A 144,179-nucleotide genomic window follows, 5' to 3' on the forward strand; every position below is an offset into this window, starting at 1 on the left:
GGGTTCCATGGAAGAAAGAGTAACTGGCAGCGTTAACCAGTCATTAACCTATTAACCAATAAGCCATGATTCAAACAAGTGATCAAACAGGCATGACTAATGTTTATACTGGCTGAAACAAACCAAACTCCCATGACAGATGTGCATATTTAACAATAATTATTACATCAACATTTGAATGAACAGCGGTAGACTTTCTTATATTTTGTAACCAACACATTTTGAATAGATTGCTTGCATGCCAAATTAACATACGAGGGGAGAACTTTTGGCAGTTTAACAATAAAATAATAAAACATATGAGCCTACCCACATATTGTGCTCCTGGACAATCCTAATTATTTTTGTGTAGAAAAATCAAGCTATCTTAATCTTGGGCAGGGGTCATTATTGTACAGAGCCAGATGATGACAAGCCTGGTAACCTGCTTCGAAGGCACTGACGTCATGTCATTGCATCGCCTCTCCCTTGTAACATAAGTTATATGCGGGACTGTAAGGCTTTTTACTTTTTTACCAATAGTATTAATCACATCCCTAGTTTGGAACAACAAAATGGTGAGTAAATGATGTCAGAAATTTCAGTACTGCTTGAACTAGCACTTTAATATCTGTTAAGGATGTGGATATGTAATACATAATTAATAGTTTTCAGTTGTAGGAAGTTGCGCATGTTTGTGCTTAGTACAGATTATGGCCTGCACTGCTATTGGTCTGAGACTGCAGGGCTCTTATCAGTTCTGTCTCAGCTGTAGACTAATGCAGTTGCTGGAGAACACCTCTGGCCTGTGGAGGTGGACACTATTCTCACAAGAAATAAATTCTTGCTTGATACTTAAAGCCTATGAAGCCATTCGTATAAATCAGTACATTCCTGACAGGCAAAGAGACTGAGCAAAACTGGTAACTATCTGGACCTGAAAGGATGGCAGTGGCTGTTTACATAAATCTGTTTGGTTTGGATCTGTTGTCTCTGTGCCACAATGTTTAGTAAGAAACACAGATATGCCATTGCCACTGCAGTGGCTTAGAATGTCTTTGAAAAGGGTCAGTAAATTAAACCTCAGTACATAATACACAAGTTTTGCCTCACCTACATCCTGATTTTAAATATCATATCTGTTTCATCCTTCGATGATGTGATGTGACAGTAAGCCTTGATTACAATATACTTGCCTAGATGCTTCCTGGTTTAAGACAGATGCACATGAAACACATTTGTTGTTTTGCTTCACTGAAATCAGTCCCAGATAAAGGGAGGTGCCCTGCAATTTTGAGCACTGGTGGTGACGGTTGCAGCTATGCCTGCATATTTGATTAAATACCTCCTCATAGAGCTCTGAGTTTGCTGCTAATTGAAGATACAATACTCTTGTTTTGAGCTGTTTCTTTCTAGATTAAATATGACAACAACGTGGACTCTTGAGTTCTTTTCAAAACGGTATAATAAAGTTGTTCCAATCTATGTTAGTGATTCAGTGAAAATCTATGTTCAGCAAAAACCAACAGGCTACGCTCCACCTTGTTGCAGGGTAATTTATATCAGTTTAGTCTAGATGTAGAAAGTCAATAAAAATGGTTGTATTTAGAGATGTATCGGCCACCGATATTTATCAGCCAATTATTGACCAAATTAAAATTGTTGGCATATCGTCATAAGCATTACAATGCACTATGAAAAACTGATGGTTAATTTATAATGTAAATATATAGTGCTGTATAAAGTTTATTTATTTTTTCCTGTTTGTAATATAAAGAAATACCCACCAAACTAGGCTAAATGCAATTGCCTATTGTTTAGATTTAATACACTTAAGAATTGTGAGTATTATATGCATAGTTCAGTGTATTTAAGCACATTTAGACTGTTTAGTTTGAATTTGGTAATTGTTTTAATGTTAATGAAAAAATGTCATTTGTAACTTCCATTTATAAGATACTTAAGATATATAATACATATACATATTTGAGTTAATTTAAACTTCACATTGTGGATCGTGGAATATTTCAGACCTTTGGGTTGATTTGTTTTGTTCGAAATTAAGTCGAATTATAACGCTGCATAAACCGTGCATAACACAGGCTACCGCTTCTGTGGTGATGGTGAGATGTGAGCTGAATGTACCTTCGTGCTTTCCCGGCAATCACTGATATAATAGTAGGTTGGATGAAACAAGGAGATAAACGGTACTTGATTTCATGTTGTACTTTAACACACCATTATGGTGTGTGCCGAAAACATTAATGTTCATTTAAAGAGAAATGCTCCAACACTGTTTACACTGAGCCTGCTTCATCTGGCATCAATGCATCTTCTGTGAACCGGATAATGACATGCAGGCTCAAGCGACTCTAGTGGTGGGTGACTGTATAGACAGCCTTCTCAACGTCTACTGTCATGATTTCTGAATGCATTTGTCCTGAAATTAATTAATCGATGATAGATAAGCTTAATCGATAAAATTGTTAACAATAATTAATCGATTTTCTATTAATCATTAACATTCCTAGCCTGAATATATTCTGTTGGTTTATTAGCCTAATCACTGTAAATTTAATAGTAGAGAAAGAAAACGATTGAAACCACAGACTGGTATTGTAGTAATGCAACATGTCCAGATTTCTGTGCCTTGCCGTTTTGTTTATCTATCTCTCTCTCTGTGTGTGTGTGTGTGTGTGTGTGTGTGTGTGTGTGTGTGTGTGTGTTGTGAGTCATCAGGTCGTGACTGACCTCCTCCACAGCCGGTGTTGGTCTGCAGTCAGGACAGCATGTTTCTCTCTCACCCTCTCTGTCCGGTTGTGTGTGCGTGAAATGAGCTGTCTGTATGTCCCACACAGCTCTCCTAACCAGGACTTGACAAATAATTATATGTAGTTCTCACTCACTCACTCTCTCTTTCTCTACTCTTCTTTGATCTGTAGCTGAGGGAAGTGTGAAGCACCTGGTTTTTGTCTTATGCTGAAAGCTGTTCAGCTGCTGTGCCTGTTGTAATTCCTGTCTCTGAGCTTCACTAATGGTGCCAAATGTTCCCCAGACATTCCTTCCCCTTTCACCTCTCTCAGGCTTCAGGGGGTTCTGAAAGAATTTATTGCCAGAGACTTACTCAAGAAGATTAACATTTTAGAGGATAATAACTGTGGTACTGTCTTTTGTTATGGAGTGATGTAACTAGTGGTCCACCGATTAAGGATGTACCAGGGTGGTCCGATACCATTTTTTTATTTTAGAACAAGTACGAGTACCGATAGTTTCTTTTTGGTACTTGCTTATACCGATACCTGCTTTTAGCAAATGAAAATAGAATAATTAATTTGATGCGGACATTTTTGTCCTCTAAGGAGAAGGGTTAAATAAATATGTAGTCTGTATGTGCCAATTAGCGTACTGCTCCCTGTCATCTGCTACAAACAGAGCATGCAATGCTCATGGTGGTGTTTTCTTTGTACGTGCTAAGGAGCTCTAAAAAGTGTGAGAGCCTGGATCTGCACAACACTGGCTCCACATATTCACAAGCACTCACATTTTAAGTGCGCAGCACATGCAAACTAAATACTATATTTATCGAATTAAATTGCAGCCTTTGTGGTTTAATAATCACACTAGGGCATAACGTGATTTTAGTTTGTGCGTTGAATGTTTACAGAATGACATTCATATGTCAGATGGCATAAGTTTTTGGTATCAAGAGTATTTTTACGAGCAATAGTACAAGAACATGAGTGTGGTATCGATCCTGATTCTGATACCAGTGTCTGTATAGGGACATATAGATGATGACTGGGAGAGTTGTTTTGTTAAAGTCAGTTCACAAGTATGTCTGTGAAAGGTTAATGTTCATTAAAGACGATCACTGTCGGACATGAAACCCTCTGCTGTGCGTAATATTTTTTTCTGACACCGCCTAAATACAGTAAAAAAAAATATTATTTTGGTGGCCCGAAATTTTGCTTGGGTGCCCAAATATGTATATGGTCAGAAGTTATCAAATAGGAATATACCACATCTGACTTATTAGTTATTGGCATTAGTTACTAGAGCTGTTGGAAAAAAAACTTCAGTGATGCATCGATATTCATACTTAAATGATTCTGAATTGATTCTCAAAAGAATCAGAATTGATTCTGAGTTCAGTTTAAATCATGGCAGAGCAGTGGTGCACGCCAAAAACAGATACGCGAGTTAACTGCATACACTAAAGTCAAGTGCACAAACAACACGACTGTTTGCAGACCAGCTGTATCAAACATTTAATTACGATCCCTACATTCTTTCACAAACCCAAGCACATATCAACGGGAGAGTTTATTCGTGATAAGAAGCCAACAAACGACATGAAAGATGAGCTTGCACCCATAATTGCACTGATTTGCACACAACGGGTGAAAACACAGAAGAAAATAATGAGGCGGCAGTGGTTCGGGAGTTGTTGGTGATGTTTTCGTTTAATTCTTTTTTCAGGTAGAACAGTGCACACGGGACGCTTGATAAATTTCTGAAGCAACAACTGCACTATTTAAACCACTTTAGTATCACTTGTGCAGGTGAGGAGAGGAGAAGCTGACAGATGCACACTCATAGAAGCAGATATACAGTGGGTACGGAAAGTATTCAGACCCCCTTACATTTTTCACTCTGTTATATTGCAGCCATTTGCTAAAATCATTTAAGTTCATTTTTTTTCCTCATTATTGTACACACAGCACCCCATATTGACATAAAAACACCGAATTGTTGACATTTTGCACATTTATTAAAAAAGAAAAACTGAAATATCACATGGTCCTAAGTATTCAGACCCTTTGCTGTGACACTCATATATTTAACTCAGGTGCTGTCCATTTCTTCTGATCATCCTTGAGATGGTTCTACACTTTCAATTGAGTCCAGCTGTGTTTGATTATACTGATTGGACTTGATTAGGAAAGCCTCCTGGTATTTCTGATATTAACATCTGCATGAAACAGAATTTATGTTTGTCTGTGCATGTATAACAACATTTTTCTGAAGGCAGGAGGTGTCAAGCACAATGTGAAGTGTCAAGCACACATTTTTTAGTGAATAATAAATACAAAATCAAACATTAAAGTAAAATCAATATAGCCTACAAACAGGTGAAAGTCCCGTAAGTCTATCAGGATTTTTTACAAGACACTAGTGTTGTCACGATACTAGAATTTCTAACTTCGATACGATACCTTGAAAAATATCGATATTCGATACCATTTTCGATACCACAGAGAAAAAAACTGCCACAATATTAAGAGGGTAGAACTGTCTAGAACATGACAATGAGGTATATTTTACATGAACAAAATGTCCTGAGGTATTGCACTTGTTCAAAAGCCTCTCAGATTGCCATACATTCAAAAACCAATAAAGTGCAAGTAAATAAAAAGTGCAATCTTTTGTATTTCTAAGTAAAATCAAATCCAATCTCAATGTCAACAAAAGATACTTAAACGTCAAGGGGGGGGGGGGGGTTGGGGTTGACTAGCTTTCATAAGGTCTCTCTCTCTGCCGCGCTATGTATGTTGTGTGCGCGCTATCTATGTTATGCGTGCAGTATGTTCTGTCTCGCATGTGCGCTATAGATTCCGGGAGATTTGAACTAAATTGCGGGCATCAGGGAGAAGCTATCAATATGCGGGAGACTCCCGGAACTTCCGGGAGACTTGGGATGTCTGGCTTCATATCAAAAATATTTCCAGATAGCACTCCTGCTGTGTTCTTTATCAAACAAAACTGGTCACGGGGGCGCCGCATGCACTCGCCATCTTTACATTCACTTCACTTTTGCTATTTAACCAGAGCGAATGAGAGGAGTGCGAGTGTGTGTGGTGTTTGTCAACGCGCCTTTGGAGAGAAGTGAAAGTGACAGCTCGGCTAGTATTGATACTTAGGGAAATTAGTATTGGTACCGTTCAGATATTTCAGTATCGATATTTATCGAAATATCGATATTTTTGACAACACTACAAGACACCATTATTTAGTTTATTAATAATAATAATAATAATAATAATAATAATTTTACATTTATATAGCACCTTACCAGAGGTAGGACAGTTTAAAGAAGGAGAAAAAAAAAGACTGAGCATATTTCAGTTTCTTCATTTTCCATAAAGAGGAATTTTCTGAATAGATGAATACTCTGTGGATCATTTAAACCTTTATGGAGCATAAAAAAATAAATAAAAAATTCAGAACAAAGTCTTAACCAGATAATTTTCTTAATTGCTGATTTGGATATAAATGTGGTGAACTTTTTAAAAGACGGATAGACGGCTCTGACGTGAAATCATCGTTCAGGTCAGGAATTTCACATCGCACTCTGGTTTAGGCTATAAATGAATACATAGGAAATCACCGATCACAACATGTGCATTTTCATTCATAAGATTTAGACTTTAGAAATCTTGGCTGCACAGATTCATAAATTCTTTGCAATTATTTATGTTTATTTAAAATGTTGTGTTATCCTTGTGCCTCTTGGATAATCAGTCATACAAATATTTGTTTATATTATTCAGATTAATCTGTTATTAGTTTTGAAGTCATTATTCGTAGCTTTCTGAATAAGGAATTCGGGTTTGGGCACTTTCTTAGTATCTATAATTATGTGTAATTGTGTTTTTTTTTTTTCTAGACTGTAGTCTTTCATGATGATGGACACACATCGGTTCAAGAGACTCGGATACTGATCATCTCCCTGTTACACTCAGTAGTCCTGTTGTAGGGGCCACTGGGGGGGTGGGGGGGAGACACTTCATGCACTGAACTCATAGCATGACTGACCCCATCATGGACTTTTTTGATCACCCTAACTTATTTGGGGGAGGGCTTGACAGCCTAGTCCAGGATGACCCAGGATTTACCCCAGGGACTGTGTCCTTGGAAGATGAACTTCACCTGGGTCCTAGCTTTGAGCCTCTACAGGTGGATGCAGGGTCCAGAACTTCGTGTTCTACCATCCAGCATGAGTTACCCTATAGTCAACCTGTGGGGCATTTTGACACTATGAAAGCACAATCCTTTACTGGTACAGAAGAAGGTAACATTGGTGGAAGAGCATTTCTGCCACAGCAGCAACAGTTTGAAAGGCATACTCTGAACCAAGTGTCCCAGACTAATGGACTAATGTTTCTTAACAACAGTCCCATGTGGGGAAACCATGATCAAAATGGGAATAACTATCATCAGCACATTAAACACCAACCACAACTTCATCAACAAGTTCAGCATAAACAATTTCAGCAGCATCAAGGTCAACATCAGCAATACAGTCAGCAACATCTTCAACAAAGACACCACCTGATCTCAAACCATCAGCACCTCCCACACCAACAGACAGCCCATCAAGGTTTGCATCATCTTGTCAAGACCTATCAGGAACAGTCTAGCTTTTACTATGAGGGCAATGTCCCCCAAAATCATTCCCAGCAAGGCCACCATAACTCCCTCGGCATGGAGGGTAGTCCCTTCCACCCTGCAGTTGCCCAGGGTGGAAATTCACAGTGTAAACCTTATCTTGAGGCCTCAATTATGTCTGTGTCCTCCCAGCAGCACAGAGGGTTTAAGGTGGCCCAAGAGGTCCAAGGCTTTACTGCGGGTCCAGGGTTGCAGGACAAAGACCTGGTCTTCCCATTCCCAACCAATTCTTTCCCATCTGGCTCAGTCAGCCATTCCTCATCCTATCCCATTGCTCATTACTCTCTTCCTGCTCAACCTCCCCCTGTACTGAATGCAACTCAGTCATACACCTCTGCCTCAGTTTCTTTGCCAAACTCTTCAACTGCCATCCCATCATCATCACCCCCAAACTTGTTGGATACCAGTTGTCCATTCCTGTCTACGTCCGGAATGGAACATCAACAGCAACAAGTCAGAATACCTGACATTCCAGCACAAGAGTGCCAATTTCGAGGCATGCAGAACACCAAATTGAGCAAGAATGCCTTCGGCTCCTCTGAGATATTCTCAGATGGTCTAAACTCATTCTCCATGGTAGACCAGAGGAACTGTGATATGGCTGGACATACAGTTACAAACCAGAGTGAAAGTAGCAGCAATGGGTTTCAGGCACTGGAGGATGCCTTGCTTGGAGAGCAACATGGGGAAAGGCTTGAGGACCTGGGTGAAGCTCCTGACCTTTTGGGCGATGAGTTGTTGGAGTCAATGGATCAGGAAGAGATTTCCAACCACTCTTGGGCAAATGCAGCACTAGGGGATGAACAACAAGTAAAAGTGAAAGCGGAGAAAATCATGGAGGATGGCCAGAATTTGTCAGTGGATATCAATGCACAGGTGAGAATAGAGGTTGTCAGAGCTTTCCCAAATATTGCTGAAATTTTGCACATTAACATGCATTATTTTACACTAGTTATGCTTAAGCTGACAACAAGTTAGGTAATGTAATTGCCTAAAATGGCTTTCCTTTATCAGGGTAAGGTCATGAATGGTTTCAGCAAAACAGTTGTCAGATTTTGCACATTGCCTAGATTTTTTTGTTGCATGTAAACCCTTGACAAGTGTTGTCCATTACTGTTTTCTTACGTTGTCTGTTTTTTTTTGAAAAAGCTGATTTTTGGTGCATATATTCACACTCATTGTCTCTTGTTTTGTTTGACTGCTTTTGAAGTTAAATGAAAATTACTTTGCTGGAATGTTGGAGTGGGCCAAATATTGTATCTGTGAGCTCTCAGATTTGGTTTCTAGCTCTAAAGGAGCCCTTCTGAGAGGATAGGAGTGTTATTTTGAAAAAAAATTGCTGTTTTTCATGTTTAACTCCACTGGGAAATATCAAAGCTAATGACATGGAGGATGAGAGCTAAACTACATGATTCTTAGAATGTTGTCCAGCAGACAACAGGCTACTTTATGTGTAACTTTGCTGAAATTAAAAGGGCAAGACAGACAAAGAGAAAGAAGACCGGTTCCATTAAATAATAATTGTTTATCCCTCCTCCTGTCCAGGGGTTGCAGGCCGGCAGGTAGCTTCCAATTAAGAGTGGCAGTGGTGTGTTCAGGACTTACTAAGGCTAAGCATACTTAAGACTATAACAAGATATGGGTCAGGCCAGCCAAAGGATAGAAGGTGCTCTCCAGCTGAATAGAGTGTATCATGTTTGTTGTTTTTGTGTGTGTGGTTGTGAGATTAATGTTTGTGAGTGCAGCCAAAAGAGAGATGTTGTTAATGAGAGATCCTAAGGGAAATTAAGAGAGAGAGAAGAGCAGCATTGCTGTATAGTTGTATAGCTCTCTCTCTCTCTCTCTCTCTCTCTCTCTCTCTCTCTCTCTCTCTCTCTCTCTCTCTCTCTCTCTCTCTCTCTCGGCTAACAGAGAGATATAAATACATAAATATACCTACCCAAATACAGATTCTTTTTTTTTTTTTTTTTTTGTGATCAAATTGTATTTATTTAAACAAATAACAAAGATAAAACACGTTTTCATACAACAATTTGTTTTAACCCCCTCCCTCCTGGCGATAACCCCATTGTCCATTCTATTTTAATAGAGTTCAAGAGGATTTAACAGCCTCCCCAGTGGCAGTCCAAGCCTCCATAAAAAAACCTCAAATAAAAGTCTTTCTGCTAATCGCAAGAAGTGTGATTATGGGTCCAAAACATAACCTACAGTATCTTAACGGAATACAAGTTTAAACTAAATATTGCCGATCGTATGGAGCAAACAGACTTTTTTCAAGATGATACCAAGATACAGGAGTGTCAGAACCAAGCCAAGCAGGAATAGATCACAAAACAAAAGAGTAGCGATAAAGCTTAAAATTGGGTAATGCCAAGCTCTCCACAAATTTGTCACGCTACAGAGTAGAGAACTTAATACGCAGCCAATTCCCTTTCCATTTGAATTTAAAGATTTATAGTCTGTCCCACTATCCTGATGGGGGAGGGAGAGGGATCATAGAACTAAAAAAGTTAATTCGAGGAAGCACATTCATCTTAACCATGGAAATGCGAGCTCGAAGTGAATTAGTAAAGCACATCCATCGATTTAAATCTGCATCCACCTGTTTAAAAATGTTGTTAAAGTTATTTACTGTAATGCTGTGTAATGAAGGATATATCTCAAATCCAAGGTATTTGAAATGTTTGACTATTGGAACAGTGCTAGTGAAGACGCAAGACATTCTCTCCATTTCAGAATTTAAGGGCATCAGTACAGATTTGGACCAGTTGATCTTATACACTGACAGGGCACTAAATTAATCAAATAGAGTTAACAAAGAGGTGAGGGATTGAGGGACATTGTCCACGTATAGCAATACATCATCGACATAGAGTGATATGCTAGGCTGCGTGTTATTAACAGATATAGGGGTCGAAAAGGCTTATTGACGGATGGACTGTGCTAACGGGTCAAGGAATAAAGCTAACGAGAGGTGAAAGTGGGCAGCCCTTTCAAGTACCCCTAAAATGGCAAATTGGGAAGAACATGTATTAGCCGTCAATACCATGGCAGGGATTTGCATATAAAACTTTAATAATGTTAATACAATTTGATCCCAGACCCATGTAATCCAAAACCGACCACAGATATTCCCACTCAAGGCTGTCAAAGGCCTTCACAGCATCCAGTGAAGAATAGCACAAGATGAGGCAATGTCAGTGACCGCATGTAAAATATGAAGGAGGCCCAAATACAGATTCTGCCAGTGCTCTTGTTTTACCACAATACAGATGAAAACAAGTGTCTCCTTTTGATAGATAGATATTCATATCCAATTGCCCTCAACTGATGGACTCATTAACTATTTTAATCTTTTTGTAGAAAAGATCTCTCAGACCTCAACACTTTTTTACATCAGCAATGTCCTGACTATACTTTGTGATCAGTTGAATGCCACTTTGGTGAATTAAAGTACCAATTTCCTTCCGAAACGGCAATATCTTTACATTATTCCATCCATCCATAATTAAAGCATGTTAGTTTACATGTTAGCATAGCATGTTAAATTAACTACTAAATAAAAAATAACATCAGCTGTGAGCTTTTAAAGTAATGTCCTATGATAATTAATAATTAACATATACTGTAGGTGCATGACAGCACAGCCAGACTGCTCCTGTCTGTATCTTTAACTCAGTGGTTCTCAACTAGTTTTGCTTAAGGACAGATTTTACATTGGACATCAAGTGGCAACCCATCCATCCATCCATCCATCGTCAACCGCTTATCCTGTGTACAGGGTCGCGGGGGGCTGGAGCCTATCCCAGCTAACATTGGGCGAAAGGCGGGGGACACCCTGGACAGGTCGCCAGTCCATCGCAGCAAGTGGCAACCCACCATAGTAAAAACGTAACCTGTATTTAATGTATCCTGGGTCACATTTCCTTTTATATTGCATAGTTTTGTTCATGGTTTTCAAGGACCTTTATCAAGTGACATTACAGGACGTTTTCTCTCCCCCTTTCAAAAATTGAAGAGCATATTAACTTATATGAGCCCATCATTATCTTGTTTGTTTCCTAATTTCAAACATAATTCAAACAGAACACACATATTACACAGGAGGAAAAGCTCCTCATTACCATGGTTAGGTCAGTGTGCTAGTCTTAAATAATAGTAATAATAATAACAAATTATAGTATTTATGAAAAAATAGATACTAGCTGAAACACATCTTGAAAAATGCCACTGTTGATATAAAATAACGGTTACTTTTACTCATGTAAAATCATGAACCAATTTTGTAAAGTTGATGTTTAATGAAACATTTGCGCATAGCACAGTGTTGCTCTTTTCCTCCTCAGTGCTGTTTGGCATGTCAGGGCTGCCAACTGTTGCGAGAAAAGTGTCACTAGAATTGAAATTGGTCACATCAGTTTTGAGGTGTGCGCCCCGCAATATCGAGGGAAGCCCGCTTGTTTCACGCGTGTGCCAGAGAGAAGAGCAGATCATTAGTGCGAGCTGGTTTTGTTACACTCGTGCGAAAGTGCAGATGAGAAGCCTTTAGCTGATTGTGAGATTATCATTAAATCTGCCTCTGCAGTCCTAAATAGGCTGTCACTTGGACGGCTGCCGAAACATATTCAGTGGGAGAACCATAGCGTTGTTCTTTCCCTGCTGTCTGTGACCCGGTCCGAATAGACATGCGACCAACCAGTTGAGAAATTGTTGCTTTAACTCACACATGCACTCACTTATGTCAGACTCCCTCGCCTCGCTTCTCTCTGACATTTTCTCCGCTGCACGTGTGTGTGTGTGTGGGGCAAGTTGACAAGTCTGACAGGCAGATGAGGAGGAAAGGAGATGTGCAGGCGCAGGTAAGATTCTGCGTGTGTGGATGTGAGAGAGCGTTTGAGAGAGAGAGAGGTGGCGCATGTGCAATCACTTGTTGCCACACCCAAGCAGAGATGCTGTCAGCTTTCTGAAGATCAGCTTTAAAAGTAGCTGTCGAAGTGGGGGTATTTCTCCCTATTTCATGGTAGCCTGTGCGCAAGAGTCTTTCACTATAGAAACTAGTGCTGCATGATTAATCATATAGCAATCGCGGTGTCACCCTGTGCGATATGATGGCAAAATGCTATGATTTTATTAAATAAATAAGTGCATGTGTGGATGTGACAGCCCATTCTCTCTGAGAGCTGTTTGCCTATTATTTACACATCTAATACAAAGATGACCAGTCTTTAATGATGACACGCGAGATGAGAGGAGCGCTGCAGCTCAAGTGTCTGATAGACACAGATCACAGCATGGCGACATATCTTTATTTCATCCTAAATTAGGCTTCAAATAATACGGGAGCGTGCCACGTAAATAAACACAATCTCCAAAACTGTCATTCTCTGTGCAGTCAGAGCTGCTTCAACCAGTCGCGGAAGAGACCCAATCTGAGCGGGAGTCGAGCCCAGGAGATATTTAAAGTTCCGCTGGCTGATGCACGCACTAACACTGAGACGCCTATCTCTCACCCCTGCTGTCTGCATCTTGCAACATCATCATCATGAGATCATCATGATAAGATCAATCTTGTGTGAAAAATAACACTAAAATTACGACAACAATAATATATATATATATATATATATATATGTGTGTGTGTTTGTGTATATGTTTTGGATAGACAAGATTGACAAAAGCTTATCAATAATACTCTTATAGCTTAAATGTTTACGGTGTTCAGTGACTAAAATATCAATATGACTAAATGTTACTAAAATATGACTAAAATGTCAACAGTTTTCATTGACTAAAACTACATAAAAAATGCCCAGACGTTGTCAAACAAAACGACTAAAAAAATAATAAATAGGATAAGGTTGACTAAATGTGATAAAAACTAAAAAGGACATTTGACACAGGATGAAGACTAAGATAAAATTAAAAAAAAACAGCTGACAAAATTAACTCTAGTATTCAATTGCCAGGTCATTAGGAGTGTAATGCAAAGCCAACGTTTACGTGTTTTTAACGTCACTTTTTTGATCAGTATGGTACCACCACCTCCTCATTTTGAGCCAGGAAAAACCCTGGTTATATGGCGATATTTTGGCTTTAAGATAACTGACACTGAGCAGAGAGAGGTACTGTGCAAAATTAAAGTTGCTACATCATGTGGCAACACGACAAATTTATATCAGCACCTGAAACAGCACAGAGAAAAGTAGAAAAGTGAGATTTCAGAAAATGATCCACCCAATGATCCATCAGTATGTGGACTTTGCAACGAGAGGGGCGAACGTGCTTGATCTTGTTTACACAAACATCCCAGGCGCGTACCGGGCGGAGCCCCGCCCCCACCTCGGCTACTCAGACCACATCTCTGTTATGTTAATTCCAGCATACAGACTGCTCGTCAGATGCACAAAACCGGTTCAGAAGCAGGTGAAAACCTGGCCAGCAGGAGCCATCTCTGCTCTTCAGGACTGTTTTGAGTGTACTGACTGGCACATGTTCAGGGACGCTGCAACATATGGCGATTCTACCAACTTGGAGGAATACACAGCATCAGTGACCAGCTACATCAGCAAGTGCATTGATGATGTCACTTTCTCCAAGACCATCACCACACGCTCCAACCAGAAGCCGTGGATGACTGCGGAGGTGCGCACGCTGCTGAGGTCCGAGACTCCGCCTTCAGAGCAGGCGATAAGGCAGCCCTAAGAACAGCTAGGGCCAAACTGTCATGGGCAATCAGAGAGGCAAAGTGCGCACACGCCCAGAGAATCCACAGTCACTTCCAGGACAGCGGTGACACGCGGCGCATGTGGCAGGGCATCCAGGCCATCACCAACTACAGGACAACATCAGTTGCCTGTGACAAAGATGCCTCCCTTGGAGATGCGCTGAACGACTTCTACGCTCTGTTTGAAGTGCAGAACGACGTGGTTGCGAGGAAGACCACCCCTCCTCCCAACGACCAGGTGCTCTGTCTTACCACGGCAGATGTGAGGAAAACTCTACGTAGAGTCAACCCACGGAAGGCTGCTGGACCAGACAACATTCCTGGCAGAGTGCTCAGAGGATGTGCAGATCAGCTAGCAGATGTTCTTACCGACATCTTCAACATCTCTCTGAGCAGCGCCGTCGTTCCAACGTGCTTCAAGGCCACCACCATGATCCCCATGCCAAAGAAGTCTTCAGTGTCCTGCCTCAACGACTACCGTCCCGTCGCACTTACACCCATCATCATGAAGTGCTTCGAGAGGCTCGTCATGAGGCACATTAAGACCCAGCTGCCCCCCTCACTAGACCCACTACAGTTTGCGTCCAAACCGTTCAACGGACGATGCCATCGCCACAACCCTCCATCTGGCCCTCACCCACCTAGACAATAAGGACTCATACGTTCGAATGCTGTTCATAGATTTCAGCTCAGCATTCAACACAATCATTCCCCAGCACCTGATTGGAAAGCTGAACCTGCTGAGCCTGGACACCTCCCTCTGCAACTGGATCCTGTACTTCCTGACTGGGAGACCTCAGTCAGTCTGGATCGGGAACTGCATCTCCACCACCACCACACTGAGCACTGGGGCCCCCCAGGGCTGTGTGCTCAGTCCACTGCTGTTCACTCTGCTGACTCACGACTGTGCAGCAATGCACAGCTCGAACCACATCGTCAAGTTCGCCGATGACACGACCGTGGTGGGTCTCATCAGCAAGAACGACGAGTCAGCATACAGAGAGGAGGTGCAGCGGCTGACGAACTGGTGTAGAGCCAACAACCTGTCCCTGAATGTCGACAAAACAAAAGAGATGGTTGTTGACTTTAGGAGAGCACAAGGTGAACACACTCCGCTGAACATCGACGGCTCCTCTGTGGAGATCGTCCAGAGCACCAAATTCCGTGGTGTTCACCTGGCGGAGAACCTCACCTGGTCCCTCAACACCAGCTCTATCACCAAGAAAGCCCAGCAGCATCTCTACTTTCTTCGAAGGCTGAGGAAAGCACATCTCCCACCCCCCATCCTCACTACATTCTATAGAGGGACTATTGAGAGCATCCTGAGCAGCTGCATCACTGCCTGGTTTGGGACTTGCACCGTTTCGGACCGCAAAGCCCTGCAGAGGATAGTGAGGACAGCTGAGAAGATCATTGGGGTCTCTCTTCCCTCCATCAAAGACATTTACAAAAAACACTGTATCCGCAAAGCAACCAGCATTGTGGACGACCCCACACACCCCTCACACAAACTCTTTTACCCTCCTGCCGTCTGGCAAGAGGTACCGAAGCATTCGGGCCCTCACGGCCAGACTGTGTAACAGCTTCTTCCCCCAAGCCATCAGACTCCTCAATACTCAGAGACTGGACTGACACACACACACACACACACACACACACACACACACACACACACACACACACACACACACACACACATGTCCTGAGTTGCACTTTAATTACTGTCACTTTATAACTGTCTGCTACCTCAATAACTGCTATGTGTATAGAACACTATCTCATAGTATGTTATGTTTACGTTTTTAGAAACTGTCATCTTTTTGCACTACTGAGTACTGGTCAGCGCTGCACTGTGTCTATTGTCCTGTTCATTGTCAGTAATTTGTTGTACTGTCCCGTACTTTGCACATGTTTGCATGTGCACTTTATATAGGTATATATAGGTATTTTATATAGGTATTTTATTTCGTTGTGTTGTCTCATGTGGTCCTGTGTTGGTCCTTTTGTTGTTTTTATGTAGCACCATGGTCCTGGAGGAACATTGTCTCGTTTTGCTGTGTACTGTACTAACTGTATATGGTTGAAACGACAATAAAAACCACTTGACTTGACTTGACAATGGACAAGAGGTACCAGCAATAAGTAGAACTTTTTAGAAAGATGATTTGGAAATACCAGTTGGTCATTTAAAAAAAAAAAAAAACAATAACAACCGTTTTAGTGGTTTGATTTGAGTGAAAAACACTTTTATATCCAGTTTCCTTTTCAAAAAAGTTTATAGAAAGTACATGTTACACTCTGCTTAAATGTCCCTGTTTGTTTGGACAATCTTATTTTCATGAAAATGTGTATGTGTTCTTATTGTTCTATTTTATGTAGGTGTAATATTGAGAAAATAACAAGTTTGCAGTAATGCAAAGATGTTATTATTTAATTTTGAAAAATATAATTTTAATTTGAAAACACTTCATTTATAGTGTTTTTTTGTTGCTAGTTTGTATGTTTGAGTTGAGAAATACACATTTCAACATTATCAGTAATATATTTGTGCATTTTCCTTGATAATCAAGCAAGTTGACTGATGATGCCATTTGATTATTATATCGCAATCGCATATCGCAATATTAGCCTCAATAATCGCAATATGACATTTTCCCCATATCGTGCATTCCTAATTAAACAGTACTTTTTCTCCTATGTTGAAAGTCCGATAAGAGGGAAGCGCCTTCAGTTTGTGTAATTAATCAGTATGTTTTGTCTCTCAGCTGTGATGAGCCGTAATACTGAAGTTGTTAGTTCAAAGCTGTTTAAAGCAATTTCCTAGCTTTAGTAGTGTAGTAGTAATACGAGCGATCATGAAGTGTTGTATGTAAACACTGGCTGACGTGAAATTCACTTCACGTCACCTAACTGACTCATATTACACATCAAAAAAATTTTTTGCCGCTACCTGCTGGCTAACATATACAATATCAAAAAAGACAAACAGTAGCTCATAACACATCTGCACTGCTCTTACTCTTTAGTTTAGAACAGCACGGACACAAGCGGAGTGATATTCACAGTGAAGTGTCAGACCATCAATGCTCATGGAATGTCTCTCGTCCAATCAGATTCGAGGACCGTAACTAACTGTTGTATAATATATATATATCTATATCTATCTATCTATCTATATATACAGTGAGGAAAATAAGTATTTGAACACCCTGCTATTTTGCAAGTTCTCCCACTTAGAAATCATGGAGGGGTCTGAAATTGTCATTGTAGGTGCATGTCCACTGTGAGAGACATAATCTAAAAAAAAATATCCAGAAACCACAATATATGATTTTTCAACTATTTATTTGTATGATACAGCTGCAAATAAGTATTTGAACACCTGAGAAAATCAATGTTAATATTTGGTACAGTAGCCTTTGTTTGCAATTACAGAGGTCAAACGTTTCCTGTAGTTTTTCACCAGGTTTGCACACACTGAGGAGGGATTTTGGCCCACTCCTCCACACAGATCTTCTCTAGATCAGTCAGGTTTCTGGGCTGTCACTGAGAAACACGGAGTTTGAGCTCCCTCCGAAGATTCTCTATTGGGTTTAGGTCTGGAGACTGGCTAGGCCACGCCAGAACCTTGATATGCTTCTTACAGAGCCACTCCTCGGTTATCCTGGCTGTGTGCTTCGGGTCATTGTCATGTTGGAAGACCCAGCCTCGACCCATCTTCAATGCTCTAACTGAGGGAAGGAGGTTGTTGCCCAAAATCTCGCAATACATGGCCCCGGTCATCCTCTCCTTAATACAGTGCAGTCGCCCTGTCCCATGTGCAGAAAAACCCCCAAAGTATGATGCTACCACCCCCATGCTTCACAGTAGGGATGGTGTTCTTGGGATGGTACTCATCATTCTTCTTCCTCCAAACACGGTTAGTGGAATTACGACCAAAAAGTTCTATTTTGGTCTCATCTGACCACATGACTTTCTCCCATGACTCCTCTGGATCATCCAAATGGTCATTGGCAAACTTAAGACGGGCCTTGACATGTGCTGGTTTAAGCAGGGGAACCTTCCGTGCCATGCATGATTTCAAACCATGACGTCTTAGTGTATTACCAAGAGTAACCTTGGAAACGGTGGTCCCAGCTCTTTTCAGGTCATTGACCAGCTCCTCCCGTGTAGTTCTGGGCTGATTTCTCACCTTTCTTAGGATCATTGAGACCCCACGAGGTGAGATCTTGAATGGAGCCCCAGTCCGAGGGAGACTGACAGTCATGTTTAGCTTCTTCCATTTTCTAACGATTGCTCCAACAGTGGACCTTTTTTCACCAAGCTGCTTGGCAATTTCCCCGTAGCCCTTTCCAGCCTTGTGGAGGTGTACAATTTTGTCTCTAGTGTCTTCGGACAGCTCTTTGGTCTTGGCCATGTTAGTAGTTGGATTCTTACTGATTGTATGGGGTGGACAGGTGTCTTTATGCAGCTAACGACCCCAAACAGGTGCATCTAATTTAGGATAATAAATGGAGTGGAGGTGGACATTTTAAAGGCAGACTAACAGGTCTTTGAGGGTCAGAATTCTAGCTGATAGACAGGTGTTCAAATACTTATTTGCAGCTGTCTCATACAAATAAATAGTTAAAAAATCATATATTGTGATTTCTGGATTTTTTTTAGATTATGTCTCTCACAGTGGACATGCACCTACGATGACAATTTCAGACCCCTCCATGATTTCCAAGTGGGAGAACTTGCAAAATAGCAGGGTGTTCAAATACTTATTTTCCTCACTGTATATATATATATATATATATATATATAAAATGTTTCATAGCCATGCTGACCACTGACAATGATTAAGTTATTATTATCCGGACCTTTGCTGGGATGGAAATGGAGAGATTGAAATTAATTGAATACCCCTGTTCTAGGACGATTTGAGCCTCTGGACCAGCAAGTGTTTCAATACTAAAACGTGGTTTCACCAAGGACCCCAATTTAGTTGCCTCATTGGAGAGTGCCTTTTTAGATGTTTTTCAGTGGTTTGCTTGGGTAAAATGTCTGTAAAGAGCACACATCCTTTTTTCATGTATTGAATTGTTCAGAGTGGTTCATACATTTTGGGTAGTGTACTTGATCACTTTAATCACCTTGCATTTGGATAATCACAGCCGTGGTGATATTCAGTACAACAGCATGATTGCTAGTTTGATATGACTTTTATATAACGGTTCTATATGAAGTTAACGTGATGTCACATCATGCTTCAGGGTTCTTCTGAGCAACAGCTTTTACTGGTGGATATGGGCAGCACTGTGGTTTAAATTATCTATTAGCATTAAATTAATGCTATTAATGTAATAATGTTTATGTAAAGACAAATTATTCTAAACGGCTATTTTTGGATTATAGTGAAGAAATTGGCTATATTTAAGTACTAGATTATTTTTGAACTATCGACAAAACCAGTTTTAACTGGATTAATTTGGCCTGTATGATTAGGTCAGACATGTAACAGTGAATGAATTTACATCCTCACATTTTTAACATGCTTCTAAATCCTGAGAACTGTTGCATGTAAAAATGTATACTACCATCAAAAATGCTATATAGAATAGAATAGAATCCTTTATTTTTTATCAAAATTATTATCAGCCTGTTTTGATCAAAAAGTAACTTATTGCATTAAAAATAAATCCATTGATTTGAAGAAAATCTATAGAAGCCCAAACTGGGTGTTCCAACTCCACAAACAGCAATTTTGGGGCATTTTCAACTAAATTTGAACTAAGCGCCCATTAAAAGCAGTTCTGTTCTGGGGATGTGCAAACTTAATCAGTTGCTCTGAGGCGTGACTGCAGGTGCCATCTGCAGTCTCTAAGGTACAGTCATGATTTGAAGTTTGATTGATTTGATTACAGAGCGTGAGATTCATAGTGAAAAATGAGTTACATTTTTCACTGGTGTTTTCCTCAAGTGTGGTTTAGTAACCTTCAAAAGTAAATGGTAAATGTTTTTGCACACCAGACTATGGGAACGTGTAATTTTATACCTTCACATTCTGACAAGCCCTTCTCTTTTGATATGAATTTTGTTCTTTTTGAGCTTGGCAGAATAGATAATTCTTTTGTTGAATGGGGCAAACACTTCTTATTCTCACCCAAAACCAATCATTTCGCTTCAAGACGGATTAAACCACTTAAGTCAAATGGATTGCCTTTTATGTCCTTTTTGGAGCTTGGAAGTGTTTGCCCCCATTGACTTTTTATTGTATTGAAATAAACACTTCATATCTTAATCAAAATATCTTTATTTGTGTTCTGCCGAAGAAAGAAAGTCATAAGAGTTTGAGATGGCATAAGGGTAAATGATGAGAGAATTTGAATTTTTGTGTGAACTATTCCTTCAAGCCTGCTTTAATTAGGCAAACACAAAGGTTCTCTTCCATCAGTTTATATAATGGTGAGAGATTTTGCGAGAAGACAAGAGGGTGGAGCCCCCAAATGTACAATAAAACCCCGTATTACTCTCAGTCAAATACAAACAGTACACATATGTCAGTACTTTTTCACTGGTGTTTTCCTCAAGTGTGGTTTAGCAATCTTCAAAAGTAAATGGTAAAAGTTTTTGCACACCAGACTATGGGAACGTGTCATTATATACCTTCACATTCTGGCAAGCCCTTCTCTTTTGATATGAATTTTGTTCTTTTTGGAGCTTAGCTGAGTAGATCATTCTTTTGTTGAATATTCTTTCTGCCTAGCATTTCATTTTGTGTTTCACAAATGAAAGGTAATGGGTTGAAAGACATTTAAATGATGACAAAATTTTAATTTTTGAATGAACTAGGAGTATTCCTTTTAACCTTAAACCTGTAGCATTGGCTCACTTCAATTGACTTGCACAAGATTAAAACAGGACTAGGTTGAGTCTTTACTCAACCAATGACTTTGTTCAGACAAGCAGTAAAAAATGTTTTATTGATTTATTTAAATATTTTGATGTATTTGACACAAATTAGTTTAATTGTTTGTGGTCTGAAAAAAAACTTTTGGAGGGATAGTTCTCCCAAAAATTACAATTTACTTCCCTCATGCCATCCCAGATGTGTATGAATTTCTTTCTTCACCAGAACACATTTGAAGAAAAACAGAAATATATCTTCGCTTAGTAGGTCTTTAAAATGCAAGTGGATGGTGATCAGACCTTTTTGAAGCTCCAAAAATCACAGACATTCAGCATAAATGTCCTCCACTTGCCTCCACTAATGTTGTCTAAAGCAAAACTATCACTTTTGGCATGAAAAAATCTATATTAAAGTACCCTTTAACTATAAATCATCTCTTCAGTTCAGCAGCAGGAAGTGCATTCAAGAGAGGGTGGAGATCACGTGGCCTCTCTTGTGACATATTCCTGTTGGTATGTTACAGACATGTTGTTTTTCTGTTGGTTGAGACATCCAGGATGAGCATACAAATGACCCATTGTGAGTAAACAAACAGATACAAATTCAGATCTAAACCAAAAACAACAAAGCTTTTGTACAGTGTTCATCCTACTCTGTTGATGACAGCTCTGCACATCCGGGTGTGTCGCATGTGCGTCTGCTCTCGCGTGTACATGCCGATTCGATTACGTCTTACGGGCATTCTGCTACTTATTGGAAGCAATTTATTGTTAAAAAGGGTTGATATATATTGTCACCCCCAAAGCATTTGGTTACTTGACAGGGTTTCCCACAGGATTTTGTGAGAGTGGACCTCCGACCCTCTATTCGTGGGCATGCCCCTTATGAAAATTTTGTACATTTTTAAGTTAAATACTTCCATCTGGTGCACTTTGAGAGCAAAATTAAGAGTCTAGTGTTGTGCTCTTGTAAACAGTTTTGTTCTCTTACAGCTGCAGTAGGCAACTTTTAAATAAATTGAATTGTGAGAAACAGAACCCCCATTTCTTCCCCATATACATGACGCTCTTAACCCCCAGCCAGGATTACTTGACAGCTGTTCACAAACCAAGCCAAGGCCTGCCTTTCATGGAGTCTGTGGTGCTAACTAATTTCTCACAGGGCCTCATTTATCTTAGACACAATGTTTGTATAGAAAAAAAAATTCAATGAATAAATACTACCTACTGTAGCTTTAACAATTTCATGCTCTAACATTCTAAAAAGCAGGGTACAAACTAGTGATGACCGTTTCAGCTTTTAATCTTTTAACATTACCTCAGACTGCAAACGATAGCTAGTTAGTGAAGCCGTAAGCAGTGTAACATTATGCCAATTAACCTAGTAATGCTAACTTTAATTTACGTTAATCATCATGATTGTAACTCTTTTGTTTACTTTTGTAACCCAGCCAACCTGTATATTTATTACATTATATTGTATTGCATTACATTATATTAATTATATTATGCAATAGTATAATATTTCTGCCTTATTTCTTAACTCCCAAACCCTTATTTCTCATGAAGGAAGACTTCGAGATTCAGTTTCTTGGATGTTGTCATCTCCACAGAAATAGAGCAGGGCATCTCCTCACTGCCTGTTATTAACACTGCATGAATAAACCCACAGTGACCATGGATATTTGACATTACATGGCTGTTAAGTGAAACTGGAGTGCTTTGCGTTCACAAAATGAATACGTTTATACCTTGTTTATATTTTCGCGGGAGTTTGGCGCAAGTCTCTGTAGACATCGTGCACATCAGAGTGCTTGAGAAGTGGTTCATCTTCACATGACATCCGAAGTGCGGTTCCCTGAGATGCTCTGAGTTCAGCTGAATGAGACACAAGTGTTCATGCAGGGAAAGACGAGGTGAATCCAGCTGAATCAGCTGCTTTTTATTTAGTAAAAGGGACTCGGTGCTTTGAAACTACACAACTCTATCACTGGCGAGTGAAATGTTAATGTTTACTTGTTGCCAGTGGTTAATAACAGATGTTTTTTGGTCTCATAATGCGAGTGATTTACTCTCAATGTAGAGGGTTGGTTAACGTAACTTAAATCAAAAATGTGTCATCCTCCTCAACCAAATATTGTTAGACGGATCCAGGAATACTTCAGTGCAAGTATGTGTGAGCGCGTGAGTGTATAGAAGCGGGGGGAGGAGCTGACTGAACTAAAAGACTTTTTGTGAAATGTTTTGCTTAAAGTATCCTTATACTATCTTTAAAATGATTCCCACTTGCTTTGATAACTTGTTGTCAAATGCAATAATATTCAGACATTTTAAGGGTTGTTCGAGGGTCAAAAATGTTTTGGATTCTATGTATAATAAATAAAATACCATTTTGATTTGACAGCTTAGGGGTCAACCTAGTTAAAATGTGAAAAGCAGTTTGGTATGTGTGACAGGCCAGAGCAGCGGCTGTCACAGGGTGGTGTGATAGTGTGAGGGCCAGAGAGAGCGAGCGAGCCTGGCTGACAGCATGAATAAAGCCCCTTTGTGCTCCTGCTTTGTGCAGAATGAACATTCAGCAACATGGATGCAAATACCCATCCACATCACTCACATTCATACACAAACCCCCTAACCTACTGTTCTGGATCAGATCCAGCCTGACCAAGATGATGTACTTTTTTTTTTTTTTTTTTTTTAAGAGGTCAGAGCTATTTTTTTCACTGAGTTCCACTTATAATCAAGGTCAAGGTGATTCATACATAAGGTAATTTTGTTTTTTTATGAATATTCCCCCACCTCCCTCTAACCCAAGATATTAAACGGGCTCGAACTTTAAGACTGCTGTAAAGGCCCTCAAAAGACTTCCATTTGAGAGGAGTTACAATGCTACAGGTTGCAGGGTGATAACCTGCCTAACCTGCCCAAACTGTTAAGATCTGATAGTTTTTCATCTATTAATTTAAAGTTGTTGATTATAAATATACACCTTCATGCCATTCCAGATGTGTATGACTTACTTTCTTCTGTGGAACACAAACCAAGGCTTTATGTTTTGCAAAATATTTCAGCTGTATTGGTCCTTTTCGATGCAAATAATGGTGGACAGAAATCAGAATTTCCAAAAAGCAGATAAAATCAGCATAAAAGTAATCCATAAGACTGCAGTGATTTTTATCTAAATCTCCAGAAGCAATATACCAGGTATGAGTGAGAAACAGATCAATATTTAAGTCTATTTTTACTATGAATCTCCACTTACACTTTCAGATTTGAAAATGAAACTATACATGCGCCATATGTAACTTTCAGATGTGAAAGTGCAGAAACGCAGAAGCATATACCATTATTTTACAACCTCTGAGGTCACAATAGGTCTGTCTTTGATGGTTTAAAAGTTATCGTAAAAAATATATTTTACTTATGGAACCAGATTGTTACACTATGCACCTTTCATTCTATGCAGAAGTTTTCTACGATTCATAACAGAAGCCGGTTTTCAATTTCTGTTCTTCAGTGTTATCACCTGCATTTGCGTATGTGCTTGGCAGAAAATGTGTTGGTAAGCGGATTCAATTTGTAACAATTGCCAAAAATGTAGTGTAGTAACAGTGCTGAAACTTTTGTTTTATTATCATTAACTTCTTCGAGCTGTAATAAGAGACAACTGCTGCACAAGTTGAGCTTAAAGTTATTTTTACTCCAACTAACATTGGAAATGTTTTTCTCCATCTTGATCGCTGGTTTCGGTAGCATTGCTTCTTTTTGAGACTGGATCCACAGTCCAGAGGCAATCAGAGTCATCATGGCGGCACCCAGTGTTTGATCGTGAAAACTAATGAAATGCATATGTAATGCATTTGTTGTGTTTTTATAAATATATTCACTGTTCATTTATTTTCTGTGTGTGTGTGAGAGAGAGAATAAGAATAAGAATAAGATGCAGGTGCCCTAAGGGTTGAAAGAAAATGTCTGAAAATGTTGCCAACACATAAGCTGTGGCCTGAAGTAAGGTGTGTTTGTGTGTGTTTGCTTGCTTGATTGTAGGAGTCCTACTGTGTGTCACACGAACGTGCTGTGTGTGCGTGTGCATGTTCGTGCATCCGCCTCTGTGAGAGTGCGTGACTGTGTGTGGTCAACTTGCATTGTAGCTTCCTGACCCTGCGTCTGTAAGGTTTATATAACTGGGCCGGTCTGACAGGCCTCCAACCAGCACTGTAACCTGACACCTAGTCACCTCCTGTTGCGTCTGTGAGCATGTGCATGCACTTGTGTCCCTTCTATCTGTGCAAGTACACTATAAGTGCATAGCCTTTTTTCTTCACCTAGCAATTCAGATCTGTGTGTGTGTGGTGTGTGTGTGTGTGTGTGTGTGTGTGTGTGTGCATGCCAGGGCTGCCACAATTAACCAATGATGAAAAGTTTCATTTATTGCATTTCTTGTCTTCTCCTGAATCTTAGTTTTTTTTATATTGAATCACATCATATTTTATTCAAAATTTGCATTACAGTTTTGTTTTCACATGCTGCTGAGAGAGCCAATTTTAGACCTGTACTGATGTTTAAAACTACAATAAAGTAACTCGGGAAAAGTTCTCAGCTTGTTTTTGATTTTGTAACCTACATAAACAATATAAAACTTTTTCAATGTAGATTCTATTAATTGATATTACATTTAAAAAAATCAAGGAAAATAATTAACAGTTTTGTTGTGCAGCCCTGGTAATAGAGATTAAAATTATGACTGCTGTGATTAAAATTAAAAATTGACGATTGCATTATTCCATTTAAGTATATTCCTGTTGCATCAGTTTTCTGTTTGAGCATGTTTTTGCAGTGGTTGAGTATTCTAACCAATCTCAGACATGTCCGTTGAGCAATGAAATGGCAATGCCTAATCAGAGATTTTAAAATTTGTCTATAGCTCTATCAGTAATGACGAGCTATACTTGTTGTATACCGCCTGATGCACAGATGCTTGCTTTGTTTTTCACCACTGTTCTTGGTGGTCCATGAAAATGAGTGCAGAAAAAACATCACCTCCACATAACAAAGCATAGTAGGCAATTTGGGATTATTTTGGAATCGTTGCATGTTATGCCGCTCAGTCACAAAGGTCAACGGAGAATGGTCAGACTGGTTCAAGCTGACAAAAAAGCTACGGTAACTCAGATAATCACTCTGTACAATTGTAGTGAGCAGAATATCATGTCAGAATGCACAACATGTCGAACTTTGAGGCGGTTGGGCTACAACAGCAGAAGACCACGTTGGCCACTTTATTAGGACCATAGTCTTCCTAATAAAGTGCTCATTGAGTGTATATACAGCTTCATTAACAATGGGAGCATTCGCGTAAGTGCACAGCAATGTGTGGAGCATATCCATGCATTCCAAACGGTATAAATGATGCCTTCGGAGGGCACTTTGAGGGGAAAATAATCATGATAACTGTTCTGTAACAGAATTTTCAATAAAAGATAGTTCATAATGACTGTTACTTATGAGCCCCACACCTTTCAGCTGTCACAGTGTATGATGAAGTCTTGTAAGGGAACAGAGCATGGGATTACCGGTAATGCTTCTGAATGAACACATCTTCTCATGGGCCAACGTGAAGTTGATTTCCAGATGTATAAAAGAGCAATAAAGTAATTTAACCCAACAGTCCTCAGCTTGTTTTGGATAGCCTACATAAAGAATATGGCATTAAGTATTTAATGTAATTTTTAATTAAACTGTTAATTACTATATCAAGGTAAATAATAAACAATTATGGACCCTGAACCCTAGTGTGTGCATACTTTTATGTTAGTCTGTTGCCAGCTGACTCGCACAGACACATGCTCTCATTCAACCAGTCTGACAGCTCTGTTTCTCCCTCAAGCACTGATCTAGGGTCAGCACTCCCTTGCGAAATCAAATGACTGATGTAAAGACAAATGCTGTAAACAGGACGGCAAATGTTCTATCAGTGCTCTGTCATCTGGACTGGGGAAGAATGTAAGGGGTTAAAGGTAAACAAGAAGAGCCTGTGGTAGTATTTCTTTATGGGGGGCGGTCTTTAATGCGCAATGGAAGGGGAGGGAGGAGAGGAAAGGAAGAGGGAGGAGTTAGTTGAGTTATAAGGGGAAAAAAAGCATGTGGGAAATTTGCCAGGCCAAACTACACAGTAGGTCTTAATTTCAAGCCATCTTTAACTTTGTTGATTTCACTTGTGTTTGTGTGTGAGTCTGTGGTGTTCGTGTGGAGTTCACTTCAGTGTACTGAAGATTAACAGGCTTTGACTTTAGAATCAGTAACTGTGTGTGGGGGGGGTGCCTGTGGGTTAGCTGGCCATTGTCTCAGCTCTCGCGAGGGTTGGTTAGAGGAATGCCAAGAGTTCAGGGTGATGACAGTCTGATCTGCTGCCGTTCCAATTCATTTAACACCCCCCCCCCCCACCCCCCCACACAAACACACAGACAGAGGACACGCGGAGAGCTTAGCAGGTGTGCAATTTCCTCTTTTATATAAAAAAATGCTTATTTGAGTTCCCTTAAGCTCTGAATTTCTCAGTTTGGAGGGTTAGTATTAGAAAATTGTTGTTTGTTTTGGTTGATGTTTGTTTTTCTGATCTTTTTGTTCTGAGTTTTTTTTGGAGATGGAAATTGGATTTCAGATTTTGATTGGCTAGGAGAATAGGACTGCAGGTTTCTGATTGGTCTTTTGAGTGAACAGGATCCTCAGTTAGCAGTTGAAACAGTTCATCAGTTGCTATGTTTGTTAGCGACTGTGAGGTTTTGTTTTATAGAAAGGAAAAAGTCCTCGTTTCACAACCATGTTCTCATTAGAAAGCACAATGCGATATTACCTCTGTCATAGGGATAAAGTTCACTGTTTTTATACCTGCTACAGTTTCTCTAATCATCAGGAATTTTGCCCTTCTAGTTTTTGACTCTGACTTTCATTAATGTTTAATTATGTTAATGTTTCCCTGTTCTGAAACGTAGTGGATTTTAGTTTCTTTTGGATGATGTTGTCAATCATTTGATGGTAAAGCTGAATAATAGGCCATCTGAATAAATTTAACCTTAAATGAAGGGGGAATATCTATAAAAATGTCAAGTATTATATGTCCTTCAGATATTTCGTCATTTAAAGGGGTCATGAAATGGAGAATCTAATTTTCCTTGATATTTAAGCATATATGAGGTAACTACTATAAAAACATTCTGTAAATTACAAAACTCAAAACCTCCTCCCCAGTCTAAAAAGATAATTTATAGTTGCCACTCTGCTGAAACATCTCATTTTGAAATCTGTCTGCTGCACTCTGGATGTTTTTGGCCAAATTTGAATAAACTCTAGAGACTGCTGTGTGTGAAATGCTGTGTGAAAAGAGGTCAGCAGTTACAGCAATACTCAAACCAGCCCGTCTGGCATCAACAATCATACCATGCTTGAAATCACAGAGATCAATTTAATGTCATTCTGATGGTTGATGTGAACATTAACTGAAGCTCCTGACCCGTATCTGCATGATTTTATGCATTGCATTGCTGCCAAATGATTGACTAATTACATAATTTCATGAATAAGTAGGTGTACAGGTGTTCCTAATAAAGTGCTAACTGAGTGTACATGAGTGCCAAATGAATTTGCACAAGATACTCCCAACGCATTTGAGTGTGTTTGTCTTTGATTTGGGAATTAGCCTAGCATTTTTTTGAATGGTGTTCTGCAAGTTTGAGTGATGTAATGGTGCGTGTGTCTGTCTGCATGTTCGTTTGTTCTCTCCTACCTCCCTCTTTCCCTTTTGCTTTGAATAATGAAATAAGTGTTCAGTTCTAATGGAGGCTACCTGCTGTGTGCTGTCGCTCTCTTTCCCTCTTGCATATCTCGTGTTTCCTGGGTTCCTCATCGCCTGTGTAGCTCAAAATTCCCTGTTCTGGTGTAATTAGGGTTGCCACGGTGTACAGTGTTACTAGTTTTACTTGGTACAAGAGATGATACCGGGTAAAAGGGAGGAAACATTATGAATGGAACTTTCATTATCAAAACAATAACCTAACAAATAGAAATAGCCTCAAATAGTTGCCTAATAAAGAGTTTGTGACTAATGATAAATTAACCTAAATAATGCATTGAAAGCCAGATGTTCTTTACCAGCGTATCAAATTACACAGGCAGCAAAGTACGCGCACTGACAGAAAACGTTTAATTGCAGGTAGCAAATATAATTTGCATGGTCGGTAACTGTAAGACGTCTCGTTTTCAGAGTGACACAAGAGATGCTGTTAGACACACAGACACGAACTTGAAGAAACACACTTTATTATATTTTTACACTTTATTATATCTTTATTATATTAGTAATTGTTTTTAGATCTTAATTTATATTAGTAATTTTCCGCCTGTATTACAGATTTTCTTTCCATGTACTTGTGTGACGGTGGTTATATATATATATATATATATATATATATATATATATATATATATATATATATATATATATTAGGGCTGTCGATTTAACGCGTTAATTCAGTGCGATTAATTTTATTAAAAATAACGTGTTCTTAACACGTTAACGTGGGTGTTAATGTGGGTCCTTAAACAAGCCCTCATAATAAATCTTGAACTGATTGACAAATTCACTTGTGAACTGTATGCCAATGATTGACTTTTGATCAATAATATGGTACTAGAGATGCACCGATTGCAAGTGTGACCTGCCGGTACCGATTTTTTTCGATTGTCTTTCTAAGAACTATTATTGACTGCATATACAAACAAAATCTACCTTTCTTCAATGCAACATTTAATTTTCATAATAAAATAAATTATTAAACATTACAATTTCCCCCAAACTGCACTAAGTTACAGGATCTTCACTCACTTAAACAACTCTCAAAATAAAGTGCTCTGTGACTGGAAAGAGGTAGAAATAACAATTAACTGCAAATGAGTTGCTTTATATTACAGATGTCATTTTCCACTATTTTTATAAATGGACCTTTTTCTCTTTATTACTCGTCTAACAAAACTATTATTTAGGTTTATGACCTCAACCTGGCAACCTACAACCCAGTTGCGCTATTGATATCTGCGCAGGCAGTAGACGCGGGATGTTAAATCAAGCATCACTGGTAGATGGGAGGAGAAGTCTCCGCTGGTGCTCCGGTGAAAAAAAACTAAATATACATGTACATTTAACAACAGCTGGATGGAAGAATTGAATTTCATATGCCGAAGCCATATCGACAATGCCCACGCCTTTTGAAATGTGTGTTGCACTGATTTTAATATCGGACACGGTGGGAAAAATTACGTTACTCAGCACATTAAATCACAACAGCACAATTTCTTTAGTATTTAGCCTGCCTCTGCCATCCAGCACCCCACTTCCCCTCTCCCGGATTTGTGTACCCAAATGTTGACAGATAACAGGCTGCGCGTGTTACATGACACGAGATTAAACAACTCGGGCAACGCAATGTCGGAAAATAACCATCTACTCTGTATCGAGGAAATTTATCCGATTTCTGAACCCTCCGTCCTCAACTATGGAGAACAGCTGGTCATCCAGGGCCATGAATTCCATAATTGCTTTGATCTTTTCGCTGCTCATACCAAGGAATGATAGGAGAGGCTGCTGACTTGTGACTGGCTCTGAGCTCTGGCTAGCTTTAGCCGCTTTCCCTTTTTTGCTTATTTTTTAAAAGGGGCATTTTCAGCTGGGTGATAGTGTTTTAAATGTCTAATTAGGTTTGTTGTTCCGAAAGTTATTGTGGTGGTTCCCCCGCGGTTTACTTTGGCCTTACAATTATTACACATTTCAAACTTTATATATTCTTCACTCACAGTGAAGATCTTCCACGCCAATGACATGTTTACGTGCGGCTGTGACGTTATTGCCTGCGCCGCTGGCAACAAAACGGACCGGCTTGGAATCGGAAAGGCGTGAGGATGACCGGCCGGCCAGTCACCGATCCGATCTCGGCTAATTCTCGGAATTAGCCGAGAAAATCGGCTAATTCCGGTCCCTGGCCGGTCGATCGGTGCATCTCTATATGGTAGTAAACAATACATTGTATTCTAAAGCTGCTTTTTATATTGTCTTATCAATGATTAACTCTTCTGCCACAAGAATGTAATGCATTTTAATTATCTGATAGATATATATATAAATATATATATATAATTTTTTAATTATTATATATTGAATTATTGTTATATGAGGGGCTTTCTAAGCAAATATTTGTATATGCGATTAAATGCAGTTAATTGTGATTAATTAATCGGGACATCATGTAATTAATTCGATTAAAAATGTTAATCGATTGACAGCCCTTATATATATATATATATATATATATATATATATATCACTATAAATCACTAAAGCAAGAATATTCACCGATCCCTTAGCCAGGGGGCTGACGATGTAATTGGATATTTTTATAAAAATATCATGAACATGTGTCTTGCATATTGCCCAACCCTAGGAAGGAACAAAACTAATTTATTCACACACATTCAAAGTCATTACCTTTCCAAAACCGCTAAACTGGGTTCTGGGACGAAAGGTAATAAAACACCAACATTATACCCGTAACAACCCACAATAATTGATATATTTTCCCAGACAACGAAATACCCGACCTGTAGCTCATGATGGAGAGAATGCACAGATGAAGTAGGTTTGTTGCCCTTCACAACTGTTGAAAAGCCATCTTTCAAATAGTTGAACAACACATTTTAATTGCACTTCAGTTTGAAATCAAGCTGCCTTGCGTTATTGTGTAGGCTATTTCTTAACGAAAATTACCACATAGTACCACTTAGCGTCCAACCAGCAGTAATACCGGTGTTAGTTGGTTTGAATATGAACATCGCACCGGTGTGAAAATTATTATATAGTGGCAAGTCTTGATGTAATCATAATTTGCTTACACTTAGTGGTTGACCGATTGAGTACTGATGCTGTTATGTAGAGAGCAGGATGGCTGATGTAAGATAATATAATACAATTTAATGATGGCAAATGAGACATGCAAAAAACTTCTAAAATTAGCCTTAATGAAAAGAAATATGACTATAGGGGGAAGTAACGCTTTTCCAAATATGTACTGTATATCTTTTAACTTTTACATTGTTAAAATACAAGTGAATATTCTGTAATTCTTTTCTCTTTGTTTGTATTGGATAACCATACATTGAACCATGGCGTAGCCTAGGTTTTGGGGTTGATGGTAATACTCAGAGGCAGATTAGGTCACCCAAACAAAACTCTTGCCAAACTATGAACCTATTTCTAGCAACACACATGAGCACTGCATTTCAGAAAATCCTCAAAACGTTGGAGTGTAGTTGGTAGGAACTTATTTTTTAAAAGTTTGGTGAGGTCTTCAATATCCACAGTCTTTCTACTTTGGCAAATAAATGTCCAATAATTTCCAAAGTCTGTAATTTCATACGACTAATGTGACACTCATTTGGTACTGTGGCCTGCAAAGGTATTGTTCCCTTATTTTTAGAACTACTGTTACTCTTTATTTGTATGCCTTAGCATAGAAACTGTTGTATTCCTCATAGTACCTAGGGTTAGGCAATATGATGGTATATATCAAGGCGATTATATAAAGTGTCAATCGATAGAGATTTTGCCATATCGTGATATGTAAATATCTATGTGCGTTGTTCAGGCTTATCTATGTGGGCAGGGGTTCACTTGATACTTGAAGAAACATTGACAGGGATTTTCAGGCATCCAAAATTGTTCTGCTGCCGCCCAAGCAAATTCAGTTACATTCATCTCATGATTGGTGATTCAAATGCGCTAAATATGCTACTCATCTGACACCCGCATGTGTGTTTTGCGTGAGTATGGTGCGCTATTTCTGGAGCTCACATGTGCATGTGAGTCCAGCAGGCTTCCCCTGCTCCACAGACAGGAGAGCGCATAGTGGGATACCTCACACTACTCAACCATTTTTGAACCAGGAAAAACCCTAATGTAGAAAGACATCTCCTCAGAATGTTACGACTCCAAAACAAGTCAAGAACATGAAGAGGAGCTCCTTATTAAAACCGGTGTGACCTCCGTGTTCTGGGTTTACAAAAGCCGTTACAGAGCATAACAATGTAATCTGTAAACTGTGTTTTGTTTTGTTTATTTTTGTTGGAATTATTTTTTTTTTACTTTTTATGTATTATTTTCTTTGCATTACTTTGAAAAGATCTTGAGTTTCTCGAGGAAGTTTATAACAGGCTAATAATAATTATAATATTAGCTAACAACATATCACACTGAAATGTGTCATCATTTAGCATTTTGTTAAGGTTGACCATAGATTATTTTATTTTTTTTTGTTTGTCCAGTTCCAAAATTACGTAAATAGTATAGTAGAAGTAGTTTTCAAGTAGCCTATTTAATTCACTGATTGGAGTTTCCAAAAATAGTGATTACAATGATCATGTTTACATGCACTTAAGCGGATTATTCCAGGGTTTTTGCAGAAAGCAGCGTTATGAAACATGTAAACGAGAACACTGATTTCCTTACGCCGTTTAAGGGATTAAGAAAAAGCAATTTAACGCACCTAGGATTCTCCCGTTGAAATCAGTTAATATAGTCATGTAAATGCATAAGCTGTGTTCTAACAGGTTTTTGAAGAGTGTGCATGGAACATACCAAATTCCCAACATCATAGGATGGAGCCCAACAACAAGTCAACAAAACATTTCTGGTGTTAGAGTGGGAAAAGCACATACACTATATGATACCCATTTATAAACACCACTGTAAAATATTGATGGTCCCTCACATTCACATTTATGTTCTCATACATTGTGGGAATACCAGAGATTTATGTATAGGGAAACCCCACTATTGAAGGGCAATTCTGCTGTACAATTCTGTTATGAAAGAAAGGTAAGGAAACAAACCCAACAACAATTCTGGAATATCTGGATATAAAGCGAAGCAACAGAGAATAAAATAGTGAAGTCTTCCTCGGATACCATGTTTGGCATTTACGCAAGTGTCGTGGGGCATTTTACACAAGCTTTGCTGTGGAGAAAGCTGCTTATACTGAAAAAGCCACATGTATACAGGAGTAAAGTGTATGCCACTTATACAGTGCATGTACAACGGAACACTGCTTTCTCTCAATAACTCGCTTTCTGGTGTCCATGAAAATGTCACTGTGGTTGTTTCATATATAAACAATTTTTGATTGATTTTCCAGAAAACTTTATATCAGGAAATACTGTATATCTTTATCCTGATATAATTACTCCTATCGTGATACAAGATTTGGATATTTTTGCCAACCCCTAATGGCAGGGATTGAAATCTTTAAAGGCTGATGACTTCAAAGAACCTAAAATTAACCAGATTAAAATGGCAGAAGTGTCATTTTTTATAAAGTTCGCAATGTTTAAATGTTGAGAAACTGAAAAATAGCTTTTCATATAATGTTTTATTTAGCCTACATTGCAGGTTGAGTCTCTTTTGAATGTTTATTTAGTTGAAGGTTGCTAGGTTTGTGTTTCTTTCAGAATTGCACACTATGGATAGTATAGAAAATTACGTTCTAATTTAACTGGATACATTTGGAGCTACACTTTTCAACTAACAGTTTCAGTTCTATACGTATGCAAAGGCGGCTTGATATATCTGTAATTGGTGAGCAATCATTAATAGTATTGAAATTAATTTGATTACATTTGAAACTGTATTTATTGATTTAATATTTATTGATTTAATATTTTCATGGGTAAAGGATTATGATTGCATACTGTATGTGGGCATCATGAAGTCACAGTGGACAATATCAGTCTTTGAGTCTGATCTAGATATGCACAAAAATACTTTAAATGAATCACTTTGTAATTTTTGTTGTGTGTGTTTGTGTGCGTGTGTACGTATTACAGTATATAGAGGGGGTTTGTATTGTGCTCTGTCTGTGTCATAATAGCTGCCATGTTTAATGGGTTCAGGAAACCATTGCTACACATCAGGCCCTCCCTCATTATTCCTCTCTCACTCTCCCTCCCCCAAGCTCTATCTGCTGTACTACCCATTAGTCTGCAGGTCTAGTCCTAATTATGGATTCTAAACTCTCTCTGGTCCTGACAGTACAATTCATTTTCACCTAAGCAGGACACATATTTTAGGTTGTGAGCAGGGATATCATTACAGTGTTACACTGTTACAAAAGGTCTAGATAAAAGTGAGATAACTTACATCTTTAATATGGCATGGGTGTATAAAAAACGTAATATTTAAGTAGGATTTCAGGAAAGTGTTTTCGATAAGGAAATTTAAATATAAAGAGGAAGTTCATTATTCACAGGAAAGGGAACAAACCGTTTACTAGGTTTTTACATTTTCTGATAAAAATGTAGGTTTTGTTTGCCCGTGCCAAATTCGCTTCCATGATGCTAGGATGTTGTGGGTGGTTGTTCATGTGATTTTAGGGGCTCAATTTAAAAGAGCCCACCCTCAAATCTTTATGATATTCTTGTCTTTACATATAGTTCGGGTGCCTTATATGTAAGTCGATGATATTTTTTTTCACCCGTTGTTTCAATCATACAAGGTGTACTAGAAGGTGTAAGATGATGGAATTTCACTCTTTATGCTACTGCTCCGATATCTGGAATCAGGGACTAAAAATGTTCCTGACTGAAAAAAGTAAGGAATAAGAAAACCGAACGCAAATAAAAAAAAATGTAGAGCGTAACCAAAGAATGGGAAATAAGTGCCATTCAATGGTCTGTAGTGTAAATGTTATTTTAACATTTTGTAACCGGTTAATAGCTTGTTAATTTCATTCTGAATTTTGTTTTCGAAATGACACCACTTCCGGTTGCCCAAAAAAATTAGGCTTCTCTCTTTTTAGTTGTTTGATTCTGTAGTTTGATTCTGTAGGAAACCGCTTCATCACACATTTCTTTGCCATTAAGACAACTATATATATTTACTACGTAATTTATAGATGCACGGTTAATCCAGATACAAGGAACAATATTGAGGTAAAAAGTACTTTTCTCAATTGTTTGCAAGTCTTCGCTGAATTATTGTTAGATATAATGCACTGATACAGATTTGATGCTGCTCGGTACAAAAATGTTTAAATTGTTATTACATGTTTAAAATAAGATTGGCCCACATAAGATGATGTTTAGTCCAAACAAGCAGTGTATGTGTGCTGGGCTATTACTGTCATTGATTTTAGATGGCCAGATGTATATTTGAAATATTGAAAATACTTTTGGGGATATATTTAATATTAAGAATTTTTTTATATTTACATTCTACATTTTTTTACAGTGTTACCCCTAGGATTTGTTTTAGCAGCGGTGCTGTTGTGCGCGCGTCCACAAGCCCACAACACCGGACCCGTATTAATGCATATTGGTCGAGGAATAGCTTAAAACAGGTCTGTCAGTTTCAGCCTGGACCACATCAGGTTTTATTTCTGCCCTCAAAGGGCCTGTTGAAAATGTTGCACCAGCTTTTGTATTACCCTTGCAATTACCAATAATATAACGTATTGAAATTCACATTTGACAATACAGTTGATATTAAGGTTAGGATGCAGATGAAAATTATGATATTAACATCTGTGACATCTGTGGAAAAAATGCAACACCTAATTTGTATATGGCTAAATATAAATATTCAGACAGTGTGACTAAGTTGGGTCTTCTTTACAGATTCCTTTCACCAGACTCCTACTGACGAAACTTTCTGAAGGCAAATTTCTGAAGGCAAACAAAACAACTTACATTTTCCTACAATCAGAGAGCTTTATAAGAGAACACATTTTATACAGTTGGAAAACTCATTGCTTGGTCCATAATAATAATTAAAATATACAATAGTCCTTCCATAATATCCAAAGTTTTAACAATATTTGTAACAAGTTCATGGTAACCATGTAAAACCATGCATGGCTCCTGACTACCATGGTTAGTAATTATGGTTTCTATATAACAAACCATGGCATTTTTGTAATGAAAAAACAGTAGTCTAAATACATTTAGAAACTTTTTCTGCAACAAATACCATAGTTAGTACAGTTAGTGTTACGACAGTAAATCCATGGCACATTTTTGTAAGTGTTGTAATTTGAGATGTGAATAGCCTTCTAATTGATGTTTTCTCATTTTCTTTGTCAGAGCAGTTTAGAATGTGGTGGTTGCTGTTTGTTTTTAACTAGTTTCATCACCAAGACATAAGAGGTTTGCAACATACAATTCTGTTCCACATTCAAAAGGGTTTTGCAATCCCCGCAGCGCATCTTACTGGTTCACATGCACATTTAAAATAGTCTGTGCGGTTGAGATCACTTCAAATTACCGCACCTGCTCTGTGCACATGCTGCTCTATCCACGAATGAGTTGTGTTGAAAATGTATCCTTTTACACTGTTTCATTCTGCTTTTGAAGTGAGCAAAATGCACTCCAAAACATACAGATGACAGGGGAAGGCTCATATTCATGAGGAAAGCTCTAACTGATTGTTTAGTGAAACGTTGCTATCCCCTGCCATTCTACATTTCAGAAATGAGCTCACAGGCTACTTGAACGGAAGCTAGTTTGACACGTGTGCTATGCAATGACATCACTGTGAGTGTGTGCCTGTATTAGTGTGTGTGTGTGAGGTGGGGACTCTTTTGCAGTGTACAAAGCGCACATCTGACTGAGGCTAGTAAGCGGTATGTTGCGTTAAGAATATTAAATGAACCTTGTAAAATCACAAGAATGGCGCTCAATATCACCCACCCTTAGCACAGAGTACTCTCATTTAAAAAAAGAACATTATTAACCGTTCTTTAATTTCATTCTAACTGGTTACCAATTGGAAAGGAGGCAGCGGAACACTGGAATGGAATGATAAAATACAGTTTCTGCTCAGAATGAACCGAAATGAAAAACATTTAGTTTTTAGTCCCTGTCTGGAGTAGTTACAGGTAGTAAGACAAAGGATTGAGAAGATTATTGATGATGTAGGTCCTAACTTGTTGAAAGGAGATACATACAGTATGTTAATGTCATATTTCAGTTTCTCCCAGGTTGATGATAAATATTGTCCCTTATATGTAAACACTGTAAATATCCTTGTAAATTAGTTTTGGGCCAAAGAAAAGGTCTGACAGTGGGTGGGTTTGTAAATAAGTTGCATAGATGGAGAACCAGATTAATAGCTCCCTTTCTCTCTCTCTGCATAGCTGAACTCCTCCTAATATCTTGGTGCTGCTATTTCATCTAATTTACATATTAACTGTTTCGTTGCCATGGTACAGAGGTTGTTTGACCTTGTCCCTTATATACAACCATGTCGAAACCTGTTAAGGTTCTAGAAATGTAGAAATAACATTTTGCCATTGCCACATTCTCTTCGTAACTCATGAGGATATTGAAAGAAAATCCTATTTTGTGTGTTACAGGTCTGCTGTCATTTCATGATGGCACTCTTTAAAATACATTTTAATATATGTTCTTGGATGTTTATTAAGGTCTGAGTTTGAGTTGTTCCCAGCAGTCCAAACTTCAAGGCCTTGTTATCTCTCTCTCTCTCTCTCTCTACTATAATGCTAGAAAAAAATACACCCATGCACAAACAACGATACAGCTATGTTACCTAGTGAGGCACATAGTTGTGTAGTTGTTCTTGTCTCTCGGAAGAGTCTTGTCTTAACCTTGTAGAAGTTGCTCTTTCTCGAAGCCACAGCTTATCTCTCTGCCGCTCCGTAAGATTCTTACGTTAAGCTGACCCACTTTTGTGCTTGTCCTTGTGCATGATTTCAGACGACTTTCAGCATTGATAAGCATGTGGTTCGGTGGTTGTAGTATACCTGATCATAGATGTTTTGTATGAGGTCTCAGGTTTGTCTGTGTGTGCCTGTTTTACCTCCAAAGAATCAACCCTGAATTTTCATTGTACAGGATATGCTTTCATTTTTTACTGATTGTGTATGTGTGGCCACAAGTGGTTTGGTACCATGCACGTGGAGAGCTACACATGGCCAATGCTCACACTTTGGTAAAGTGGAGACACGTCCTCATTTCCCCTTGAGTTTCGGTTGTCACTTCCTGTGAGCGCAGTCAATCCAGCTGCACACAGCAGCACACTGCACTCATGCCAGCTGCATTCTCTTGTGGGATTTACTACTGTGTGTGTGTGTGTGTGTGTGGTGGGCTTTTTGGAGGAGCTATGTCTGATGATAATATTGCTGTGTCATGATTGACTACATTTTAATTGTAATTCATTATTTTACTTATTAAAATTTGTGTAAAGCTATGTTTATGTGAGAGTTGTATTAATTGTTTTCATGATTGCTGTTGTGCATTTAGTGTCTGTTTGGAACTTGCATAAAGAGAAATTCAGTATTTTTGGGGTTAAATTGTGAATGTTAATGTAATAACAGCTAGCACCCTCTGCTGGACCTCCTGCTTTTCAATGAGCTAAAGAGAGAGAGAGTGAGTGAGCAAGGGAGAGAGAGAGAAAAACGAGTCTGGATTTTAACGACATCTCTAATATTCATGCTGATGCGTTTTGCTGCTTTGTGCTTTCATTTCTTGCTGCTTCGCCTGCGTCTCCCGCTCGCCGCACACACCCCAGCCTGAGAGAGGTGAACAAGGGAAAGGGAACGGGGGGAAACAAGTGGAAATAAGGAAAATGAGCAACAGAACGTCCAACTGAGCCAGTACAAAAACCTTTGTGTTGTAAAGGAGGGGTAGCTATCCTACCTTTGTCGTGGATGTGAAAGAAGGAAGACGAACAAGAAGTCTGACGGTGTATGCAAGAGTGTGTGTGAGAAAGAGGATAAGAAAGCCAGAAGAACGAGCACAGTTGTTCTCGGACGGGCGGCCGGTCGGAGGGAATCAATGAGAAAGAGAGAAAGGGAGGGCCGAGCTGAGTGCAGCAGAATGAGAGGATCCCGGACGAGTGTGGCTGCTTTATCGGTCTCTTCCTCATTCCCTTGTTTTCTGTGAAGTGCGGCTCCATGCAGCCCGGCCAGGGAGGAGGAGGAGGTGAACAGGACTTCTTCAGCCACGGACCTGCTGGGGGAGGGAGGGTGAGAGGGAAAGTGAGCGAGAGAGAGAGAGAGGAAGGAGGGGGAGAGAGACAGCAAAAGGGCAAGGCTTTTGTTGGCGGTTAGAGAGAGGGAAGAGGGGGGAAAGAAGAAAAGAAAAAAAAAACATGTCTACGGTGAAGAGGCCGAGAGGACGGGTGAGTGAGTGTGTGTGGAGGGGGGTGTGGGGTGGGCGGGTGTTAAGAAGAGGGGGGGTTGAAGTGGGGGAGGGTGGCAGGCAGGAACTGAACAGCTACAGGCTCATGCGGCAGGCTGCACAGTCACCGCCATCTTGAGCTAACTGCTTCTCTCCATTTCTTCTGCTCTCACTAGCATGCTAACAGGGAACGCTATGCTATGCTATGTTGCTTTGACCCTCATTCTACTCTTTGCCTGCTTTCCTTCCTGTTTCATTCGCTTACACTCTCATTGATGAGGCGCAGTGGGATATCGACATGTGCCACATGTGTACATCAGGCATTGCATGGCAGTGATGTGTGGGTGTATTTCTGTTTTAGTATGTGTTTCATTATATGTGGATTTGGTCATGAATGTCGAAGTGAAGAGTAAGATTGAAATCTCTGCAATGCTGGCAGCCTGTAATTTTAGTTATTTATAGATGTGTTACATGGTTGCAGTGCTCACGTCTTGCTGCATTTTTCCCCCCTCTCTCTCTCTCACGTCATATTCGGTCTATTACTCATTTTCTCACATACACTTTCTCCCCCCTTCCACTCTGCTCCCTCCTTCTATAGCTTTCCTTTTTGTTCCATTCCTCCATTCCTCCTAATTTACCCTTCCATGCCTCAAACGGATTAGTGAGAATATTTCAGTAGAGCACAATCTCTTTTTGCTTTATGGCTCATGTTTATCCACCAAATGAGTTAGTGTTTATAACCCTCCCCCACTCTTTCCAGATAATTCCCTTTATTTAGCCGTTAGTAAAGCACAGGCCAGGCCTGTTGATGTGATCAACAAAGCTTCACTGGCATGACTGTAAAGGAATATTTGAGCATTGCTTTGGCAGTGCCATATTTACTAAGAGCAAGTGCATGCAATAAAACCAAATAAAGTCGAAGAAATTTATCTTTCTCCCTCTTTCTTTACAAGTTAGTTGGTTTAAGCTTTAGCGTTTTGGCATTTTAGCTGCTTTCCCAATGAAAATGAGAAAGAGAGAGACATGGAGGAAAAGGGAGAAAATGATTAAAAAGGCAGTCTGCATGCCAACCAGCCAGCATGAATAATAAAAGTTGGCTTGTCTCAGCCTGCTATATGATCGTGTGGTGAATTATACATGGCGGTGTTACGGTGTTCAGCACGGTGAATAACAAGGGGAATTTTAAATGGCACTTAATGTCAAAAGGTTGCTGACCCCTGCCATATATTCATGATGACTGACTTTCTTTAAGTATGCGATGCCATTCAGAGAACTTGTGATCTAGCATTACCTCTATACTATTATTTTTATGAATGATATCCGTCTTCTTTTGATGTGCTTTAATGCTATAAACAGTGAATGTGTTGCCCCAGTGGTATAAAGCATTTTTCAATGCAGCCTGCCAAACCTTTCCTTCATCGTGCCCTGTAGCGGGTTGACTATGTGATTGGAGAACAGAGAATATTATGAAACCCATGCATTAGGAGCAGATGATGCTGCAGTTCAAAGATGGAGGATTTCCCATGTTGTCATCCAAAATGTGTGGGTGGACTCGGGCTTGCCATTCTGTAATAAAACCCTCCTGCTGCACTGCCTTCTGGAAATCAAATAGAATCTGACTATCTGGGATATCCACAGCTGTTTGTGTCTAGTGATTTTGGTGTTAGATATGCGGAAGTTTTAGTTTGGTGGAGAGATCACAAATAACTAGTTTGATTATTGAATTCCTAACCAGTATCGAGCTGGGTAAAGAATAGTTTGCATAGCAAAACACTTTGACTACGGCAAAATTTCTGGGTTCTATAGAGCACAGCTGGCTGGTTCTGGAGGTAAAAATCTCATTATCTTTTTCCATAGGGAAATGTATTATTAATGATAACTTCTAAACCATTAAAGATAGACCTACCATGAGCCCTAAGGTTGTTAATTGATTATACTGGCATTAGGGATGTCACAATGTGAATTTTCGATGGTATGAATATTGTCTGATAAAAAAAAAATCACGATTTCACGATTTGTACGATTATTTGCAAACGTACCTATTATGCAATTAAGAAACAATAAAAACCTCCACATACATATCACAACTTAATTTTACTGCAGCATTCATTAGGACATGCAGTTAACATATATATTCCTACTTTTAACTGAAAACAAGTAGGTAAAGTACTTGTATTTAAGTAGGTATAATTTTCTCTATCTTCCCTCTGACACCAAAACGTACTGTACCTTTTCAACAAAAAAGTATGTATACCCTTTCTATAAATAAAAATTTAATTAAATATAATTAACCAAAAACAAAAAAATAACTATAACTTAAACAATATGTTTAAAATAAAAGGCTAGGAGAACCTTCTTTCTTTATTCGGTAATCTAATTATCAGCCGGATAATCACAGCACTTTTTCGCTCACTGAAATCTTATTCAAGTAGGAAAAACTATTTGCATTCTGATTCACAATATAAAGCTGAACCCCTCCTCTTTTAAACTTAAATTATACAACTCTTTGGATTTACACAGTTTCAATTGACTTGTCAATTGATTCCGTGTTTGATTTTACCAAGTGTTTTATCCATCAGTTGCTGGAAAATATTAGATGTGTTCACCGCTTTTGCTGGCATTTTTCGTCTGCATGTTTTGCACACTAGATACCCATCTTCAACAACCCGTGTCATAGACAAAATGCTCCCAAATAGCTGATTTAATTAGCTTCTTAGGCAGATACGACTCCAGGAGATTGTTGTTCACGTTGTTCTGTTCAAAGTTCACATATTGCATGCCTTACCTAGACAATCACCTTGTGAACTCTATTACAATAGTAACAGCCTCGCAGACCAGCCAGGCAGAGGGCAGGACACACCCTAAGCGCAAGTAGTTAGACCCACTCTGAAAGACTAATTTTCAGTATTTTTTTTTTTTTAAATGGACAAGTTTTTTCCCCCCGGTTTTTAATACTTACGGTTTAATAACCGTGTTTTAATCGTGGTTAATTGTGAAATCGGGTAATTGCAACATCCCTAACTGGTATATGCTCCTGCTGAACCAATCTGTCTGCGTTATTTCTACATTTTTATGAGGTGTTTAATAATTGAATTCCTTGTGAAGAATTACACTACCCATAATCCTGAGGGTGGAAATCCACCAATCAGAAAATCACAGCAAACAAACCATGGCAAAAGAGCCCAACAGCGACCACCCACTTGCATGACAAACTGAGAATGGCACAATCAAGTTGGTCTCGTTACACTCTCAATCTACTTATATGTACAGTATATTTGTATATCTGATTTTAAAATAAAATTAAAATATATTGTGTCTGCAGCTATTGTCAACAATATTAAATCATTTTAGATTTTTCCATACATTTTAATTAGATGATGTCATTTGGGATTGTAACTCATGCACTCATGAAAGATGTTAAGTACACAGTCTTGTACCTTTCTCTTTGTCTGATTTTCAAATACATTTTTGCTTTAAATCCAATTTTGAAATATGAGCAAACTTGGCAAGCTACAAACAACTAAAAGAGCTATAAGTTACCTTTGCATTGGCAGATTGACAATCATGAGTCCCCATGTACTAAAGCCCTTCAACCAGCATGGTTGAGTACGGTTATATAAAAGTGCAGAGAATTCCAGGCCGAGAACGGTTTATATTTGTGCCGTGCCGAACCGTGCTAAAGTGTAAATGCTACTGTTACCATTCTCTACTGTGCTCAAAACCATTCGGCCTGATGGTGGAGCAGCTTTTATTTCCAGGCGGACTGATAAAAAAAAATAAAAAAAGCCCAATTTTTTTTTTTATCTAATCTGAAAATAAGCCAGTCAAGACTGAGGCTGTTTGGTTGAAGTTGACAAAATGGCAGACTGCTCCTTTACTTTATTTACAGACTTTGTCCTCCTTAATAAGAAACCAACATCCGCTACAGTCCAAGTTTTATGGGTCATGGCTTGTGGAGATTAATTTAATTCAGCTCATAGTTCTGTTTCATGTCCAATGGCGCTCTCATTCGTATCTTAATGAGTGTTTTGTTCAACACAAACTTACCATATACAATTTTTAAATCCTGAAACAGAAGCATATCATTTGGCTTTCTATACAGTCCTTTGTACAGCTCCAGATGAAGCAGGCTCTGTGGATGACACCGATAATTGCAGCAGCTGTCCAATTGATGTTCATCCACATGTAGAGATAGATGCCTCTGTAAACTCTGTTGAGGTTTTGGTAGTAATAGCTTTTTCCTTCTCTTGTTGTAGCCTCCAAAGAACACTAATGGTCCCAACAGTCAGGCACGGGTGCTCAGCCCACCAGTGAAGAGTAGCTCCTCTTCTTCCTCTTCATCGTCCTCATATGTATCCGTGTCAGAGAAACCGGTTCAGAAGCAACAGCAGCAGCAGCAGATGGAGGCATCCATCTCAGAAGATAAACAACTGAAGGCCAATCGAATAATCTCTGAGGCCATCGCTAAAGCAAGAGAAAGAGGAGAGAGAAATATCCCACGTGTCATGAGTCCCGACAGCTTCCCATCTTCATCGTCACAACATCGTCACAGGGCAGGTGCTTCTAAGTCCAAAGGCAAGAATAAGAGGTCCAAGAATGCCCGGATTGTGTCGTCCTCCAAGCCCAAACAAAAGGCTCAAATTGGGTAAGACCACTTTGACATTCTCCCCAAGCTGGTGGATGCTGGTGACATTTAATTTGTTTGGTTTGTTTGTTAGCGAGCTGTGAGGGAGAGTGTTATGGACGTTTCTGTCATTATCTGGCTGAGTAATCAAATCAAATCAAATCAAATCACTTTATTGTCACACTACCATGTACACAAGTGCAACAGTAGGTGAAATTCTTGTGTGCAGTTCTGAGCAACATAGCAGTCATGACAGTGACGAGACATATACCAATTACAATAAACAACATACTTACACAACAACAATTTACATATCAAATGTACACATACTTACACAACACAATAATTATATACAATGCACAGTAAACAATACACACAATATAGAATACACAATATACAATAAGTGGGAGTATATGAAATATATATAAGTAGTTGTATTGAGGAGAATATATTGACAGTCCAGTGTGAGATTATAGATTAATAAAGTGCAGTGCTAATTATACAGTACTTGTGAACTCTGCTTATTTCTTCAGTTCTCCCAAGTTCATGGATAAAACTTCACCTGCATGTGTTTAACAACTTAAGTTGTTGTCTTAAAAGTGTTTTTTGTGTATTGGTCTAAATTAGGTGAGCGTTTGCTCTCTTAAAGATGCAATGTAAGATGCTAATACAAATTTGATTATACTTTATGTAACGTAAGTCACAACAGGTAGATGGTGTGTGGAGCGATAAAAAACATTTGAGTGATCTTGCATGCTCTCAATCTCTCATCGGTCACTCATCTCAGTGCTGTTTGTGAGAACCCCGATATTTTATGCAATACCAATAATAACAGCAATATCAGTTTATCCTTCAAGTAGATAGGTAAAGTTTGTGAAGACAAACTTTAAAAAGCCTTGTTTAAAGGTTTAAAAAGTTTTAAGTTCGGTTATACAGACATTACCAGATAGAGACAGACAGATTGATTATAAGCAAGCATTTAAAAAATTTCTCTGGAAGTCTTGAGGTTTGTGGTCCTGAGGACTAACATACTTTACGGGCCATATAATTCACAAAACTATACAAGCAGAAAGGCATTTTTTATATAACTAGAAGTAGGCTGAGATCTTGGAGATTAACTTGATTTAGAGTTAGTTTGGTTTCTCTGTGAGAAATCAACAATCACAACAATCACAATTATCTGTGAGGTGAATGAAAAATTAGGCCAAACTCACACAATCATGATGAAGGAACAAACAAGAGCTAAACAGAATCTGCAGTTCTCCCATCCATGTCACGTTTAATGATAGTACCAGATATGTAACACAGACAGCCCCTTCTTGAGAGTTTTAATAGATCATAAGGCTGGACCGAACATGCAGAGCTTATTGACATCATGATGTCATCTGATCTGTGTTAATAATATAGGACTGAATTGAAGAACATCACATGAGCTTTCTAGGTCATATGCAATATGTGAAGGCCATTGCAAAGTTTGTGCTACCATGTTGCTTAGCTCATCCAGCTCATTTTATGTTCAGACTAGATGCTGCTTTTTTTTCTATGAAGGCTACACACTCACCTGTGGTCCATTGCTAAGATTGCGAAGATTGGATGATAATGTTTAGCATTCCCACTGAGCTTGTAAAAGCAGTGTGCTGAATTCCTTCTGTGAATTGTTCATAGTGCTTAATGGATTAGCAATCTGACTGACCCAAATACTTCAGCAGTAATGGCAAGACAAACAGAATGTGTATATTCAGAATCAGTGGCTCACTGAATGATTTCTTTGCTTTTTTTATATGCTTGTTTTGAAATGAGAGAGACTTTTCAATGCATATTGAATTGAATGTAAGCTATAGGCTGAGAGGTCTCCTCCCTTTAAAGTTCTGTACTTGAGAGTGGTTACCTGTCTGGTTTGACAACGTTTTATTGAGCTTATTTTGCAGTGCAAGTATTGTAAACAGGATACTGTTGTATATGTCTCCTGGTGTTACTTTGTTGACAACATTATGTGCTAGGCCTACGTTCATCCTGCTCTGGCTCAGAAGAATCAGATTGAGGATTGAGCATTGCATTGTAACTAGTGGTGTTGTCACAATACAAATCACTACAATTAAATGAAATCCTGCAATGCTTATGAATTTGAGATTGAGAGTTGATTTTTTTTTTACTCGACATGCCATAAGGGTCCGAAATTAACTTTTTAGCCCACCAGCCAAGGTGGCTGGTAGATGAAAATATTTACCATCCAGTTAGATTTGTTACCATTTTATAATTTTTTAAAAATCTTTTTATTATTATTTATTGAATTTTACAAGTGGGTTTTACAGACATGAGAGACAAATAAACAATACTGTAAGCATGGGACTAAAAACAAAATGTTTTTCATTTCGGTTTGTTCCGGTTCAAAAGTTCCGCAGTCTCCATTCCAAACGGTTACCGGTTAGAACAAAATAAAAGAACGGTTAATTACGTTCTTTTTAAAATGGCAGCACTCTGCGCTAAGTGGTGGGTGAAATACCAATTGCAGCTAGGGATGGGTGATATGAGCTAAATCTTATATCACAATGTGAGTAATTTTATATCAAGATAACAATATATATCACAATATAGTAATTTTCTTTTGGGAAAATCAAGAAAAATTGGCTTATGTTCCAAATAAAAATATTATAATGTCTTTTTTGGGGGGGGGGGTAATACTGTCAGTCAATTAAATATTTGCAAATATTTCCTTTTATGTAATTGTCTTTATTTGGAGCTTGACAATAGACAAAAGTACAAAAACAATACCATAATGCCACATTTCACATTATGCTACAATTTAGTCTATGTTCACCAATATTATTATAAACTTTCCTCAAGAAACCGAGATCTTCCCAGAGCAATACAACATAAATACAAATACGTCATAATAAAAGCACTATTCAAAATACTAGATGCCTGAAATTAAAGAAATGTAATAAAAATATATTACAACTGTTTAGTAAAATTTAATATTCGCTGTAATAATAATAATAATTAATCAAAATATCACTAATAAGACAGCTGTTGTACTGCAATAATGACCTGTTGAAAAGTTATAGTTTCATTTGTTAAAAGTTTTAAGAATTTATTGATCAATTGACCAACTAGAAAATGTACCTGCTTTTTGCGCTTGGCGGGCGTTTATTTCGGACCCTGCATGCCATGCATGCAAAAGACGCTATGCACCAGTCAAAGATGCCTGTGTGACATGTGTGCACATCATTACATGTCTACGTCAGTAAGACATTTAAACGCTGTCCCCAATGCTGCCTTCAGCCCTTGTGATTCTACTCCTAGTCTACAGTTTGCTGATGGAAGCTAAGGCAGATCCATGGGGCGATCATGGGTGGTCCATCAGTAGGGATGCACCGAAATGAAAATTCTGGGCCGAAACCGAAAATCCAGGATGCACTTGGCTGAAAACCGAAACCGAAATGTACTTCTTTTTTTTTTTTACCTATTTAATTGTTTTGTGTACAATTGTATTAACATTATACTTTTTCATTAATTTCATGAATTTAATGAATCTGAATTGAAAAACTACAAACCAATAAAATAAATCACACATTTATTGAAAGTAACACCAAAACTGGACAAAAAATATATTAAAACATTATTAAATATTATTCTTCATTCAGTTCTGTAAAAATCTAATTTTACAGATTTTATTAACAATTATCCAAATAATGTAAAGTTTTAGAAAACTGATCTATATATAACTATAATATATAATTATATATATAGATCAGTGCTCTATTCTGTTTATGTAAACGTATGTACACTTTAAGTGAAAATGGTTGTGCAAAACAACAGTGCAAAACAGCAGTAATTGAACTAAATCCAAAGGCAACAGTAAACGACAGATGTATCCTCAAGTGAAGAACAAGTGTAATGTAATTGCTATACACATCAATTTGGACCGCTTTCTATTTAACTACAAGTGACAGGTTTCTCTTCAAGAACAAAAGTTGCTAAACTTTCTGACAGTCTCTCCTGTCAGAAAGCTCATCAAGAACATGAGATGCTGCACTGAACAGTCTCTCACTCTCTGTGCTTGGGCAGATAAATACCTGTGCGCAATCCGCGCAAGCAAAGGAAAGCGGTCTTTGTTTATGCGCCCGAAGTCAAGGGGATTGTCGCTTCTGGCATAGTTCAGCTAGATACGCCTCAAGTTGTGGTGTAGCTGCGCTAGTTGTGGCACTGCTGTGGATCGGGGCGCTTTCCTGTAGAATCTCTTGCTGTACTCTGTGTATATATATCTTGAAAGTTCTGCTGAACAAACACTGCAGATCGCAAATGTGATGTCCTTATCAGAAACTTTGAAGAATTTCCACACCGCTGACATGATCGGCCTTTGTTTGGTAGCGCCGTGATAAGGGCTAGATCGATCCAGAGTGAAATCAGAGCACTGAGGGGCGGGGCGAGGAGGTACATATTTTCGGCTCATATTTTCTGCCTTTTTTTCTCTTTCGGCCGAAAACCGAAAGTGCCATTTTCGGCCGAAAATTTTTGGCAGCCGAAATTTCGGTGCATCCCTATGAAGTATAGTTTATAAAGCATGCTTTTGGACAGTCATAAATACTTCACTTAGCTTATTAACTTTATTAATTAGAAGAACAAAATACACTTTTTTTATTAAATAATTCCAAGCAACATTCACAATAAAGCATAAAAAAATGTAACTTTTTAACCAATCTTAAATATCACACCAAATGTTGTGTTACTATACACGCAATAAAAAAATAAGTGATCTGCTGGTTAAATTTCATTGCCACAAATACACAACTATTGCAATCAGTATTTAATTCGCACTTAAATATCTTCTTTCCCACCTTATTTTTTTCTCCACCCAAAATATCCCATCCACTATAATCAAGAAAATATGTTGAATGGACTGTTGAATAGTAGACTGGTGTGAACTTCAAAAAAGAGGATGTCAGGGGTGCAAGGGGGGCACTCATAAGCACTGATCTTCTTAATCATAAAATGACAAATGGGACACCCTAAGCTCTTGTGAACTTTTTGAACTTTAAGGCCACAAGACTGCCAGTCCATTTCATAGCTTAAATTTTATCTCAGACATTGAAAATGTCACATCTCGAGCACTGTGGAATGTTTAAGGTAATTGTCGAGGTAGAAAGAATATAATGATGACACATTTCAGTCAAGAAACTGGGTTAAAATGAAAATAGCAGACTCATACAGTCAGCCAGGTTATCTATAAAGCTAATGATCAGGACACTTTACAAATGCCCAATTTTCAGCTGTCAAGTCACTACTTGTGTTTATAACCGAGAGAAAATTATACGAACCTTAAGTCACAGTATTCCTCTGATGGTGTCAGTTTCTTTAAAAGTTTGCAGCCTTGGAGCTTATCTGTATGTGCTTTATTCCATGCTCATGACAGCTGTGACTCTGGTCCCACCCTGATAGTAAAATGAGGCGTGATTGGTTGAAGATAGAATGTGCTACGATTGGTCCGAATAATGTGGCCGTTATCTGATTGCTTGAGTAGACAATGGGTGGAGTCCAACTATTTGTAAATTTGTGAGCACATCTTGATGTTAGATTTGTTTCAAAATCGACAAATGCGTGTAGCAGTCCGCAAATGCACAGGAAGCGATCCACAAATAAATGCACACGATCCACAAATAAATGCACAGGATTCACAAATGAATGCTGGACAGAGTTGTGTTTGTGAGTTAAAAAATTTATTTGTAAATATTTTTTTTTATTTGCAAATCTCATTTTATTTATTTGTGAATTCTTTTCGTATTTGTGAAACTCCTTACATATAAATTTGGATCTGATTCAATTTATTTCTGAACCAACATTTTATTTGTATATTTCTTTCCATTTGTATGTTAATATGAAACAAAAATAACCCCATACAAGTAGAGCTTGATTACTATTCAATTTTAATACTTGATTTTAAAAAGCTGAAAAAGTCCTTTCAGAACATTCCTTCCCAATGTTGTAGGTTTCAATCATTCTGGAGGTCTGTGGTGAAAGAATGTTCCATGCTTACCCAATACACTTAAACTATGTCTGGATTTCATGGTAAATAAATCTGGAAAATCCTTAAAAAGACCATCAACATTAGGCATTATGGACTGGCAGAGTATTGATGCGTCACAAATCGCACATTTCTGCACTATTCACCGTAAGAAGTGCGAGTAACATGTTTATACTGAAAATGAAAAACACAGAATGCTTCCGTGTTGTAAAAAAAAAACAATTGAAGTGTTCCATTTGGGATGATACTACACTTTGAAAATTCATGCACTACTTGGCTGAGTGTATAGTGTAAGTGCATAGTTTATAGTGTGTCATTTAGGTTATGTGATCTGAGGATAGATTCTGTTTGGAGGATCTGTTTAACTTTTCCCAGATTAGTTTGGAGTGTTGGGCCATGGTTGCAGAGATGGGTGTTAGATCTTGCTTCCATAATCAGGATTGGTGTCTTTGAGCCTGTTATGGAGGGCAAAGCCAGAAACCTACTGACCCGCTTTACACAAAACAGCACGCCATAGCCAACATCTGCAATTAGACCAGACCATGTGATCTCAAGAGTATCACGTGGACACACACAGAGAGAGAGAGAGAGAGATAGAGAGACTGTCATGCACGTCCTGAGAGTTTGATAGAGAGAGATACAGATGTTTAAAGAGAGATATTTAATGGAATCAGAGTTCATGTCCTCCATTTAGTCTGTGTTTAATATTTGTCTAATTATTGGTTATGCTGTGATGTTTGAGGATGACGTTTTCTGTACTTGTGGATTTTTAGCCACAATGATGGTTTAAACATAGAAGGATGGTGTGTGTATATTTGTACATTCATGTATTTGTAAGACCTTTTAGGGAAACCAATAAGTGTGTGTGCATATATGTAGTCTAGGTTACAACCCTGAAATATCAATGCAGCCTTCTCTCTCTACTGCTGAAATCTTCCTCTCTCATCTAATGAGTGTGCTTGTAAGTGTCTTGTCTCTGATTCATCTGTAGCCTTTAAAATGATGGTGCACTTGCATTGCTGAATCAGAAACAAAATAGGAGACAAACACACACACAGACACACACATGCTTACACACACACACATTCCTATATCTGTATTTGTAATACCTTTTCAAACCACCCAGTAATAAAGCAAACAGTAGAAACTATAGGAAAAATAAATGACTATAATTACTGTTGCATTATTCTAGAACATGTTGTAGAAACTTGATACAGAAGTTCTTATTGTTTGTGAGTTGATTTTATTTAAACAATAGTTCATGAGAGGCTGTGCTATATTGTGAATAAATATCCACTTTCCGTCGTGCCTAACAACGTTCTTCATCCTGAACTATATTCACAATATTGCACAGCCTCAAGTGTCCTATTGCTTTTATAAGACGGTCACTCGTCACATAATAAAAATATTAAGGACACAAATGTTCTTTAAAATGTTATATTTTGTAAGAATAATCATTGAATGCCATCCTTCCGCCAGAAAATGTAGTCCCTGGCAGTAAGCAGAACGTTGCTAGGCAACAAGATGTCAGCAATGGGTGCTGCAAAGTGATACAAATAGAAGTTCCATGAAGAGGTCAGAGCTGTGCTTTATCATGACTGGAACTATCCATTTTATAATGATAGTTACATAACCTCAGTATGCTAATTTTTTTGTGTGACAAAGTACAGCAATTTAAATTTCTTCAATTCTTTCTTCAGCTTCAAGGAACAAAAACGTTGGCCATACTGGCCAGTTGGCTTTTAGGAATTGTAATATAATGCATGATTTAAATTGCAATGTAAGAATGATGTGACACTAGCTGACGTTTATGAAGAAAATTAAAGAGATACAAACAGTTTACCATAGAAAAGTGGGAAATGCTTAATTGAGGTTATTGCAGCCAAAGAAGGATCGACCAGATATTAAATCCTAGTTAAAATAATTATCTTACTTTTTACACAGTACTGTGAGTGTTTAATGGGATGTGTTCAATAAAGACATTAAAGATTATAATTATTTGCGTGTTGATAGCTTAAACAAAATGTTATTTTTCTATAATTGTGACTTTGATGAAGATGAGATCTCATTTTATATCCATTTAATGCAGAAAACTAGCTAATTCTAAATGTTCACATATTTTATCTTGCCACATGTACTCTGTGTTTGTGTTTATATACGATTTATATTTGGACTGTGTGTGTTTATTTACGGGCCTCTCGATTGAAACAGTGAGGAAAAGAATGATGTTCAGGGTGATAAAATCGCTTATCACACACGTTTTAATTGGTTAGCTCTGTCCAGCTCTGTCCATACACACACAGGAGCTTCGTAAAGACCAGCTCTCAGTCTCATTTCACAGCTGCTGTGGTGTGTGAAGAGTGGAGCTTGTGTGTTACTCACAGAATACAACGTTACTGCTTCCACCCACGCCACCAGCTTCTCTCTCTGATCAGGTCGCTAGGCAACCAGGAAGTCACGTTGTCTTGGAGACAAGTGAAGTGTAACATCATCCAAAGAGGAGGACCCAGAATGAGAGAGAATGAAATAGTGAGTGAGGGTTTGTGTTTGTATTGACACAGCAGATGTCCTTTTTGACAGTCATTTCCCCGATCATTCAGCAGGGCTTTACAGACACTGGGGACACTGCCTGACACTGGAGAAGATATTGAAAAAGAGATTTTTTTTTTCTTAGATGCCTTCTGTGTAATCACTTCACTCTATTTTCATGTGCGATGAAGGTGTGGCTCCATTAAATTACATTTACAGACAGAGTTGAGAGATTGAAGTAAGTTATGATGTCAGTCTTTGTTTGTGGTGTCTGGTTTTATTTTGTGACCATATGACATAATGTCTTTTCAAGTTCTTTGGAACATTTCTGAGGAATTTATTGTGTGTGTGACTTCTTGAGGGAAAAAAATCTGCACTTGTTTCATGAACACATGAATTAGGTGTGTTGGCAGGGCTCGGTGAGAAACTACAGTGCATACCATTTGAAAATAACACTGTGCCCTGCTCTCTCTCACTTAGGGTTGCAGCGGTATACCGGTTTCACGGTATACCACGGTTTGAAAATTGACGGTTATCATACCATGTACATTTGCTTATCTACGGTATTGAGAAAAAAATGCAACCGGACGGAGAATCTCACACGCAGCAGAGAAAATGTCAGAGAGAAGCAAGGCGAGGGGGTCTGACATGAGTGTGTGTCTGTGAGTAAAAGCAGTGTTTCTCAACTGGTCTATTCAGATTGGGTCACGGACAGCAGGGAAAGAGCAATGCCATGGTTCTCCCATTGAAGATATTTCAGCGGCCGCCCAAGTCATAGCCTATTTAGGACTGCCAACGTAGATTTAATGATAATCTTGCGAACAGCTAAAGCAGACATGGGAAACATACGGCCTGTGGGCTTGGTCAGGCCCTCCACATGGTTTAATGTGGTCCATGGCTCATTTATCGTTGTCATGTTCATTGTTGTCCTTTGTTCTTTTGTGTACTTTTATTTTGAAAATTCCTGTTCAGTTCCTAGTTTTGTCACATCCTGTTTTCGCTCCATGTTTTGTATCTGGGTTTTATTGGTTCATTGTTTGATGTCAGCCTGGTGTGTGTTTCCTTCCCGAGTCCTCTGTTTGTTTACATCGTGTTTAGTTAGCAGTTTTTTATGTTTGATTTCCCCATTGTGGGTTGTTCCTTTGTGCTTACCTGTTTTGTTAATTAAATAAAGTTTAAACTGCGTTTGGATCCGCATCTCCTCGTCTGCCTCGTTGCTCATGCGTTACAATCGTAAAAGTGATTTTATTTTTCATTGGATATTTCAGTTAACTTGCATTGGGACCCGTCTCCACAAGCGTTTAACATGCTCAGGGTTGCCAGATAAAAGATGCAACACCCCCAGTTTGTGATTTATACTTGCGCAAATTGGAAATATTCCGCCTAATGTTATACTTATTTTGCGCAACCCGGCAACCATGCACGTCTCGCTTTCTCCTTTGAACAAATTTAGCGATCTGTAGAGCAATATTCTGCCCTACAAAGGCAAAACGCCGTAACATCATGTTTGGTCAAAAATGAGTTAATGTCATTTTTGGGGTATTCAAGACCTCCTTTATCATGTGAATAAATATCGTGAGTCAATTTGATTGTTTTAACGAAAAATTAAAGGGCTATGACAACCGTAACATCCAAAACCATACGAGAAACCACAGCAGAACGCCGTAACAGTTTGTTCCGGCACGCTGAATTTGAGTTTAAGGTGTTCTGACTTTGTTTCGCCTGGCATCAAGAGAGATGTTACGGTGCCGCTGTGATGTTACTGTACTTTGGCTTTGTCATACTGTCAAAGATTACCGCTCTTTTATTGTCACCAAACCGCGTAACATACACACGACACATCTTTGAAATAAAGTGTAGACTGCCGACTGCTTGTTTGTATTATTACTCTGTGATAGCGATGTGATAAAGCGATGGTTCAGATCTGTCAATGTCAGTGACAGCCCGGAGCTAGCTAAATTTAATCGGTGTCACGTAAATTTGCACTAACGTTGACGCTGACACTCGCCTCACATCAGATGCTGAAAACAAATATTAAATACAGAGGCATCCTACCTTTCCATGCAATCGATATAATCCATAGAAGATATAATCCATAGCAATGCACGTCATCTGCTGTATCCACAATAATCCATACGTGTTTGAGCCATATTTCCTTCTTGCAGGTGTTCACGTCAGATTTTACAGCTGGTTATCGCTAACGTCCGTACAAAGTAGGCTAACCTAAATAGCAAAAGTAATTCCAACTTTTTTTCGGTATACTCTGTCTATATTATCTCAGAATTAAAAAGTAGTAATCCAAGTCAAGTTCGTTGACTGAGCATCTTGAGCAGTTTGGTGGCCCTTAACCTTTAACCCTTTAACTGTCACCCCTCCCCCTTTTTTCGCATAGACATGAAAATCGCTATCCAAACTTAAATGGTTGTATTTCAAGAATGCTTTGTCATATATACCTATGGACAAGTTGTGTTCCAAATTTTAGGTTGATATCTCAAAAAATGAGCTTTCAGTAAGATTTTATTTGGGCGCAGTAAAAAACTTGGAATGAGCAGTCTCTAATCTCTAATGTATTGGTCTAATGTTTAATTAATTATTACTCTATATCTTGCATTTAAATACATATACCTTTGTATTCAATTATAATTAAATTATCTTTATTGTGAAAATATGTATTGTATTTATTCATACTGTACATACTGTACTGCAAAGTAACTTATCTGTTATACTGTTTAACGGTGTTAGTGTTGCCGCACTATCCTGATCATTATAGCACTAAATAGGAACAACCAAAGGTCTTCTATATAATTTAAAACAAATACCATGATGACTAGACCTTGGTTAGGTGTTCTTATAATGGATGTAAGTATGGTGAACAGCAAGTAAATATTGATTATATGTCAGTTACGGCCTTTTGCCTTTGCATGACTCCTGATTTTTGGCACATGATACAAAGGCAGAGTACAATAACTGCCAAACAAGGGTCTAAGGTCAATTTTGAGCTCAAGATTTTTTGCATACAAACATTTCTTCTGTATAGCAACTAGTTGTGAAATTTTGGGAGTCCTACCTATAATACTTTTGTCTGGACAAAACAGAAACTTTAAAGTCATTTTTCTCAGTTTCACACTCTAGTGAGTTAAGGTCTTTTGCTTTTGCAGGGCAGTATTCTGCTCAAGGAAAAGTGTTGCACGGCTACTCTGTGTCCATTCTTGAGGCTGCTTGTGATGTTTGGTGCTACTAATTTTGTAAGGTAAACCTTCTCAGTCATTAAATTAAATATAAAAGTAGATCTCGGCATCATTGACACGCGAGCAAAAGCAAGCCAGAGACGAATATGTAAATGTATTTTTTATGTAAGTCCATTTGCACCTGTATGTTGTGTGCTGAAAGTCAATCCATCGAGGAGACCCGCATCATGACTCTTTTAGCATGTAAACGGGTAAAGTTTTAGAGAAAAAATAAGTAAACTCTCCCACTTTGCGACAAACATTAAAAGTTCTATAAATGTTTTACTTTTTAATTATTAAAACTGAATAATAAATTAACAGGGAAGTAGAGATGGCAAAATACATTTATAATCTCTGCCTTTATTCAGTTTTTTAATGCCTGATAGAAAAGTATCTATCTTTGTAGAGCAATATAATACTTAAGTCAATTGCAGAATAGTATCACTAGTCACAAATACACTTCAGAAAATTATTTCTGGGCTTAAAAGATACAAAAACCAAATCAATCTCAAAAGCAATACAATGTGGCCACCAACAGTGGCAGTTTTACTTAAAGTTTCAAGATGTGTTTCAGCTAGTATTTATTTTTCATATATACATTAATGTATTATTGTTATTACTATTATTTAAGACTAGCACACTGACCTAACCATGGTAATAAGGAGCCTTTCCTTCTGTGTAATATGTGTATAAATATGTAATATTAGGTAACAAACGGGATAATAATGGGCTCATATAAGTAAATATGCTCGTCTTTTTAAAAGGGGGAGAGAAAACTTCCTGTAGATTTAATTTGTTGACATCATTAACAAAAATAATGACACTTGATGCATGTCCTTGTCCTGGAAAACCATGAAGAAAACTATGCAACATAAAAGGAAATGCAACCCAGTATACATTAAATACAGGTTATGTTTAATCTATGGCAGGTCGACACTTGATTTCCAATGTAAAATCTGTCCTGAAGAAAAACCAGTTGAGAACCACTGAGTTAAAGGTACAGACAAGAGCAGTCTGGCTGTGCTGTCAGTATCTGTTTATTATTAATTATCATAGGACATTACTTTAAAAGCTCACACAACTAATGTTATTTTTCATTTAGTAGTTCATTTAACATACTATGATAACATGTAAACTAACATGCTTTAGTTATATAACATGATATTGTTACATGCTATTTTTTATCATGTTTATAATTCTGTTTATTATAATTCTGTTAGCTTTCTTATTTTTTCTATTTATTTATTTTAAAAAGGGAGACTTTTTTACACATATGTACCAAGAGTGGACGCCGCATCATTCTTAAAAGTGTAAGACATACTTTAATAAAATAAATGGTTTCAAGTTTCAATAATAATAAAGTGTGTGCTCAAAAATAAATAAATAAATAACCCTTCTGTTTTCACTAATAATAGTAATTGTGTAATACCGTATACCGTGATATTTTCTGAGACGGTTATCATACCGTGAAAATCTTATACCGTTGCAACCCTACTCTCACTTCACTTGCTCTGTATAGGGCATTACTGTCTCACACATTCACTTTTGATACACTTGGCACTGTTATGAATTACGTTACGTCGGCTAAGGAACGTCGCCTTGTCGTACCAAAACAAAGAGGCACCAAAACACTTTCCCGGTCTTTCAGTTTCACCATACCAAGGTGGTGGAATGACCTTCCCAACTCAATCCGTGAAGCTAACTCACTCTCTATCTTCAAAAAACGGCTAAAAACACATCTTTTCCAAAAGCACTTAATCGGTCACTAAAAAAAAAAAAAAAATTCTTGTTGCATTTAAATCTGTTTTGTATACTATTCTGATGTTAGTGAAACTTTGTAGTATGGCACTTTTCGTACAACTGTCTCCTTAAGATGATTCGCTTATGTTTTCCTCTTTTGTAAGTCGCTTTGGATAAAAGTAACTGCCAAATTAATAAATGTAAATGTACTTCATAGTATGTACCTTGATGATATACATTGTTGTGGCATATAAAACTTACATCACATATTGCCTTTATGTGTCTTAATTTAATTAAAATTGTTTCTTTGCTGAGGCAGATAAATCGTCCGATATTGGGAATTTTCCTAATTTTGGCCGATTAGTTTCTCAAGCTGCGACGGCACTGAGAATAGCCGACTTGCATGTGAAGGACCCATCTGAGACATGTAAATTACCAATCACAGTTGTTTTTGTTGTTAGTGCCATCGTGTTTTATCACTGTATTAGACCGGTGTGCATCATAGTCTTCATTTAAACGGTCCCGCATATCCGAGCCACAACAGAGCCATATGAGCTCATGATGTTGTTTTATTCTCGCTCTTACTCGTTCTTCTCAACAGTTTTAAAGTACAATTGTAAATATGTAATACAAGTTTGTTTCTGTCGTTGTATTTATATGAACGTTGTAGCGACTTTGGTAGTCTATGTGAGCTAGGAATTAAATAACATAAATGACAAATAACTAGATTATTTGTCTCGTTGTATCTGCTCACAATTTCTATTGTAAGGAATTAACTTTAATAAGATAATTATGATTAATTCTCTTATTGGAGTAATATTATTCTCATGGCTTATTGATAATAATATTACACATTTAGGTACAGCTTTGAAGCGAAATCTTTTAAAAACAGGGATGAGATTATTTATCAAAATATACCACAGTCAAATTATCTTTAAAAGGGAAATATGAATAATGAATCATAACTTATTATGAATAATTATAAATATTTGGATCAGTTAATAGAATTAACTTGATGTAGCTGAACTAATAGTACAATCAATTTATCTGTTCGCCCAGCGAACACTCTTATTTATCGTCTTTCAACTCTCAGAAAGTGTATTTTTCATGGCCACACAAAAATAGCTCTTTCTTAGCATGTAGCTGTTATCGAATTGTTAAACTAATGTTGATTTACAAGCAGACCAGAATCAACTCGCAAGAATGTACACAAAAGCTTTATTTAACTAAATTACGAACACAAAACTAATCTAAAACACAAACATACACACAAATCACGCATACACGGGGAATGGAAAAGTGAAAGTGATTGAAACCAGAACAGAACAGGGTAATGAAGCTATGAAAAGAGTCATATAACCATCTGAAAGAACCATCAGTTTCTTACTTCAAAGCACTTTTGTTAACAAAGGGGTTCATAGCTTATACAGTACTAAACCTCTGTTTAGTTAGTTAATTGTACGATACTTGCAATGCCTTGGCTGTTGAGAGAGCGCCTGAATGCAGTCTCAGGAGAAAGTCTTGATGGTTCCTTGAGTCGATGGTGTTGAAGTTGCGTTGAATGAAGAAATGATGATGAACTTGCGGTGTTAGTTTGACTGTTATGGTCAAGGATGTTCCACATGGCTTGATGTGTTGAGGCCTGCCGGCCTGTGACCTTGTGGTCGGACCGGGTGTTCCTGGTCCCACACTACCAGCAACCAGGAGCAGAGAGGGAAAAAGAGGAAGAAGAGAGAGAGGTCACTCCAATAGTGCCTTTTAACTCCTGAGGGAGGTCACTCCTCTCGAGTTTGGCTTGACCAATGAGAAAGGTGCAATTTTCCAGTGGGAAAAGTTCCTTTGTTTGGAAGCTGACTTATTTGCATGTTTGGGGTAAGCTGGCAGTTTGTGTCCCTTTATGCTCTTATTAATATAGCAAGCATACAATGCATGCTATCAGGAGGTTATATACACCAATGTGCAGGGCATAACACATGGATTAATTTGATAGGCAGCATGATACCAATAATTTTACATTATCTAGTGGTTCTGTCATAAGGCATGCATAAAACAGTATACAGTACAAAAGACACTATACAAGACAGTCATGATCTATACACACAATGTCCTGGGGATATACATGTTAATGTATAGAACAATTTGTCTATAAATTAATGAAGAAAAGCATGTTGCTACCCTCCCCCACTTGGAATGTCACTGATCTATACTAGTTGCTGGATTAGTCTCAGCAAAGACAGTGTAAAGGCTGATAATGATCAGTGGGGGAACAGACATAATGGAGTCTGCTTGGGCCTACATGGACTTGTTACAGTCTTTGAGATGTCTGTTGGATTATTCAATAAATAATGAATAATTGTGTGTCTGATTGATTCAGATGCTACAACATCATTTACAAACTTGTGACTATTTGTCTCAACTTCAAATCTACCCTCGAGTTTTGCCACAGATGTATCTTCATAATATGCAGATATCTTGTTTAAACAGATTTAATTCACAAACCTCACGAAACTTGCACAAATCAGTTTTATTCATGTGGAGCACACCTAGGCTAATCTTAAGTGAGTTTTATAATATCTTGTATCAAAACTGTGTCCCTCTGACTCACAAATGTTGCACGAGGGTCAGTCCATGACACTCCAAGCAGACAATCCGGGCTGAGTAAACTAGAAGCGGTCAGTAGATTGCTGCTTTCACTGGATTCGCACAAGAGCGATAGAGCAACTTTAAAGTAAAATAACTTTACATGCGCTATGAGTAAGTGTCATATTCACTGTATGTACAAATAGTTTTGAAAAGTTTGGTGTGAAAGTTTTTATTATGGTAAATAAACTTTTTTTTTTTGCCAATTTATGTTTGTCATTTACTATTATATTAGATTGTGTGATATATCTGTATTAAATCTGCCTATCTGTAACCCTGCTCTCTGGATATCGGCCATTAAAAAACCTATATTGGTCGACCTCTGCATGAAGCATGAAAATGTGTAAGGGATTTTTTTAAGTAAATTAGCTCAGGTATCGAAATGTGTGAATCGCAAGGAATTGCCACACAGTAACACGTAATTCTAATTACTGCAATTCACTCCAAAATTACTTTCTGATGGAATTCCTTGCTAGTGGCCTATGGAAAGGAACTTCATTGTATTCTGTTACACCGTTTCATTTGTAGTGCCCCAACAGATGGCGTTCTCTTCCCACGGTGCCCTTCAAGAGTGTCAAAATATCATTTTTAATTTGTTGATTGTGTCTGTTGCCAGTCATTTCCCTATGATAAGAAGTGTCTCTTTTTGGAAAGTCCTTAACAAAAAATAGTAATTAATTACAAAACATATTTTGCAAGGACTGGTGAAAAAAAGAAATAACTATACATGTCATCATCTCAACTTTGTACAATATTTGCAGCATTTAATTTTTTAAAACAAGTTTCTGTGTTCTCCACTTGACAGGAAAATCGTTATAAAGTTTGGAAAGAAGAAGCGAAAGAAGACAGAGTCCTCAGAGGAACTCTCTGACTATGACAGGCCACCTCGACGATCATCTAAAGACATTAATTCGGTGAGCTTTGTTTTGAATAAACATCTATGCATAGTGATATTCTTGGATATTCTTGGTGCTGGATGTTTTTGAAAGAGATAATAAGATGACCAATGTACAAAGAATGAATTCCCACTCTTTATTCAGAAACATTACTAACCTCTCATTCTCCCCAACCATGATACCCCTCTGCACCCTTCCAGATATAATTATCTTCTTCAAAACCCCCTTGTGTTAATTAAAGCAGTTTGCTTTTGATGACTCAGTTAGCCGTTCAGAATTAAATCCTCAGCCATGTGCCACTGATGCATTCTAGGAAACACTGGCGTCTCTTGGCAGAGTGGGTGGCTCTTTATTTGGTCATCCTGAGATATTCTGATCTTCTCCATTTACTTGAACTCATAGACATTTAGGTCATGTCATACTTGGGAGGACAGGCACACACACACACACTCTGCTCTTTACTCATTTATACTCACTCCCTGCTGCTCTGGCATCTCTGATTTGCAGAGTGACAAATAAACTTGTTCTTGAGCAGGGATTCTCCTCTTCTCTTAGTCACACAACATTGGTTATTTATTTAGTCGTATTAACTAAACCATGTAAACAGACATTCATTCACACCTTTTACCACACATAATGTAGTTTCTCAATGCTGCACCTTTCTGGAATCCTGTTTTTCTCTGAGACCTTACTGTCCATTACTCATACAGTGCTGTCACTATGAAAAATCCCCAAAAGTGAACAAAATCTGACTAAACCTCCCTTGGTGGATATTCAGGAATACCTCTTCAATTGGAAAACCAACTCATAAATAAAGCAATTACTGTTTTGTTTTATTTTTCTATGGGGGTGTTCACACCGAATGCATACTGCACTAAATAAAGCTAGATGCAGTGCCTCAAATAGAACATAATGGAGGTTTGTTGAGGTGTTTTTTTTTTTGACAGTGTCTAAATAATGCAGTGCTCCTGTGAGGGAAACTGAAAAGTGTATTCCGTGTGAACAGTCACTAAAAATGCCTTTTCCTTTAGGGGTAAGGTTATGGAATTGGCTTAGGTTTAGACTACTGTAATCTTAGCTTTATATAAAAACAATAGACATCTATGCTGCCCTACAAAGGCAAAACACAGTAACGTCTACATAGTAGTCTTCGCTAAATTTGAGCATAGTTGAGTTAAACCCATCTTTCACAGGACAGATCATTGTCTAAGACAGGGCTTTTCAAACTTTTTGATGCCAAGGACCCCCAAATATGATGAATCCCTTGCGAGGGACCCGTGATTTTGTAAACGTGACTTTGATGAGGAGGAGGGTGGGGCCTCCTGTGACTACGCGCGCCCGGCCCCCAATCAGGCTAATCAGTTGAGGAGAGCGATAAGTGAAGTAGAATACGGCAGTTCTGGAGAGAGAGAGCCACATGCAGCTGCCATGTGTGCATTTATGTTTTGTGTCTTTTTGTTTAAGTTCCTATTAAAATATTACTTTGATTGTTCAGCCGGCTTCCATCTCCTCCTTTCTCATTTAAACCTTGTTACATTGGTGCCGAAGCCCAGTAAGGAGAGGGGATGCACTGTTATGGAGTCCTCGTCACTGCCATCCAGCCAAAGGAGAAGCCATGGCCATCCGCCGGTGGATGGAGTAATTGCTGCCGACCGCCCGGAGGTGGCAGAACGGATTCTATCAGCGAGGGGAGGAGAGGCTCGCTTGTGGTGGAGCCGCTGCCAGGGGCGTAGTTCCCTATCGGCCGCCAAAACGCAGAGGGGCTTCCATCTGCCAGGGGTCAGAGGACTGCTCCGGTCCGTCCAGGGAGGAGCGGCTGTCATCCGCCAGAGGGTGGAGGAGTGATCAAGGACCAGGCAATGGCGTGTCTGGGAACCGGCGAGCAAGATTTTTTCTCTCTCCTCTCTTTCTCTCTCTCACTGTCGCTCTGCCTTACCCTTTCCCTCTCCTTTTTTGTTTTGTTTTTCCCTCCCCTCATCCACCTCCCCAGCCCAAGAGGGCTGGGGAGGTGGAAAAGGTGTACGTCATGCCTGGGGCAAAGGAGGGAGGAGTGTGATGTGGTGGAGGGCGGGGCGGGGCCGGGCCGTGACTACGCACGCCCAGCCCTCCACGGAAAGGGTATACGTCATGCCTGGGGCAAAGGAGGGACGAGTGTGATTTGGAGGAGGGTGGAGCAGGGCCGTGACTACGCACGCCCAGCCCCCAATAAGGCTAATCAGCCGAGGAGAGAGATAAGTGTTGCGGAATGCGGCAGTTCTGGAGAGAGAGAGCCACATGCAGCTGCCTTATGTATTATGTTTAAGTTCCTATTCAAATATTACTTTGATTGTTCAGCTGGTTACCTCTGCCTCCTTTCCCATTTCAACTTTGTTACATTGATATAAAAAAGACATGATGTTTGCAAAATTAATTAGTTGGCTTTTATTAGTGCCATTGTCTAAATTGCTAAATTAATTAATACAATTTTATATGGAAGATATTTACTTTTCATGAAGTGTGTCTTTTTTCTATTTCTTATAGTTATGCAAGATGTTTAAACCTAAAGAGAAACATTTTAAATTCAAATAAAACAAATTTAAATAGTCCTTTTGACAATACATATTGTGAAAAGCAGATTTAAAGAGAATAGTGAAGTACACCATCCCCCACCCATACCCCGGTTTGAAAACCTCTGTTCTTTTCATCCATAATTCAGTTTCGACAAAGTCTAGTTACTGAGTTTTGCATTTGCATGGCGGTATGGTAAGGTTGTCATTTAGCTAAGTAAACATGCATTCTTGTTTGTGTTTACAGAAGCGGCGTTCTAACCGTAAGGTCAAGAGAAAGAAGTATGAGGATGACGGGGAGGCTCGACTGTCTGAGGAAGAAATGAAGGTTATCGTCAAAGCCAAGAAGAGCAACTCCAGTGCTCAGAAAGCACCTGCTGTACAACTTTTTGTGGTAAGAACATCAAACGGATACGTCTGTCATGATTTAGCAGTAATCTGTCATTCAAGAGCAATGCATCCTTTCATGAGAGAGAGAGAGAGAGAGAGAGAGAGAGAGAGAGAGAGAGAGAGATTGCAATGTGTGTGTGTGTGTGTGTGTGTGTGTGTGTGTGTGTGTGTGTGTGTGTGTGTGTGTGTGTGTTACATCTATAAAGACATGTTCTGATGTTTGTGATAGGAGAACCCAAGTGAGGAAGATGCTGCAGTGGTTGATAAAATCATGGCATCTCGTGTGGTGAAAAAAGAGGTAACAATCTCTGACTCTTTCTGTGTAATTTAGACTGGTTCTCTGGGTAGTCTTTTGATCTCATGCAGTTGATAGTTGTATTAGGAATTAAACTATGAAATTACTAGATACAGGACATGGATATAATTTATCTGATTTATCTAATTTTCTAACATTTTAAAAACAAAGCTCTGCTTTCCATATTGACCGGATATCCTGGGTAAATGAATTATGATAACACTTTACATTAAGGTTGTATTTGTTAACATTAATTAACAAAATTAGTTAACTTAAACGAACAATGAACAATACTTTTACAGCACCTATTTATCATCACAATAATTAATGTTAATTTCAACATAAGCGAATGCATTTTTAAGTTAAAAGTTTATATTTTAACATTAGTTAATAGATTGTGAACTAATAAGAAACTATTTTATTTTCATAAATTAACATTAACCAAGATTAATAAATGATGTAAAAAATATATTGTTCATTGTTAGTCCATGATATCCAAAGCATTTACTAATGTTAACTAAGCGAACCTTATTGTAGTGTTACCTGAATTATTGATATTTATTCTTTGTTCAACAGGTTTCACCTGGATTGTTGGTGGAAATGGAGGAGTACTATGTCAAATACAAAAACTAGTAAGTCAGTAATGCATAGTTTTTCAGATGTGAAGTTTGCTGTGTTAGCTTTAAAAGAATATGTAAAAATAATATATAGGAATGATAAAAAATGAAAATGCTGTCTAAATTTACTTACCCTTTTTCAGTCTAAACCCATATTCACAGGTAAAGCTGTAGCATTTAGTGCTAAAAACAATGTACGTTTTTGCGTGAACATTCACTGTTAACGAGTTTGTCTCATAGCGTTCATGAATGCACAACAGACATCATGGTATTCACTGAAAAATTTACCTAAATTTTGCATGCCTTTTAAAGACTAGGAAAATGATGCACAAGTTGCATGGACTTCTTTTAGGGTAATTGCCTCCGTTTTGAAGCTGTATAGTGAGTCACTATCAATTGCAAATGTATTTCAAAATGTCCTGGTTTGTACCAATATCAGGGTGAGTAAATGATGACAGAACCATTGAACTATTCCTATAGTTCTTTAAAAGATCATCTTTTTCATACTGCTAATTTTTCATACTGCTAATAATTAAGAGAAGGTCAGAGGGCAGTTTACCCTTTGAGTAGGCATGTGATGATGAGCTGGTATAATTTAATGTGCGTGTTAATGTGTTTTTGTGTCTAAGGAGCATTTAGTAATTATGTAAGTATATGTGTGTGTGTGTTCTAGCTCGTATCTTCATTGCGAGTGGGCAACGGAGCAACAGTTAGTGAAAGACAAGAGGATCCAGCAGAAAATCAAACGCTTCAAGATAAAACAGGCGCAGAAAGCACACTTCTTTGCTGATGTAAGGGAGCATGTGCTTCTTTGTAACTACACTATAAAGTAAATTTCTTTACACAGCTGAGTCTAAGCAGGCTCCATGCCAGCTCTAGATTCTGTGACACAATGTTGAGTACAAGCTGTACAAAAATAAAAATATGTCAGCTCTAGTATCAAAGTTGCATCAAATACAGAATTTATCTGTATTCATAAATTCTTTATTAATTGTGTGTATGTGTGTGTTTAAGATTGAGGAGGATCCATTTAATCCTGACTATGTTGAAGTAGACAGAGTGCTAGAGGTCTCGTACTGTGAGGAAAAGGACACCAGAGAGGTATCGGTGGCTTTTTGAGTGCATTCAACGTACAGAGATTATCTAGCTCCTAGAGGGATACTGTCTATTTGTTCATGAGGGCAGTGCATTTTGTGTAAATTTGTGTGTCTGTGTGTTTGTGTTTAGCCGGTTGTGTATTACCTGGTAAAGTGGTGCTCATTGCCATATGAGGATAGCACGTGGGAGCTGAGGGAAGATGTAGACCAGACTAAGATTGAAGAGTTCAAGCAGCTACAGGCAGTAAAACCAGACGCCAACAGAGTGGTTAGACCATATCTTTTTTGCTCTTTCTTTTTCCTTCCATTTTTTTTCCTCTTTTCCCTACTGAAAAAGACCAGCATATGTTGTGTTCTGGATGCTGGTGTGCTGACTAGCTTAACCATCAAGACTTCCTTGGTTGACTAGCTTCACCAGAAAGGCCATGCTGTTTGAACAGCTAGACCAACAACCAATATAAACCAGCCAGAACCTGCTGGTCTAAGCTGGTCCTTTCAGCAGGGTTATTCATCTAGATCAGTTCTACCAATTTCCATGGCTTCTTTTCTCAAGTACTTTTGGCATAATGCTCAGTTTTCCATACTCAATCTCTCTGTCTCAGGAGCGTCCTCCTGCGAGTCACTGGAAGAAGCGGGCACAATCGCGAGAGTATTGTAATGGCAACTGTCTCAGGGATTACCAGCTGGAGGGGGTCAATTGGCTGCTCTTCAACTGGTACAACAGGTGAGTGAATACTCAGACATGAGTATGTATGTATATTTCACTGTGTATAGAGTAGATAACTAAATAGTAGATAGACATAATAGCTGTGATGTGGTAACTCTAAGGTCCCATTTACACCTTGAAATAACATGCATTTCATATCCGGATAGTATTTGGATATTTCTTAGCTTGATTGCATTTTCGTCTTGCAGTCAAATGCATCTTTGCTTTGAGATCTGGTTATACATATTATACCAGAGGCTGTGGTAACTGAAAATTCTCCATCTTTTAGCAAATTTTGAAAGCATTGATGGATAAGTCTGAAAAGACTGAAAAAAACGAGTGAAGCCTGGTTCTACGGTGTCACTAGCCACATAGTGATGAGATAACAGGAGAGAGACAAGATATTACAAGTGTGTTTCAATGGAATATTTCATTGGATATAGTTAATTCTTCGGGTGACGAGATTGCAAGATGACACATTACAATGGCAGAATAACAGGGTTCCCACACATCCTGGAAAACCTGGAAATTTGCAATGCAGTTTTCCAGTCATGGAAAAATCATGGAAAATGAGAAAAATACCTAAATGTCCTGGTAAATAATTATTTGTCCTGGAAGTATAAAAAAACTGTATGGCTAACATGGTTTTTCTTACATGTTCAAAAACACGTGACTCAGGATAGGTGTTTTATGACTGCCGGTGGCTGCATATTGTCAACATCAACAGTTGACTGTCATGAACGAACAGTACACGTACAGTAAATTCTCTGCTCATGAGATCACAACCCGAGGTGGTAGCGTTGTGATGCGGCTTTTACACCTCGAGATGTGAATACATTTTTACTAATAAATTAACAATTCGAATCCGCTTATATCATGGTTACAACTTGTAGGGCCCTAGGATTTCCACAATGTGGAACACTCGGTCGAAATCCCTGAATCCAGTCATAAAAATAGCTTTAGCTATAAAACACGGATTGTTTCGGAATTTGACGTATTTGGGACTAAAAAGAATGTTTGAATGCACAAATAATCAAATTAAAACTGTTATATGCCTTGGTGTTATTATTAAATTGCAAAAGGCTGCGATTGAATTAAATAAATATATTATCTGCATGTGCTGCACCCTTCAAAATTAATGTGTGTAATTAATTCAGAAAAAATATAGCTGCAAGCAGCAATTATGGGGTCAAGCACCAGCAAGACAACCACAGCACAACTGAAAGAGCCCACAGAGCAAGCACAGATCACATTGACCCTGGTTGGATTTGAACCCACAACTTTCCATTCCACAGTTCACTAAGCTATCCACTGCACCACATAGCCACAACTTAGCTTCGACGAATCACAGCCAAGCACCATGATCTACTTTATGTTCATGTGACTTTTCAACAAAGATGCAAATGATTGGGGAAAATCCCCGCCTTCATTCAGTAATCACAATATCAACATCTCCAGGACTACACACATTAACTTATTAGCATGCTAACCGATTAGCATGCTAAACTAACATTGCCCCACGAGTAGCATTGTGATCAAATAGCCTTATAGCCGAAGACAGAAAACCCAAAATATAGCATGCTAACCTGCGATTGCCATGCTAAGCTATCATAGCATGTAGAATGATAACCATGCTAAATAGACAATGTTCTGTTACAGATGATGCTGTCTCCAAACTTCTCAAACCTTTCAATAGATATCACTCCCATATACTGTATATCAGAACAACACTAAGACAAAGAAGAACAAGAAGTATGCAGTACCAGCAAACAGAAATAATCTGTAAAATACAAAGATCTCCAGTGCTTTAACACAATGAGCCACTTAGTTGAAATTTAAGGGTCACGGTTTTGGTATGGTTCAGTATTTGTTTTGTAAAAAAAAAAAATTATATATATATATATATATATATATATATATATATATATATATATATATATATATATATATATATATATATATATATAAATATATATATATATAAGAATAATCTGTTTGGTAAAAACTTCAACAGGTTTGCCCTTAAATAAAAATAATTGTTTTACAACAGTAACCATAGTTTAACCATGGCATTTGTAGTAAAATCATAGTAACAACAATATAAACATTGTTACTGTCATGGTTATAATATATACTAAAAATCATGGTTACTATATATAAACTACTGTATTACTGTTATATAACCATGGTTAATTGTATCAAAACCATGATTTCTGCTCAGAAAACCATGGTGACTAGTCATGGTTACTACAATATTACAAACATTGTCTCTAATTACTAAATCAACATTTTAACTTAAAACCTGCACTAATACGCTACATGCATCAACATAAAGTGTATTTAACAATGCAACTACTTAAAAGCCACATGGAACCACAAAGTCTAGGAAGACCTTGATTGTTTGTTAATTTGCTTTGAATGAAGAAAGGCATATCCTCTTTAAAATAATAAATTATGCAGGGTGGTAGAAATTGCATTTCTACATTCTACATGTTTGATGCATTCATTAATTACAAGAATATATAATGTCTTAAATAGGCATCCAGCTATTTTTGAACATCATATTATGTACAGTATATTCTAAAATTAGTGTCACATTGATATTTTCATACTTGTCACACTATTTTTCAACGTATTTACCTAATAATCTCTCTCCATTTACAGGCGTAACTGTATTCTGGCTGATGAAATGGGTCTGGGAAAGACCATCCAGTCTATCACGTTTCTGGATGAGATCTATCATGTGGGCATCAAGGGGCCGTTCCTCATCATCGCCCCGCTCTCCACCATTGCTAACTGGGAGAGAGAGTTCAGAACCTGGACGCACCTCAATGTCATTATCTACCACGGCAGTGTGGTGAGCAGACAGATGCTCCAGCAGTATGAGATGTACTCCAGAGACGCTCAGGTGAGATTTAACTTAAACACACACACACACACTCACACACACACACACACACACACACACACATGTAGTGGAAGGCCAGAGACTTGGACAGCCTCACACTGATCCTTGACCTTTTAACTATAAATCAGGTGTTCACATATTTTTGTTGAGAACATAATTCATTAGTTAAATTACATATGCAGAATTAGTGAAATGTAGTGGAATAAATTGCAAGATTGAGCCTCTTTATATTTCTGGCTAAACAAATGTGCATGTTTTTGTTTTTCCGCAATCATCTGTGAGCAGGAATATTCTGAACAGATTTACACTCTATGAAATATTTAAACTTCTATGGAGCATTTAAACATTTTTGGAATAAAGGATTAACCCGATAATTACCTTAATCGGTAATGTGGATATAAATGTGGTCAACTTACAGTCGAGCTCCACTATAAAATCATCACTTCTCTGTTCAGGAGTTAAACGTCATGCTCAGGTTGGTTTATAAATTCTTACGTGTGAATTGTGTGAAATATTTGGTATTAATGTGTTTCAGATCAGACATTTCAAACAGACATTTCAAGAAGTGCAAATGTGTATGATACATTTAAATCTATTTACAAGCTTGGATTTCTAAGACTTGCACAATTAACGGAGACTGCAAGAGTCAAGACTGTTGCCATCTGAACTTGAAAATACATTTTCATTTATAAGGTTTATACTGTATTAATATTGGCTTCACAGACTCATCATTGCTTTGTCATTTTCTATATGTTTATTTAAAATATCGCTTTATACCTGTGCTCATTGGATGATCAGTCTCCGAATATGTCTTCTATTATTCTGATTAATTTGTTATTGGTTTTGAAGTCATAATTTTTGCCTTTCTGAATAAATTATTCGGCTTCGGGCACATCCCTATAAAGCTTATTATAAACTGAAAAGTTCTGCTCCTGGATTCAGATTGGTTAATACAATGTCCTATCTGTGCTATAATTCCCAAAATAGTAACTGCTATGACACAAAACACTTTTTCACTGTACCACAGTGCAGCACCCACAGCAGATTGATGCAAACATAACATTCTGTTAAGGAGTGTACAGTGCATTCAGAAAGTATTCAATCCCCTTCATTTTTCCACATTTTGTTATGTTTCAGCATTATGCTAAAATGCTTTAAATTATAATTTTTTTCACATCAATCTACACTCCATACCCCATAATGACAAAGCAAAAGCCAGATTTTTGGTAACTTTGTAAATTTATTAAAAATACAAAACTGAAATATCACATTGAAATAAGTATTCAGACTCTTTGCTATGACATTTGATGTTAAGCTCAGATGTATCCCATTGCTCTGGATCATATTTGAGATGTTTCTACACTTTGATTGGAGACCACCTGTGGCAAATTCAATTGATTGGCCATGATTCGGAAAGGACACACCTGTCTACAAAAGATTTCATTGGTGAAAATGCATATCAGACAAAAAGCAAGCTATGAGGTCAAAGAAACTGCCTACAGAGCTCAGAGACAGGATTGTGTAGAGGCAGATCTGGGGAAGACTACAAAATGTTTTTGGCTGTGTTGAAGGTTCCCAAGAGCACAGTGGCCACCGTAATTCTTAAATGGAAGAAGTTTGGAACAACCTGGACTCTTACTAGAGCTGGCCGCCCATCCAAACTGAGCAATCAGGGGAGAAGGGCCTTGGTAAGAGAGGTGACCAAGAATCCTATGGTCAATCTGGTTGAACTCCAGAGATCATGTGTGTAGATGGGAGAAACTTGCAGAAGGACAACCATCACTGCAACACTCAACCGATCTGGGCTTTATGGCTGAGAGGCCATCTAGTCTGATGAAATGAAGATTGAACTGTTTGGCCTTATTTCCAAGCATCATGTCTGGAGGAAACCAGGCACCACTCATCACTTTTTCATTTTAATAGACTTGCAAAGTTATAAAAAAATCTGGTTCTTTGTCATTATGGGGTATTGAGTGTAGATTGATGTGAAATAAAATATTTAAAGCAATATTTAATATTTAAAGGCTGCAACATAAAAAAAAAAAAATAAGGGGTCTGAATACTTTCTGAATACACTGTATATAACAGAAGGATGGCACTTACTGAATTTGCTTAGTAAATAAAGTTTTAATGAAAATTTGTGTTCTTAATATTCTTATTATGTAGTAACCGTGCCTTGTACCTTATTGCTTAAATATAAAGACGTCCTATATATATATATATATATATAGGACGATATACAGATATATATATCTGTATGATGGCCTATAATGGTGTGAAAAAATGAAAAAGGTTTCCCCTCAATATCTCTCTCTCTCTGTCTCACAGGGTCGCGTGATAAGAGGTGCTTACCGGTTTCAGGCAGTCATTACCACATTTGAGATGATTTTGGGTGGCTGTCCAGAACTTAACGCAATAGACTGGCGGTGTGTCATCATTGACGAAGCCCATCGACTCAAAAACAAGAACTGCAAACTACTGGAAGGCTTTAAACTGATGAGTCTGGTACAGATTAGAGTTTATCAGAGATTATTCAGATTTGGCTTTTATTTTTCAGTTTTTAAAAAAAATGTTTTATTGGATATCTGTTGACCTCTTGACCCTCAGGAACATAAGGTGTTGTTAACGGGCACTCCCCTACAGAACACAGTGGAGGAGCTTTTTAGTCTACTGCATTTCCTGGAGCCCACCCGCTTCCCCTCTGAAAACACCTTTATGCAGGAGTTTGGAGAGCTCAAGACTGAGGAGCAGGTGCTGTGTGCATGTGATCATGTGTGTGTGTGTTTGTGTGTGTGTGTGTGTGTGTGTGTGTGTGTGTGTGTGTGTGTGTGTGTGTGTGTGTGTGTGTGTGTGTGTGTGTGTGTGTGATGGAAGTTTTTTCAGGCTTCCCAAATCACATTTTTAAATTGTGATTTTTTTTTAGACCTGGAAAGTCATTGAAATTATTGCAATATTAAATGATGGAATTATGGAAAAGTCATGGACATTTTTATAGTTAATAAGCTCTTTTCTAGTTTTGAAAAATGATGTAGAGAATACACCAGCGTGAAATTATCAGTTTGTCTGCTGAGGGTTTTATTGGAAACATTTTTACACTATAAAGTGTAGTTTGTTTAAATCTATTAATTCTAATTATTAGTAACTGACTTAAAAATGGAAATCTGCCCCAGCAATGTTTTTAAAATATTTGTCTTAAATCCAAATCACAAAATTGGAAATATGGAAATTCATTGTAAAATGAGTGGAATCCTTGTCTTTTTAACTCAGAAATTAAATCTCCATGTGACAGGTCTATATTAACAATAATTGATAAGGTTAATTATGGTATGCATTCAGTCCAAATAAACAATAAATACATATATGTGCTTCGCAAATGTCTGTGTGTGCAGGTCCAGAAGCTCCAGGCCATCCTGAAGCCAATGATGCTGCGTCGTCTCAAGGAAGACGTGGAGAAGAAGTTGGCCCCTAAAGAGGAGACCATCATCGAGGTGGAGCTCACCAACATACAGAAAAAATACTACCGTGCCATACTGGAGAAAAACTTCTCATTCCTGGCTAAAGGTGCTGGCCAAGCCAATGTCCCCAACCTGCTCAACACCATGATGGAACTGCGGAAATGCTGCAACCATCCCTACCTCATCAAAGGTACACACCAACCCTATTGCATCCAAATTATACACTCTTACCTTATTCAAGGTCCTAAAAAGTCTCACGCGTTCACTCTCACTCTCAGGGGCTGAGGAGAAAATCTTGGAGGACTTCAAGGAGGTGTACAATCCTGCAGCAGTAGAATTTCACCTGCAGGCCATGATTCAGTCGGCAGGCAAACTCGTTCTCATTGACAAGCTGCTGCCCAAGATGAAGGCTGGTGGACACAAAGTTCTTATCTTCTCTCAGATGGTGCGCTGCCTCGACATCCTGGAAGATTACCTCATCCAGAGAAGGTGAGTGGTTTAGAATACAGTATGTATGGGTCAGGATGATCAACCACTCTTCTACCAACTGTTTATTTGATTAGTGAGGTAGTTGAATTTAGATTTGCAACTTCTCAGAGAGCAATTTAACGTGCTGACAGGTTAGCCTAGTTCTTTAGGATCAGCCTCCGAAGTTGTGTCTCTAAATTCATGTGTGAATTAGTATTTCTCAAAATTTGAAACAAATTCACTGCCTTCAACAATACATTTCAAGACAATTAAAGCTTCAAATTGACTGCTATAAGCAATGTTCTTGTTATTACCATAATCCAGAGGTCTCTTAAGATGGCCCACAAAGAATCCCTGCAAAGTTCTAAACATCCTCCTTCCACTGTCTGTTTGTTGATTAATGTAGTATTTTGTTTATTTAAACACAATTTAATCATGCCTTCAGCTACCAATAAGAGTGTTTTAGTCTTAGTTCTGTTTAACACATTTTACCATGTTTAAATAAATTCTACAGAGTTCTACAGATGTTCCCTAAAACTCTAGAAAATAAAATCAGCAGATTCCACCAGGCCTGGGTGATTACGTCCTATGAAACACATCTGATGAAATTTCTAATTATACAAGGCTTCCTGAAGACTGACAAGTCGCCTAGCCATTCAGACCACCTACTAACTTTCGAAAATATGTAGTTTTGCACTTCCTTAGTCCTGAACCACAGAAAATATTTTTATTGTTGTTATTTTTTTAAACAAAATCTTATGGTACATGGAGGTAGATGTTTTATGCCTTCTCACGCTCTCATTGATTTCTCACAGATTTCAGGGGGTTTAACTGCATTTTACCTTCTACTTTATTTGCTTTAGTTGTATTACAGGGTTTAGATGTAGTTTTAGCAAGCAGTCTAATCTGCTTTTTTGGCTTGAGTTCAGTACCAGTTTGCTTAACCTGGTTTGTGTTGTGTTCACATGTTTCTTGGCTTTTACACAGAGCTCTCTGCTGCTGAACTCCTTTGCACCAGCAACATCAAATAATAATTCTATGCAATTTTTTATCTTCTCCAATGGCTAGTAATTAAGATTATTTAATTACATTTAAGGCAAAATCTTTTTATTTTATCTCTTGTATCTCTTTATCCTTGACAATCTATCAATTTGTAAACAAAGTGCTGTGTTTGTGTGCATGCGTGCGTGCATGTGTGCGTGCGTGTATGTTAGCTCGTCCAGATCAGGCACAGCAGGACACTGACACTCCAGGGATCTCACATCAGGCACACAGTCCCAGAGGCACAGCTCTGCCCAAAGTGGGTCATAGAAAGCAGGAGGGATCAGGGAAAGACAGGAGATGGTCACTGTGAATAAGAAGGTCAAGAAGAAAGAGACATGAATAGAGATAGTGTGAGTGTAAGGCAGAAAAGAGAGGGTAATTTGTTTTAGGAGTTAGCTATGAAACAATGAGGCAGATAATACCAATACTTTTAATTTTTATTTGGACAGCTTTACAGCCCAAATAATATAAGTTTTAAGGCTCCCATTTCGGATTCCTAATGTCATCGTTTTCCAAAGTATTCAGTTATGGAGAGCGTTTTTGAAAGTCTCAGATTTCAGTGATGAAAAATGCTGTTCCAGTGTGGATGAAGTGGCATAAACGTAATAAAATCAATGCGTTTTCAAACAAAACTGTATTTGTGTGGACGTGGCCCAAGTGCCTTACCGTAACCATGTTTTTCTTTATAAAACAATGAGGGTCAAGGCAATACTATAATGCTAACAATGGATCTTACTTGAATTGAACTCAGAACATACCAATGTTCTAGATTTCCACATTCGTAAGTTGGATCACATGCATAAAGGTCACCCTAAGTGACCCTGCCCTTGTACACACCACTTGTCCCGAGTAGTTTCACAATCCGCTCAAGTTGTTGATCTGCTTATATAAACTGGTCATATGTGTAAGTTTACTTATAAAGATGCCTTTTTCTTTCATTTGGTTTTTAATAGTGTGTTTTACTAACTGTGTATGTGTGTACAAATGGATGTACTGTGTAATTATTCAAACAACTTTAAGGATCAGTTATAGAGAGAAATAAATATAAGCAACATTATGCAGAAACAAATCTTGGAAAAAAAATTTCCTCTGGGCTCAGCAGAGTAAATCGATCTTTAATTTTCTGTCAAACCGGCCTTTTTCAGATACCTCTATGAGCGGATAGATGGGCGTGTACGTGGGAACCTTCGGCAAGCTGCAATAGACCGCTTCAGTAAACCTGACTCTGATCGATTCGTCTTCCTGCTGTGTACACGAGCAGGTGGGCTCGGAATTAACCTTACTGCTGCTGACACCTGTATCATCTTTGACTCTGACTGGAACCCACAGAATGACCTGCAGGTATACGCACAAATAATAAAAACATTATTTTTGTTATCATTGTAGATGTTCCTATTGGCTCATCATTCATTTGTTTGTTTATTTATGTGTTTGTTCTGCAGGCTCAGGCTCGCTGCCACCGGATTGGCCAGAATAAAGCAGTGAAGGTTTATCGATTAATAACACGTAACTCGTACGAGCGAGAGATGTTCGATAGAGCCAGTCTCAAGCTGGGATTGGATAAAGCGGTGCTTCAGAGCATGAGCGGGCGGGACAGCAGTCTTGGGGGAGGAGGAGTAAGTCATCAAACATCAATTGTGCACTAGTGTTTTTGTCCGCAGCCCTGATTACTTTGTCTTTCTCTACATTTAGCAGACAACTTACAAAAAAGTAAAATAGCAAACTATTTTCATCCAAGATGTACATTATGGATGGTGGTATCACTTAGTGGGTAGAGATGTTGGCTGGTAATTGAAATGTTGTATGTTCAAACCATCCAAGAGGTGATCCATGACCTCTCGCTATTTTGCCCTTGAGCAACAGGTATAACCCTCTTATTCACTCTTTTTTTTCTCCATCTCTACAGCAGATCCAGCAGCAACTCTCCAAAAAGGAGATTGAGGATCTTCTGCGTCGTGGAGCTTATGGTGCCATCATGGATGAGGAAGATGAGGGAGCTAAATTTTGTGAAGAAGACATTGACCAAATCCTGCAACGCAGAACCAAGACCATTACCATTGAATCTGAGGGTCGGGGCTCCACCTTTGCCAAGGTCAGCTTCTTTCTACCATCTTCCATTTCTTATCAGTTTTTCTTTAAGTGCTGGACATAATTGATTTCATCAGTGAATGTGTAAGAAAACAATTTCAAACAATAAAAAAACGTGTGTTTGTGCTGACACATTCCATAATATGTCTTCATTCACTAGGCTAATTTTAGTGACATTGTTGAGCAACTATACTTCACGTTATATACAATATCACACGAGCAAGAGTGCGATATGGCCCTACATCAGCTGATTTAAGGCCATATAGCATGATTGCGAGTGTGATATTGCTTATATAAAACAGTTCAATAAAAATTAGGAAAAACTGAGTATGGTCACAAAAGAACCCATTTGTGCATGGAACTACTACGATTATGGATCAGAATTTGCCATTGCTGGTTCAAACCAAATGCCAAATGTGTCCAAGCCTCTCAAAAACATAACTTCAGAACTACTAGTATCACTGCATGGGCTGTTTCTAACATGTTAATTGGAGAAACAAGGATGTGTGTGTGTGTGTGTGTGTGTGTGTGTGTGTGTGTGTGTGTGTGTGTGTGTGTGCGTGTATTTATCACTTTGTGGGGACCAAATGTCCCCATAAGGATAGTAAAACCCGAAATTTTTGACCTTGTGGGGACATTTTATCGGTCCCCATGAGGAAAACAGCTTATAAATCATACTAAATGATGTTTTTTGAAAATGTAAAAATGCAGAAAGTTTTCTGTGAGGGTTAGGTTTAGGGGTAGGGTTAGGTTTAGGGGATAGAATCTAAAGTTTGTACAGTATAAAAACCATTATGTCTATGGAAAGTCCCCATAAAACATGGAAACACAAGCGTGTGTGTGTGTGTGTGTGTGTGTGTGTGTGTGTGTGTGTGTGTGAGACAGAGAGAGAGAGAGAGAGAGAGAGAGAGCGAGAATGTAGCATGTTGATCACCTGTTGATGGTGCTGTAGTCTGTTTGTCAGCTTTCTGAAGAGAATGTCATTTTGGTGAAATGCATCATATTTTCTCAGTGGAAAAGTAGCCGTTCAAGCAGGGGGTATTCCTCCCTATTTCAAAGGTAGCTGTTTCACAAGAATATTTCACTATAGAAACTGCAATCTCCTCTGCCATTTTGAAAAGTATTTCCTTTCCAATGTGGAAAGTCAGGTAAAAGGTAAGCACCTTGAATTTGTGTAATCAATCAGTCTGTTGTGTCTCTCAGCTTAATGCTGAAGTTGTTAGTTTAAAGCTGTTTAAAGCTATTTCCTAGCTTTAGTAGTGTAGTAGTAATAAGAGCGATTGCGGAGTACTGTTGAATATAAATGCTAAGTGACGCCATCAGTTCTCATGGAATGTCTGTCGTCCAATCAGATTCGAGGACCGGAACTAACTGTTGTATATAGCTGCTTAACACAATTTTCCATTTCAGAACATTTTCTGACCTCTTAATTACTATTATACTGTGAGACAGTATTTTTAAACACATTTTCTCTTTTGTTTATGCTGTGCTCACAGGCCAGTTTTGTTGCTTCAGGGAACAGAACAGACATCTCTCTGGACGATCCCAACTTCTGGGACAAGTGGGCCAAAAAAGCAGAGATTGACATGGATACGGTCAATGACAGAGTAAGTAGCACACAAGCTATGCTGTGTGAAATTAAATTTTCCAAGTACACCCTTGGGACTGTGTACATTTTTATATATTTATTAGGGCTGTTGATTTAACACGTTCTTTTTATTGTGATTAATTATATGAAAAATAAAGTGTTAAAAAAATTATAGCAAATTATTATGCCTCCTGACTGCATTTATATATTTGCTAATCCAGTGCAGAAGGGGGCAGTCATCGCACCCTCAGCTTTAAGGGGCAGTCACACTACACTTCATACTCCATTCACTCCCATTTAAAAGAATCCGAATGCAGCAGAATGTAAACGCAAGCTCATGCGAAGAACATTCATACTATGCTGCGTACCAAAGTTCAAGCTTGGTGATCTCTGAACCGCAAATTTGTATAACAAGAGGACGCGTGAACAATAGGAGCCTGAAACATCTCACGCTGACCTCTTAGCTTAATTCAAATGATACTTGTTTAAAAACTGTGAGATTGCACAGTTATTTTTGCAGGAAAGTGAGTTAAAGTGAGTTTGACGCTGAAAATCAGTGAGACCAACCAAAGTAAGACACTGACGCAGACGGAACGTGTCTTATGAGAGATTGACAAGCTCGATTTTCAAAATGGATTGCTGTCTAGACTAGGACAATAAAACAGCTATGTTCAATGATATAGATATAGATATGAAGAGTAAATACAGTTCTAAATCCACTTTTTGTATTGTCTAATCAATGCTTGTGTGCTCTCATAATAATGTATTTGAATTTTGTTTATATTGTTAATAATAATTTTTGTTATTATAGGCCTATACAAAATTATCTTTATTTGGGAACTTTTTCAGTAATTACTGATATGTGTGATTAATTGCAAATAATTTAATTAATCGGCACATCATGCAATTAATTTGGTTAAAATTTTTAGTTTTACAGCCCTAATAAATATATATATTTAGTTACCGTAAATTTAGTTTTTTAAACATTTATTTATTTAGTATGTATAATACATATCATACAATGATATACACACTCATTTACATATATATATATATATATATATATATATATATATATATATATATATATATATATATATATATATATATAAAATCAAATTTGTGACCTTGACCTCATTTATATTGTATGATAGGTCAGATTTCGTTGTTTCCATTTAAGCATAAAATTACTTAATGGTGCTATATGTAATATTTTAAATCATAAAATGACCATAATATGTCAGTAGAGAATTTGGAAACATGCTAAGTTGAAATACTGGCTTCTCCGATAACAATGCTATAGCCAGTATATTCCACTTTCAAGTTTCCATTCCGGGCCGTAATTTATGTTTATGATCCCGCCCACTGCCCATTTCCCTATAGTATATAGACACCACCGGGTTACCAGATTTGAACAAGTTTGCAGGCAAACAACACTGCGTGCTGCAGCCAAGAAAGCCAGCAAACGAACTAGATCAGAGATGACAGATTCCACCTGACCTAAAAAGCCTCGCCATCTGTCTTAAAACCACCATGACCAGAGGCGTAGTAAAACAAGGATAAATATTGGAGATGCCTTTGGAAGATGGAGACAGCTTAAAGCCCAGAAATCCTTTAAAACGGATGCTGAATTTGCTAATATGCATGTCAGGGGCGGGGCAGACGACTCTCTAATATTTTGAATTTGGACTGCAGTGCCCATTTCAAACGCTTGTTGTCAATCTTACGTATAGCAGCTTTACATTTAGTTTATGTCCAGACACCCGTGTTGAAAAATTATAAAGAATAGAGAGGTTCAAACTGTTTAAAATGAAAGCTGCTTGGCCTATTGGGCTGGTGGAAAACCCACAGAAATTAGATTCTGGGCAGAGGGATTTTAGTAAGAGATGACAGGATGCTGACTATAATCATTGGAATTTAATTTTCTCTTATATTGTAGTTTAAGTGCTGCACTTGAGAGCACAGAGTGATTGAAAGCAAGCATAGTGTAAGGGTTCAGTTAAACTAAATGCGGTTGCTTTATTTAAGTGTATACACTCTTAAGAAAGGTGGGTCTGCGGCTCTGTTTTTACATGTGTCTTTTGATGCGGTGTTGCTACAGAACAGTCTGGTTATCGACACCCCTCGAGTCAGGAAACAGACCCGACCGTTCAGCGCCACTAAAGATGAGCTGGCCGAGCTCTCTGAAGGGGAAAGCAGCGGCGAGGACAAACCCAAACTCCGCCGGCCACATGACCGCCTCAACAGCTACGGCCGCACAGAGTGCTTCAGGGTTGAGAAGAATCTGCTGGTGTACGGGTGAGTGACAGCCAAATAAGGGCAACTAATAAGCTACATACAGTTTACATATAGTTTTATTTATAGCTCAGCGGTGTTATAAAATTAATTTAGGGCAGTTTTTCCCAACAACTAGTGTGCCGTGAAAGGTTATCAGGTGTGCCGTGGAAAATTATCAAATTCCACAAAATAAATAAATGCATGAAAAAAATAAAAAATAATAATAATTTCAGGGATCCAAACTCCTCACCTTTCGGAGAAATTTGCTGTTTTGAAACATAATCGGTCACGTTTGTGATTAAGAAGAGCAGTGATTAATGTGCAAAAGTGAGTGATATTTATATGTATTAAGGGTCTTTCTCGTGACTCGCGTCAGCGCAGCAGAATATATTGAAGTGACGTCACACCAAAGTAAATGGTAAATGGTCTGCACTTATATAGTGCTTTTTTAAAGCGCTTAACGGTATTCAAAGCGCTTTATACTGTGACTCATTCACCCATTGACACACCCATTCACACACCAATGGCGGCAGAGCTGCTATGTAAGGTGCTAGCCTGCCATTGGGAGCAACTTGGGGTTCAGTGTCTTGCCCAAGGACACTTCGGCATGTGGAGTCGTGTGGTTCGGGATTCGAACTACCAACCCTGCGATTAGTGGCCGACCTGCTCTACCAACTGAGCCACAGCCACCAAATTGTTTTTCACACACATTTCTGTTTCACCAGTAATGTCTTTGAGAGTACTAAGCAACAAGAAATATTTAAAAACTGTCCAAATTTGTGAAGAGACATTGAATGTCTCATAATTCCTTTTACTTAAATATTACCTTATCATTTATGAATATTAGAGTCTCCAGTTAAAATTCATCAAGAAAAAGCTTAGACCTAAACACAAACGAGTATTTTTATTACTTTCTGCTATCAAAGCAACTGCAAGCTTTTTCCTCTCTTCCAAATAGAAGTTTTCAATGTTTATTGTACACACCTTCCTCTTTTTTACATGGCAAACTGGTAAAATCTCCCCTCTATGACGCTTTCTGCAACTCTTGTCATGTGGAGGGCAATGCTGCGCTTGGTTCAGCACCAGAACCAAATTAAAACTGCCACGAGAAGTCATCTGTCCAAGGCAAAGACACAAAATCGAATGGCAATTGCCTCAGCATCAGCCTCCCTTGATGCATTTGATTACACACAGGCGAGCACCCCGTTTAAGTCGACACGGGCCAGGAGGAAGTTTTGAGTTGTCGATTGAGTTCTGTTCAGTAAATTTTTTAATGTGTTTTGTTCATATTTTAATTGTATTTGTTTTTTGTAATATTGCGTTGTTCATATGTTGTGTTTTAGTGGCCTCCACTGTCACTGCGGGGGAAAATAACATTCATCTGCTTCCTGTGGTGTCTCTGTTGTTCATATGTTGTCTTCATAAATAACTAAATTCATAATCTGGTATATGCTCATCCTGTAAGTTCATGATTAAAAATTAAAATGTGAATGAAAATAAAAGCTATTAAATCATTAAAATATGAAAACTAAAATGACGGGTAATAATAGATTATGACGGAATTTTTACAACCCTGTCCGTCAATATGACTGACGATGAGAAGGTCTAATTTTTGAGACATTTTTTGCATAGGCGAATTTTAAACATTACAAGTAAAACAACCTACTAAGACGGACAGAAAACTTGGACAAGTTCTTGAAAAGTAAAAATATTTATGATGGTTAGCCTATGTGGGATAGTGGTGTACCTTAGAATTCTTTAGTCGTAAAAAGTGTGCCGTCGCAGAAAAAAGGTTGGGAAACACTGATTTAGGGCCTATTTGTTTTACTGGCATGTCAAAGCATCTTGAATGTCCAAAATTAAATACACAAAAAAAATACACTGTACAGTTTTAAGGACATATGCTTTAAAGATATATGCCTTTGAATATACACATACATATACTTCATACCAAATATGTGACACGGTAACACTTTATTTAATTAATAAATTATTATCAGACGCTATGGTTTAAAGTCAGTAGCTCATATGTATTTATTTATGAGTGATAAATACATTAGATAAATAAGTGACATCCCTACCTTTGTGTATATTTACTTTCCATTAAGCATTAATACATGAAATAATGATAAAAATGAAAGTTATTGTAAAGTGTTGCCTTTAACTGTAAAGGAGAAGTACTTTGGAGATGCATTGCAAGTGAAAACAAACTAAAAGGTTGTAACAATAGATCAGTTTACATGGTTCTTAGCTTAAAGTTATGTAATTATGTAAATTGCTAAATCAATAAAGGAAGTACAAGTCTGCTCAGACAGAGTTCTTCCTCGTGAAGGCAGGTATGAAGAACCATCTTCTTTCATCACTGCATCCTGTTGTTGTAGGTGGGGGCGCTGGAAGGACATCCTGGCACATGGGCGCTTTAAACGGCAGCTGAGTGAACGTGATGTGGAGTGTATATGCAGGGCCCTGTTATCATACTGCCTTGTTCATTACCGCGGAGATGACAAAATCAAGAGCTTCATGTGGGATCTGATTGCCCCCACGGAGGATGGCAGGACCAAGGAACTGCAGAACCATTTGGGTACGAGGACTTAAGCATTGTTAGAAATTCTATTCATTTCTCATTTTCTTCCAGTCAGAAGGATAAATAGTGTCTAGTTATGAAGCTGGTGATGTAATTTTGAGATTTGAATATGACTGTTGCAGGTTTGTCGACTCCAGTACCACGAGGCAGGAAAGGAAAGAAGATGAAGACCCAGTCCAGCTCGTTTGATATCCAGAAGGCAGAGTGGATCCGAAAACACAATCCAGAACACATGCTGTCTGACGACGGCTACAAGAAACATTTGAAACACCACTGCAACAAGTGAGAATTGCATTGCAGGCACAGTAATGTATTGTACAAGTGTACACTTGCTGGTGTTACAAGGAGGATCACATATACAGTGATTTGTAGTAACAAAGTGACAGGAAGTCTTTCACATTCAATGAGCGATTGAATTTCGTCATGAGCAACAGCAAACACTTTCGATGTGATGTTGGCAGGCCAGTGATGCAAAAACGTTGAGAAAAGTTGAACTTAATGCAAATGAGTGATCCTTCACCTGAGTGTAGGCAAGATGTAGAAGTTAATGTTGCTGTGAGCAATTTTACTGTTCTATGTGATTTGTCTCTGCCCACATACTGGGATATAATAAATAGAAAATGCTGGATGGAAAACAGTGTTAGAAATTGTTGGCATTCTGAGTGTGCTTGATTCGTGCATTGATAATTGTTCATCTTCTTCATCATATGAAGCATAATGCACTGCTGCAATTTATATACAGCAGTTTTTTATAAGGCCCTCGTTTGTCCTAAGTGTCAAAAGCTGGATCACAACATCATATAGCCACTGTTGAAGAAGTCGAATGTGCAGAAGATGCTTGGAAATCAAAGAATGTGCAGTACCTGTATGATTGTTCAGAAGAATGGTGGGTAGTGTCACTGCTCAGAACACAGCAGGAGCTCTTAAGAAAACGGTTTATTCCAAGGATTTTACAGTAAGTGGCATTCTGAAATATAATTTAAACAACAGTGCCAAATTCCTTATTAAGAGAAAGCGATCAATACATCCAGGTTTCTCCCGAAGAATATGGCTTATCTGGCCATATAAACAAAAGCAGCGTTCTTACATGCTTTTGAAGGATAACAAACGTCATAGGACAAGCATGTTAAGAAGTACAGTTGGAATAGCACATGCACTATAAATGAGACCCATTTAAAATATTGACGGCCCCTCACGTTAGTTTTATGCAGCTTGTACATTTGGGGAACCCCAGAGTTTTATGTAAGAGGGTACCCCCTCAATTGCAGCTCAATTCTGCTGCAGGTTGCGAAAGAAAGTTAAGAAAACCAACACAGCAACATCTCTGGGATATCTGTAAATAAAGTTGTGGGGAAATTACATTGCTGTGGAGAAAGCTGCTTACTGACCGAACTGCATGTATACAGGAGAAAAGTGTACCCCACTTATACAGTGTAAGTATAACCGGAACACTTTATAACTTTCTCACAATAAGGTGCTTTCTAGTGTCCATGTAAACGTAGTCATTGATTATCGAGGAAGCGCCACACCATATAAAGCACCACACCAAAAAACACTAATTTTTGTAAATTCTGTTATTATTTTATCTTGTGGAAATATGTAAATATCTGTTGTCAAATAGTTTAATCAGGGCAGACTTAAATAAAATAAAAAATATGATCCCTCAATTTTATTTGAATGATATATATTTAGCATGTTATGCAAATGGAATGCAAATGTATGCACTCAACTGCACAAACACTTTCCCCTCCAGAATGTTAATTTTGCAACAAGTCAACATATCCCTTGTTAATTTAGAATGATATCTTATTTTTACCATTCCATTTCATTTAATTTGTGATCAGATTTCCTAAAGCTTTGGCCAATACATTTCAAAAAGTAAGAATGCCCACTATGATCAACAGTACAGTCACATAAATTCACTGTACTGTATGTGTGTAATGAAGACTCAGGTTGGTTTGGATCCATATGCGGCTTTATTAGAACAGTAAACTCAGGTCGTACAGGCAATGGTCTGGGACAGGCAAACAGAGTGAGGCAGAGAGGCAGAGGCGTAAACAGGGACAGGCTAATGATCAGGGCGGGCAGCAAACAGTCGTGGTACAAGGCAGGCTAGAGTAACTGGGCAGATGGCTAACAAACTGGAACGGGGAATAGCTAGGTCGGTACACGGATAAACTAGAGAGGTAACTAATGATGATGCGAAGATGCGACCCGCGCCGAGGTCTCCCCCGAGGTCGAGGGGCCGGTCTCGCCGGGTTGGTCCGATGGTACTCTGTAATGAGGTTAGGGTCGAGGATGTCGTTGGTGCTGACCCAGGACCTTTCTTCCGGGCCGTACCCCTCCCAGTCAACCAGGTACTGCATCTGACCTCGGTGGCGCCTGGAGTCGAGCAGCCTTCGCACCAGGAAGGCCTCCTCGCCGCCCACGATCAGGGGAGGGGCTCCTCTTCGGCCCCTGGGTCGTCGGCCGGTTTCAGTAGGGAGACATGAAAAGAGGGAGAGATTCGGTAATTAGTGGGGAGCTTGAGACGGAAAGTAACAGGGTTAATCTTTCTAAGGATTTTAAAGGGGCCAACATACCTAGGGCTGAGCTTTCTGCAAGGCTGGTGGAGGCGGAGGTCTCGGGTGGAGAGCCAAACCCATTGGCCTGGGGCGTAGTCGGGTCCGGGATGGCGGTGACGGTCTGCTTGCGACTTAGTGCGGTCCACGGCCCACTGTAAGTGGACGTGGGCCTGGTCCCATACTGCCTCACTGCGCTGCAGCCAGTCGTTAACGGCGGGGACTTCGGAGGGTTCTCCGGACCAAGGGAAGAGAGGGGGCTGGTACCCCAGGATGCATTGGAAGGGGTCAGTTTGGTGGATGGTTTGAGTAAGGAGTTCTGGGCGTACTCGGCCCATGGAAGGAATCTACTCCAGTCCGACCGGTTGTGGTGACAGTACGTGCGCAAGAACCTGACAATTTCTTGGTTTAGTCTCTCCGTTTGTCCATTGGACTGGGGGTGGTAACCGGAGGTGAGGCAGAGGTTGATGTTCAGGAGACGGCAGAAAGCCTTCCAGACCCTGGAGGTGAACTGGGTCCCCCGGTCCGAGACAATCTCTTCGGGCAGACCGTAGAATCGGAACACGTACTGGAACAGGTGTTCGGCGGTTTCGAGGGCGGTGGGTAGCTTGGGTAGAGGTATCAAGCGGCAAGCCTTGGAGAACCGATCTACGACCGTGAGGATGGTGGTGTGCCCCTGGGAGTTGGGTAGGTCGGTTACGAAGTCCACGGCGATATGTGACCAAGGACGATGTGGAATGGGGAGAGGTTGGAGCAGGCCGGCCGGTGGTTGTTTAGGGGACTTCACTAGGTTGCAGGCTGAGCACCTCTTGACGAAGTCAGCAGTATCCTCGGGTAGGGTCCCCCACCAGAAGCGGTTACTCAGGAGACGGGTGGTAGCTGTGATTCCGGGGTGGCCGGAACTTGAGGAGTCATGCACCCAGCTGAGTACCCTCTCCGGAGGCTGGGGGTACTGAAGGTCCGACCCGCAGGGCACTCAGGAGAAGGTGGGACTGAGACTTGAGCCTGGGAGATGTCTGACATGAGGTCCCACTGGACGGGGGCTAGGAAGAGCGCGGGCGAGACGATGGGTTCGGCTGTGAGGTTTTGGACTGTGGTCTCGTGTTGACGTGAGAGGGAGTCGGCCTTGGTGTTCTTGGAACCCGGGAGGTAGGAGATGTTGAAGTCAAAGCGGGTGAAGAACAGGGCCCATCGGGCCTGTCTGGGGTTGAGCCTCTTGGCGGAGCGGAGGTACTCAAGATTTCGGTGGTCCGTCAAGACTTGGAATGGTTGCCTGGCCCCCTCCAGCCAGTGACGCCATTCCTCCAGGGCTGCTTTTATGGCCAGAAGCTCCCGGTTACCGACGTCATAATTTTGCTCGGCGGGAGTGAGTTTGCGGGAGTAGTAGGCACAGGGAAACAGCTTAGGTGGGTTTCCTTGGCGCTGGGAGAGGATGGCTCCAATTCCAGTGTTCGAGGCGTCCACCTCTACCACGAAGGGGAGGTCTGGATTGGGGTGGTGCAGGATGGGCGCAGTGGTGAAGCTTGTTTTGAGTTGGGCTAAGGCCTGGAGGGCTTCAGCCGGCCAGTGGAGCTTGTTTCCACCTTTCTTCAGCATGGCGGTAAGAGGGGAAGCAACTGTGCTGAAGTTGCGGATGAACCGGCGGTAGAAATTCGCAAACCCCAGGAAGCGTTGGAGCTCCTTCACCGTGGCGGGCTGAGGCCATTCCAGGATGGCTCGTACCTTGCGGTCATCCATGGCCACTCCGTCTGGGCTGATGACGTACCCCAGGAAGGCTACCGACTTCAGGTGGAACTCACACTTCTCGGCCTTGGCGTACAACTGGTGCTGGATCAGGCGTTTGAGGACGGTTTGGACATGTGTGATGTGTTCCTCAAGGGAGTCAGAGTAGATCAGAATGTCGTCGATGTAAACGATTAGATAACGGTTGAGCAGGTCTCTGAACACATCATTGACGAAGGACTGGAACACAGAGGGACTGTTAGACAAACCAAATGGCATCACCAGATATTCATAATGGCCGCAGGTGGTGGAAAAGGCGGTCTTCCACTCGTCTCCCTCCCGAATACGCACCAGGTTATAGGCAGAGCGCAGGTCGAGCTTGGTGTAAATCTTTGCACTCCTTAATTGCTCCAGAGCAGCGGGCACGAGTGGCAGGGGGTATCTGAATTTTATGGTGACGTCATTGAGGCCGCGGTAGTCGATGCACGGGCGAAGGGAGCCGTCCTTCTTGCCCACGAAGAAGAATCCAGCAGCTGCCGGGGACGTGGAGGGCCGGATGAACCCCTTGGCCAGCTCCTCCTCGATGTAAGACTTCATGGCTAAGGACTCGGGTTCTGACAGGGGAAAGACTCGGCCTAGGGGTGGTGTGGCTCCCGGCTTGAGTTCGATGGCACAATCGCTAGGTCGGTGGGGCGGAATTAGGGAGGCCTTGGCCTTGCTGAAGGCCTCACTCAGGTCAGCGTACATGGGGGTATCTGAGCGGAATCGTCAGGAGCCTTCTGGACGTTGGTGGTTCCCACGGTTAAGGGGTGGACTGTTTTCAGACACCTCGCCGAGCAGTCAGTGCCCCACTGTGTGATTTGACTGTGCCGCCAGGAGATTCGTGGGTCGTGAAGACGGAGCCAGGGGAGGCCGAGGATTACCGGGTGGTGAGGGGAGGTGACGAGGTGCAGACGGATGGTCTCGGTGTGCAGCACTCCTACCTGCAGGCGGATGTCGGTAGTGGTGTTGCTCACTTGACCGGTACCCAGGGGCCGTCCGTCTAGGGCCGCCACTGCCAAGGGAGGTTCACACACAGTCAGGGGAATACCATGTTGCTTACAAAAGTTCTCATCAATGAAATTACCAGCCGCATCAGAATCGATCATAGCGTGGACATTTAAACTATATGATCGGTAGCAGAGGGAAATGGGAACTTTCAGGAACAAACTCACCCCTGGTTGTTGTCGCTCAGGCGGACGCGTCGGGCAGTTGGAGCGGATATGCCCGGCCTGGCCACAGTAGAGGCAGAGGCAGTTGGAGAGGCGGCGTTCTTTCTCCTCCGGAGTGAGGTGGGCGCGGTCTAACTGCATGGGTTCAGGAGCCGCTTGGCGCTGGGGTGCCGGAGCGGGCTGCGGGAGCCACCTAGCTGGTCGTCGGGAGCGGATGAGGTTGTCGACACGGATAGCCAACGAGATGAACTGCTCCAAAGTGGTCCCCTCATCGCGACACGCCAGCTCAGACTGCAGATCCGCGCTCAGCCCCTGATGGAAGAGGAGTTTTAGGGTGCACTCAAGAAAGCCGGTTTGCGTTGCAAGGGTGCGGACGGTGAGAGCGTAATCCGCCGCTGTGCGATTTCCCTGGCGGAGAGCCAGGAGTTGCTCACCAGCGCTGTTGCCACATTCAGGGTGATCAAAGACGTCGATCAGGTTCTGCATGAACGAGTCAAAGGAAAATTGTGTGAAGCCCTGATTGTGCCAAACCGCGGTCGCCCAGTCGAGAGCGCGGCCCGTCAGAACGGAGCTGACGAAGAGAATCTTGCTCTGATCAGTCGGGTATATCGTCGGTTGTTGCACGAGATAAATAGAGCACTGCATTACGAAGCCTCTGCACTTCGAGGGTGTACCATCGAATTTTTCCGGGAAGGCGAGTCGTGGGCTGGCAGCTGCTTGGGGAAGTGAATCGCCGGCTGACGCTTGGCTAGCTTGAGGAACCGCGGGTGCGGTCGCGGAAGCCGGCGCTGGTTGGAGTGCTGCCTGCACGGTGCGCATTATCTCCTCGATGGCTGAAGCGAGGCGCCCAAGCTGGAGCTGTTGCGCGGAGAGCTGGTTCGCCTGCGCCGAGAGTTCCTCCGACAGGCGGGTGATCACCGCTGGATCGAGGGGCGGCGAAGTCTTCTGTAATGAAGACTCAGGTTGGTTTGGATCCATATGCGGCTTTATTAGAACAGTTAACTCAGGTCGTACAGGCAATGGTCTGGGACAGGCAAACAGAGTGAGGCAGAGAGGCAGAGGCGTAAACAGGGACAGGCTAATGATCAGGGCGGGCAGCAAACAGTCGTGGTACAAGGCAGGCTAGAGTAACTGGGCAGGTGGCTAACAAACTGGAACGGGGAATAGCTAGGTCGGTACACGGATAAACTAGAGAGGTAACTAATGATGCTTGGAAATGTCGCCGGGGCTAAACAAGACTTCGCAAGGAGGGAACAAACAGACGTGATTAAATAGAGTGAGGTAGTAAGCAACAGCTGGGGTGAGTAATCAGTATTCGGGTGAATGCGATCTCCGGAGGCTCGAGGAGGAGGCGCCTTCACCCGTGTTCGTGACAATGTGTTAATGCCCCATTATATCTGCTGTTTATATCTGCTGCTGTGGTGGAGGAGGTGGATACATATTGTATTGATAAAGGGGAATCTCCCTTTTGAGGTCTGTGATCTTATTCTGGGAAAGCACACTGGTTCAGGGGTTTTACTCATGGAGAGTGGGAGATGAGAGGTGATTTCAGGTCTTACTCCTCAGTTTTTGCCACTGAAAATGTCAAACTCTCATATGAGCTTAGTGGTTATTCTAGCCAGCTGTGATTCTATGTTGTTGCCATCTGCGTACCTTATAGATTCATGCAGTAGAAAGCAGATGTACTCTACATCATCTCATGCTTTAATAGGGTTATGCAGTGATGACTGCCTTGATAGCTGGACTGTTCTGGTCTATAATGTGTCTTTAGAGTTGATTACTGTGATTCAGAGTTTTTGTGCGTGAGACGAGTAAAGGATCACAGCACCTGTGTTTGCCAGTTGATTAGCGCCACCAACGCGCTGGATTGTGCACCAGCAATGACTCTGGATAAAGGAAAAAAACTCTTTATCTCATTGGTCAGTCAGTTTTCATCACCATCCATCCATCTTCAACCGCTTAACCGAAGTCGGGTCGCGGGGGTAGCTGCTCCAGCAGGGGACCCCAAACTTCCCAATCCCGAGCAAAATTAACCAGCTCTGACTGGGGGACCCCGAGGCGTTCCCAGGCCAGTGTGGAGATGTAATCTCTCCACCTAATCCTGGGTCTTCCCCGAGGAAAAATCTGCTTTCTGTAAAAACAACCTACGGATTATCGGCGGATGATTTGTCGGACCTGGTGTGAATAGCGTCATATTAATCCATTGTTCCTATGCAAAAGCTTGTTCAGAAGTAACATTCACATCGAAAATTCAGGCTTGGTGTGAATAGGGCTATTTGCCATTGGAGAAAGTTCTCCATTGTTAAGTTAGCTCTCCTGTTTAACACGCACACACTCACTCCCCCAATGACCCAAGACACAGTTGCTAGCTCTGCCTGCGTCTGCATTTTCCCTCTAGGTTGGAATGCCACCAATGTGAGTGTGAGTGTGTGAAAGTGTGAGTTTGAGTATAAAATGGCATGGTTTCTCTAGAATTTCACAGTGTTTATTACATTGACAAATACCGTATGAATAAGCTTGAAAGCTAAGTTCTGAAAAATCAATAAGTCTTGCTGTGCAGTCCAGCTGAAAGGAGTGTATAGACAGAGCTGCTTCTGTTCAACTACTGTTTCTCAATATCTTCATAGACTGTTGATGATACAATGGCCTATGTTAATTCTTATAAAGTGAGAGTAAGGCTGCCTGTCTCTCTGTCTGTCTATCAAAAGATAGCTGCCATTCGCTATAATGGAGAGCATGTTGTGTATTTCTGCGTGTATGTGCACTTTGTCCTCATCCTCTCTCTCTCTCTCTCTCTCTCTCTCTCTCTCTCTCTCTCTCTCTCTCTGCAGGGTGCTGTTGAGGGTTAGAATGCTGTACTATCTCAAACAGGAGGTGATTGGTGAACAGTGCCAAAAAGTGCTGGACGGAGCTGAAGCCAGGTAACCATTAGCATGGGCCCGCTAACCTCATTACATCTTTCTCTAACCTGGGAAAGTAAAATCAGAAAACATCTGAAGAGTGTAGAAGCACAGGTAGAAGTTAGTAGCTGTAACAGAAGATTCAGTGTGATCTATTTGACTGATTATTAATTTGAGATAGTAGACAAGTCGAGTTAAAATGTTTGTTCTGTTGACACATGCTGGCAATTTGTCTTTTTTTATTTCAAACAACATAAAATTATCAAAGCTCAAAGTTTAATGAGGTTGCAAACATTCACTTGTGCATTATGGATCCCTTTAGATTTTAGGATTATAAATAGGTTCACAATGACCTCCACTGGAATTAGTCAGTTTAAGCCAGTTTGTTCAGTAAAAGAAACATTAATGCGCCCTCTGCTGGAACTTCAGGATACACAGTTGATGTTATTACTTGGTATTCTGGAGTACTTGATTCTTATAAATCAATGCCCCATCCTGCAGTCAAATATTTATTTGTAATGACTGCTAATTAAGCAATATCACACTTGCAACTGTGCTATATGGCCCTAAATCAGCACTGCTGTGATTACCTTCAGCACTGGGCCTTCAGCCTTGTGCCTGCGGCTGAATCACAGCAGTGCTGATTTAGGGCCATATAGCACGATTGCAAGTGTGATATTGCTTATATACAACAGAACAAGTACATTTTTAAAAATGTGTAAAAACTGAGTATGAACATTAAAAAAACATTTGTGCATTGAACTAATTTATAACTACGTTTAAATCTGTTTAAAGCTATTTTCTAGCTGTAGTTGTGTAGTAGTAGTGATACGAGCGATCATGGAGCGCTGTTGTATGTAAACAATGACTGACGGATTCATTTCACATCACCGAATGCTCATATTACACACAAAAAATATTTTTGTTACCACCTGCTGGCTAACGTACGTAATGTCAAAAAATTAAATAAAATATACATGAATGATACACTTATACAGTAACTCTTAAAGCATATGTACTACTCTTACACTTTAGTTTAGAACAGCATGAACACAAGCGGAGTGATACATACACAGTGAAGCGTCAGAGTGCTGATGGTGTCAGACCATCAGTGCTTATGGAACGTCTCTTGTCCAATCAGATTCGAGGACCGGAACTAACAGTTGTAAACTATAACTGCCAATAACAACCATTTTCCTATGAAAGCTGAGCTAGTGTCATCTGTCATATCACCTTTGGGCCTCTTTCTTCTCAAGTAATACAATATTTAATGTAAATTAACAGTAACCATGTGATAAATGTGATAATTTACAGTCAGCCAGTCATTATCGCTACATAAGCCCCTTTTGTTTTTATTTTTTTTTTTTTTTTAGCAATAATGACAGGCTGATTGTATTTTATCCCTCAATTAACATTGATTTGAAAAAGTATGTATTTTTATGTCTGGGTTTTTTATTTTTTATTATCGTTTTATCAGACAAAAATGCATCTATACACTGAACTAGATAGAAAGAAAGAAAGAGATTTTGGTCAAGCCAACATAAATGTGTCACAAACTACTATTATCAACAGCAATCTCTCTTTCTCTTGCTGTCTCTCAGTGAGATTGAGATCTGGGTTCCTGAGCCAGATCATTCAGAGTTGCCTGCTCTGTGGTGGGACACTTTCTCAGACAAGTGTCTGCTGTTAGGAGTCTATAAGCATGGTGAGTCTGATCAGCTCTGATGTACTCTAGGCTTTACTGTATGTTTGGGTATACATACACTTTTTGACTGGTGTGTGTGTTGTAGGTTATGAGAAGTACAACACTATTCGAGCAGATCCAGCACTGTGTTTCTTAGAAAGGGTTGGTCGACCAGATGAGAAGGCTATTGCTGCTGAACAGAGAGCAAACGACTTTATGGATGGGTAAGACATCTGTGTGTACACAAACACACAGATAGAGGAAGTATTTTATCAGTGTCTGCCTGCAATAGCACTCTGAGGTGTCCTTAACTCTGTTTGTGTGTGTGTTATGTGTGTTATCTGTGTATGCAGGGATGTGGACGACCCTGAATACAAGCCTGCTCCAGCATTGCTGAAGGACGATATGGAGGTATGCCAATCGCGGAGAGAGAGCTCGGCCTGATAAGAATACACACACACATACACAGACTTGCTTATAACAAAAATGAACGTGTATGACACTGCAGAGCTCTATTTTTAAATGAGGGTTCATTTGTGTTAGTTTTTCTTGAGAAATGTGTGTGGAGCTATATAATGGCTAACATGCTCTTAATATCCCTCTAGGATGATGCATCCTCGCCAGGAGACTTGGTTATCACTGATGCAGGTGGAGGCATAGCTGCACTTTAGTATTAAATAAATATTGTACACTATTAGGCCTGTCGCAATTAATAAATAATCAATTGATCGTGATTATTTGGTCTAGTCACAAGCATTGCCATCCAAACAAGGGAATTTTATGTGATTATAGAAATATGATATCTTTTTGGTACAGTAGTGTGATATGTAAGCACTCCAAACAAACTGAGATAATACTCAAATATATTTAATTTTCCTCACATCATCATTTTCCATAATTGTGACAATCCTATATACTATATTGTATTCCTTAAAACATTTTAATGTTTTAAGTGTTTTCAATAAGATATTGTTAGGTATCACCAGTGTGTTTGTGCAGATGGAGGGTCTGTATTAGATGATGGAGGTGGTAATCTGGGTGTTGGCACAGGGGTGTACTGGCCTTCATCCTCCACACTGACGGCGCGACTACGGCGTCTGATCACTGCATCTCAGCGCTTTACCAAGAGCAGACAGATACTTCAGATCCACCAGACACAGCAGACTATGACCCCTGCCCTCTACACTCTGCCTCCCACACTCAGCGACACACTCAACCCCAAAATGGCTGCTAAGATTGAAAGACAACAACGGTGAGTGGTTTTAGATAACATCTGCAGACAGCTGTATTTGACTTAAAAACATAAAAAATGTACTAAGTAAATTTTACGCTTAAGTCACACCTTAAGAAATTAGTTGTACTTTTGACATTAGGGTTAGGTTGGGTTTAAGCAGATGTACACTCACATGTGATAAAAACACCAGTCACTTCAGTGTCCTAGAATAAGCTGCTTTATTCTACATAAGGTGGGCTGTGATTTTGAGATAACTTAACTAGCCAAGGTTTACAGTTTAACTGAGTTACCAAACTAAAACTTCACACTAATATTCTAGGTGTCAGTATCAAGCCCAAGACTGCTGTCTTATCAGTAAAGGAAGATCAATAAGCTAACATGAAATTACATATTGCAACTTTTAGGCAAGGCGGATTTATTTATATAGCACATTTCAAACACAACTGTAATTCAAAATGATTTACATAGACATTTAAAAGTCAATTTTAAAATCATAGGAAACCTTTAAGAAACAAAACTTTTTGCAAAATATACCAGCTCTGATTTATTGTAAACCAATCAAATTATTTATGCTTTCTATTTTTTTCTATTTCTCAACAGGTGGACACGGAGAGAGGAGGCAGATTTCTATCGCGTGGTTTCGACATTTGGAGTAGTGTTTGATCCAGACTTGAATCGTTTCGACTGGACCAAGTTCAGAGCCATGGCTCGACTGCACAAGAAAACTGATGAGAGTCTACACAAGTACCTGTGTGCCTTTATTGCCATGTGCAGGAGGGTCTGCCGTCTACCGGCTAGAGAAGGAGGTGAGTGCCACACACATGCTAAAAGCTAAAGTGTGTAACTTTTTCTATGTTAAACTACTTTCTCCTATCCCAGCTTAACATGCAGAGACAACTAAAAGTGAGCTATTTCTTAGGTTGATTTTCATAAACTGTAAACACAGTGGTGGATATTCACTAAGAATGAATTGCCCCCAGTAAAAGCATTAGTTATTTGCACGCGCTGTCTGCGCTGGTTTAGTGCCCAGTTCAATAAAATAATTATGCATATCAGGTAATGGCGCATATGTGCCCATGAAATGCAGCAGACCACCGATATCTGACACACTTTGGCAGGACTGAACAGCATCACAGACTACTGTGATCCAGACACCTGAATTTGATCCCATTTGATCGTTATTTGATTACTGCTGATATGATCAATAGAAAATGTGCACAAACATATTTTTTAAATTAAATAATTTTACCGCCTGGTTTCATCTGGCAGCAATAGTGCAATGAAAATTCCGTTTTGGACAGTTGCAGACAAGGAAAGTATGTAAGAATATAAGACAAGAGAAAGCTGTTTGAAAACACTGTTTATTTTTGGAATTCCGTTTGGTGGTGCTAGTAGCACAAATATAAAACACTTCAGTTTGAAACATTATTACACACATTTAAACAAAATCCATTTGGATGTATGCTCTCTACCACTCTCCTTTTTTCTTACGTCTGCAATACTATTAATCACTTTCTTTTTTTCTCCCCACTTTCTCCCCTCAGACATGGTGGACTCCTCTCTTGCTATTCAACCAATCACAGAGGAACGTGCATCCCGTACCTTATACCGTGTGGAGTTGTTGCGAAAGATAAGAGAACAGGTGTTACGTCACCCTCAGCTCTATGAGCGTCTGGCTCTCTGCCAGGCAGGACCAGATCTTCCAGTGTGGTGGGAACCAGGACCCCACGATCGGGATCTCCTGCTTGGGGCAGCCAAGCATGGAGTCAGCCGAACAGACTACCACATCCTCCGAGATCCAGAGCTCTGTTTCATGGCAGCCCAGAGGAACTACAGCCAAAACAAGGGTACTGTTGCACAAGTCCAAGCCCAGAATCAGACTCTTTCACTGGGACAGACTCCCATCCCGATCCCCCTCCAACATATTCAGTCTAAAGAGGCTTCAGTTTCACAACTCCTTAATCAAAGAGAGAATTTAACTGGACTGAAGGAGGAGCCGCTGTCAGAGGGAGAGGAGGAAAGTGGAGAGAGAGAACTCAAGATGGAGACATCCTCTATCAGACCTCCCACACCTTTAGGAGTGGAGGAGAAAGATGATGTCCTTAATAAAGGTGGAGAGAATGAGAGACAGATGGTGGCGGCCAGGACAAAACCACTTACGCCGAACTCAGTGACTCGAAAACAGAAGAAGCAGAGTAAACGGAGCCGCAGGGAGGCCAGGAGGGGGTCGGGATCAGACTCTGACTCTGATGGCTCCTCATCCAGCTCTTCATCAAGTTCTTCTTCGAGAACTTCCTCATCCTCATCACGGTCAGGATCCAGTTCCTCATCCTCATCTTCCTCCTGTTCTTCAGGCTCATCGTCTTCTTCATCGTCGTCATCATCATCTTCAGAGGACAGTGACAATGAGGAGGTACCAAAGAATGGTGAGTAGTATTAGTAAATTATAAATAATTTGTTATTTTTGGGCTGTGCCCTCAATATATATATCTCAATATATTTAATCATGACATGTATTGGGATACGTAACAGATTGGTTTGTGTGTTTGTTGAATAGATGGCTGCTTATATCAATGACGGTACATATTTTGACACTATAGATGTGTCTCATCTGTTTATCAAACAGTATTCAGGTGTTTAGTCAGCTTACTGTCTTGTGCATTAATGCCCATGGTCATGAGGTTTAAAATTATTCAGTGGATCTTTTGTAGAGTGCAATACTATAATATAGGTTATTATTGCATTCCTGCCCCTAATAACATTAAATGTATCTTAAGTGTGTTAAAATGAGAAACTTTAATTTGAAATAGTGCACTCTTTACAGTATACTAATGTACTGTATACTAAAAAAAAGTATCTGAAGCAGTATGCAATGATAATTGTTTCTGTAGTATGCTAAATTGATGTCACATGACCTCACTACATTGCATGCTTAGTTCAGCAAGTGGCATCCAGTTATCACGTTTGGAAATTGAAATGAGGGTATTTAAAAATTTTGTAAAAATGTCAAATTTTTGTCCATCCTATCAAAGAATTGGCTCTTGCTGTATACTGCACATTTTGGCAAATGTAGTAGCTAATCCAGGAATTCTACACAAAAAGTTCCTATACTCTACGCAATATACAGTAAATACTGCACACTGAAAAAATTGTATGAGTAGTACAGTAGTATGTCATTCCGAACATATCCTTCATTCTTCACACATATACCCATATGTGTGAAGAATGGAGCATGTGTTTGCAAAATCTGAAATTGATCATTTTTAAAATGTGATGTTTAGCTTGTTTGAACTGTATAATATTGATTGGTCTGGCTGTATTCCCATAGTGTCAGCAGTGCCTGGTGTTAAAGGCTTTGATGAAGACAGCGTGGCCTCAGTCAACACTACACAAGATGACATGCAGGACAGTCATGTGACCAATGGTATCTCTAACCCTCCCTACCCTTTCCAGGGAGGCTACATGCTTGCTGCCTCCTACTGGCCAAAGGTAAGCAGTACAGGCCAACAGTATTGTCAGCCCATATTCCCAAGTAGGTATTGCTGCAGTCCAGAGATCTCCAAACGGGGGCAGAAACTCCAAAAGAGGGCAAGGTAACTCAAGGAGTCAGTGGCGTTTATTACGTTTTTTGGACCCTAAGCAAAACCACCCTTTGGGGCCCCCACAATACACCATCCATCCCCCAAGAAAACTACCTACCCCATTCCGGGTTTTGGGATATTGCTAATTTAATTACAAATCCAACATTTAACGCAGTGTGTTCCTATGCTTTGACAATATTTCATTTGACATCAGAGAGTATCTTAACCAGGAAGTTTCATAAACAGTTTTGCCTCACCTTGAGCTTCACAGTCTGCATGTTGGTCTCTGATTTGTAGGTTTAGCTCACAGAAGTGTGCTGGAAATTGAGCATTCTGTGTTGGGTTTGGGGATATAAGGGTACAGTTGCACCAGCTGTGTTTATGGTCTCATCTAAGTTGGGATGTAAAGTTCAGACTAAGGGCTTAGTAATACTTGTTAATTTATAACTAAGTCAGTCCTTAACTGGTTGCACCTGTTCTTAAAGCATAACTTAGCTAGTAGGTCATGAGCTCTTTGTATGTGTAAAGCAATGTGTAGTCGCATAATACAGTATGACGTTATTATATAATCTATTTATTCATCCAGCAGCCTTCAAATTTATAAACAGAGGTGTTGAAAAGCTGTGCATATTAGGTTTATTTAGTTGCTGTTGATGTGCAACTTTTTTGTCTAATGTAACTGTAAGTGGTAATAAATTGCATTTTTATTAAAATATGATAAATATAAAATCAGAAAATATAATACATAGTATATTTAAACATGTAAGTAATAGGTTAATATTCAGGAACTGTATGCAAAATTAATAAGAGAATAAATAAATACTAACACAACAGACTGGAAAACTGGCATTTATTCATTTTCATAGACCAAAAACACACAGAAACGCCAAAATAAAACCAAAATTTAAATGGACTTATGTATTTTTGCTTAAATATTACACTTTTGTAGGGCACATAAAATGTCTTGACTGCCTGAAAATTGTGCTTTGAAAAGAGTGGGAACCCTTGGGAGGCTTCAGCCATTAATTAAACCCAGGACAAATGGACATCATTCACAGCCTCACCGTTGCCCGAGCCCCCGTTTGATTAGGGCCCTAAGAAATTGCTTGTTTTTGCTTACATGGCTTGGGGAAAAGTTTAGGTTAATGTACTACTTTGTTGGCAGATTGGAGCTCCCGCCCCTTTTTGAAACATATTCCTGTTCTCTGCTCTTGCTTTGTCAATGTTGTTAACTTAATCCAAGGTTCTGTCGCTATAAAAATTACAGTATAATTTCACAAGTAATAAACATGTTGTTTCAAATCCATGTGACTTTTCTTCTGTGAAATGCAATAGGAGGTGGTAGGCAGAATGACTGCCTCAGTCAACATTCACTTTCATTGCATCTTGTCTCCAATGATTGGTGACTTAAGCTGTTATTTTGCATAACATTTTCTTGTTCTTAATGGAAGAAAGAAACTCATTTGGTTTTGAAACAACATGATGGTGAGTAAAATCTGATTTATTTTTAATTTTTTTTTTATAAAGTCTTATGTGTTTTAATCTCCTTGTATTGCAGGACCGTGTCATGATAAACCGGTTAGACAGTATATGTCAGGCAGTTTTAAAGGGGAATTGGCCAGGGGTTCGGCGTGCATATGAAGGCAATGCAGTGACTTCTTTCTACACCACCAAACTCCTGGGCAATGCAGGCACTGTCGCTGATGACCCCTCAGCCTCCCCTCAGGGTTCAAAGGTGAAGACGCATGTTGCAGACAGAGAAAAGGAGTTCTCAGTCAAAATCAATAACGTATGTTATTTTACGTTCTCCCCCACAAATGCCAGTCTGCAATGTCATTGCAGTGCTTGGCATGTTTGTTTTTTTTATTATTGTTTCACCTTCCCCCTTTTCTCCCAGTATTTAAGTTCATTTCTCTCTTCATTTTATTTTATTTTGCTTTGAACATTTTGCAGCTTCAATTTAATTTGCAGGTAACAATCTCAGATTTGCTTTCTGTTTCTGTCCTGATACCAATAATATATTCATGCGACTGTCGCTGGGATAGAATAAATGGTGCTCTATGCTAATACACTGAAACATTAGCTCACCTTAAAGGTGCACTCAGTAATTGTATCCCTTATTTAAAGTTTTATATACAGTGGGTACGGAAAGTATTCAGACCCACTTACATTTTTCACTCTTTGTTATATTGCAGCCATTTGCTAAAATCATTTAAGTTCATTTTTTTCCCTCATTATTGTACACACAGCACCCCATATTGACAGAAAAACACAGAATTGTTGACATTTTTGCACATTTATTTAAAAAGAAAAACTGATGAGCAGTGCCTGGTTTTCTCCACACATACCGCTTAGAATTAAGGCCAAAAAGTTCTATCTTGGTCACATCAGACCAGAGAATCTTATTTATCACCATCTTGGAGTCCTTCAGGTGTTTTTTAGCAAACTCCATGCGGGCTTTCATGTGTCTTGCACTGAGGAGAGGCTTCCGTCGGGCCACTCTGCCATAAAGCCCTGACTGGTGGATGGCTGCAGTGATGGTTGACTTACTACAACTTTCTCCCATCTCCCGACTGCATCTCTGGAGCTCAGCCACAGTGATCTTTGTGTTCTTCTTTACCTCTCTCACCAAGGCTCTTCTCCCCCGATAGCTCAGTTTGGCCGGACGGCCAGCTCTAGGAAGGGTTCTGGTCGTCCCAAACGTCTTCCATTTAAGGATTATGGAGGCCACTGTGCTCTTATGAACCTTAAGGGCAGCAGACATTTTTTTTGTAACCTTGGCCAGATCTGTGCCTTGCCACAATTCTGTCTCTGAGCTCTTCAGGCAGTTCCTTTGACCTCATGATTCTCATTTGCTCTGACATGCACTGTGAGCTGTAAGGTCTTATATAGACAGGTGTGTGGCTTTCCTAATCAAGTCCAATCAGTATAATCAAACACAGCTGGACTCAATTGAAAGTGTAGAACCATCTCAAGGATGATCAGAAGAAATGGACAGCACCTGAGTTAAATATATTAGTGTCACAGCAAAGGGTCTGAATACTTAGGACCATGTGATATTTCAGTTTTTCTTTTTTAATAAATGTGCAAAAATGTCAACAATTCTGTGTTTTTCTGTCAATATGGGGTGCTGTGTGTACAATAATGAGGAAAAAAAATGAACTTAAATGATTTTAGCAAATGGCTGCAATATAACAAAGAGTGAAAAATTTAAGGGGGTCTGAATACTTTCCTGTATTTAGTATAAAGAACATAATTCTTGTTTTGAAAAAAAAAAGTGTTTAAAATATTGTACACTCACATGAGATGAAAGAATCCAGTTCAGTTGCCTAAAAAAAATATATTTTTTATGTTTATTATTGTACATGGAGCAATTTCCCTTATGGAGCCCAACATGTTAAGATCACAGAACCAGCTGATCTCACTTTATCTCTGTAACCCCCATTATTGGACACTTTCGCTTTTTTAATAATTTATTGTGGCTGACTGAAAAGTGCATTGCTACAATGACATTGTTAACTGAAAACTTTTGCTTTTTTGTGATGCTGCATTCATGCCACAATGTGTCCGTGTATGTCAAAGATGACTGCCACATTGGCCAGCACAATATAACCAAAACATTTCTGAGTGCAGCTTTATCTTAAACTTAAACCTGCCTTATTAGCAAAGTATCCTTAACCTCTGACCTTTGATTTGGTGACCTGCACCAGGATGGTAGCCTTAAACTGACCTTCCAGAAGCAGGGCTTGCCTCTGAAGCGACCCCTGGAGGGTGAGGAGGGACCTCTCGCCCAGCAGCAGTACTTAGCCCGGTTACAAGAGCTACAGAATGCATCTGATACCAGCCTCGCAGACTACACCAAAACACAAAACAGCTATCCACAGGGTAAAGAACAACCTTATACTCACAGATATCTGATTAAACCCCTAAACCACAACAACACAATGTACTTGACCATATAATAGACACACACATGCACACACTTAACAGCCATTTGTACTGTATGGACTTTGAATAGCCTAATCAAAAGCTTAAGGCTGCTTGACACTGAAAGTGCATATTCTTGGTGTTCTTGCAGGGCTGGCAGGGCAGATGCATCTGAATGGAGGGACTGATGGACAGCCTGTGGTGAAGAAGAGGAGAGGAAGGCGAAAGAATGTTGAGGGAATGGACCTGCTGTTCATGAACCGAAACAAGCTCCCCATGATGCCAGAGCAGGTTCGACTTACCTGATAACTCTTCGGTGTCCCTTTTCACTTTTTTTTTTTTATGTTTAGAGAGCCAGAGACAGTTCAGTCTCAGTACCTTAGGTGAATTTAGCAATGCATCACCACCTACATTGATACTGCGTTCACCTGCAGTTTCCTGCTGGCTGGAGTGGAGATGTCGCAGGCATGCCTGCCTCCCGTGGGCAGAGCACACCTCAAGGACCTGGCCAGGGACCAGTTCCCCAAGATGCGGAGATCCGTGTTCCCGTCATCAGCCTCAAAGATGGGACGCGACTGGCCGGAGATGATGCTCCTAAGCGGAAGGATCTTGACCTGTGGCTGAAGGAGCACCCAGGCTTTGTGGCAGATGTGGGAGCCTTTATACCAGTTAATACCACACAAATTCTTTCAACAATACAAATTATTCCCAGGATGGTTTGAATTGTTACATTTTTCTTAAAAGAGAGATAGGGCATATATTTTTTTTTTTACTATTTTTTTTTTTTTCTAATGTTCTAATACTGTCAGAAATGTGAGGCTCAAGTGTTTAAATTTTTCATCTCATTTTATGTTTAAATCAAAGCAGCCTAGAACAATTTCCAATCAAGTTTCTGTATAAGTACAGTATACACTAAGTTGCTATAATAATTTGTTTTTTCAGACTTCAAATAAACTGCAGTTTCAAAACAGACCAAAACAGAAGAGACATCGCTGCAGAAACCCCAACAAAATTGACATCAACAGCCTGACTGGAGAAGAGAGAGTACAGATTATCAACAGGCGAAATGCACGCAAGGTAAGCGAGCGCAGGTTATGGGTTTGTGTGCACATACAGTACTGTGCAAAAGTTTAAAAAAAATAATAATAACATAAATAGTTTTAATTTATCAATGAATGTCATATTAATTACAGTAAACATATATTAAAAAAAGCTAAATTAGTATTTGGTGTGACCACCTTTGACAGCACCAATACACCTAGACACCGTTTTTCTTGATTGTTGGAAGATAGGATTCGCCTTTCTATTTAGGCTCAATTGCTTCTGTCTCTTCTTTTAATCCCAGACTGACTCGATGTTCTGTGGGGGCCAGTGGTGGAAAGAATACTAATTTGTTTTTACTTAAGTAATTCTACTGCTACTGAAGAAATAATTAACTTGAGTACAAGTAGAAGTACTTAGAAATATTATGACTTAATTAAGAGTAAATAAGTAGTTTGCCAAAAAACTATTCAAGTAATTACATTACAAGTTACTTTATGAAAATTATATTATATATAGTATATACACTTCCATTTTTAGAACATTTTTGTTGTTGAAAGAAATTGATGCTTCCTGTTACCAAGGATGCATTAAATTGATAAAAAAGAATGCCAAAATTATTAATTGCAAATTATTATTACAGTTTGAAATAATTGATTTATGTAGTATTTATTAAAAAAATGTTTTACCCATGTTGGCAAACATGTGCTGCGTCACCTATTCCTTACAAAAGGAATTTGGTACTTAAGAAAGAAAATTGTCTCATTATTAGAACAATTGAAAATGGTTGCGCTACCATGTGGAAATCACAATGCAGTGGTTATTTTCCAAATTTGCTGAGGTATTGAATTCTTACAAGTTACTTTACACTTGCAAGTCAAATTTTGAAATTCTATTTTCTTCTAAAGTCTATTGTTTTAGAGAGATGAAGACTATTCCATGCATTACTATTTTGCACAAAAAAAAATCTCTAACCAGGATAGAGAGGGAAGTGGACGGCCAGATACTCCACAAATAGACAAGTGAATCACAGTCACTAGTTTGAGAAACACACTCCTCACAGGTCCTAAACTAGTAGTTTCTAAATGCCAAAGACCTGCATTGCTGCAAGACGATTCTTGGACAAACAGAACATGTTAAGAATACAACATTTATTTAAATATAAATAGCCATTTGTAACATTCTAAATGTCTCTAAATCATCTATAAATTTCATAATGTGCATTGTGACTGAAACACATTCCTATTTCAGGTTTATTCTCATTCAATTATGTCCAAGTATTTTAGCTATTAAGTTAACAATCTGTACAAAACTAATATAATGCAATATCATAGATGAGGAAATATATCTTCTATAATATTGCAGTATTTATCCAGATATAGAATGAGATTATAAAGCAAACTGGTTTTAAAAGTGGTTGTTCTGTATATGTATTATTGTATTACAGTTGTAATAATAAAGTCTTAATTAATATTACGGTTATTTAACATATTGACATGTTATTATTAAGTAAATTGTAGCATTTGGTTACATTGTTTTGTGATTTCTCATACCTTGTTTATAAAACATCCATCCCTTGCTGCACTTTTGGCCTCTAGCAGGTGAGACTTTTCAGACAGATAAACAGCAGCACAGGGCAGAGAAGTACAGTACAACACTGTGAGGAAGAGTGTTACCTGCTAGGACGCTTTATTTTGAACAAGAGGGGCACATTTTACGCACGAGTACAATACAGCCTGCCTGTGCCATGATTGTGCAAGGAACCGTACGGTTCAACATTTGTACTTCATTTTTAATCAACTCTATTATGTATTTATAATAAAAATAAATAAAATAAAAAAGTTTAAAATTTTACTCAAGTACTGGAAAAGTAGTAGTTGTAATTCATTACTTTCCACATCTGGTGGGGGCCATGCCATCTGTTACAGGGCTCCCTGTTCTTCTTCTTCTATTTGCAAAAGGAATATTTGGGAGTCTAAAATGTATATTTCCTATTCACACACTAAAGATGAAGATCTTAATAAGCATCTTAAGACAAATGTTAATGTAAAACATCTTATGTGTCTAAAACTTCTGCACAGTACTGTACATTTGCAAATGTGTTTTGCTGTTGTATTTCATTCTTGTGTCCAATGTCTTTGTCCCAGATTGGCGGTGCATTTGCTCCTCCTCTAAAAGATTTATGTCAGTTTCTGCAGCAGAATCCAGAATATGGAGTCCCACCTGAGTGGGCCGACGTTGTTAAACAGTCTGTAAGTGAAAGGGGAACATCTTCCATTTCAAATATACAATCACATTTCTATAAATGCACTAAAACAGGGGAATACAAACCATAAAATAAAAATATTAACTACAACTTTAACTCTTTCCCTGCCAGCGTTTTTAAAAAAAAGTTGCCAGCCACCGCCAGGGTTTTTGACGATTTTCACTAAAATTTAATGGCCCACAGAATATTTTCTTCCATGAATATATGAAGATGCTATATATCAAAATAAAGATCTTGCTTTTAGGCAAAAAAAACGATTTTATTTTAGCTTCATATGTTCTTTTTTTATTGCCACTTGAACAGGTAGGTTTTGTCAAAAACAACATTTCGGACAAAAAGCTGAGAAAAAGGCATTTTTATCAAACAAGTGCTTTAGTATTAGTATGGTGTTCCACTTCACGTTTGAGACGATCGCAGTCTGTTTCTTTGATCAAAGAGTTGCGTACTCTTTCAAAACATGCTCGCGGGTCTTCCTTACCGTATACCACCTAAACCACGGATACCCGGAAAATTCTGTGTTTGGCGGGGAAACGTTTTTCATAAAACCTGGAAAATTCCATGTTTGGCGGGGAAAGAGTTAAGGAGGTTTTCCTAGTTGTATAACAGATGAGTTTCTTTTTCTAGGGTTACCTTCCTGAAAGTATGTTCGACCGGATCTTGACCGGCCCCATTGTTCCTGAAGAGGTGAGCCGGCGAGGTCGACGTCCCAAAAATGCTATTGCTAAAGCAGCCACAATGGCCACTGCAAGTGCCAATGCAGCCGTGGGGCTCAACCCACTCCTAACCAATGGCCTCCTCACTGGGCTGGATTTGCCTAGTCTCCAAGCTCTCCAGCACAACCTTCAGAGTCTACAATCTCTCCAACTCACCACTAGCCTCATGGGACTGCCTCATGACCCAACCATGTTTCCAATGATGCTTTCTGGAATGCCCGGGCTGCCAAACCTTTTAGGGATGGGCGGTCTCCTTGGAAAACATTCACAGGAAGTTGCAGTTGTTGCTTCAACAGGTGACGAGGATTGGAAAAAGAAGAAAAGTGGAGACTCAACCACACCCAAAGGGTCAGCTCAAACTTCAAGTCCCGATGGCAAGGTGGAAAGGACAGAGGCTCAAAGTTCTAAAGCCACCACCTCTAACGTCACCAACTCTAGTCATATAAGTGATTCTGCTTCAGGCCACCCATTGGCCCTCAACCCCTTGCTCCTCTCTAGTATGCTCTACCCAGGAATGCTTTTTACTCCAGGCCTTAACCTGCCTGTGGCCAATCAGCCACAAGCTACAAACACTCAGCCAACCTCACCAACACAACCTGCTGCCTCTGAAGCCACACCCCAGCAGCCTGGCTGTTCAGAGGAGAAAGACAGCGATGAGGGGGAGGAGCCTGATGAAAATAAGGATAACAGTGGTCCAGAGGGCTCGGCGAAGGTGGAGTCATCCTCCGACGAGTCTGGCAGCTCCTCCTCGTCCTCAGAAGATTCCGATTCCAGTGATGAAGACTGAGTCTTTATACATATATAAATAAATATTATATATTTATATACATCTCTTAGAAATGTATACATTTAAACACATATAGGAATTATCTGGCATTTACTACATCATTTGTTTTCATGTAAATATTATAACTAAAGTGTTGTGTAATGAAGAGGAAAAAAATGGAAAACGGAGATCCTAGAGAAACTGAAATACATGTCACTGTTTGTTAAGGTACAATGTTGTTTTGATGAGACATTTTGCATGTCGAAAAACTTTAGTAAATCTATGGACATTGTGGAATTGTATTACACGACGATGTCCAATTGCAACAGACAAGAAGCAAAAACAAGCTAAGGCATTATTGTTGTAACTATGTTGGGATTTAATTTTATTAAAAATATGTGGACATTGTTGCTCATGCAGAGCTGTATAATTAATATATTTTGTTTGGGAGAAGGAAGACATAGACTGTTTTGGTTTCATTTGTTAATACTTGAGCAGGATCCTGAACACATAGTCTTCACAGAGCATACCTACAGATACACAGCAATAACACACAGGCAGCTTATGAATGTCATTGAAGCTGTAGATACCATGCATTTAGTATTATGACTACTAATTCAGTCACTCTGTCTAGCTGTTCACTTGTTGATTCACCTGTCTGGATTCTCACCCCCCAAATACTCTTTCTTTCTTTCGTTCTTTCTTATTTATATATCTTTCTTTCTCTCTGTCTTTTTCTTATTCTCATCATATACAGCTATTTTACTTTATTATTCTCATCATATACAGCTATTTTACTTTCTTATTCTAATCATATACAGCTATTTTGGGCAAAGATTTTTCCGAGAAACGTGAGTGCAGGCACTAAAGAATTCATCACATACACTGTGTAGTCTTTAAGGTATACAGTGAAAACAGAAATTATTTTACTGTGTTTTAGGGACAACGAAAACCATGCTTGCAATGTCTAAAATGTGTGTGTGGGGGGTTAGGTTACAAACTGGTAATTACAAGAGTATTATGCTATAAATGTGGTTTATGAGGACATTTCTTGTGGCCCATAATTAAAATCACTTAACATGCTAAACAAATGTTTTTTGAAAATGTAGAATGTTTTTTGTGAGGGTTAGATTTAGGTTAGGGGATTGAATCTATAGTTCATACAGTATAAAAATCATTATCTCTATGGAGAGTCATCATAAGGATAGCCGCACCAAGTGTGTGTTTGTGTTTAGAACAAACAACCTTTCTAGTTCAGGCAACATCCTTCACGCTGTGTTTGTATGTTTGAAACAAACATTTCTATTATAGTTCAGACAGCACTGTGTGTATTGTGTGTTCTGTTTGCTTATGAACACAGTTGCCTCAATTTGCATGAAAATCTATGTGTCCATGGTCCTGTCGTACTGGGCAAACTCCGTGCATTTATTCTCCCTTTTCCCACTGAGTTCTATAGACTGCTTCAGCATTGTCATACTGTTCATCACACCACTATGGTCTCCACATACTAACAGCGCTCAAGTTTGTGATTTTTGTAAGCATATTTTGAAATTAATTATTGTCAGTAGTATTTCTTTTGAAAGGCTACTACTTCAAAACAGGAGCATTTATGGTATACCCAGAATTGATTGGAGGGTTGAAAATGTGATTATTAGTGATTTTACAGTGTAAGCATATACAGGTCACATCCCCAAGTTCTTTTAGTCCTGTAAAACTATGTCCTCAGTTTTAAATGCAGATCCACATAGCCGCTTTGCTGCTGTTAGATGTAAATGACTGATATAGAAGTGTCCTTATGCCATACTTCAGTGTCTGTCCCTCATAACACCACTTTGTGAAAAATGTATCCCAATCCAGCACTTCGGCCAACACAGTAAACCTCATTGGCATTTTTAATGCAGGACTTTTTTTCTGTGTGGTGATGTGCTCTTGTTATTGACTGTTAGGCCAATTTTGTGGCACAGGTTAGATTTGGTTCCTGACCATATAAGATATAAGTCTTTGTTGCAGTAACACTCTTTCCTCGTGTTTGTTTATATTCAGGTTGGCTGCAGGTGTTTTCCATTTGTGATGCAAATTTCTTCTGGATGCACTGCACAATGCAACTCTTTGCCTGTCTCACTAGTGAACACAGTTATATTAATGTGTCTTTCCAAGCATGTAAGATTTAATTAATAATGGATTAACACAGATGCCCTCCACCTTCTTAAACAATGTGACTTTGCCTCATAAGAAGATCTGATTGTCATGTTTTCTCCTGTTTCCAGTTAGTTTGTTCTAAGCCACACACTTTGAAATGTGTCCAGGTATTGCTGCTTTCCACTTCTTCCCACAACTGCACATGATACATATATATATATATATTTCCTCTTATTATGACATCAGCATTGTTAGCATCTCATTTAATGAAATTATGTTTGGCGAAAAAATGTTTGACTGAGCATTTGGAAATTTACATTGTTTAGTTTTTTCATGTGTACATTTGTTCAATATTTTGGTTGTATTTCATGTGTTGCATTTATGCGGATTGAAAAGCTGGACTACTGACCAGAATCAGGGCGAGACTTGCCATCGTGGCACAAAGACAATGACATTCACCATGGAACAGAAAATGAAATAGAAATACACTACTGCAAATAAACGTTTGTTTTCAGTTATGTGAATTGACAGATAGACTCATTTGTTTTCTCGACCTATTATTATTTTTATACTTTCAATATTTCAAAGAGAAAGCCCCTTTTTTTTTGTTGCAAAAATGTGTTTTTTGGACAGTTGCAATACTTGCGCGTTGTGGCCTGTGCAGTCAATTAATGCTTCTTGTAGTGCAGAATACATGTCATAAAAAGTTTGTAATTTATTGAATTACTTTCTATGAAGTTCTATAGAAGAAATTGAGGTTTCATTATTTTTATTAAACGTATTCTGACTCAACAGAAAATACTTGTCTCGTTTTTTTTTGTTTGTTTTTTTTTAGTACCAGTAATACGAGTTTACACTACACGATTTTAAGCCAGATTTTCGCTCGCTGACAGTTTTGTGTTGATTGCCGACAAAAGCCAGAAATCGTGGACAAATCAGAGCTCGTTCCCGTGAGCGACGATCGCAATGTATGAATGATCAAAGATGCGATCTGTGAGGATCGCCGATGTCAGAGAGGTATCTAGAATGTTAAATATCTGCGATTCCAAATAGTGCATTGTGAAATATGTTTTGACTGAATACAACTGCAGCGTTGACCTACAGCCAATGAGAGAGCAAGAAATGGAGTCCTGATGTAGCCTACCGGCAACAGGCTGCGATATCAAGAAAGTCACATTGGACCGAAGCAATGGAGGAAAAATTGGCAGGAGCACCAGATTTGATGTTTCATCTGAACTGTACCTCAACCGGGTGGAGAAAGAGAAGAGTTGGAGAGAAATTGCCAATTCTTTTGGACAGTCAGTTAAGCAAATATGTAGATTTTTCAGGAGAAGGTACTTTTTCATATTGTAACCAATAAAATATATGATGCCTTTAGGCGATTAAAAACATACACATCATATTCTGAAATGCATAACGTATAATCATGCATTTGTTTTCGTATCTCGTATCACTTCTCGCGTGTTCTCTGTTGTGAAACGTAATTTGGAGTCCAGGCAGAGTCCTCTGGGATTCGTCAATAGTGAAATGTTTTGTAATGTGTTCACCCCTGTCACCGATTCCTCCTGTAATTTGACACCTCTGCGACTTCAACGATAAGACAGACAGTTGTGTAATATGAAATGTACCACAATCCGACATCTTTGAAAATCGTGTAGTGTGTAGGAGGCATTAAACTCACATTATTAAAAATGTATGCATTGGGTGCATTATGGCATTTGAAATTGTAATTTATGTAATATAAATAATTTTAACAATGCTATTTTAGAATGTAAATTATAACATATAATACCAAGTTATAATTATTAAAATAATGATAATTTTGCAACATTCAAATGGAGGCTAAAAAGTAGACAGAAGAGAAACTTCTTGTTCAAGAACCTTTTCTGAGGTTGTACTGAATTATGACACATCCCAATTCACATGTAATTCCAATGTTGATGCATCCTTAGATGGTCTGAAAAGAAGACGGAGAGACAACCGCAATCTCCAAAAATTCCACGTAGTGGAATGATGTGATTACTGGCACGTGTGAGACGTGTCTGTCTTCTGCTGGTGTAAATCACACTAACAGAGAGAGATGTGTGTCTTCTCTCATTCATATTTTCCAGTCTGTCACTCTGTAGTTTCTCTCATACATTCTGCGATCTCGGGACAAGCGGTATATTATTACAGCAGATACTATTTGATTACAATCCAGCAAGACCGCACACTCTATAAGAGCAGCCGCTTCGACACGCACAAACAAAAGACGGCGATTCCGTTAACATCAGTGAACTAAACACTGGATGATATCTATGGTGTGTAATCTCTTTGCTCAAAAAATTAAAAATAAACTGTTGCTATGGTTATCACATGTCAAACATCACAATTACGAGAGTCAGTCCTGTTCCGTACACGTCAATAAAATTGACCAGAATTTATAGCCTCTGCTGATGACATCATTGGATGCACCTGTAGCAGGGCTATAAATATATGCGTCACAGGTGCATCTTCAGATCTTTTGTCTTCAGATCATTCTGTGTGTGTTGTGCTTCTTGACTGTCAGAACTTTCTACTTTCCACTGTTAGGAGTTAGAATTGTTAGGCAGTGTGCAGAAACCTTTCTCTTTTCTATAAAAAAAAATAAGAAGAAACAAAGCAAGCGGTGTGTGTTCCCATGTTTACGCTCTATGGTTGAAATGTACACACACCAGTTTTGTTTTGTGTGTTTGGGGGAAGAGCATGCTGCTCTTGCGTTGGTGCGGGGCGGGTGTGAGCATTGCAATCTGTTTACAGTCAAAATGTTTGCACTCGTCACGCTTACTTCCAAGAGTCAGCACCCACTATTTCATCATGTGGCACTCACATAGATCTGGCTGAGGAGCGAGAGATGGGTCCGTCCCTATCGCTCGCTCTCTCCCAAGATCCAGCTGATCCTTCTCGTAAGCCTGAAGCTGGGATGCTGAACCTCTGAACATTCCACGCACAATAATAAAGTGGCTGAGGAATTACTTGAGGTAGTTACTCGTGCTGTGGCCAGGCTACAGTTAGACTGGCCACACGAACAAGAGACCTCCCAAGCACTCCAAACTAGAAGACAGATTTCTGTCTGATGGCCAAAAAAAAAAAAAAGGAAGGGAACGCTATAGCAGTCCCTTCCTTACTTTGATGACCTCCATGATGAGCTCTCTCATTCATGGAGGAAACCTTATACTTCCCGTCTCTTCGTGCCCTCGACGTCAACATATTCGACTATCGTGGGTGCTGAGGCATGGGGTTATTCAGTGATGCCGCCAGTAGAAGAGACACTTGCGGGTTATCTCTCACCTGGCTCAGCATCATCACTAAAGAGACCCACTCTCCCCACAAAGCCGTGCAGGACCACCTCCACGCTTGTGGGGAAGGCTTATCAGGCAGCAGGTCAGGCTGGTGCTACCCTGCACACTATGGCAGTGTAACAGGCGTACCAGACTGATCTGTTGAAGGACCTGAGTGCGGGCACCACGGTCGACGAAGAGGCTTTCTCTGAGCTTCGTCGAGCCACGTATCTGTCTCTCCACGAGACCAAGCAGACGCCTCGCGCCATTGGCTGGTCTATGTCTGCATTAGTCAGCACGGAGAGACACTTATGGCTCAACATATCGGGCATCAGAAACAAGGACAAAGTTTTCCTTCTCGATGCCCCGGTTTCGCCTTCTGGCATATTTGGTGACACTATGAATGTAGTTATCACCAGGTTCCAGGAGGCAAAGAGTCATGAGGAAGCCTTCAGGCAATTCCTTCCTCGCCGCACTCAGGGGGAGGGGCTGTCGGCCACCCAGCCCTGCCGGTCCTCCTAGAAGGGAAGCTCAAAAACAAAGCGTGGCTAGTCGTGCGCCCCCTCGTAGAGACAGGGGGGCCGGCTCATCGCCCTCAGCAGCCCCCAAAGCAAGACCTCAGGGCATTAATTTCTAAGAATAAAGTGGAAGCTACTGCCAGGTGTTTCTAATGTGGGTTCTAAAAACAGTAGAAAAAGGCTAATGTATTCAATTCGATCGCCGTACTCCGCGTTTCAATGGCGTGGTCTCCACTACTGTGAAACCGGAACAAGCATGTATACTGTGGAAAGGACTGCAAAATCTCTTGGTCAAAGGGGCCATAGAACATGTTCCCCTTCCAGAGAAAGAGTCAGGTTACTACAGCAGATACTTCCTTGTTCCAAAAATGGGTGGGGGGTTGTGTCCGATTTTAGACCTTTGAGGCTTGAATTGCTTATTTTCATATAGAAATTCCTGGAAGTTCCTGAGGTTCGCTTTCGGTGGCAAAGCTTTCCAATATCAGGTTCTTAATAATAATAATAACCTTTATTTTACCAGGAAAGAAGACTCACTGAGATTAAAATCTCTTTTTTGGGAGTGTCCTGGCCAAGATAAGCAGCTTAATTTACATTTTACATCAAAGTTACAACACACAAACATAATCAGATCTCATTACGTAAAAAAAAAAAAAAAAATGCATCTGGTTAAAAACATTTACACACACTTAATTTACTCAGATGATTATCTAATAAATAGTTAAATTGACTACAATATCAGGTTCTTCCATTCAGCCTAGCCCTATCACCCCCTCACATTCACGAAATGCGGGTTTTCATCCAAGGGCCAGTCCCCTAAGGCAGATAAGGGTTATGCACAGCGCGCTTCATACCCTTTCTATGTGGTTCAGACCCTGGTTCCTCACTTTGGGTCCCACTCTAGGTGCGTCTTGCAGTCAAAAATTGCTAATGACAGACGCCTCCCTGACGGGCTGGGGTGCGGCCTTAAGTGGTCGTCCAGCTCAAGGGGAATGGGAGGGTCATCAGCTCGATTGGCACATCAACTGCCTCAAGTTGATGGTGGTATTTATGGCTCTGAAATACTTCCTCCAGTATTTGAGAGGCTGCCATGTCCTGGTGCGGGTGGACAACACAGAAGTAGTCTCTTACATAACCAATCAAGAAGGTCACACCAGCTCAACAGACTGGCATGGCAGATTCTCCTATGGGCCCAGGGCAAGCTCCTGTCAATCAGAGCAGTTTATATCCCTGGATGCCTTAATGTGGGAGCAGATTTACTGTCCATACAGAAAATAACGACCTGGGAGTGGAAACTCCACCCCGAGGTAGTGGAACAAATCTGGGTGAGATTTTACAGAGCGGAAGTGGACCTCTTCACCTCCCAACAGACAGCGCAATGTCCCCTCTACTTATTTCTGAGTCACCCAGACCCCCTGGGTTTAGACGCGATGGCGCATACATGGCCCAGAATGCGCCTGTATGCATTACCTCTGGTTTCTCTGCTTCCGGAAGTCTTGGCCAGAGTTTTCCAGCAAGGGTCTTGCCTCTTACTGATAGCACCGCACTGGCCGAACAGGGTAGCAACTTAACTGTAACCCCTGTTCCCTGATAAAAGCGCAACGAGATGCTGTGCTTTATTGACGCACTGGGTTGCACCAGGACTGCTCTTCAGACAAAATACCTGACGATGCACCTGTGACGCATCTATTTATAGCCCTGCTACAGGTACATCCAATGATGTCACCAGCAGAGGCTATAAATTCTGGTCAAATTCATTGACGTGTTGTACACATATTCACAGTTGGTCACAACCTAAAATTGTTCCCAAAGCGCTAAATCAGAGCAGAATCTCGTTCCCCTTTTATCAGGGAACAGGGGTTACAGTTAAGTAACCTGAGCCGTTCTGTGACACAGCCCACGCCATAAGTGCCAATAAACCTCTAAACACAGCGAATCAGACATGCACATTGACAGCTTTCTGTTATCTGTTCTTTAAAATATAATCAAGTGAGCTTCTTCAAAAGTGCGTCTTTGTGTGAAATGGAATTTCTTGTCATATGTCACTCCGAGATATCACTTGCCATGGTGGCAGATGGATGAGCAAAATTACCTGCCACTGTGCATGATTTACCCGCATTTGCGGGTGCTAATTTCCTAAGTTCAGGTCTGGGCTTTGTGCAGGCTGGTTAAGTTCTCCCACGTGAGACTCATTAAAATTTTTTTATTAAACTCATTTTGTGCATATTGTCATGCTGGAACAGAAAAGGGCCCTTCTCAAGTCATTTCAACAAAGCTGGAAGCACACAGTTCTCTAGAATGTCAGTATTAACATCCTGCCCTGTTGTTCAGCCATGTGTGTTTAATGCCTCCGACACACTACACGACTTTCAAAGACGTCGGATTGTGGTACCATTCATATTATACAACTGTCTGTCTTGTCATTGAAGTCGTGGAGATTTCAAATTACACAAGGAATCTGTGACAGGGTTGAACACATTACAAAACATTTCACTATTGACGAATCCCTGAGGACTCTGCCTGGACTCCAAATTATGTTTCACAGCAGAGTACACGTGAGAAGTGATATGAGATATGAATTTTCGAAAGGGCCAAAGGAATGCATGTTAATTCAAACCAGAAACCATTTAGCAGAGACGGGTCACTTCTATTAAAATGAATGGTAGAAATTGGAATGCCCAAACAAGAAGCTCTAGCACTCAAATCCTTATCCTCCATAGGAGGCATAATGTGCATGCGTGATTTCGAGTTGATTGACAGACGATATCTGTATCTAAATGGTGATTGGCTCTTTTACCTGTAAGGTGGGACTACAGTGGCCCGTCTCTGCTAAATAGTCGCTTTTATGGCTTGACAAATATTTGTAGAGTTGTATTGCCAAAGCTTTTTCTTTGATATAGGTTATTTTCAACCTCTGATTAACCTCTGGTCACAAATAAAAATAAAAAAAAAACATTCTGGTGTTGCCTGCACTATGTAACCAGTGGCCATTTGTCTGGCTAAGCCTCCTCAAAAATGTATTAAGAATTAACTAAAATCAACAGTTGTTTTAACCATCTTACCTACCATTGTGAATATAGAACATCAGAATTCACAATGGGGTACCTCGTTGATTGTTTCACCAACTGACAAGGGCGGGGCGATTTGGCTCCTACAATTTTTCAGCTTGTTGAGCGCAAACGCAAAGAATGGTATTAATTTATAATATATTAGCCTGTGGTCCAAGGTTGATACAGCTGGGGTGGAAGTGGGGATAAGCTTCCATTTCTATAGAAATAATCCATGTGGTGTGTGCCTCTGTCAAACAAAATTCAGCTCCTGGCCTTCACGAGTGGCTTAGCTTCTAAGCCCGGCAGATCACATTTTCAACAAACAGGAGAAGGGGGGAAGGTGGGTCACTGGTGCCTTAGAACCAGTTGCTTCTGGCAGATGGGGCTCGTTAACCTTGGATGGTCACTCATCTAGGAGACGGTAAACTCAGATTTCAAACCCCCACTCATACCCACTCATGAGAAAGGCTAGGGGAGTCAACCCTGAAAACAAATCCAGAGATGGAGTCCCTAAGGTGGTCTGACATTGTACCAATGTCCTTCTGGCAACACCTGTGATGCCATTGGTACCAAGTTGTATCGGTATCCATCGTTCCTTTGGATCCACCAGCTGCATGTAGAGAGAGGATCTGCAGCATGGGCTATAGGTGAATCTCTATAGTACCCTGCCAGGCTTCGTAGCTCCACTGGAGAGGACTCTCCAGCGACGTCAGAGGGCGTCGGAACATCACGGCAAGTGATAGTTACCAGTGATAAACTCATCCGATTGGCGTAGGAAATGAGTGCCAGTGGTACCTTTCGACGGTGGGGGGAGGTCATCGTATTTCATTGGACAGCTATCACCAGCCCAAGCTGGGTATCCCCAGCCAGCACGGTGCCATCCAGCTATGGCCTGCCTGCTTCACTGGGTGCATAGAGCTTAGAGTACCAACTCGGCAAGTAGGACACAAACACTGCAACAGGCAAGACTCAAAAAAGAAAGAAGACTCCAACTTTTCGATTTGCAAGCTGGACCTTGTGTCCTGGACTCACTGCCAACCTGCAGCAGATTGACGATGGATGCAAGACTGCCATTCTCGACAGCAAACTCCCCAGATTGAAAGGCAACATTGCCTGTCTACCGGTGACCCAGCTGGCAGACAGTGGCACATCAGAGAAGCAAGAAACACCTTCTATTGGCAAGGGAAGTCCTCGGATGAACCAAGGAAGCACAATGTTGTCTTCGCTGTGAAGAACATGCTCATTGCCTTCATTGAACCTCCCTCATCAGGCACCAAGATGATGCTTGCCCTCTGCCTGTCAACATCCTTTGGCCCAGCCAACATCATCAGTGTTTATGCCCTACCCGTCTGCTCCACCCTAGAGGAGAAAGACCAATTCTACATGGCCCTGGATGAAGCGATATTCAAAATTCCTAGCACAGAAGGACTTTACATTCTCATAGACTTCAATGCTAGAGTGGGAGCTGACCACGAGGCCTGGCCCACCCGCCTCAGCCCTCAAGATCAATGAAAATGGTCAGCGTCTACTCGAGATGTGCTGCTTCCGCAGTCTATGCATGTCAAACACCTTCAAGGAGATCCACCAGGTGCCATGGAGACACCTGAAAACAGACTGAAACAGAGGGTCTGGAACAACCCAAATCTAACGGAAAAGACCAAACTGCTCATCTACCCAGTCTGTGTACTCAGTACGCTCCTCTACAGCATTAAGACATGGACCACTTATGCCAAACATGAGAGGAAATTCAACAGCTTCCACCTGAGGTGTCTGCAGCGCATTCTGCACATTCAGTGGCAGGACAAAGTGCCCAACTCCGTGGTTCTGGAACGCACCAGCATAAACAGCTTGTTCATCTCTCCCAATAAAAGGCACCTTCGATGGCATGGCCATGTCAGGAGAATGGAACAAGGCCACATTCCAGAAATACTATATGGCAAGAGGGCTCAAGGCCAACTGGACTCCCAGTTCTGTGCTACAAAGACATCGGCAAGAAAGAATGAAGCTGTCCAACATCAACACGTTGGAAAGTAGTGCAGATGACCGCTCCGCTTGGCACCTTGCTGTCAGACAGGGCATGCAGAAAGCCGTGGAGGCCAGAAGCAAAAACCTTGCTGCAAAGAGAGCAAGTAGGAAGGAAAAACAGTAGCAGAAGCAACAGGCATTGCATTGGTTTTGAAACCATAATCGGTCACTTTTGTGATAGTGAAGATCAATTATTAATGTGCAAAAGTGAGTGATATTTATATGCTTTACATTTACATTTACATTTATTCATTTGGCAGACGTTTTTATCCAAAGCGACTTACAAAAGAGGAAGAACATCAGTGAATCATCTTAGGGAGACAGTGGTACAAAAAGTGCCATATTACAAAGTTTCACTATCATCAGAATAGTACACCAAACAGATTTAAGTGCAACAAGAAATGTAAATAATAATTTTTTTTTTTTTTAAGTGACCGGTTAAGTGCTTTTGGAAAAGATGTGTTTTTAGCCGTTTTTTGAAGATAGAGAGTGAGTTAGCTTCCCGGATTGAGTTGGGAAGGTCATTCCACCACCGTGGTATGATGAAACTGAAAGTCCGGGAAAGTGTTTTGGTGCCTCTTTGTTTTGGTACGACAAGGCGACGTTCCTTAGCCGACCGCAGGCTTCTGGTGGGAACGTAGCTCTGCATAAATGATTTTAGGTATGCTGGAGCAGACCCAGTGACTGTTTTATATGCCGACATCAGGGCCTTGAATTGAATACGTGCATGAACCGGCAGCCAGTGGAGAGAGACAAAGAGTGGTGTAACATGTGCTCTCTTAGGCTCATTAAAGACCAGACGTGCTGCTGCATTCTGGATCATTTGCAGGGGTCTAATAGCACATGCAGGAAGGCCTGCAATGAGAGCGTTACAGTAGTCCAGTGTAGTTATGACAAGGGACTGAACGAGCAGTTGCGTGGCATGTACAGAGAGGAAGGGTCTTATCTTCCTGATATTGTAGAGTGTAAATCTACATGATCTTGCAGTTTTTGAAATGTGGTCTGTGAAATTTAGCCCATCATCAATGGTTACCCCTAGATTTCTGACCGCTTTGGAAGGCGCAACTGTAGTTGGACCCAGCTGCACGGTGATGTTGTGTTCAACAGCCGGGTTGGCTGGAAAGACAAGGAGTTCGGTCTTGGCAGGGTTGAGTTGAAGGTGGTGTTCCTTCATCCAGGCTGAGATGTCTGCCAGACAGGCAGCAATTCGAGCGGTCACTGTGGTGTCATTGGGCTGGAAAGACAAGTAGAGTTAGCGTGTCATCAGCGTAGCAGTGGTAAGAGAAACCATGTGACTGGAATGATGGGTCCCAGTGATGTTGTGTATATGGAGAAGAGAAGTGGCCCAAGCACTGATCCCTGAGGTACCCCAGTAAGTAACTGGTGTGGCTTGGATACTTCCCTCTCCATGCTACCTCAAAGGACCTTTCTGAGAGATAAGAGTTGAACCAGTCAAGCACAGTTCCAGTGATACCCAGTTTAGAGAGGGTGGAGAGTAGGATCTGATGGTTGACTGTGTCAAAGGCTGCAGAAAGGTCCAGCAGAATAAGAACGGATGATCTGGATTCAGCTTTCGCCTGTCTCAGCGACTCGATGACAGACAGCAGGGCAGTCTCAGTGGAGTGTCCACTTTTGAAGCCTGACTGATTGTCATCCAGCAGCTTGTTCTGTGAGAGATAGGCGGAGATCTGATTGAAAACTGCCCTTTCAAGTGTTTTTGCCATGAATGGGATGAGAGAGACTGGTCTGTAGTGTTCTATCTGTGTGGGGTTAAGTGCAGGTTTTTTCAGCAGTGGGGTTACTCGAGCCTGCTTAAATGTAGTGGGAAAAGTGCCTGCGAGAAGGGATGTGTTAATTATGTGTGTAAGTGTCGGTAGGATGGACGGAGAGATGGCCTGGAGAAGGTGTGATGGAATGGGGTCAAGGGAACAGGTTGTGGGGTGGTTGGAGAGGAGGAGTTTAGAGACCTCAGTGTCAGTTAAAGGAGAGAACATAGGGAAAGAAGGGTTGCATACAGGAGCCAGGTGTTTGACAGGGTGTGGTGCTGTGAATGTATTGCTGATGGCTGTAACCTTATCAGTAAAAAATGTGGCGAATATATCTGCTGTCAGTGATGTGTCAGGTGGTGGAGGGGGAGGGCAGAGAAGTGTGTTAAATGTTACGAGTGTCTGTGGTGCTGTTGATCTTGGTCTGGTAATATGAAGTTTTTGCAGTTTTAACGTTAATTGAAAAAGTTGCAAGCAGAAGCTGATATTTACCTAGATCAGCTGGATCTTTAGATTTCCTCCATCTCCTCTCAGCTGCCCTGAGATCAGTCCGATGTTCACGAAGGACGTCAGACAGCCAGGGGCTGGGTGGTGTAGTCCGTGCTGGTCTAGAGGAGAGAGGACAGATGTTGTCTAGACAGGTTGTTAAAGTAGAGCTAAGTGTGTCTGTGGCAGTGTTTACATCAAGCATGGAAAATACATTTATTGTGGGAAGAGAGGCAGAGACATCAGTGGAAAGGCGAGAGGGTGAGAGGGAACGGAGGTTACGGCGAAAGGAAACCAAAGGTGGGGTCGGTTTTACAATGGATGGGAGAATCATGTTGAATTGAACAAAGTAGTGATCAGAGACATGTAAAGGTGTAACAAGAATATTAGAGGTGGTACAGCTTTAAGGGTCTTTCACATGACTCGCGTCAGCGCAGCAGAATACATTGAAGTCTATGAAGTGACGTCACACCAAAGTGTTTTTCACACACTTTTTGCTTCACCAATAATGTATTTGAGAGTACTCAAAGCAACAAGAAATATTTAAAATACAATTTTGTGAAGAGACTCACTGAATGTCTCGTAATTTCTTTTAATTAAATATTACCTTATCGTTTACGAAATTCAGAGACCCCAGTTATTCAACTAATTTAAATTCACCAAGAAAACGCTTAGACCTAAATATAAACATAATTTTATGATGAGTCATTTTATTACTTTATGCTATCAAAGCAACAGCAAGCTTTTTTCTCTCTTGCAAATACATGTTTTTAATGTTTATTGTGCACACCTCCGGCTTTTTTATGTGGCAAACTCGTTAAATCGCCCCTCTGTGACGCATTCTGCAGCTCTTGTCATGTGGAGGGCAATGTGGCGCTTGACGCTGGGTTCTGCCTCCAGAACTAAATGAAAACTGCCACGAGAAGTCATCTGTCCAAGGCAAAGACACAAAATCTAGTGACAATTGCGTTTGATTACGCACAGGCGAGCACCCCGTTTAAGTCGATACGGACCAGGAGGAAGTTTTGAGTTGTCGATTGATTTGTGTTCAGTAAATTTTTTTACGTGTTTTGTTAATATTTGAATCGCTTTTTTTTATTGTAATATTGCGTTGGAAAAGAACATTCATCAGCTTCGTGTGGTGTCTCTGTTGTTCATCAGTTCTCTTCATAAATAAATAAATGCATAATCTGCTATATGCTTGTGCTGTAAATTCATGATTAAAAATGAAAATGTGAATGAAAATAAAAGCTGTTAAATGTCATATTATCATTAAAATATGAAAATTATAATGATGACAATCCACTCAGCAGTCCGAACTGTCCTTTGTAGTCTTCTGATGTGCGATTTCTTAGCTGAACCAAATGAGACAGTTATAGAAGTGCAGAGGACAGACTCAATGACTGCTGAGAAGAACTGTATCAGCAGCACCGGTGGCAATAGGAACTTCCTCACCTGGCAAAGGAAGTACAACATCTGTTTTGCCTTTTTCACGTCAATAGTCCTTTGAGATGTTACTGCCCAGGAACCTGAATGACTCCACTGCTGCCACAGTGCTGTTTAGAATGGTGAGTGGGGTCATTATTGGTGTGTTCCTCCTAAAGTTCACTATCGTCTCCACTGTTATGAGCGTGTTCAGCTCCAGGATGTTTTGACTGCACCAGCGAGACAGCCATTCAACCTATCTTCTGTATATAGACTCATCGTCATCTTGGAAGTAGCCGTCTTCTGCAAACTTCAGGAGATTGACAGAGGGGTCCTTGGCAGGTATTGGTATACAGGGAGAAGAGTAAGGGGGGAGAGCACACATCCCTGGGAGGCACCAGTGCTGATCGTACATGTGCATGAAGTGAATTTCCCCTGTCTCACTAGCTGCTGCCTGTCCATCAGAAAGCTGGTGATCTACTGACAGATAGACATGGGAACAGAGAGTTGCTGTAATTTAATCTGGAGAATAGCTGGGATGATGGTGTTGAAAGCCGAACTGAAGTCCACCAAAAGGATCCTTACATATGTCCCTGGTCGGTTCAGATGTGGCAGGATATGATGCAATCCCATTTTGACTGCATCATCCACAGACCTGTTTGCTCGATAAGCAAATTGAAGGGGATCTGGAAAGAGTCCAGTGATGTCCATTAGGTGGGCCAACACCAGTCTCTCAAATTACTTCATGACCACAGACGTCAGAGCGACGGGTCTGTAGCCATTAAGTCCTGTGATTTTGGGTTTCTTTGGGACAGGAATGATGGTGGAGTGTTTGAAGCAGCAGGGAACTTCACACTGCTCCAGTGATTTGTGAAGATGGGGGGCCAGCTGGTCAGCACATGATTTTAGATTGTGAAACACCATCTTGACCCTGTGCTTTCCTTGTCATTTGTTTCAAGGAGACACGGCACACCTCCTCTTCACAGATCTTGAGGGGTGTTGCAGGAGGTGTTAATGTTTGTGTGAAATGAAGCTCAGAGTGGGTGTGGGGTGTGAGACTGGGCCTTTCAAATCTACAGTAAAACACATTCAAATCGTCAGCCAGTTGTTGGTTTCCTACAGTGTTGAGGGATGGTGTCTTGAAGTTAGTAAAGTCTTATCAGAATAGCTTCTTTTAGCCACTCTGATTTCTTTATTCAGTTTGTTCCTGGCCTGATTGTATAAGATTTTATCTCCACGTATGTAAGCATCCTCTTTGGCCTGATGAAGCTGCTTGAGTTTTTCTGTAAACCATGGTTTATCATTATTTTTTGTTAAATAAGTCCTACTACGGATACACATATCATCACAGAAACTGATATATGATGCCATAGTATCTGTGAGCTCGTCCAGATTGGTATCTGCAGCCTTAAAAACACCCCAGTCAGTGCAGTCAATGCAGGCTTGTAGTTCCACCTCTGCTTCATTGGTCCAACTCTTTACAGTCTTTACTATATGTGTAGCTGATTTTAGTTTCTGCCTGTAAGTCAGAAGAAGATGAACCAGACAGTGGCCAGAGAGTCCCAAATCTACTCTAGAGACAGAGCGTCCTTTATTGTTGTTTAGCAATGATCAAATGTATTTCTGTCTCTTGTGGGGCATGTAATGTGCTGTCTGTAATTTGTCAGTTCACAGGTTGGCTCTGTTAAAATTGCAGAGAATAATAATAAATGAGTCTGGGTATTGTTGTTCTGTGTCTGTGATCTGATCAGCCAGCTGTTGCAGCACTGCATTTGAAAAGCAGAGTTTGAAAAGTCCTTGTTTGTACAGATGAGGAGATGTAGTTCATCTGTTTTGTTAGGAAGAGTGCAGAGATTCACTATATGAATACTTGACCAGCCCACCGTCTCACTTCCCTCGCCTGCGTCTCATTGCGTGCTTAAACACAGCTGCGCCTCTGACTAAAATGTCCAGCAAAACGACTGAATAGTTCAAAACATGAAAAGAATGGTCTGGTATGTGCTGCCGAATGTTCAGCAGTTCATCCCTGGTAAAACTGATTGTAAAACAATTACTAAACACAGGACAAACAAACAAAAAAAAACAAAAGAATTGGAGAGCTCCACACGAGGCTGCCATCATTGGCGCCATCTTGTATTTTTGTGATACTGTTTTTAGATTTGTATAATAACTTTAAGGGGCTTCAAAAGTTTAGAACTGTGTGATTATGGGTGAACCTGCAGCACTTTGTCTTCACAAAACACCAAAATTGAGTGGACGCAGAACAATGTGTCGTCACACCTTGAGCATTTTGCTGTCCATGAGGACAGGTTATCTTACTATTTTCACCTGAAATTTTAGTAAAGTATAGTAAGTACTGTAGGCCTGTAAATGTAAATATAGTCCTGTTAATACAGAGAGCATTTATTTAAGCATGATATATTGCCAAGTATAAATCATTTAATATTGTCTTTTAGACAGAACATCATGATCGCAGGTATCCTCAATAAATTTGACAGGAATGTCCTCCAATGAAAGTTGTGAAGCCCTATGTCCTGTGGAGAACAGGCAAACGTGATATAATTATGTATTCAGTATGTTGTTAGCTATATCAACCATTAAAATCCTAATAAATTGCTCAATGTGGTCTTCTGTTGTTGTAACCCATCCACCTCAGGAGATGAACAGTTACAGAAATACTCAAGCCAGCCCGTCTGGCACCAACCACAGTCTAAATCACTGAGATCACATTTTCCCCCTGTTCTGATGATTGATGTGATCATTAACAGAAGCTCCTGACTTGTATCTGAATTATTTTATGCATTGCTCTGCTGCCACATAATTAGATAATCACATGAATAAGTAGGTGTAAAGGTGTTCATTACAAAGTGCTATGTAAGTGTGTGTGTATATACGTGTATATATATATATATATATATATATATATATATATATATATATATATATATATACTGTATATGTATAAGAAACATTCTACTTAAACGACTACACACTACTAATAATAATTATGCCCATCTGTCTACTCTAGATCATGTCAGTCTAGGTCGAAACCATAGTGCTATCTCATAAAACAGCGATGAATGAACCATACATTTTTTGAACGGAAATTATACTTTGATTGTAAAATAAAGGGTCAGTGTTGTCATATATGCTGTGGAGCGCTGAGGCATAGTCAGTTTACAAGAGCAGTTGATATAAACTATGCTCTGACCTCGTGGACAAGGATTAATGTAAGAGGCCTTTTCCTACTCATTCAACCTGTCATTTGTTAACTTGGATAGAATGACTGACAACCAATACTACTCTGTTTTTCAGTAACCATGTCTTGACACGGCATGAGGTTAAATGTCAATCTAAATTGCCTGGCAAGCGAATCACAAAAATTCTGCTGCAATCTAAATGAACATACTGTAACTAAGCTGAAGTATGTTTGCAGTACCAGTACCAATGCCAACAGGAAGTCATAACAGGTTGTCATAGAAATCAGAGCCCTGATCCACAACAGTGATACAGGAGAAGTACCTAGGTAGAGATTATACTGATTATTTTCCCCATAAACTTCTGAGGAGCAGATTATTTCCTGCTAATAATCAAATTATTTTGGGAAGATTATTGTTTGAATAGCTGTGTTTTTAGCATTGAAACTCTCTGGCGAAGTACACTAGGAATCTCTGGATTGTATTATGGGGTGCAACTCAAGTAAGAGTGTTAAGGTTGTGGACCCATCCAAACAGCCTGAAGATAGACCAGAATCACCTAACTCAAAGGACAAGGAAGATGAGGACAACAACAAAGAAACCTCACAAATAGAGAGAGATGAAATTGAGACAGAAGACAGTTGATAATGTCTTTCACTTGGTAAATTTCCTTCCTCAAGCTTCTATGGTAAGATTCAGATATGTATGTGTTGATTATGCTAAAATTCCATCAAAGTCTATTACATATAGTAGCTCATATTGAATAATAGCTTTTGGAGCTACTATATTTATAGCAGCTATAGTGTATGATATACTGTAGACATAAAGAGTAGACATTTTAACTTATATGAATTGTATCTGTTAGTTTCAGTTTCTACCCAGTCCATTGTCATTGCTGAAGTTCCCTGGAAAGTGTGATGAGATCTGCACCGGCTTGTTGCATTTTAATGATGTCTCTGATCTCTACATACATTATGTGCTGTCATCTCATCATGTAATCTCTATCTATCATAACAACTCATACCATAACAGCCTTCTATAATTATAATGGGTGCCAGTTTATCTCACTGTAATGGCGATGATGCTATTTCTATTATTTAAAATGTAAATAAATATTCTTAAGAAATTAGAAATTTACTTTTGTTGTTTTTATCACACACACACACACACACACACACACACACACACACACACACACACACACACACACACACACACACGTTGTGTTTCCATGTTTTATGGGGACTTTCCATAGACATAATGGTTTTTATACTGTACAAACTTTATATTCTATCCCCTAAACCTAAACCTAACCCTCACAGAAAACATTCTGCATTTTTACATTTTCAAAAAACATAATTTAGTATGATTTATAAGCTGTTTTCCTCATGAGGACCGACAAAATGTCCCCACAAGGTCAAAAATTTTGGGTTTTACTATCCTTATGGGGACATTTGGGCCCCACAAAGTGATAAATACACGCTCACACACACACACACACTTTAAGTTACATTAACAACATGCTTAACTGAGTATGATGAGAAAGTCCAAAAAAGAAGAAAGTTCAAGATTAATAATAACATACACTAAACTATATATGAAATATAGACAGATACAATCCATAAAAATCATTATAATAAGAAAAATCAAGAATACTGCTAACAAAAGTAAAAGCTTGAACAACACACGTTTGTTGTTTTATCAAGTGTTTTTTTTTTTTTTTTTTGTATCTATTGTTTGGATTTAGACATCCCCCAACCTAATAATCACAAGCACCACTAGGGGGCAAAAGTGTTCTATAATGATCTTGGCAATTCCCTGCTCCTTGCACCCATGCTGAGAGCATTAAATTAAATGTGAAAATGTTTGTTTTAGGATTATTAGCACAGAATGAGTTGAGCTCACAGAGAAAAGCTATTCTATAAAGCGCAGTTTCATGCACCCATCAGGAAGACAGCAGGAAATCACAGCAAAATATTATTATTATACAAGTGGAGACTGCAAATGAATAAAGTGTTTGAGAAGATAAATGAACAGCATTTTAAAAGAAAATATAGTGCTTAATAGCTTTTTAATTTTAGATGATGCATGAAAAGAAAAATGTATTACTTCTGCAGTTTCCTCTCGCCACTGATTAGAGGAAACGCACCTGCAGTGAGAGCCATGCCATATCTTTTCATTATCAGTTAATTAATATGAATCCTTAAAATGCGCATTATCTCTGTGGTTGTCTAAACCAAAATTATCTGTTGATGTTAAGTAATGTTATGTCAATACACTGTCTGAAGTCTAGAACAGGCATTGATTGAAATCAATTTAATTTTAATTATTTTCAGAGACAATTGGCTGGAGAAATGTCACTTCTCAAGGCAATCCTGTATTCAGTGTGACCAAGCATCTGGATCTTACATTATTTAATTTATGTCTTGAAAATGAAATACATTTTATCATGTTTATCAGACATCAGATACATTTATGGGAGTATCGTCTGCAAGCAGGATGTTGGGATATTTTGGGCGGTTAGAGACTAATACTAGCTATTAATTAAAGGTTGACCAATATATATGCACCGAAAATTGCTATTTGGAAATCAGCAAAAATTAAGATAGTTGATGATAGTTTGTTTGTTTGTTTAATTATTCTTCAGTTTACAGAGCTGGAGGGTTCAACATGTAGAACTAATTTGTTCTACAGAATTGCATCGATCTCTAGAGGTAACATAAAAATAATCACTGACTCAGTGTAGAGTTTGTTGTGCCCCATGACTGCACTATGCACAAAGCCAGACACTTAAGAAGCTGATTTGAAAACATGGCCAAGATGTGTATATGGTAACCATTATTATTACATAAAGTCACAATACTATAAATCAATCATTCCAGACAACCAAAATTTTATAGTAGGTGGTTTGTGAATTAATTTGTTTATAACTAATTGCTGCATTGCAGAACTGTATATTTGCTGCCAAGGTGGAGAGGATACTAACAGTAGCTGTTTGAATGGTTAGAACAATGGTACAAATTGAAGGTTAGTAACCTTCCTGTAATCTTAAAGGAATAGTTCACCCAAAAATGAAAATTCTCTCATCATTTACTCACACTCATGTCATCCCAAATGTGTATGACTTTTTTTCTTCTGCAGAACACAAACAAATATTTTAAGAAGAATATATCAGCTCTGTTTGTCCATACAATGCAAGTGAATGGGTAACCAAAATTTGAAGCTCCAAAAGGAGATAAAGGCAGCAAAAAAATAATCCATACGCCTCAAGTGGTTAAATCTAGAGTATATCTTCAGAAGCACTATGATAGATGTGGGTGAGAGACAGATCAATATTGAAGTCCTTTCTTAGCCCTTTAAAACTATTTTTCTTTTGTTTTTGGCGATTCACATCCTTCCTGCATACCACCACCTACTGGGCAGGGGGGAGAATTTATAGTAAAAAATGACTTCTCACCTAAACATATTATATCGCTTCTAAAGATGGGGATTGAACCACTGGAGTCTTCTGGGTTACTTTTATGCTGCCTTTATGTGCTTTATGAAGCTTCACATTTTTTGGTACCCTTTTTCTTTCATTGTAACTAAATTCATGTATGCATGTTGATCTTTACTTACCCTAAAGAAAAGGAAACACATTTGGTTTTATATAATACCAGATTACCAAAATACTAGACAATTATGATGATCTACGTACAGTTGATGAATGATGATATAATGTTGATGAATTAAGTATTTACTATCCTATATGACAATGTTTTCTTTATAGTGTATCTTTTGTAATACATTGTAGATTATTGCAAGAGTGCATGTTTTGTTTCCTTTTTGTGTTTGTGTGAGCTGGGAGCACAGTGTAGTGAGAATCAACCTGGCACCAATTGAAATTAACTGGGCCTCGCACAAGACACCAAAACATGTGGTGATTTTTGATCACACTTCACTTAAGGTGTATGTGTGTGTGATTATTAATATCAGACAGCCCCCTCTCCCTCCATCCTCGGGGCAACAGTAAAATAATTATCCAAATGGACCATTCAGTAAATTAGAAATATGTAAACTGGAGGGAGCTGGTCATCTGATTAATCTAAAGGATTCATGAATTTCGGTCTAACCCATTAGAGTGTATCTGTATAGTCAACATAAGGAATGTCTCGGGTTACATGTGTAACCCTTGTTCCCTGAAAAAAGCGGAACGAGATGCTGTGCTTTGCTAAGCGCTTTTGGGAACAATCCTGCATTGTGACCAGCTGTGAATATGTGTGTAACACGTCAATGAACATTGACCTAAATTTATAGCCTCGGCTGGTGAGATCATTAGATGCACCTGTGGCCAGGCTATAAATAGATGCGTCACCAGCATGTCGTCAGATATCTTTTTCTAAAGAGCAGTCTTGGGACGTCCCAGTGCGGCAAAGAAGCGCAGCATCTTGTTCCACTTTTTTCAGGGAACAAGGGTTACACATGAAACCCGAGCCGTTCCCTTTACCAAAAGTTTCACTATGATGCCAATACTGGGGCTGTCCGGACCCCTACGGTTGTGAAGTGTGCTCGCAAGAAAACGAGAGGTCTCAGACATGAGCTTGAGATGTCGACTCAAGGATGTAAGAGCCCGGAGTAGCATAAAAATCTAAACCATAAAATTTGATGAATGTGTGCAGAGAGGACCAGCCTGCCGCATCACGAACTTGTTCAGGCATGAGCCTGTCATAAAATCTGATGAATGTGTGCGGAGAGGACCAGCCTGCCGCATCACAAACCTGCTGCAGAGGGACCCGCTAGCCAAGGCTTTAGAGGAAGCGACCCCTCTGGTGGAGTGATCCCTGACACCTACTGGCGAAGCTTGACTGCGTGCCTCATAGGCCAGGGCAATAGCATCCCTCAACCAATGTGACATAGTCTGCTTGGTAGCGGCCGCCCCCCTGTTGAGGCCCCCATAGCAGACAAATAATTGCCCTGACTTATGCCACTGGCTAGGACTGGGCAGAGTCCGTGAAGTTTTTCCTGCTCCGGCATTAAAAACGGCGGGGAGCAGAAGGCTTCCAGAGTGACAGGATGTAGTGTCGAAAAAGGCACCTTAGGAAGGTAGTCAGGATGAGGATGCAGAATAGCTTTCGCCATACCTGGGGCAAATTCTAAACAGGCCAGCAAAACAGACAGAGCCTGTAGATCTCCAATCCTCTTAAGAGAGGTAATCGCCATAAGAAAGACCATCTTGAGAGTCAGAAGTCTGTCAGACGCTGACTCTAGAGGTTCAAAGGGGGTCTCAACCAGACCCTCCAGGACTATTGCTAAGTCCTATGAAGGTGTTCTGGTCCTAAAAGGAGGTCTCAGTCGCATGGCTCCACGAATGAAGCCAGCGAGTAGAGGATACCTCCCCAAAGGCACCCCATCCATCAAGGCGTGGCAAGCTGAAATGGCGGCCACATAAACCCTGAGAGTAGCGGGCATATGCCTGCTGACAGTTTTTCCTGCAGAAAGTCCAAAACTGAAACAATTTGGCAGTTAACTGGATCTGCACCATGTGAACTGCACCACTTTTCGAAGACACCCCATTTATTGGTGTAGATTCTTCTGGTAGAGGGAGCCCTAGCACTAAGAATGGTCTCGATAACCTCAGGTGACAGCCCTGTATCCCTCAGTTGGTACCCTTCAGGGGCCAAACATGAAGTTTCGACAATTCGGGCCGGGGATGAAATATCGTCCCCTGCGCCTGAGACAGAAGGTCCCTCCTGTCTGGAATCGCCCAAGGCGAGCCGTCGAGGAGAGATATTAGCTCCGAGAACCATACCCTGTTCGGCCAGCGCGGTATCAGTAAGAGGCAAGACCCTTGCTTTCGAACTCTGGCCAAGACTCCTGGGAGCAGAGAAACCAGGGAAAAACGCATACAGACGCATTCAGGGCCATGTATGCGCCATCACGTCCAGACCCAGAGGGGCTGGGTGACTCAGGGAGAAGTAGAGGAGACATTGCGCTGTTCATAGAGGCGAAGAGGTCCTCTTTTAGCCTTTAAAATCACACCCAGATTTGTTCCACTACCTAGGGGTGGAGTTTCCACTCACCCGTCTGTATTTTCTGTCTGTACAGTAAATCTGCTCCCACATCCGGGCATCCAGGGATATAAACTGCCCTGAGTGACAGGGGCTTGCCCTGGGCCCCAAGGAGAATCCAACGTGCCAGAAATTTAGCTGACGTGAACGTGGACCTCCTTGATGGTTTATGTAAGAGACTACCGCTGTTTTCCCCCTGACGACCATCCCATCCCCTTGAGCTGGATGACCACTTAAGACTGCTACCCAACCTGTCAGGGAAGCGTCTGTCGTTAGCAGCCTGCGACCACAAGACGCACCTAGAGTGGGACCCAAGGTAAGAAACCGGGGTCTGAACCACATAGCAAGGGAACGAAGCACGTGGCGCGTAACCCTTATTAGCCCTAGGGGACTGGCCCTTGGATGAAATCCCCTGGCTTTTAGCCACAGCTGAAATGGTCTCATATGGAGCAGGTTCAAAGGGATCACCGTGGACGCAGATGCCATGAGACCTAGTATTTGTTGATACTGGAGAACAGTACAACTTTGACCTAGCCTGAGTTTGCTCTGGGTGTTCTGAATGGACGTGATACGAGCGGGAGACAACTGTGCCTGCATCGTGATCGAATTCCATATTACCCCCAGATAGGTGATTACCCGGGTGGGAGAGAGAACGCTCTTTGACGTTGAGTCTCAGACCCGGAGAAACTAGATGAGCTAAGACAATATCCCTGTGCTGAACTGCCAGTTCTTGGAGCTGCACTAAGATCAGCCAGTCGTCTATGTAATTCAGAATGCGGATGCCCCGGAGTCACGAAGGAGCCAGTGCTGCATCTTTCGTGAATGTGCGGAGTGATAGGGCTAGGCAGAATGGAAGAACCTGATACTGAAAGGCTTCGTCCCCGAAAGTGAACCTCAGGAACTTCCTGTGCTGTGGCAGAATTCCAATATGTAAATATGAGTCCATGAGATCAGCCAATCACCCCCCCACCCTTCCACCAGGAAGTATCTGCTGTAATAGCCTGACTCTTTCTTTGGAAGGGGAACACGTTCATGGCCCCTTTGACCAAGAGATTTTGCAGCTCTTTCCACAGTAGACATGTCTGCTCCGGTTTCATGGTAGTGGGAACCACGCCGTTGAAACGCGGAGGGCGGCGAGCGAATTGAATTCTGTAGCCTCTTTCTACTGTCTTCGGAACCCCCATAGAAATGCCTGGCAGAAGTTTCCACGCTGCCAGGTTCTCTGAGATGGGTATCAATTCCTGTTGAGGGGATCTCAACTGTTTTGCGTCCTGGATAAAGGCAGGAAGCAACGGTACACCCAACTCTTTGTTGGAAGCCCCTGTAACCCGAAACACCAAAGGCGGCGGGAGTGAAGAGGTTTCGTGAGGGTATCGGGAGGGCCAAAGTGGATGGTACATGTGCCCCGTCCCGAGAGGAACTACCCCCACAAGGCTTGGTACAAGACCGGTACAAGGGTTTTTTTTCTTTTAGAAATCACGACCCTGAGGTCCGGCTTCGGGGGCTGCTGAGTGCGACAAGCCTGTCCCCAGTCTTTACGAGGTGGAGCAGGACTCGCCACGCTCTGCCTAGCAGAATTGGGGCGGGACTGGGTTGCCGACGGCCCCACCCCTTGGTGCGGAGAGGAAAAAACTGCCCAAAGGCTTCTTTGTGGCTTTTCGCCTCCTAGAGTCTGGAGATAACCGTATTCATGGCGTCTCTGAAGAGACCGGAAGGCGAAACCGGGGCATCAAGTGGGAAAACTCTGTCCTTATCCTTGATACCCGAAAGGTTAAGCCATAAATGCTCTCCGTACTGACTAAAGCGGACATAGACTGACCAATGGCACAGGCTGTCTGCTTGGTTGCACGGAGATATACATCTGTGGCTCGACGAGTGATTATGCCGAACCCGACGAGAGTTAGCACGAAGCGTTTCTTTGGCATCATTGAATACCCCGTTGTCTCAGCACCCATGATAGTCGAGTATACAGTAAAGACGTCGAAGGTACGTGAACACGAGAAGTATATGGGTTCCTTCATTAGTGAGAAAACTCGTCATGGAGGTCATCAAGGAAAGGAAGGGACTAATAAAGCGTTTCCTTTTTTTTTTTTTTGGCCACCAGACAGAAATCTGTCATTTAGTTTAGTTTGGAGCATTTGGGGGGGGGGGGGGTCTCTTGTTCGCGTGGCCAGTCTAGCTGGAGTCTGGCCACAGCCCGAGTAACCACCTCAAGTAATTTCTCAGCTGCTTTATTATTATGCATGAAATGTACAGCGGTTCAGCGCCCCCCTCGTGAAACGAAGTGGCGCCGAGGCACGCTTCAGGCTTACAAGAAGGATCAGCTGGATCTAGGGAGAGAGTGAGCGATAGGGACGGACACGTCTCTCGCTCCTCAGCCAGATATATGCGAGAGCCCCACAATGAAAGAGTGGGCGCTGACTCCTTGAAGTAAGCGAGGCGAGCGCGAAGCATTTCACCCGAAAGTAGGTTGCAATGCGCGCACTCGCCCTGCCCCAATGCGATAGCAGCATGCTCATCCCCCAAACAATCAAAACAAAACTGATGCATGTCCCTGACAGTCATAGAATGTTGACAGGGATACACGCATTGTTTGCTTTGCTTCTCCGATATTTTTCCACCTTTTTCTTTTTATATATATATATATATATATATATATATATATATATATATATATATATATATATATATATATACGTATAAACATGATTGGCTAGTCTTGTGACTCCCGTCAAATTAAATCACACGTAAAAGTGCAGCTGCAGATCTGGCAGCAACTGTGGAGAGTTCCTCAAGCACAGTTTACAGCTGAACATAACCGGCCACACATAAAAGTGCTTTTTATAGTGAAACAGGCCAATTGCTTGATCATGTCATCTGAGTTTAATTTGGTCAAGCAAGATATCAGCATTAATCCTGCCTCTAATTAGAAAAATATAACAAGGTACATTTCATATTTCTGCTTACTATATTTTGTGTGTCTATAACGTAGCCTGTAATTTAACTATCTATCACTGAGATTATTTGGCTGCTGTGATTATTGAGCTTAATGCAATGTTATTGTGGCATGGGCAGTTAGGTAATGTGTCGGTCTGTGGGGGGAGAGAGAGAGAGAGAGGGAGAGAGAGAGGGGGAGAGAGAGAGTGGTAAGGTTCATTACTAACACCTTTCTCTCCCCAATGCTCTGGCATGCCTTTTAAGTCTCTCTCCGCCATCACTATAATGAGAGACGGGTGTTAGAGATAGTTATGAACCAGGTGACAAGCCTTACTGCTCTCTCTCTCTCCCACAGACCAACACATGACCACACCCCCCCATGCCACAGTTATCAATAGGGCTGGGCAATAAAATGATCTCGATGTTTATCTGAAAAAAGAAAGATGTCCTCCATCAAACTTTTTAGTATTTTTTTACATTTATTTTATTTATACGTATTCTGGGCCATGTATGCGCCATTGTGTCCAGACCCAGGGGGGCCTGTATCTTAAAGAGAAGTAGAGGGGACATTGCGCTGTCTGTTGGGAGGTGAAGAGGTCCACTTCTGCCCTGTAAAATCTCACCCAGATTTGTTCCACTACCTCGGTGTGGAGTTTCCACTCCCCTGTCAGTATTTTCTGTCTGGACAGTAAATCTGCTCCCACATTCAGGCATCCAGAGATATAAACTTCCCTGACTGACAGGAGCTTGCCTTGGGCCCAAAGGAGAATCTGACGTGTCAGAGTGTTCAACTGGTGTGAATGTAGACCTCCTTGATGATTTTTGGAAGAGACTGCTGCTGTGTTGTCCACCCGCACCAGGACATGGCATCCTCTCAAATGCTGGAGTAAGTATTTCAGGGCCAGAAATACAGCCATCAATTCGAGGCAGTTGATGTGCCAATCGAGCCGATGACCCTCCCATTCCCCTTGAGCTGGACGACCACTTAAGACCTCTCCCCAGCCCGTCAGGGAGGTGTCTGTCGTTAGCAACATGCAACGGCAAGACGCACCTAGAGTGGGACTCAAAGTAAGGAACTGGGGTCTGAACCACATAGAAAGGGTACTATGCATATGGTGCGTAACCCTTATTAGCCTTAGGGGACTGGCCCTTTGGTGAAATCCCCTGGCTTTGAGCCACAACTGAAATGGTTTCATGTGCTGAAGGCCCAAAGGGATCGCCGAGGACGCAGATGCCATTAGACCTCGTATTCATTGATACTGACGAACAGTGCAACCTTGGCCTTGCCTGACTTTGCTCAGGGTGTTCTGAATGGACACGATTTGAGCATGAGACAATTGTGCCCACATCGTGATCGAATTCCATACAATGCCCAGATAGGTAATTCCCTGAGTGTGAGAGAGAACACTCTTTTTGACGTTGAGTCTCAGACCCAGAGAAACCAGATGAGCTAAGATGATATACCTGTGCTGAACTGCCAGTTCTTGACACTGTGCTAGTATCAGCCAGTCGTCTATGTAATTCAGAATGCGGATGCCCCGGAGTCACAAAGGAGTCAGTGCTGCATCCATGCATTTTGAATGTGCGGGGTGATAGGGCTAGGCCGAATGGAAGAACCCGATATTGGAAGGCTTCGCCCCCGAAAGCGAACCTCCTGGCAGAATATCTATATGAAAGTACGCGTTTATGAGATCGATCGTGACCAACCAATCATGATGTTGGATTTGGGACACGACCGTCTTGATAGTTAGCATTTTGAACTTGAACGCCCTGCCTGAGCAATTCAAGCCTTGAAGATCTAAGTTCGGACACAACCCCTCACCCATCTTGGGAATCAGGAATATCTGCTGTAATAACCTGACTCTTTCTCTGGAAGGGGAACATGTTCTATGGCCCCTTTGACCAAGAGATTTAGCAGTTTTTCCACATTGGACATGTTTGCTCCGGTTTCACGGTAGTGGAAACTACACGACCGTGGTGCCCGCACTCAGGTCCTTCAACAGATCAGCCTGGTACACCTGTAACACTGCCGTAGTGTGCAGGGCAGCACCAACCTCTCGGAAGTAAGCAAGACGAGTGCAAAGCATTTTGACTGAGAACAGATCGCAATGCTCACACCTTCCCGCCCCAACACAAGAGCAGCATGCTCTTCCCCCAAACATACAAAACAAAACTGGTGTGTGTCCCTCTCAGCCATAGAGCGTAAACAAGGGAACACACACCGCTTGCTCTGTCTTTCAGTAATTGTTTTTTTTTAAAGAGGTTTCTGCACACTGCCTAACAAAATTTAACTCCCAACAGAGGAAAGTAGAAAGTTTCTGACAGGCTCATGAAGCACAACACACACAGAGTGATCTGAAGTCAAAAGATCTGACGATGCACCTGTGACACATCTATTTATAGCCCTGCTACAGGTGCATCCAATGATGTCACCAGCAGAGGCTATAAATTCTGGTCAATTTCATTGATGTGTTTCACACATATTCACAGCTGGTCACACCTAAAGTTGTTCCCAAAGCGCTAAATCAGCGCAGCATCAAAGTGTAGCTTTTTGACAGGGAACACAACTATTTCTTGGCTTAAAAAATACAGGAACTAAATCATTGTTGAAAACTGTATCTCAAAAGGAGGACAATGTGGCACCCCCATGTGCTACTTAAGAACTAATTCACACAAATAATTTACGTGGCGTTAACCACCAGTGTGATGGGTTTAGTTCCAATCAGTTATAGTGATGCGAAGATCAGATCATTTTACTGACTTGAATCTTTGAGTCTCGTTCAGCAAAATGAACAAATTTTTATTGAAGTCATTTAGTTAATTTTGTTCATTTGAGCAGAATTAAATTAAAATATTAAATTTTCAATTGCCAAATCCCCCCCAATATGTCTACTTGTGCAAACTTTGATTATTTTCCCAATAAGGAAAAATTGATAATGCAGCCAAGGAGTTCACCTCTGGATTCTTCTTGCCTCGACAAGATGTCTTCTTGTCACCAGATGACTCGAGAGGTGAACTAATAATTTATTTTTCCTGTGTGAGCAATGCATAGCGTATACGGCTGTCAAGTGACAAAAGAACGAATGACTTGGACCAAAAGAGTTGAAAGGTGAACTAATCATTTCTGTTTCCTGTACAGCACCTATGCGGTTTTCGCGTAACAAACTAACAGAGGTTGCGCAATACATATGCGCAGCCAACACAAAATAAACGAATCACTCTCTGAGACTTCTCGTTCTTCTGAGTCACATAAAAGATTCATTCAAAAGTAATGAATCGTTCATGAACGATCCATCACTAGTCAGTTCGTGACCAACTTGTGAAAAGGACAGATGCAGAGAACTTTCTGAGTTAGAACATTATTTAAGTGAAAATGAAACAGAGTTTGTGGGGAGAAATCATTCTTTAAAGATTTTGATTCTGAGAACTCTGGTGAGTGTTTATGTCTGTTTCTATGATTTGAATGTATGATGTTGCTAATAAGTGTTTGTGATGGAAATTAAGATCAGTAACTGAAGATTGATTCACCAATACTGAAATATTTAAATATACATTAGAGGTAGAAGCCATTTTGTAATAAAAACCATTTGGAGTTAATCAAAAATCAATATTGAAATTCATCACATGTCCTGCTAAGCTAATTTGCATGTGTGCTAGCATAGAGATGATAAACTGATACTGTGTTAATGGTACTGAATACATATAATTTATAGTGGTGTATACTGTATGTGTGTTACTTTCAATATTATTTTCAGTAATATTGATCTATTGAATGTTTTCTCTTGCTCTTGTAGGGGGAAAAGGGAATTGTTAATGCATGTTCACATATATCCTTTGACAAATTAGTAAATCTGAGACAATAGCTGATATCTTTTGACTTATTCAGATAATTGATTATAAATGAGTGATACTCTGAATTTATGCAGGTTGGTTTTTTGAGTGAGTGAAACTCTTTCCATTCGATCGATGTTAACCTACATGGATGATTAAAGGCGAGCCAGTTGATTCACATCACCACCAACACCCAGTGGAGTGCTATTCAGATCTGATTGAAAGATTTCTTGGATACAGATAAGGATACACACTGATCACCACTGAAAAGTTTTTCTTCTTGAAACCATAAAAGACTGATTTTAAGAGACATTTTTCTTAATTTTTTTGGGAAGAGCTCTTTTTGTTTTAAGAGGAATTTTATTTTATATATTTTTTTAATTACAGGCCTGATTGTATCATTTGATTGTGTAGTTCAGAGGAAAAGTTTAATATAAGTGATATATATTTCTCACTATATATTTGTTGTGGTTTTGCTGTTACCAAAATCCTCCTTTTTTTTATTGCAGCACTGGTACTTTTTGAATCTTACTGTGCCCATTTAACCAACTAACCACTTATTTCAGCACTACACCAAGCTTACAAGTGGCGAGTCAGCAAGGAGGATTTCTGTTGACAGCCAAACCATTTACATGTCATTCTTGTAAATCTAAAGCTCTGAGATCTAATTAGATCTATTTTTTTTATTGAAATTGATTTGAATATCATTTCATTGAGAGTTGTGTACAAACATGGATGTTGAGAAGGAATTTGGTTTAGATACTCAGAGATCTCTTTGTGTTTTAAACTTCTCCAAGACTGACAAGAACAATGATATAGAAGCATCTTTTGCAGTGTATGGAAAGGTGGTCAGGATTGTGCAGGTTGGGGAATCAGATCAGGTATGTCACACTAAAGCTATCCTAGAGTTTGACTCCACCCAAACCCTAGATGTCTTAAAACCAGATCTCCCCTGTTACATACCAAATGTAGCAGACACCACAGTTACCTGGCTAGTTGAAACCGTAAATGTCCTATCAAAAGCCCCTAACCAGTCTGTGAGTAGAATAAGCGACACTCAGTTAGGGTCAGACACTGACTCGAGTGACACAGATATCACCTGAAAAGGACTGCTGAAAGACAAGAGAGGAGTTGTATCTAACTCCGTTCACCCCCACTCCGTTCACCCCCACCCCAGATGTTGTCTGCCTTAAAGTGCCAAAGCCTGCATGCATACTTAACCCTGCTATTTCTATATCTCCTGCTGTTTTGAATCCCCCTGAAGTACAACTCATTGTCATCAAACATGGGATTTAAAAATTATATCTCATCAGTGCCAGCCAATCAAGGATCAAAATGGCTAAAATGTTTCTCAGGATGTATTCCCAGACCACCAGGTGAGGCTGACTTTGAAACATGGTGTTTGCATGTTGAGTTGATTTTTCAGGATTGTCTGCCTACAGATGTACAGGGAAGGAAGATTCTGGAAAGCCTCCTTCCTCCAGCATAAGATGTTGTTAAACAGTTAGGACTGCCAGCTGCTCCATGAGAATATGGTCTTGTGGAGGATGGTTTTTCAACACTCATCAAATCTCGGGTGAAAAAACCTCTGACTTCCTTCAAAGGTTACAGATACTCCTCAGCTCTGCTGTCAAAAGGAATGCCAAGCTCTTGTAGCTTCAGCTTGAGTCCAAAGTAAAAAAAGAATCTTCACAAAGTCAATGAAATTTCAGTGCCAAGGGATTCAAGTGCAGCTGTGCTACAAGCTTACCTTACATAAACTGAAGATCTGAGAAAGCAAGTTGCTGAACTGAAGCAGCAGCTAAGCTCTAAAAAGTCAAAGTATGAAAAAAACAGAGAATCTAAGAAAACCAATGGGAAAGATGAGCAACCCATGACAGCGGAAACCCAGGCTCATCAAATAATTCTTAGGACCCAGCCTGGAGCTTGTTTCTGCTTAAAATGTGGTGATGATGGCCATATATCCAGCCAGTCTCAATCCTCAGAACAAGGCTTTAGTGGATTAAAAATACAAAGAGTTGAAATCTAAGCAAGAAGGGTGGAAATTGAAGTACGGTCAAGCTTTAAACTGGAGAAGGTCTCAATAGAGGGGCATATTGAGGCACAAAATGCTGATTTCAGTCCTGAACCAAACAAGAAACCTTTTAAAGCCAAATGTAAAAGTCAAGCACAGATCCAGTCATTTTCAGAAATGCCTCTAAATGGATTGGTTGGACCTACAATAGATGTGTCATTATTGAAGGAACCCCCTATGAGTGCCTTCTCGACTCAAGTGACTACTGTATCCCAGTCTTTCCATAACACTTACCAGCAGTCACATCCAATCGTATCCCTTGATGACTTGCTCAAAATATAAGGTGCTGGAGGTCGAGTGGTGGATCTTCAGCTCAATATCCAAAGTTTCCAGAGGAAATTGCTGGAAGGACAGCAGAAGTCACCCTAGCACTGGTTTTTCTAGTCTGCAAAACAAACAGTGAAGTCCCTGCCTTAATTTGTACCAATACCCTGGATGCTCTGTAAATCATTTGTGTTGATGATCTTGCTGGGAACAACCCCAAAAGTCCCGAGAGTCATGAGTATGCATCACTTGTGAAAAATCTGAGCAGTAGTTATAGAATCAAGAGGAGTAATGGGAATGTTGCAAATATTAAGCTCCAGAGTAAAACTGAAATTTCTATTCCGGCAGGACAGAATACGGTATTGAATTGGTTTGCTAGAATGGTCCCCTCGTGCTTTGGTGCACCTCTCCTTGTTGAGCCCTCTCCCCACTCAAACTTACCAAGTGGCATTTTCTTCTGTAACTATGTACGCACCTGTCCGGTTGAGACTTCTTTCAAAGTGCCGATCCATGTAAAAAAAAATGCACAGACCATGACATCACAGTACCAGCAAGAAAAACATTGCTGAGATTTCAGTTCCTCTTTCTCTCTCCAAGCTTACAGGAAGTGCAACACAAGATTCTCCACCTAAACTGCAGTGTAATTCAGTAATGTGTTAACTTGGTGTTTAGACACTAAGAATCCTATACATTTTAACTTTGGCGATTCCCCATTGTCAGAAGAATGGAGACTGAGGATCACACAGAAATCTAATTTAATTACAGAAGTCTTTGCTCTCAGTGAACTGGACTAAGACCATATCACTGAAGTCAAACATCACATCTACCTTTCTGATTCTATTCCATTAAAACAGCGAGTTAGGCCTATTCATCCGTCAGACTTTGAAGCAGTAAGGCTCTATCTCAAAGAGTTAATGATGCTAACATAATCAGTGAGTCCCTTTGCTTCACCCGTTTTTGTAGTGAAGAAGAAAACCGGTGCTTTAAGACACTGTGTTATATATAGGAAACTAAATAGCCAGACCATTAAGGACGCTTATGCTCTACCAAACATTGTGTAAACCTATGCAGCTTTGAGGTTGAGGTAGCAGACAAGCACAAGACTGCCTTTGTGACCCCCCTGGGGTTTTGGGAATTCAATCCCATGCCACAAGGTGTCATTAATGCTCCGAGCACATTTCAGTGAGTAATGGAGAAGTGTGTAGGCAGTATGAATTTAAAGGAAGTATTAGTAATCCTCGATGATCTTATCATGTTTTCCAGTACTCTCGAGGAACACAAAGATCGCCTCAAGTTTATTCTTAGCAGATTCAAAGAGTTTGGCCTGAAGTTGTCCCCAGAGAAATGTAATTTCTTTCAAACCTCTGTCAAGTATCTCAGACATGTAGTATCAGAGAGAGAGAGGTGTAGAGACCGATCCAGAAAATATTGCAACACTTACCTCTTGGCCTAGACCTAACAACATCAAAGAACTGAAATCCTTCCTAGGATTTATAGTATACTACAGGAGGCTTGGGAAGGATTTTTCAAAGATTTCAAAACCTCTCAACAACCTCACCACTGGCTATATTCCATCCAAAAGGGTAACGAGCCTGAAGAAAAAGTAATTTCCCTCTGTTGATTGGAAACAACCTTTCAAAGAGAAGTGGACTCCCAAATGTGAAAATGCATTCAAGAATTGAATTGAAAAGTTGACAATGGCACCTGTTTTGGGGTTTGCAAATCCTAAGTAGCCATATATACTCCATACTGATGCCAGTTTACATGAACTCAGAGCTGCATTATATCAAGAGCAGGATGGTCAACTTTTAGTAATTGTTTATGCAAGCTGTGGACTGTCCAACTGTGAAAAGCGATACCCTATCCACAAACTCAAATTCCTTGCCCTCCAGTGGGCAGTAATGGACAAGTTCTTTGACTTTCTCTATTGTACGAAGTTTGTTGTCATGACTGACAACAATCCTTTAACATATGTTTTGACCTCAGCCAAGCTTGATGCAGCAGGTCACAGATGGCTGGCTGCTCTCTCTCAAGTTTCGATTTCAGTATACAATATAGGGTCAGAAAAATAAATCAGGATGCTGATGGCTTATATAGAAGACTACATACTCCAGAGGAGCAAGACCACACCTCTAGGGAAGAAGATGATCAATTATGACAATTTATTGCCCTAAGGAAGCTTTAGAGGCTGTATGTCAGAGACACCAGATGAATAATGAAGATGGAGCAAGTACTGTTGAGTGTCTTGCAATTGGTGCAGGAGACATTCCACTTGATTTTATGACTGTTGATTCCTTTATTGGTTCAGACACATTTCCACATATGTACCAGCAGGACTGGGCACATGAACAACAAAAAGATCCTGCTGTTAGCAGGGCAATTGACAGGATAACACACAAAAGCGTATTTCTCACCGAGTGAGACAACGTGAGGATGAGGAAGTTCAGCTAATGTTGAGGATTAAGGATCATTTTGTTCTTAGTAATGATGTCTTATATCAGAAGCGCATCATTGGAGGAGAGCCACAATTCCAACTCATTCTTCCAAAAGCTTTAAGGTAGTCAGCTCTTGAAGGACTTTATGTTTCTGTTGGGCACCTAGGCATTGAGACGACTGTAGATCTTGCGCGCCAAATGTTCTATTGGCCCAAAATGTCAACAGATGTGGAGGAAATAATCAAGATCTGTGAAAGGTTTGTAAGATGAAAAACCAGACTGAATTAAGTGCCCCTCTTGTCAACATATGGACAAGCCATCCTCTTTAATTACGACAAGCCATTGAACAAAGTGAGAGAGCTGCAAAAAAAAAGAACAAACAGTGATATGACATTAAGGTCAGAGAATCCATCTTGGAGATCAGTGAAAAAAGTGCTGGTGAGAAATGTGGGGATCTGTGGGAAACACAAAATAGCAGACAAGTGGAGCAAAATGGTATACAAGATTGTGAAACAGACTGACAACTCACCCATTTATGTTGTTGCTCCTATGAACTCAGAATGCCCAGAGAAGACTCTACACAGGGATTTACTTCTGCCTTGTTGGTTTCTGTCATCTTCTGCCAGTGAACCCACAGATCCAGAACCTGAATCAAACGTGAAATTCTGCAGTGAACTCCAAAGTTTCCTTGTGAATGAGGTGGGTGAATTATCAGAACACCTTCCTGAATAACTTGTAGTGGAGAACGATTCTCCTGATTCCCCAATATCTTGGGTTGAAACATTTGAAGTCCCAATTCATCAGAACCCAGTGATCAAACCAGAGGGAGAGAGCTGTTCAGTTCGGCATCTAGTTGCAGTTGAGCAGTCTCCAATGCAGTCTCAAATGGGAGCTGGAACAACAATTGAGAATTAGGTTGAAGTGCTGTCTTCTCTGAATCCTGAAGCTCAGATGTTCTATCCTCAAATAATGCCAGTGCAACCAGACTTGACTAACACACTGTTTGCTAGAGTTGAAATTGAGACAGACTTAACTGATCCAAAGGTGTCAACCGAATCTGAAG

The 144,179-nt window shown here is 40.0% G+C and overlaps 1 protein-coding gene across 4 annotated transcripts; it reads left to right on the top strand.

Moving 5' to 3' along the window:
- The first annotated feature begins 6,771 nt into the window (after positions 1 to 6,771).
- LOC127618344 (chromodomain-helicase-DNA-binding protein 9-like) lies at positions 6,772 to 108,656 on the top strand. Of its 4 annotated transcripts, none has more exons than XM_052090710.1 (38): positions 6,772 to 8,304; positions 44,536 to 44,924; positions 61,867 to 61,975; positions 64,751 to 64,897; positions 65,123 to 65,191; positions 65,765 to 65,820; positions 66,479 to 66,596; positions 66,820 to 66,906; positions 67,033 to 67,170; positions 67,505 to 67,626; positions 70,273 to 70,516; positions 72,845 to 73,021; positions 73,124 to 73,267; positions 73,906 to 74,161; positions 74,250 to 74,460; positions 76,629 to 76,824; positions 76,926 to 77,099; positions 77,390 to 77,575; positions 79,068 to 79,178; positions 81,261 to 81,457; positions 83,818 to 84,017; positions 84,143 to 84,302; positions 92,346 to 92,435; positions 94,016 to 94,119; positions 94,205 to 94,322; positions 94,452 to 94,509; positions 94,704 to 94,746; positions 95,098 to 95,350; positions 95,933 to 96,138; positions 96,877 to 97,758; positions 98,661 to 98,821; positions 100,472 to 100,702; positions 102,624 to 102,798; positions 102,992 to 103,131; positions 103,275 to 103,508; positions 103,783 to 103,917; positions 106,029 to 106,133; positions 106,772 to 108,656. In XM_052090710.1, exons 1-38 carry the CDS (start codon positions 6,787 to 6,789, stop codon positions 107,645 to 107,647), a joined length of 8,820 nt encoding a protein of 2,939 aa, XP_051946670.1. In that variant the 5' UTR covers positions 6,772 to 6,786; the 3' UTR covers positions 107,648 to 108,656. The 4 variants fall into 4 exon arrangements, with proteins under 4 accessions (XP_051946670.1, XP_051946687.1, XP_051946678.1 ...); XM_052090727.1 differs by having other exon boundaries at positions 100,472 to 100,648; XM_052090718.1 differs by having other exon boundaries at positions 95,149 to 95,350.
- Positions 108,657 to 144,179: the final 35,523 nt, after the last annotated feature.

Source organism: Xyrauchen texanus, chromosome 2 (assembly GCF_025860055.1).
Source record: "Xyrauchen texanus isolate HMW12.3.18 chromosome 2, RBS_HiC_50CHRs, whole genome shotgun sequence".
Classification (NCBI taxonomy): Eukaryota; Metazoa; Chordata; class Actinopteri; order Cypriniformes; family Catostomidae; genus Xyrauchen; species Xyrauchen texanus.

Bases quoted from the DNA above. Each gene is read 5' to 3' on its own strand.
- LOC127618344 (XM_052090710.1), top strand. From the start codon at position 6,787: ATGACTGACCCCATCATGGACTTTTTTGATCACCCTAACTTATTTGGG. The intron at 65,192-65,764 runs GTAACAATCTCT...TTTGTTCAACAG, and splicing joins CTCGTGTGGTGAAAAAAGAG to GTTTCACCTGGATTGTTGGT. The intron at 94,510-94,703 runs GTATGCCAATCG...ATATCCCTCTAG, and splicing joins TGCTGAAGGACGATATGGAG to GATGATGCATCCTCGCCAGG.